The 124,819-nt window shown below is 36.9% G+C and overlaps 2 protein-coding genes and 2 non-coding genes across 9 annotated transcripts; 2 read left to right on the forward strand and 2 right to left on the reverse strand.

The window, feature by feature from the left end:
• The first annotated feature begins 39,265 nt into the window (after positions 1-39,265).
• On the forward strand, positions 39,266-39,360 carry Trnay-gua. Its single transcript has 2 exons — positions 39,266-39,302; positions 39,325-39,360. It is a non-coding gene; the product is annotated as a tRNA-Tyr (tRNA).
• Positions 39,361-57,014: 17,654 nt separating this feature from the next.
• Trnay-gua lies at positions 57,015-57,105 on the reverse strand. Its single transcript is given in 2 exon segments — positions 57,015-57,050; positions 57,069-57,105. It is a non-coding gene; the product is annotated as a tRNA-Tyr (tRNA).
• A 3,712-nt stretch (positions 57,106-60,817) lies between these two features.
• On the forward strand, positions 60,818-121,395 carry LOC123311994 (T-box transcription factor TBX20-like). 6 transcript variants are annotated; one of them, XM_044896156.1, is made up of 6 exons: positions 60,818-61,271; positions 72,709-73,021; positions 101,653-101,929; positions 101,988-102,149; positions 120,081-120,157; positions 120,198-121,395. In XM_044896156.1, the coding sequence occupies exons 1-6, from the start codon at positions 61,142-61,144 to the stop codon at positions 120,670-120,672; spliced, it is 1,434 nt and encodes a 477-aa protein (XP_044752091.1). In that variant the 5' UTR covers positions 60,818-61,141; the 3' UTR covers positions 120,673-121,395. The 6 variants fall into 6 exon arrangements, with proteins under 6 accessions (XP_044752091.1, XP_044752093.1, XP_044752095.1 ...); XM_044896158.1 differs by having other exon boundaries at positions 120,201-121,395; XM_044896160.1 differs by having other exon boundaries at positions 120,213-121,395.
• LOC123311993 (probable aconitate hydratase, mitochondrial) lies at positions 102,574-104,972 on the reverse strand. Its single transcript, XM_044896155.1, has one exon. It carries the CDS (start codon positions 104,930-104,932, stop codon positions 102,629-102,631), a length of 2,304 nt encoding a protein of 767 aa, XP_044752090.1. The 5' UTR covers positions 104,933-104,972; the 3' UTR covers positions 102,574-102,628.
• Positions 121,396-124,819: the final 3,424 nt, after the last annotated feature.

The following is a 124,819-nucleotide window of genomic DNA, read 5'->3' on the forward strand; positions in this document are numbered from 1 at the left end:
CCTCTTAATTGGATACATTTATTACAGCGAACCTACAACGTCTCTAGACCTTTCAAAAAAATGTTTCTTCTTGCTCTGCAAACCAGACCTCCACAGCTTTTATTACCTGCTCGTTGGAAGAAAATTTACGACCTCTTAAACTTTTTTTCGGTTGAGGAAAGAGATGATAGTCGGATGGAGCCAAATCTGGTGAATAAAGGAGGTGTTATAGTAATTCAAACCCTAAATCACGAAATGTTTGCATGGCAACATGAGATTTGTGTGCAGGGGCGTTGTCCTGCAAAAACAAAACACCATTGGATAGCTTTTCACGTCTTTTCTCTTTAATTTTTTCCCGCAGAGTGGCCAGTAATGTCGAATAGTAATCTCCGGTTGCGGTTAGTGTTCTACCCTTATCCAAAAAATCAATCATGATTACTCCATGGCAATCCCAAAAAACTGAAGCAAGAACGTTTCCACCAGATTTTTGACACGAAACTTCTTAGGTTTTGGAGAACTAGAGTGCCGCCATTCCATCGATTGTTGCTTTGTTTCTGGATCGTAGAAATTTAAGTCTCATCCTTAGCATCAATTCGGTTTAAGAAGTTTACATCGTTTTCAAATCAAGTAGGTACTGATCGAACGCGATGCTTCTACCCTTGCACGCTTTTGGTCAACATCCAAACATTTGGGGATCCATGTCCAAATTAACGTGAACTATATGATGAACGCGTTCTCATGAAATATTCAGTGCTAGATATCCGATTAGCCCAAATCGAAGGTCTGATAAAATCATCTCATGAACTTCATCGATATTTTCGGGGACTGACACAATCATTCTTCAATGGAAAATTTACCCTTTTGAAGCTTGCAGTCCAATTTTTCACGGTCGCATACGAAGGGCATTGATCACCAAGGGTATTAAGCATATCTTCGTAAATCTGCTTACCTCTTAACCCTTTTAAGAACAGGTACTTGATGATGGCTCGATACTCCAATTTTTCGATTTTCACAATTTCGTTGGACATCTTCTTTCATTTGATGTATTGCGTAATTCTGGTTTGGATTTTTGACCTGAAACTTCACACTGACACTTCTAATGAGTTATTGTTCGTTGCTATGGTAACGTAATATTTTTTTATGCATGGAACTGGTCTAGGCTAACTAAATATCAATACATCCTCGTAGCCTACTCAAATTATAACATTGCCAGTTATTTTCGCTTCGTTTAGATTAAAAGTTTGAAGATGTCAACGTAGAAAATAAGAAATTAATAAAATATTGTGATAATATGAAAGCCTAAGAAGAAAGAAAGGGGATTGTCAATCAGTCAGAGAGTCATTCATATATTTTTTCAAAGGTCCTTTTGGTACATTGCGTGTATCACCATCCTCCATGACATTTTCATTGAAAGTTAAAGCAGAACATATTTACGTATAGTAATGTACTGTATTTTTATTTTTACTTGAAATAAAAGCTGGACCTCGGTTCCACGAGTTCCAATTCCAAACGTCAACAAACGACATATCCACGTATGACCACACAAAATCATTACGTTTATTGAAGAATCTACTTCAGTACCCCACATCGTCGTTGTCATAATAGCCGGCAATATAGGCCCTCGTAAGGCATCCAATCTGAGACCAAAATCACGATATTATTCAAATTAGGATGAGATATAAGGAACCATAATCACAGACGAAGGCACTTCAGTCTACGATTCGTGAATGGTAAGCGGTCAGAAATGGGGATTCATAAAGCTCTTAAATGCGATCAGATAACATCTAGATCCCTGGGGCGGTCACAATGACCATTTTCTATACAGGAATTGTTATAACTCTCTTCTGGCAATCGCTTGCGAGACATCTAGAAAGATGTTAGGGCTAAGTGGAGGGGCCATTCACGAAATTGAATAAGAATGGGAAATGGAATGCCATCCAGGATCGATATAGCCGATGTAAGCAATTTGTCGATAAATTTTTCGAAGCAAGGATGATTTGAGTCCTGAAAAATGATGATTTCGTTCATTTCAATCATTTCTCATTTCCTAACCTGCTATTGAATGGCTTCACTATATAGCAGCTAATACTGAAGAAACACCTCATTTCATTGAAAAATTACAATCAGCTGAAAGAGAAGAATTTAGAAGAATTTTAGAAATTAGAGGAGACTATTAGTGTTCCATTAATTATGGTTTGATATAAACTGAGCAGCAAATAAAGTGGAATAGCTAAAGATTTACTGGCAATAATCTTGACATTATACTTGGCTTATAAATGCTGTATTTTACCACGAGATGTAGAGCAATATACTCCTGGCACATTGTATTTTTTCATTCTATTTTTTATGCAGGATGTGCCAAAAAATTACGTTTTTTGCAGAAGAAGAGCTTGGAAAAAATACCCTCGTGTCAGATAGACCCCCCAAAAGTTATATAAATAACTTTTTGTTCAACACCATTTTCCCTCCAAGTTTGAAATTAGGTAAAAAAAATTGTTTTTATGCAATATATCGACTTTGGAAAAATTCAGAAGAATGAAATTTGGCAGATAACTGATGAAAGTTTATGATTGTTTTTGTTACCCTAAAATGTAATCACAAGGGGCTGAAAAAACAACCCCTATAATATTCTGCAACAGAACTTTTTAATGCACCTATATTTTCCTATTCAAAAAATTGATTTGAAAAGACAGACTCAATCTGCAACTTTTTAAGGCCTTGACTTGTTATGTTATCATGAAGTTGTTAGCTTGATCACAAAAAAAATAAAATACTGCTCAAACACTTTTCCCATAAATTCACAGAAAGGTTATCACTTATTGAATAGAATCAAGTAAGCTGCTGTCAAATGAAGTCATATGACAAATATGTTTTATTGTCCTGATTTTCTTCAAATTTCCAAAGTGGATATATTGAATAAAAACAATTTTTTTTATTCAATTTTGAAGGCTGCAGGGAGGGGAGGGTGGTCTTGGAGGGAAAAGGGTGTTGAACAAAAAGTTACATGAAAGACCCCTTAAGTTTTGCTGAAGAATCACCCTTTGAAATCTTCCTCATCAATTCAGAAACACCCAGATTCATTTTCTTCTCGGAAAAGAGTGCGCCACTTCAGACACAATAACCCATCCAATCCACCTCATCTTTCGACCACCCCTCACAGAAACCCCACTAATCAATCTCGAGATTTCAATTATTCCAAAAGGACCACCAGCCTCCCTTCAGCTGGATCTCGCATCACCTAGAGCGGTCATCGAATAATTGAGTTGTTTAATAATGTATCTATCAGGAGTGATTGTGTTAAACACAAAGGCGATATAATAAATTATCGAGGGCGCACCGATCTAGCTACTCCTCCGAGACGGTCCAGGACGGCCAGTCCAACCGGAGGCAGCTGATGCCGATGAGTCAGGCAGATAACCGCTAGACAAAGCCCCAAATGGCCAGTGGTCAGCTTGAAAGACGTCCCGCGGTTTCCGTAATCGATCTTGTTGCGACTTTCGCATCTGGTATGCCTGACCGGCCCCGAAGCTCCGCCCGTGGACAGGGGCGGCTCGTAGGGGGATATTTTTTCACAGAAAGGGTTGAATGCGTATTAGTGTTCATTATGATCAAGAATAGATAATGATAACAGTATAAATATGAACAACTCCTCCAGAGCTGAGGGAATTGGCAATTACGGCGACGTAGCCGAGGCCAGCAAAGAGGTGAGTACTTACTTCCATATAGGTTTGTGAGGTCGACTAAAATATGTGATATGTATATCGACAAAAAAACTCTCGTCTGCTTGCAAGACGATTACAATGGACGGTTTTCGTCCTTGGTACATTAATAACTATAATCGTTAGAAATACCACAGCTTATTGACCGGATTTCATGACGATTTGAAATGCCCAGAGGATATGGCGAGAATTGTAAAAAAAAAATTCTGAAAACTAGAGGAAATCAAGATTATTACTGAAACATACGAAAGCGCTGAAGTGCCTGCCACACACAAAAAAAATTCCAAATGTACAATTCCGACTTGTAAGTCGAAATTCTGAGATACATTTCAGAATTCTGACTTCGGTTGCATCATAGCTGAGCTGTCCCAAAGCTTCGTGCTTAGTGCTTATGAAAGCACTTGGAGTAATAATAATAATAATAATAAATTTATTTGATCCATTAAGACACTAGATACACAGTGTATAGGACATGTCAGGCTAAAAACTTAAGAAACTAAGGAGTCGTACAAATATTCATCTACAGAGTAAAAACCTTTTTTTACAAGAAGGTTCTTAATTACATTCTTGAACAGTTTAGAATTTAACTTTTTCACAGAGGCTGGTAGATGATTGTACAATTTCATGCTTGTATATGAAGGACTGCATTCAAATCTGTGTGTTCTATGCTTCGGAAATGAAAACGTCTTAGAGTTCCTCGTCTCATACTTATGATGATCTGACAATTTTAACCATTTATTTTCATTTTCTTTAGCATAGAGCAAACATTTAAAAATATATATACAGGGCAACGTCAAAATTTTGTTCTCAACAAAAACTGGCCTACAAGAGTTCAGTGGATGGAGGTGGAATATGGAACGAATAATACGCTTTTGTGCTATGAACACTCTGGAAATATCAGAGCAACTTCCCCATAGCAAGATGTTATAAGATAAGTGGCTATATACAAGGCTATAATATACATTCAAAAGACAGTCCAAAGGCAAAACATTTTTGATTCTGTTGATCGCAAAGAAAGAGCTGTTCAGTTTCTTACATAGTACGTCGATGTGGGCCGTCCACCTCAAATTTTTATCTACATAGAGACCAAGAAACTTAGTTGTCTCAGATGTCAATATTGAGTTATCCCCGCAATTTATTCTAAAGGTTGTTAATTCATTATTCTTCAAACAAAAGTTAATGCATACCGTTTTTTCTACATTAACCATTAGGCGGTTTGAGCGACACCAGTTCACAAATTCACGAACAACACGTTCACATAGTCTCAGAAGTTCTTCGAAACTGTTGGCAGAAAGAACCACGGAAGTATCATCGGCAAATATAGTTAGCAATAAGCAGGCTAAGTACTCGGGCAAGTCATTTATAAAAAGCAAAAACAGAAGTGGTCCCAGCACAGAACCCTGCGGGACTCCAAGGCTAATGTGACGGGGTCCAGAAAAATTTTCGCCTATTTTTACCGCCATAGTCCTCCCATCGAGAAAACTGCGCAACCAATCCAGAAATACACCCCTGAAACCCAAATTGTAGCACTTTTCAAGAATGAATTCGAAAGAGAGTGAATCGAAAGCCGAAGAAAGGTCAAAAAATAGACCTGCCACAAATAAGCTCTTGTCTAAGCATTCATATACTGATTCGAAAAAATTGACTGCTGCAGACTGTGTCGAATGACCACTTCTGAATCCGTGCTGTGCAGAATCTATAAGATTGAATTTATTGAGATAACACATCATTCTGTTCAATACAATTTTCTCGAATACCTTGGAAAATACGCTGAGTATTGATATCGGGCGGTAATTCATTATTTCCTCTGGATCGCCTCTTTTGAATGGGGATGACTATGGATTTTTTAAGGATTTCTGGAAACTTAGCCGATGTTATAGAAATATTGATAAGATGCGCTAAATGCTCACTTATTACCTGATTCATTGCCTTCAGTATTTTTGTGGATACAGAATCGACACCAACGCTTTTTTTATTTTTTAGGGATCTGATGGTTTCCTCAACTTCTGCTTTTATTACAGGATAGAAAAAGAAATTTTTATCAACCATTGCTGCTAAAGTACAGGATTGTGATAGATTAGCGCCATAACAAGATCTCAATTTAGAATTTGTGATAGAGGAAAAGTGTTCCGCAAAGATTTCAGTCAGCTGATTTGGTTCATCGCACATAACACCACTAAAGTCAATACATATGTCGTTTTGGCTATTTGTCCTACCAGTCAAGCCATTTACAATGTTCCACACTGTTTTATTTCTATTTTCGGAGCGATCGATTATCGAACTATAAAACTTCAACTTAGAGGCCTTTATCAATTGCCTATGCTGATGTTTGGCAACTTTATAGTTTTGAAAAGTGACTGGTGTACCTAGATTCTTATGAAGCCAATGGAGATTAGACAGTATTTGGGAGTATTTTTGTACTCCCGAGAATTATGCTGCCAGGAACTTTTCAAAACCTTTCTCAGTGCTTAGTGATTCGAGCACTTTATCGAAATGTCATTCGACCAATTCTATCCCCACTACTTACTGTCTTGCATCTCCGAATTCTGACTTATATCTCAGAATTCCGACTTGTAACGCAGAATTCTGACATAGCAAGTCGGAAGTTTGAATTATTTTTTTTTGTGTGGTCCTTCAGCGCTTTCGTAGAATGGACACTGTGCCCAGAAAATTGCAAAATTGCAGTTGAATACCTGGTGAAGTTCAGATGCTATGAGAAAAAAAACAAATATAGGGTTTTGAATTAAATCTTAGATGTCATCCCCCTGGAATCAAAAATCGATGTGTCCGAGCTTTCAAATACAGGGTGTCTGTAACTAAATGCGAAGGACTTCACGAAATACTTCCTCGATGAAAATTAGCAGGAGTAGTTCAAAGAATTGTTTTCGAAATCGACCTCCCTTTACAAGTCGTTGACTTTTAAAGGAATCATGTTCTTAAATCCTGCGCTTTTATTTACAGACACCATGCATAACTCAGTTATGCTGGCATACAGAGCTTATTTTTCGCCCACTCTGTATATTTCATAGTGAAATTCTGGATCTTCATCTTGGGTAACGAAAAGGGCTGTAATTTTGGGAGAAACTGGTTCTATGAACATGGTATTTTTGAGGGGTTATCGGATTTTCTAAAATTCCATTCAAACACAGTACGTTGGTGTTTTTGTACGTGTTGCTTATTTTCTGTGGTTGGAGATTTTGAGCGTCTACGCCTCTGGCCAATCTGCGCATCCCTGTCACTAACTGATAAGTACCAAGACAAGAGTGGTTGTTTAAACCCCGAACCGGTATACCAACATTTCGTGTGCCCTGTTAAGGGGCATTATGTAATACATCTCCTTTCATGGACAATAATCTTGGGGTGACATACCGGTAAGCTATTTGTGACGAAAACAAAACGCCCCTTACCAGTTTCGCCACCCACAGAGTTGATACTTCATGTGTCGGACTGGTAATCGTGGAGAATAATAGGCGATTGTGTTGGCTATCTTGGAGCATCTGTGGTCTGCTCTATCACATGGTGGCGGTTCATAAAATACCTAAGTTCTTGACAGCAGGAGTGATGTGTTGGATGGATGAGATTCAGTCCGAGTGGAGCTAGGGATGGTTACGGTACATTGATATTTCAGAAACATCTTTTTTTTATTTGTAAAATATCCAATCATTGATGCAACGATGTTTTCCACGTTGATGTTTCAAGGTTCAGCCAGAGATTTCTGGAACAACACTACTTTTCTTGATTTCCTTTCCGCTCCTATAAATGATCCATTTAAATTTATTATAGCAGTCGGTTGACCATGAAATAATTTTCTCAAGTTTTTGTAACTAGAACGGAGTAAGGTTGGCACTCATGAAATGTCGTTAATGTCATAACGCTGTTGCCACAACTATCAATTTTTATTACGAAAATGCCGAAAGTGATAGAAAAAGAGAGAAGACAGGGATTCAGGAAGTGCTATTTATAAGATGAACAGCCACAAAGACGCGCCAGTAGTCCTGTTAATTGTTTATTCATGTGAAATTTTTGTTCAAAGGTGAAATTCATCTTGACTTGAAACTTCCTTCAATTCCTTTTACTTATATTGATGCAAGATGATTTTTGTTGAAGAATTTAACATTCTTGTAATTATCTGTTAATTCCTTCGGGAGATACCCATTCCCAACCACTGCATCATATGCATTTCATCTTCGGGTTAATATTTTTTAAATCTACAACTCATGTAACGTATTCAAACTTTAGCCAAAGAAGTTAACGAACATAAACTCTCCTCAAGCTAGTGCATATTATAATATTATACTGATCTCTTGTATTTTCCATGCAAATAACTGGATTTGGTATGCCTTCAATCAGTTTGTGTAAACTTCAATTATGTCCGTCACATATTTTCCGACATTGTGATAAATAAAATACGTAATAACAGATACTTTTACGTAGAACGGGCAACATAGCGTTGATTTAAAACCCAAAAATGTTTTGAGAAGTGTCAGAAGCCCACATTTTCGTACTATACAAAGTGAAATGTGTCAAATTTCTATGGCCAACCGACTGCTAAAATAAAAGTGAATGGAGTATATGTTACTTAAATTGTATTTTATTTTATAACAGAAAAATAATATCCATGGTTAACAAAATCGCTGTTTTCTCTGCAATGATTTTATTGATCGAAGTTTTTTCATCGATCTTTGGATAGTACATCGATATTTCAATTCATGATGTTGGCATCCTTAATTGAAGCGTTTCTTGAGTGTAAATTTGAAGATCAAAAAACCTGATCCAATCAAAAATTAACTTGTCGTAATAAGGTATGAATCTAAAGCCAACAAATTTTAACAATTAAATAAGTACTTCAAAATAGTATGATATAAATGATCGTAAAACAATTTAAATTTTATGAACCTAATAAACTGAACATTTTTCTTAGTTTTCAAGATCACACTTCAATGAAATATCTGTCTTTTTTGCATGCCGTAAGTTCTTACCTCAACTTATTCTCGGCATGTTATAATATTATTGTCGGGAAAACCCAACTGCTACTGAAGAAGTAGTGAGAACAATTACCATGTGACGTGCCACCACATATCATTACCCATTATATGGATGCATGCGAGAACCTTTTGTTCCAATATTAATTACACTAATATTGTACGATCATCCTTGGTCTTTAACTCCTCTATCTGATAATATTTTATTCATATGAATTAAAACACACATCTGCACGGAATCTGAATTCCGAAAATTATATGCATAATCTCTCATTTTCAATGTTAATTACACGATTTTATTATTTAGCTTAAAATATCGAACTCTAATTAGCTATTGACTCAATAATTTGTCTTCAATTAAGACTGCCGTTCGACTTGACGAATTTAATAACAATGTTTATGTTATATTAAGGCAGTCGTCTTTTATTACTACCCGTACTTTTGAATTAAGAAGTAGCTTCTGTATGTACTTCTATAATCTGCATGCATTAACGTTCATCTTGGCTTTTTATGGCGATTCCTGAATACGTTCGATAATATGCGTACAGAATTATTTATAACGACGGTGTTGGCAAATGCTTCATACCAGTTTTGCGTGAAAAATGATTTTATATTGATGGAGAACTACGTTGATGGAGAACTACGTTGATGGAGCAATAAAGGAAGTCTACTCGTCGGGGCACATTTCTGCCGAGAAAAAAACCTAATTTCTCATTTATATTCGCTATGTTTTGTACAGGGTCGGCAAATTAGAGCGCACGAATTTCCTTAAATCGATCCCGCAGAATATTGATTTATTGTAGTAATAATGCATTATTAATATGTAGTAAAACGCGTGTGATTTGGATGCCTTGATTTTCCTCGGAAAAGTATTCATGAAATATCGAATGGTTGTGAACTTTCAGTCTCTAATTTCCAGATCCTGAGTTGATAGAGGCTGAGGGTGAGGGTTTTGTGCCCCGCGAATCAAATCCCAATAAACATACGTTAAAATGTGGTAGGGAACGATCAATAGAGATGACTTGGTGAATTTCGTAACGTGTTTTTCGAAAACTTATTTCAATATCTCAATCCTCGCTACAACAAACTCAAACATTTCAATGTTTCTTCTGACCATAAATCGCAAGTGATTAATGAATTTTTGATAGACAATCAGTGAATAATGGTTCATTAATCACAAGCACATAGATAATAATCTTTTTATACATGGATGGTATTGATCTTTTAACCTTTTGCCTCTAAAGCCCTCAGAAAAATGGACTAAAGTACGTGGAAATAATAGATTATTTCTTGGCAATAAAGTAACACATTGAATTTTCTCATCGTCGTACAGTTGCCATTTTCAGACAGTTAAAAAAATCTGCTATCTATTTACACAGACTGAAATATTATACCTACTCGTGAAACAAATATGAGCTTACATATGATGGTAGGGATGTTGATCTATCAAAATTCCCGAATAATAACCCGAAATACATAAAATAAATGGAAAAAAGCTATCTGCAGATTGCCAGGAAGACTAATTCGTCCCCAAAAAATATGACGCCATAAAAATGGGCATCCACGTCGCAACAGATAAAAGGAAGAAGAGTAAACAATTTTATCACCATTTATATTGGCGCGAAGGAACCTGGAACAGGCAATAATTTACAATTCAAAAAGTCGTCCGCCAGGACGCTGGCGTCGTTTGTCACCGCGCCGGCAAAATCGACGTCCAGGGCAGGGTTGCCGAACGAGATTGGTCTCTGGAAATTTTTTGAATTATGCATTGTAGACCGTTATATTTTGTTAAAAATAACTAAGTGAATATACTACTTTATATTTTTTCATTAATATCCCAACAAAACGTGAGGATTATAGACAAAAGATATTGTAGCCCTTACTTGTTTTTATTCAACTTTTTGTTTGACAAAAATTGATAAACAAACACCTCTTTTATTTGAGAAGCGGCTTGATCAAAGAGATTCGTTTCCGATACCTTCACTTGCTTTGATCCGGCTTTTAATATGAACATGAAATAAAAACGTATACTAACTAAAAATAATGAAGTGTTAACGCTTTAAGGCAATTAATACGATAATAAGAACTAAATTCGGATGCATACTATCCGTAGATATGTATATCAACAAGTATTACCATCTGAATTGAACTAGCCAGTTTGCCATCGTCAGGACAACTAAATGGAGAATTCCACCGAAGAAGAGCACATGCTGACCATAGTTTAGTCTCATTTGAGTCATTTGACCTCGTCAGAGCAACACAACTCCTTCTCCGATGGAAAAACGTTTGGAATTGATGAACTCTTATTGAATACTGGCAGACGCTTCTGAGTACTATCGAGTAGTACTCGAGCGCCACCCTGTATGGGACGAGATCTTATTCAATACCTTCCAGATCGAAACCCAGACGAACACAATGGAATATGTCCCATATTTCCTCTAATTCTATCTCAGTACGCTGGTCTGCCTAATGCAGACAACATGCGTGTAAGAATTGAGAAGGTGGGAACACGTTCAGTTCACGGCAGAATTGATGCCAGCGGTAAAATAATGAAGTGATAACGCCTTAAGGCAAAGAATACAATAATAAGAATTAAATTCAGATGCATACCACCCTCCGATATGAATATCAACAATTGTTACGATCTGAATTGAACTAGCCAATTTGCCATCGTCAGGACAACTAAATGAAGAACGATCCACCGAAGGAGAGCAGATGCTGACCATGGTTTCGCCCTCATTTGACCTCGTCACAGCACCACAGCTCTTTCTCCAATGGAAAAACGTTTGGAATTGATGAACTCTTATTGAATACTGGCAGACGCTTCTGAGTACTATCGAGTAGTACTCGAGCGCCACCCTGTATGGGACGAGATCTTATTCAATACCTTCCAGATCGGAACCCAGACGAACACAATGGAATATGTCCCATATTTCCTCTAATTCTATCTCAGTACGCTGGTCTGGCTAATGCAGACAACATGCGTGTAAGAATTGAGAAGGTGAGAACACGTTCAGTTCACGGCAGAATTGATGCCAGCGGTAAAATAATGAAGTGATAACGCTTTAAGGCAATGAATGTGCAATAATAGGAATTGAATTCATTTGGCTTCAGCTTAAGGGTGACAATCGAAAGTAAGTAAAGTGAAGTAAAGTGATTCGAAATAAAGAGATTTCTTGTTGTAGTTATTTGACCTATCAAGAGAGGAATAGTTGACTAATGTAGTAAAAAGTAGCAGGGGGAGAGAGCCTTATTTCTAGGACTTTGTGAGGTACAAATGAATTCATATTGCCCAAGGGCACCAAATATGTTAAAACCGCCTGTTGTGCCACATAAATAGAAGATAATTATTTGGCTCGTATCCAGGTTTTTCAGCGGGAAAAACTGGCAACCCCGGTCAAACGTCGCCCCGCAGACTCGAATCATTATTTTACACCTCGGCAGAGTGTTCGCATAAATATGAGTAGTATAACCTGGCGCTTTATGGTCTCCATAAAACTCTACTTTGTGTTGAATAATCTTCAAATTGGACCGGGGCTCGTTTCCGGGTGAATTATGCCGTAGAAGGGCGCCCGGAAGGGAGAGAGGGGGAGGCGATGAGGTCGGGATCACATTAGCGAGACGTTGGAGCGCTGATGCCGGAATTTGAGAGGCGGCGAATGTGCGAATGTGGTGTTGGCTGGAGAAGGAGATTTCGAAGGGGAGCTGAGCCTTGGAAGACTGTAAGAATTTTCATAGGAAAGGGAATCTCGTTTCTTCATGTAAACCTGCAGCCCAAAATGCGATTTTTGAACCTAAAATTTAGGGACGTAGGTCCACTTTTGTCCTGTTTTATTTTCACTTGTCCAGGCACCGGTTGAGAGATATGGAAAAGAAGTTTTTTCTGTGAATTTTCCAAGCTACACAATCAAATTACGAAACCGTTATTTGAATGGTACAGGGAGAGTCCGGGAGACTTGCTCAGGTAGGAGACTTGAACCACCTCAAATATTTCAATTCAAATTTCGCGCTACCGGTATCGTGAATAGCTTGAGACATACTTGTGACAAGGCAAAACTAGGGGCGGCTCCATTTTGGCCGCCATAAGAACAGTTTGGGAGTGAGAGGATTGAACGTGATTTTGTTGTTAGGAAGTGAGAAATTGAATAATTTTTATTTCTTACACTGTCTGAAAAGTTTGATAGGTGTGTGGTGTTATTTAGTTTTATTGCTTTCATTGATTAATATTGTTTTACAAACGATGAGCCTTTTTAATAATAGCTGTAAAAGTTTCCAATAAACCAACAGGGATAACAAAACAAAAACAAAAAACATACTTCTTTCAAAGTTATACTCTTTGGCGATCGATTTCGGTTGTCAAACCATCATCAGGCCAGCTGAAAAGTATATATGTGTTTCCCATAGACCTATAAAACACATGGACGTGCCCTTTCAGTGAGTTTCGATAGCCACGAGTGCGACCAACATGAGATGGAGCTAGTATGGGCAAGATGGTATTAATTTCCGAGCTATATTTGTATATTGGCGCCCGTTAGAGATAAAAACAAGTACCTATAATCGAATATAAAAAATTGAACGAATATTAGTATCATTTAGATTGCGTTTAATGATCCAATTAGAACTAAAGAGCACAATTTTTGCTTTCGGCAACTATTCCTTGGAAAATACAACAGATAAGTTCATGAAAAGTTTGTAAATAAATTGATTTGAATAAAAACAATCGAGCACATTTTTAGCCAACACAATATTCTGATTTCTTGTTCAATATCTGAAAAAAATATTTCATTGATCAATATTGATCAAAAGGTTGAAAAATAGACATTACAATCAGCATACTAATTTTCTCTTCTAATCTCAAGTGCTTCTTGAGTATTATTTTAGCTAGATGAGAAAAGAATTGACATACATTTATTGATTTGAAATGAATAATTCAACTATGATATAATAAATCGATCAATACATTCGAAGTTACTATACCTGTGAAATTTCACTTTATCTGTCTTTTCAACTCATTTTGTACTATTAATTGCACTCTACGAGGACACCATTATTACTTTCATAATAGAAAAAGGATACGACATTCAAAGTTGATCTAAAATTGATGAGAAAATTCTGAAAATTTCGATAAATACAAAGTTCAAACGAATGTTTTGCCCATACTAGCTCTATCTTATTTCGGCCGCACCCCCTCTCTCTCTACGCCGTGTCCATGTGTTTAATATGTCTATGGTGTTTCCTCAAAATTTCATCACATAAATTCATGTAGGCATTGTAGTAAGAATGTGCAATCATTCAATGAGGTAGTCTCTTTCATAAAAATCATTAGATTCTTGATAATAAACAATGTGGAATAATGTTGTTGTTGAATTTCTTCTGGTCGGTATGTGGTGAAATCAATTATTCGATACGTAATTTAAATGAAAGTGTAAGTTAATTTAAGTTGTCATCTGTCACGTTTCTAATGTTAGGGGGTATGTTAGGGAAATTAATCATCTTTATTAGGCTGCCCTCTCTAAGGTTGAAATCTGATAGTTCGTTTAATAAATGTCGATTATCTCTGTTCTTTAAAATCTCCAATTGTTCTAGCATTGTTAGTTCATAAAAATTATAACCTTTATGTAATATTTTCAAGTTATCAAAACCACAAAAATTTCGAATAAACATCTGTTGAATAGACTAAAAGGGAATGCAGGAGACTTGACCCATGCTATGGTCGGGAGACATAATCAGTATTGGTCCAAGTTCCCGCACTGAGTTTAAATAATGGATTCAAAAGAAAAACTGAATAATAGAAATGAATATAAAAAAATATACAAAGGTTCAAAAAATGTAAAACATCTCGGAAATAAGTGAGAGTGACTCTGAAATATGTAGGTATTGCCTACGTTGTTACATCTGATGATGAAAACCTCGACAGAGACAATCGTAGGTCATTGAAAATTGTTCTCTTACAATGTTTTTCCCGATGAACAAACTTATGGTCAAGTCTCTCCCGCCCCCTGTTCAACTCTCCCATGTGTAAGGGAGACATGAGCCAATTTTCGGTTCCTAAAAAAAGATTTGCTATACTCAAAATGTTCATCGCACCATCACTCTACTATTATTTATCGTTACTTATGTGGGCACGATATCTTCACGCAAAAAAATGAGTTGCTACCATTTACAGATACAACTTGTGGTTCAGAGTGAAAATGCGTTCAACTCTCTCGGGCTCCCCATATATTACTCATTCTCATTGCTATATCCCGTTGCCGGGAATGAATCTACAAAAAGACGAAAAAACGGAAAAAAAAAGAAAAAGGAAAAAAAAAAGAAAAAAGGAAAAAAAAGGGGGTGCGAACTTATAATTTTTCAGGGCTAATTGCGACTGTGTGCTCTCCTGTGACTCCGTGACCTACATATCCTACCAGACTCCGGGCATGGATAGTCACCAACCAGATCTGGCCGCCGCTGTATCCTTCTCAAGTCTCCATTATAACTGTGTACCAAAGACCTCCACTGTGACCTGTCTAACGCTAGTTGTTCCCAGTTATGATTGGCATTAACTGATTTTAGGGATTGATGTAGTGTATCCTTAAACCGCTTTTACTGGCCCCCTGGTTTCCGGCCTCCCTCAATGAATTCGCCATATAGAGCTATTTTGGGGAGTCTTGTGTCTTGCATCCTCAGAATGTGGCCGCTCCATCTGAGTCGGGCCCTCGTTACTTGAGTCTCAACTGTTGTACAACTCGCGCGCTGCAAGACTTCTGCATTCGAAACTTTGTGGAACCATCTGATGTGCATTATCTGTCTTAGATGACGTTGTTGCGTATGTTCAAGTTGTTTAATATGTCGCCTGTAGGGCGTCCAGATTTCGCTTCCGTAAAGAAGCGTTGGGAGGACCACTACTTTGTAAACAGCTGTCTTGGTCTTCAGATTGAGTTCGTGATTTTGAAACACTCTATCCTTTAGCTTCCATATATATCGTTTGTCCAAAGCAAGTCCACTTTTGTCCACTCAGTTATTTCATTTCTCCATTTGCGGATGGCATAGATTCTTTAAATCCACTTTTCTGAAATCCTATGTTATAGAACCAAAGCTGATATGGGAGTGCCGAAGAAACCTCAATAAAATAGGCAAGAGTAACAAGGTCTCTTAAGTCTGGGTTCCAGGTCACTCTGGAATCAAAGGAAACGAGAAAGCCATCACACTCAAGAAAGGAAGTACAAACGCCACTTACTGACCCAGAGCCTTTCTGTGGTATAATGTAGTGAAATGCACCTATGGAAAAGAGTTTCTGGAGAAGGAAGAAATCAGGAGGAGTCTTCCAAAACATTCCTCCAGAATTTCAAACCTGCAAGATCCTAGAAGTATTTGGATCTGAGTAAGAATATGTTACGCCTCCTAACTGACTTCCTCATAGGACATTATCGCCTTAGAAAGCATACGATGAGAATGGGCTTATCAGAAACTGACAAGTGTTGATTCTGTGAGGAAACTCTTGTTTACCTAGTTACCTGCTATTGAGAGCCTGCGCAAGGAATGTCTTGGACGAGAATTATAGGAGGAATGAGGACTACTTGAAGCCCTCTCAGATACTGGAGTTCATTGGAACCCATTTCGTAACTTCTGACTTTATGACAGAGGATCATATTTCATTCAAGACATTGCATCTCATTGGTGTGACTGCAGTCACACACACACACACACACACACACATGTCAATTCTTCGGTCTTTTGGGGGAACATATTGCAAATATTTCGAAGTTTACCGTAAATTAGCTGGGATATCTGTTCAAAGTTAGGAAATATTTATCGGCAGATAAGATACGCCCGTATCTTCAAAATTTCTTAAGGAAAGCATCAATTCAAATTTGGAAAGAAGATCAAAACTTGAAACTTCAATATGTTAACTCTTCTTGGTGTGGAAAATCTCAGCTTTTCTTCAATTTCCTCTTGAATACCTGATTCTTTTCCAACTAACCTTTGATTACCCTGGGATTCGATTATTGAATACAGAGTGATTTACATCATGTTGTCAACACTGTTCGTTCTAGAAAGGTCATCTTTTTGTCTATGAGCTCTTCCTTCACCGCCCAATTGGATCCCTTCTGAATAAAAAAATTTTCCCTCCTGCAAAACACCATTGTCATCATTTTCCGAACGCTCGTAAATATGCTTCCTGAGGTCCTTCCCTTCGTGATCCGCAGAAACTTTCGCAGGACTGGTGCTCTGAGCCATAATAAATGGGCACCAAGTTTGTTATTTAGCATTGCCGACTAGATAAGAACCGCCACAAAGTTGGGATAAGAGGGGAAAAATCACGAGGAAGCCTCGACGTTGGAAAGATCTCCAGGCTTAAGGATGACAAACGGTCCGAAATATTTCTCCAGTCCGCAATCTGGGGAAAAAGGAGCAAATCTGGAAGCTGAGTTGTGAATTTGTTCGTTCCTGAAGTCTGGAGAGCTAAGTTGAAATATATTTGTGTTTAATCTGTTTTATAGTTCCACGAAGTGAGACTAGGAAAGGAAGATATATGTAAGCATATTCGGGAATGAAAAAATGTCGATACTATTTCTCAATGTTCTTCTGAATATTTTTCTCTAAGGGTAATTTAGTTATTGGAAGAATCCTTGAATCCTTGTCTCTTCAGGAATTCAAAGAAAGAGTCTCAGGCAATGTTACTTCTGTTGTTTTCATCTTTTTTTTTTTGGTGTAGCAGGGGGGAAATCTGCAAGTCAGACGAACCACCCTCTCCTGAGGGGGAACAAGTGTGGGGTTTCTCACTCTCCTGAACTCGAGACCCACTAAAAACCCTCAACTGCTTGAATTTTGGTTCCAGGCATTTGCCTATAAACCGTTCATCTCTTAGTCGGTTTTCTTCTCGCACACTATCGTGCTGGGATTTATGTGTTTATCCTCTATTGGATTAACACTTTATTGAATTTTTCAATAAGTTTCTGTTGTTATTTTAATCTCTTCGTAAATTCGCATTCTCCTTTTGTCTTCCTCTGGGTCGTAGTCCACTAGTCTCCTGAGTCCTTGATTCGGATGGTTTTTCGATGTTTCGAATAATTTCTCTTCTTTTCTGTTCATGAATTCCGTTATGGTTTCCCCTTTTAGGTCCCTATAAATCTGTCTATTCCTGACAAACCAAGGTGCCTCTATTGCACATCGAAGCAGCTTGTTTTCAGTGGCCTGAATTCTTTTGATATGTCTCTTTGCCGCGAAACCCCAGGCAACAGATCCATAAGTCCGTTGAGGCCTAGCAACGGCTTTGATTATCTTCAATTTTGTCTCGTTAGACATGTGGTTTATTCTTCCTATCAGAGAGTCTATTCATCGCTGCTTTCGTTTTGTCGCTTGCTTGTTTGATATGACTTTTCCAAGTGAGTCCTTTGTCAAGCGTCATTCCTAAATATTTGGCTTCATTTTTCCAGTCGATTTCTTCGCCGTCATCTTCCAGTTTCGTTGTGGGTCGCAGTCTTCTCTTCTGTAGTAATATAGCTTGGCTCTTTTGTCCATTGAGCTTGATTTTGCACTTTATGCACCAGTCATTTGTTTCGTCGATCGTTTCTTGTAGAACTCGTTCTATTACTTCTGGGTTGCGGTGTCGAGTTGCTATGCCTGTGTCGTCAGCATTTAACGTTAGCATGGTTCTTGGATTTTTCGGAATATCGTGGATGTATATGTTGTACAGAAGTGGCCCAAGTACTGATCCTTGGGGGACTCCAGCCTCTATATCTCTTGTTGAGGAGCATTCTCCTCCCACTTTCACGTAAAATCTTCTATTTTTGAGATAATTCCTGATCAACTTGCATATTTTGATCGAATATCCAGCACATCTCATCTGTTTCATCTATGTATTTGATTTTTCGACATAATATGTAGGTACGTATACCTACTGTATTAGCAAGGCAACATATATGTTCTTGTAGTTATAGGGATTTGCACGTCAAATATTATCTTGAAAATCTTGACATTAGATACCTTGATCCTTTAAGTTTGTTGTATCTTGATCTACCAAGGGGTGCAGTAAGGTGTTTCTCCATTTACGACCTGTAATATATTAACATAAAGGTCGGGTGACCTGTATAGTATAATACACAGATTTCAAAAATCCCAAATTAGACACTTCACCTCTAGAGTTGTTTGCACCTACGTTCAGGGTGACAATTTCAAAACTTGCCAGGCCAAATATGTCGTTTTCAGAGAAAATGCCAAAAGAGGTCAATTTTTAAAGGGAGGAGGACATATTTTGAGCAAAATTGTAAGCCGAAATCCCCTCAACCCTAGGTGTAGGGGCTATCACCCCTAAATTCTTAATAGGGAATAGAGGGTGAGATTTACCCCAATTGAGATCACTTGTCCCTCTACATGAATACTATGGTTTGCAAATTTTTATTGATTCCTTGAAGTAGTTACAGGAGGTGACAATTTGAAAACTTGCCAGGCCAATTATATCTTGACAAGAATGTTTTCAAAGAAAAAGCCGGAACAGGTCAATTTTTAAAGGCAGGGGGACATATTTTGAGCAAAATTGTAAGCCGAAATCTCCTCAAACCTAGGTGTAGGGGCTATCACCCCTAAACTCTTTATAGAGAATAGAGGGTGAGCTAAACCTCAATTAGAAGACAATATGTCCCTCTACATAATACTATTGTCTTCCAATTGAGGTATAGCTCCCCCTCTATTTCCTATTAAGAATTTAGGGGTGATAACCCCTTAACCTAAGATTGGGGAGATTTTTGCTTACAATTCTGCTAGAAACATGTCCCCCTCCGAAAAAAAAATTGACCTCTCTGAAAAAATCCTTATCGAGACATAATTGGCCTGGCAAGTTTTCAAATTGTCAGCCCCCGTAACTACTTCAAGGACTCAATAAAAATTTGCAAACCATAGTATTCATGTAGAGGGTCAAGTGATTTTTCAATTGAGGTATAGCTCACCCCCTATTCCCTATTGAGAATTCAGGGGTGATAGCTCCCACACATAGGGTTGAGGAGATTTCGGCTCACAATTCTGCTTAAAATATGTCCCCCTACGAATAGAAATTGACCTGTTCTGGCGTTTTCTCTGAAATCATCGTTGTGATATAATTGGACTGGCAAGTTTTCAAATTGTCACGCGGTATATTGGGAACAATGTTATACAATTACCTAAATATGAATATTTTGAAAGGGTTCCTGAATCCTACCTCCGAAAAGCTTCCTCCTATGTTTGGTAGATGTTCGTATATTCTTGTATCTTGAAGTCTAAAGTCCTGAGTTGATTAGCAAAAGTAAAGAGTAAAGTGAAGTTCGGTAGACGTCATGCAAGAATAACATAATTATCAGCTTGAGATAAGTTCAATAATTCCTATTTATTGTCCTCTTTCGATCAAATACTACAATGAGGAAATATTTTATGATACTTATCGAAAACTTCGCTTGAAAAACACTAAATTTCCTACTAAAACGCGTAATGCCATCATAATTTAAACAGGGGAATTAGTTGCAAGAAAACTACAAAAAGAATCCCATCTTTCCCGCTCATGGAGCGACAACCCCAACCCATTAAAAAACATTATCCTGCACCCTCTCGAGAAAGAAATAAACCAATCTCAGACTACATAATCCACAGAAAAGCCAATTGCGCCGGCACCCCAGCGAATAGTCTTCAAGTCGGGTGGGAAACACGAAGGCAGCACCCCTTAGGAGACATTCGCAAAGTATTTTAATAAGGGATTTTTTGTCACGCGCTTAGGGCCCGTAAAAAAGGAGATTACCATCGCGAGCAAGACACCTGTGACCGGAGTCACCTTAGAATTTACTTAAATTGTTGGGGGCGATATTCATTCCCCAAGGAATGACATCTTATTACAGGGACAAATCCACGATAATATAAGAATAATGTAGATTCACTTATTTACTTCGGTTGGGAAATATGGATGGGGATTTTCTCATTGGAATTGAATGGTTAGAGGTCTTTTATCGTTTATTCGTGCCTAAAAGCATCCTATATTTGTACCGGAAGAATCCCGAAAAGGACAGTAATGTTCCATTGAGATTTTCTATACAGGGTGATTCCGAAGGAGACCGTCAGATTTTAGGAGAAGTTTACACTAGTAGAGACAGTTGAGAAACAATGTTTGTCTTATGGCTTGGGGCCTCAATTTGAAATTCAAATGTAGATTGTAGCGACATGGTGATGACAGTTCGAACTAAAAAGTTAATGCAGCTATTGTCACCATTGAAGGGGATTCTGAGATTTTCGTCAAATAACACCTTTTTTGTCAGTTTATAGTTGTTTTTTATCAACTTTGAAGATTGGTTCATTGGTTGTCAAAACTGGATTCAAGTGTGATAATTATTATCAATTTTAGGTCAATAAATGTCATGAAATATTGGCATTATGGAAAAAATTCCGACTATGTTCTGAATCAGCCGATAAAAGAGAGCAATATTTTTTGAATTCGAGTTTTTTGGCTCTTTTCACGATCATTTTAGGAGAAAATTGATTATATCAGGGGTTCTCAACCTTTTCTTGGCCAGGGATCTTTTTTTCATTATTCTTGTTAGCAGGGACCACCTTAATAAACCCGTTCTGTCTTGACGATTCTTTAATTGATTCCATCTTTTTGGAAATTTTTCGATAGTCACCTTTCGAGTGGATTATCTCTTAATAGCAATAACCGTAGATGGAAATGTGATACATACTCTGAAAGAGCAACTCTTCCAGTAATAAATCTGAAAATTTTATGGAGCTTGCTGCAGCTGTTTGAGCTTGACGATTATTTAATTGATACCATCTTTTTGGAAATTTTTCGATAGTCACCTTTCGAGTGGATTATCTCTCAATAACAATAACCGTAGATGGAATTGTGATACAAATTCTGAAAGAGCATCTCTTCTAGCAATAAATGATCACAATTGATGTTTGCAAATAAAAGCTCGAAGGTTATATTCAAAAATGAATATATTTGGGAGGTTCTCAAATTTTTCAGCAAGTTTGTATTGACTGTACTACTGATTCTATTCACTTACAGTTTGATCTCAGAGTAGTGGTTAAATCTTCAATAAAAAACTCGTCCAAGTTGAAATGGAAATAAGAATTTATTTTCTATATAAATTTTGTGTGAATGTTATCGAAATTCATATGTACCTATACTTCATTCAAATTTATTTTAGCAGTCGGTTGGCCATGAAATAATTTTCTCAAGTTTTTGTAACTAGAACGAAGTTAGGTTGGCACTCATGAAATGTCGTTAATGTCATAACGCCGTTGCCACAACTAATATCAATTTTTATTACTAAAATGCCGAAAGTGATTGAAAAAAAGAGACAGGGTTTCAGGAAGTGCTATTTAGAATTCAGGTCCGCTCATTCAAATAGTTATACCTTGATATTCTAAAATCCACAATACGTCAGACGGTAGCGAACATATTCAATGTAAGAGAATTTATATAATGTTTCATCTGAATCTAAACGACTTATATCTCAGCTGGATATTTCCACAATCAGAAAGATTGTGAATGAAGAGGATGACAAAGAAAGTTTACTAAAGGATTTTCGATAAATGTCATCGGAGAATAAATTCCCTAAAATGGATTTTTCTATTTTTCATTTGACTTGTCCTATACAATGTAAATGTCTTAAGGTACTAATAAATACCTTATTATTATTATTACATCAATGTATTAAGATGAATAGCCACAAATACGCGCAAGTTGCCCTGTTACTTGTTTATTCATGTGAAATTTTTGTTCAAAGGTGAAGTTGCATCTTAACTTGAAATTTCCTTCAACTCCTTTTACTTATATTGATGCAAGATGATTTTTGTTGAAGAATTTAACATTCTTGTAATTATCTGTTAATTCCTTCGGGAGATACTCATTCCCAACCACTGCATCATATGCATTTCATCTTCGGGTTAATATTTTGGAAATCTGCAAATGATGTAAGCCAAAGAAGTTAACGAACATTAACTCTCTTCAAGCTAGTGCATATTATGATATTATACTGATCTCTTGTATTTTCCATGCAAATAACTGGATTTGGTATGCCTTCAATCAGTTTGTATAAACTTCAATTATGTTCGTCACATATTTTCCGAAGAGATTCGACATTGTGTTAAAATACGTAATAACAGAAACTTTTACGTAGAACGGAGCGTTGATTTAAAACCAAAAAATGTTTTGACAAGCTTCATAACCCCACATTTTCGTACTATACAGAGTGAAATGTGTCAAATTTCCATGGCCAACCGACTGCTAAAATAAAAGTGAATGAAGTATACCTATATCAACTAAGTAGGTGGAAAAAGTTCTCTCTGGGGGAAACAGATTTGTTTTTTGTGTAAATCCTTTAATTTTGAGGTTAGATTTATATCCAGGTTAGTTAATTCACCTTCTATTCTTCGTAACTGATTTGAAATGTACAAAAACTTCACCATTCTTCTTCTGAAATCTAAAATCTGACGATCTCTGGAATCACCTTGTATTTAAACTGATTTTTAATTCAAATTTTTGAACAAAGCGATCGCCAATTCAGGTACTCGGCACTCGGTACTCCACTTCCCCGAAGCTCTTGCTTCCAAGAGAACATAATGAACATAATTTCTTAATATTTCCTAAGATTTTCTAGACTTTGACTTAATGTGTATCCCACAGTCCATGGCTTCAAATCGATATCTTATATCAGCGACGATATAGTCTGTAGACTCTATAGTATTGTAAAAGGCGACCGCAAACAACGAAACGTATGTCGTTACCGATTACACGGCACGCTATTCAATTACAAGAACGATTGCAAAATGGCGTCGCGAACCCGATGAAATTCGAGATAAACATATAAACAATTCGAATATGTACACACAATAATGCAAGGACCGTCATTTAGATACGCCGCGTCATTATCTCGGAAGCGGCCCGGACAAAATGGCGTCATTAATTTCGCTAGAATTGCACGCCATAATTACCTTTCCCGCATTACAAAGTTCATAATGAGCTTCGAAATAATTTGAGGACAGCGGTTGGACGGCATAATTGATTCACTGGCTGCCATGCAAATTCGATGTGTGAAATATGGCTAGAGAATATCCATCAGCTATTCGATGCCTATAGAAAGTTCGTTGGTCGGTGTGATTATAATCAGGGAAGAGAGGAAAAAATCAGAATTTCCATTCTGTTCGCAGTTTTTTTGGAGCTTTTGAAAAGCTCCATAGAAAAAATCAGAGGTATTTATATCTGGTGATCTCGCAGGCCGGTTGAAATCACTATTACAGGTATTGAAAGTCTTCCACGATTCGTAAAGAAATTCCTGCAATATGTCTTGTGGCGCCATCGTTCTATCCTTATCTCCCAAAAGAGGAAGAACAAAAGTTTGCAGCAAATTTACATAGGTATCTTTCAGAAGTTAAGTTAACATTGCTCCATTTACTTAGAAAAAATATGGACTAGCTAGCCTTCCATTTTGACGACGTCGACAATGTTCAACCAGTAAAAAATATATTCAAGGTCTCCTTATTTTCAACGATTATCAGATCAAATGAAAAAGTATACAATCTATTTTGAATCTTTAATACAAGCAGAGTTATCAGTTATGTGCACATAAAGCTGACCCATTTCTCAATCTTATTTCTAGCCTAAATCTGCAATTCTTCAAGCTCATATCTCATCATATCTCTCAAAATATTCATCTAACAATCGTGCATTTTTCATCGGGTATGTACAAATGACGAAGTTAATACTCACCCTCATTTGTTCATTTGTACTTCAATTCATTTCTTGCATGGTGAAATATGAAAGAGTTCTAACTCCAGTAATGGACAGATATGGCTGAAGAAGAAGGAGAAACTGATTATCATGGGTTATAACCTAACCTATTGCTCCTTATATGAATAGCGAGGGAACCATTTGGCATAAGCAATCACCCCCATTCATTAACTGAAACAGTGCATTGCACAATGGATTTCAAACGAAGTTGAAAAACGGTCTTTCTTGAAAAGCTAGAAATGATGAATCAAAATCGATAAAAATGGGATTGATTAGCTTGGGAAGTCTCAAATTGATTATATTCGAGGTGAATAAAAACATATACAGTGTGAGATTTCGACTGGTACACATATTTTAACAGTAGATTTTTGAGGTCGAAAGAAATACTTTGTTTTACACCATTATTTCCGATTCGGCCCTGATAAAAAGATATAGCCCTTTTAAATTTCCATAATGAGCTATGCCACCCCTAGAGAAACAAAATTCCCTTCAGAATAACAAGCTAAATCTATGACACTACACAACTCTGGAACTTTTAAACATAGTTGCACTCACCCAAATTAACCAATTTTCCGAATATCACAGATATTTTTTATTTTTGAACATCAAATTACTCGAAAACGGTGTTTTATACGAAAAAATATGAAGTATCTATACTTCTATTTTACAAAACGTTCAAATATTCATTAGATAGCGTCCCACTTACTTTCAAGAGTTGGGTTCTTTGAATTTTTGGTATTTTTATGGTACGTAATGGTCATAATGAGAATACTGGAAGACGTGGGTGATATCTTGTGCTCAAAAAGGATAATAAATGAAAAACTATATTCCGAAATTCATTTCATTCGATAAAACCGTTTGTGAGAACTAAAAATAACATTTTTTTTATGGTTTTTCAACATCCTGTATCTTTCAAACAGTGCACATTCGGAAAAAATGGTATCGGAAAAAAGTGTTTCTTTTGACCTCAAGAATATACTGTTAAAAGACTCGTCCAGTATAAGCTTCTCCATCGACAAGGCAACATCACGTTTTTTAACAGTTCATTATTGATCAAGATATACGAAAACGAAGGAAGTTTGGAATCAATTTTTAACCGACGTGATTCGAGCATAGATAAAGCCCCATTTCCTCATGAGTGATTGCAAGGGAAGAAGAGAATTCCAATCAGATTTCGCTGAAATTAGATTGAGGATTCTTTTACCACCCCCGGCGTATTTAATGTAGCTAACTCCGAGGGCACGTTTTCGGGAAATGTGTGGATGTGACCAGTAAAAATGTTATTTTCTCTACCTAATTGGAAGATTAGCCATGTACGGAAGTCACTTCTGGGAACCGTAGATACCACCCTAACAAAATAAGCTCAATAATCCTTTTAAGACTTGACGTTCTTATACATAGGTAATTGGAAATGTTGCAGAAATCGTTAGATTGGAATGTATGGAGGCAGAAAGACGGAGAGAATATCTGGTGAAGTAGCTGTGGTTGATTAGTTGGGAGATTGCTCGTACACCCAATACACCCAAGACGAAGATCCTTACATGATCATGCAGAAAGCGGTACTGATGGGACCTTCTCGGTTCTCAAGTATGAGGACTCCGGTAGAGTTGTATCTGTAAATGGTAGCAACTCATTTTTTTGCGTGAAGATACCATGCCCAAATAGGTAACGATAGATAATAGTAGAGTGATGGTGAGATGAACATTTTCAGTACAGCAATTCTTTTTTTAGGAACCGAAAATTGGCTCATGTCTCCCTAACCCATGGGAGAGTTGAATAGGGGGTGAGAGAGACTTAACCATAAATTTGTTTATCAGGAAAAACATTGAAAGAAAACAATTTTCAATGACCAACGATTGTCTATGTCAAGATTTTCATCATCAGATGTATCAGCGTATGAAATACATATTTTCTATTTCAGAGTCTCTCTCTTTTATTTCCGAGATGTTTTTTATTTTTTTGAACCTTTGTATATTTTTTATATTTATTTCCATTATTCAATTTTCCTTTGTTGAAAGCAAACTATTATCGTAGCTCAGTGCGGAAAACTTGGACCGCTGATTATGTCTCCCGACCATAGCATGGGTCAAGTCTCCCGCACTCCCTTTTAGCGTACTCAACAGATGTTTTCTTGAAACTATTACAACTATTATTAAAAAGGCTCACCGTTTGTGAAACGATATCAATCAAGAAAAGCAATAAATCTAAATAACACCACGCACCTATCAAACTTTTCCGACTGTAAAAAAAAAATTATTCAATTTCTTACTTTCTACCACAAAATCACATATTTTTCATTTGACTTGTCCTATACATTGTAAGTGTCTTAAGGTACCAATAAATACCTAATTATTATTATTATATCAATATATTAAGATGAACGGCCACAAATACGCGCCAGTTGTCACGCTAATTGTATATTCATGTGAAATTTTTGTTCAAAGATGAAGTTCATCTTGACTTGAAACTTCCTTTAATTCCTTTTACTTATATTGATGCAAGATGATTTCTGTTGAATAATTTAACATTCTTGTACCTAATTATCTGTTAATTCCTTCGGGAGATACCCATTCCCAACCACTGCATCATATGCATTTCACCTTCGGGTTCATATTTTTGAAATCTACAACTGATGTAACGTATTCAAACTTTAGCCAAAGAAGATAACGAACATTAACTCTCCTCAAGCTAGTGCATATTATGATATTATACTGATCTCTTGTATTTTCCATGCAAATAACTGGATTTGGTATGTCTTCAATGAGTTTGTATAAGTTTCAATTATGTTCGTCACATATTTTCCGAAGAGATTCGACATTGCGATAAAAATACGTAATAACAGAAACTTTTGAGAGGCATGGGCAACATAGTGTTGATTTAGAACCCAAAAATGTTTTGACAAGCGTCATAACCCCACATTTTCGTAGTATACAGAGTGAAATGTGGCAAATTTCCATGGCCAACCGACTGCTAAAATAGTAGTAGTAGTAACAGTCATTTATTGCAAATATTAGCATATAAGCATATAAGCAATTGGCCATCGACCTGAGGTCCTTCAGCCTATAAATTTACACTTTAATATATAAAAATTTTACAATTATATATTAACATAAAACATTACTTAATTTGTTTATTAGAGTCTCTGTTGGGTGTTTTCTAGTTGAAATGTTTGCATCTTTATGATATTGGGGGATCACTTCTTCTAACTCTAACAATCTAGAATAAAATTTTTTATTTAGCCTATTGATCCTCTCCTTGATTGGCTCAATTCCTGTTGCTGAGAAAAGCAGGTGGTTTGGGGGATTATGCAGAACACTGTTAGGGTGCCTCATTCTAGTGATGGTCCTCAGTGCTGTCGTTTCTGCCACCTCCAGATTTTTAATTGCTGGGGCTTTGCAATTGGCAAACAGTGGATGGGCGTATTCCAGTAAGGGTCGACATATAGTTTTATATATTTTTGTGGCACTCTTTATGTTGATACCCTGTTTCTTATAGGTTAGCTTTGCAAAATATTTCGCTCTAGATATGGTCTTTTTTTTAATTAATTTTGTGTGTCTGTTGAAATTGTACCTGTTATCGATTTGGACTCCCAAGTATTTTATTGATGGGGATGGTGTTACAGTCGTACCATTAATGATTATATGTGGGGATCCTTGAGAAATTATGTGATCGAAGATTATAAGTTGTGATTTGGCTGGGTTAGGTGTTAGTCTCCATTTGAAGAACCATTTGATAATGTCATTTACCAGAAGCTGTAGTGCTTGCATGCAAGTCTCTAGAGATTTTTCGTGAACAATCAACGTTGTGTCGTCCGCAAATTGTAATATGTATGTTTTCTTTGTGGTCTTAGGGTAGATGTCATAACCATAGAATTTGTATAGTGTTGTGGAAAGTGGAGATCCTTGTGGTGTTCCTTGCTCTGGAGAGAAAGATGTTGAAAATGAGTTGTTCATTTTTACCGTCAGCTTTCTGTTTTCCAGAAACTGTTTTATTAAGATAGCAGGGCATTTTATCTTGTTCAGTTTGAAAAGTAGTCCCTTGTGCCACATGCTGTCGAATGCTTTTTGTATGTCCAAACACAATGCTGAAGTTTTCAGTTTGCTGAGAGTAGCATTTTGCACATTTGAAACCAATATTGTTAGTGGGTGGTTTGTTGAATTCCTTTCCTTGAAGCCAAATTGGTAATTGGGAATGTACTTGTTTAAATGTTTTTCCAGTATGGATTTAATTATTTTCTCATAAAGCTTTCCCAGCACGGGCAACAAAGTTATTGGCCTATAATTGGTAACCTTGCTCGAGTCTGAACTCGTTTTGTGTATATTAATTATATGACCTTTTTTCCATATTTCTGGGAATATAGAGTTATTCAGACAGTATTCATAAATACTCATTAGATGTTTGTGTATTTTTTCGTTTAGTGCTTTCACTATGGTCCATGGTATGTTGTCTGGCCCAGGTGCACTATTTTTTGTTTTCTGCTAAAATAAAAGTGAATGGAGTATACATTTGGAGTATAGAAAATCGTGGAAGAGAGAATGCCCCATTTTTTTAAGAGAAGCTCTGCTAATATAGCCACGTTATCCGGCAGAACTCATTTAATGCTCCAATCTCACACCAAATTAAAACAGGAGTCGAACCGCATCTACACGTTCCAAATTCAAAACAGCCCCGAAACCGGTTGAAATTTTTTAATTATTTCCTCAGCCCAACTCCAAGTGCCCGGGATATTTATGGAGTTGACCTGGGGTCGCAGTGCCCTTTAACAATCTATTAAGAGAATTTATGAGCCAACGAATATTCTGGTAGCGCGGAATGGTAGTCGGGTTCTGGTTTTTAGCCGTTTTATGGGGGTAATTACACGGCAGCAGACATCTGTTAAAAGGGTGTTGTTCTGTCGTTATCTGTAGCGCCGCTATCTTCAAGAGCGTGTCTATCGACGTATGCGGCGGTTCTTGTGAAAGGAGGCCTGCAAGACTGAGGTTGGGGACAAATAGGCCGATCGAGAGATAATCTGGCGGCGAAACACCTAGACGTTTGCTCAGACAGGCCTTCTTGACGATACTTTTATGGCGTGTTTGGTTTTACCCTAATGGACACGTGGTGGGAAAATCCGTGTTGTTTCTTTAATTTTTGATCCGAAATCCATAAAACCTGATACACTATATTGAAAATATGAAGTTTTCGTGAGCTCCATATGCTTTAAGTTTTGACCACTTATCATGGACGTGATAATACATAAATTGATTACAATGAACAGGGGTTACAAATTGAACAAGAAACCAATCACCATGATATGTTAAGAGAATTATGTAGTGTTCTTAGCAGAAACAGAAGACAATTCACAAAGACAAATACAAATACATCAGCATGAGCATAAACATGAAGTATCCATCAAGAGAATAAAATGTATGATATTATCGAAAGATCTAGTACGGTGTAAACTGGTAAATGAACAATCGCAGGAATAGCACTTAGAGACAGGGTAAGAAACAATGAGATAAGAGCAACATTCAGGGTGGAGGGTATAAGCTAAGGAGCTAAAAAATTACCTAAGTTTCACTAAGTATAACTTTGCATTTCTTTGGTAATGCTGGATTTTCTCCCTGAGATGTGTTGTGTTGTCCTTTGTCTGTATGCCACTGACGCAAGGTATTTTCTTTGAATATCTTCTTGTTGTACAGTGTTTGAATGCAGGTAAGCCAAAAATTTTCGAATTTGGAAATAGTAGAGGATCTCTCAAATCTCAAAGTTCTCTCAAAGTTCTTTTCTTAATGTTCCTGCTATAAGTTCAACACTTCTTCGCCGATGTTGGATTTTTCACAATTAGGGCGCAGGGTAACTTTTCTTCAAGTTCTTCTTGTGTAGGGAGTAAACATAGAGAAGCGAAAAATTTCAGATTTTTGGCTAAAAATTCAGAAATATTGAGATGCCTCATCAAGTTTTTCTTTACGATCATTATCTAGAGATATTTTTTCACATTACTTTGCTATAGAAATACCGCTATATGTTAGGAAATTTTGTTTTTCTTATTAAATTTGGGGTAATTTTCATATAACACTGACAGATACCGTCAGATATTTGAAATAATCACCTAAATTGACGTCCATAAGGAGATATATAATTAGAAAAAATAAATTTAATTTTAAGTGAAATCTCTCTATGGTTTCTATCAGAGCTAAAGCTATAAAAGTAACATGGAGTGCGGATTTTGTTTTTGTGGGCGATGGTGGAAAGCGTGATCGAGCATTTATAATACGTAATTAGTACAGTCCTATAACCGTAGTGAATTTCTTCCTAGATCCCCTAACATTAACCCCTTTTGGAAGAAGTTAGAGTTTTTCTCAAGGAACGTCAACCAGAAACTTTCTGGTTAAAAATTGCAAATGTTGAGGAAATGCAATTTTTACTCAACTCCAAATTGAACGCCTCTGAATAAAACTCAACTAAACTGTAGAAAATTTCAAATGAAGTAAGGTTTTTTTTTCCATGTGACTTAGGTACCACATATGCTTTTGATCATTTTCATTCCAGAGTAGGTATTCCTTGATGCATGTTGTTATTGTTTTTCGACAGAAGACCCGCATTCTTTGTGAATTCTCAGTCAAAAAACGTAAATTTTCCGGTTCTCTATATTCACACTCTGTACAATATGAAGAACAAGAGAAAAAAAAGCTTGTGCCAGTTGTTTGAAGACTAAGGATGCTGACTTCATACTACTAGCCATAAATCCATCGTCGGCGAAGAAATGTCCAACTTATAGGCAGAATTGAAAAAAGAGCGATTTCATAAAATGGACATATTTCCATAGCCAGGCATGGTATGCCAAAAGTGCCAAAGATATCCCGAAGAGTTAAACTGACAATCCATTCAGCATGAAAAACTCTGTTAGCCAAAATCTGGAAATTTTGGGTGTCTCACAATCGCACTATGTATAGGGTGGGCAAAATTTGGTGATATCTGAACTACAACTTTTTCAACCCAACAAGATAGAAGAAAATGCATTGCACATACGGGTCGTCTTTTTTCGAGAAACTAATAATGCCATCAACTGCATTCCTCTATCTTCTTTTGTTTTTGAGTTATAGGTCAAAATTGAGATTTCAACTGGTCATTATTTCCGTTTCTGTTTGTGCTAGGATGTTGAAATGAAAACATTATACAGACACTTTTTTGATAGCAGTCCAGTGGCCTACTATGATTTTTCCCAACAGGCAAATTTGGTGAGCTATAACATTTTAAACTGCTGTTTTAATAAGAAAAAACACAAATTTATGTTAAAGCTCAGCAAATAAACCTGTAAAAAAAAAATCATAGTACGCCACTAAATTGCTATCAAAAAAGTCTCTGTATAATAATCTTTTCAACATCCTAGCACAAACAGAAATGGAGATAATGACCAAAGTTGAAATCGCCCAAATTTGAATTTTGGCCTATAACTCAAAAACAAAAGAAGATAGAGGAATGCAGTGGTAGCATTATTAGTTCTTCGAAAAAAGACGATATGAAAGGCACATTCATTATCCTCTATCTCGTTGGGCTAAAAAGTTGTAGTTCAGGTATCACCAATTTTGTCTACCCTTATACAGCAAGAAGAGATTGAAAATACTCTGTGTCAATGCCATACATGAGAAGGATTATGATCTGCATCTTGGGGTGATAATACAACATTTCCAAAGTAATGTAAGTAATGTAAAGCAAATACCTAGTGAAACTACTTAGATCGTTGAAGAAGGAAAATAGGGGGATATTGGCAGTTACCAGAATATCTAACATCCACAATGAGGGAAAACCAACAAACGGACGCTCTTTGGGAAGACCACCTAAAAGATGGAGAGAAAGCTGGAGTTCTATCTCTCAGGAACAGGAACAGAAAAAGGTAGGAGTGCGTTCACAATAGACAGACCTTGACAGCGAGTTTCAGAAAACTTTGATTGCTCGACAGTCACTCGATTTGCAAAACGAAATCACTGAAACCCTTTAATTTCTGAATATATTGAGGAAGTAGCAAATGAGAATCATCGAATGGACGTATATAGATCATAATTTGATGCGGGAATGATATTCTGAATGCTCATAACTGAATTATCGATTGAAAACAAATTGACGTTTATCCGGCAATCAAGCGTTGATTCACCGATCAAGCTTTGTGAAACCGGGGGTGAGTCTACTATAAGAAGAAGAATATTAGTTCGTTTCATAATTGATATAAACCAAACACATTTCGAGGATTGTGCACGACCTACAGCGAATCCTTGATCCTGACAAGTGTAGCCCACAAACCCTCCCCCCAACCCATTATTTCACAATCGGGATCTCGTCTAGCGTGACGGAAAGACAGATAGACCACAACAATAAAACCCGGACCCCGTGCTCGATTCGCGATAAGCCCCCCGCCTGGAACACCTTTCGTCCGTTCCGGACAGCGTCAGAAAAAGATACGCAAGCCCAATCGCCTTCCATTAAACCTGATTGGCGTGGCCGGCAAAAAAGTAAAGGGCCCCGATAATTTTTATTTCTCACGAGTTATGATGGCCGTGATTGATCGGGGTATTTTGCATGAAAACATTAGCCAGCAACGGGATTTAAAGGGGAAACAATATTTTTTAATGACATATAGAAGTCGCGTTTAGGTAGTCCGCGGCGCGGCTGGAAAAACAAGTCGAATTAATCATTTTAATAGGGCCGTGCAGCGAGGGGCCGAGCCGTTTCGGATTGATAGTCGCAATTATGATTGTGTGTCGTTAACTGGGCTTGATGTCCGCCCGTCATAACGCCGACGTTTGTTCGTTGTCGCAGAGGCGGGTCCTGAAAAAAAAACCCTAGAAATCTGTCGAACATTTGACTCATAAAACATCTCTTGAACTCGTGTTCAAAGATTCACCTCAGAAAATCAATAAAATATCTAAGAACCTACAAAACTGTTGTGAAGTTTGAGTTGATCATTATACCTTGAGTAAGAAACCAGATTGCTTTGGTAGCACCAGTTTTTGGAGTTATGGCTCCAGACTGCCTGATGCTGAGGAGTTACAACAAATATTATGTGATATTTGAGAGAACAATCCATTCTGTGAAAAAAAAAAGGGAAATTTTAACAAGAACATCAGTCGTTGTGTATACGATATACGAGGATATATTGAAAAATTCTTAGCCTACTATAGAACCAAACAAAATTTCAATGTCAAAATATTTTATTACGCAACATATTCTCCTCTTAATTGGATACATTTATTACAGTGAACCTGCAACGTCTCTAGACCTTTCAAAAGAAATGTTTCTTCTTGCTCTGCAAACCATACCTCCACAGCTTTTATTACTTCCTCGTTGGAAGAAAATTCACGACCTTTTAAACTTTTTTTCAGTTCAGGAAAGAGATGAATGGAGCCAAATCTGGTGAATAAGGGGGGTGTTCTAGTAATTCAAACCCTAAATCACGAATTTTTTGCATGGCAAAATGAGATTTGTGTGCAGGGGCGTTGTCCTGCAAAAACAAAACACCTTTGGATAGCTTTCCGCTTCTTTTCTCCTCAATTTTTTCCCGTAGAGGATCTAAAATCAATCATGATTACTCCATGGTAAACAAGCAAGATTTTTTCCAGCAGATTTTTGGACACGAAACTTCTTAGGTCTTGGAAAACCGAAGTGTCACCGATATCGATTGTTGCTTTGTTTCTGTATCGTAGAAATGTACCCAAGTCTCATCTTTAGTAACAATTCGGTTTAAGTTTAAGAAGTGTACATCGTTTTCGAATCGAGCACAGATCGAAACCGATGCTTCTAGCTTCTACTCTTGCAAGCTTTTGGTCAATATTCAAACATTTGGGGATCCATTTTGCAGCAATTTTTCTCGTGTCAAATTGACTATATGATGATCGCGTTCGTATGAAATATTCAGTGCTTCAGATTTGTATCTGTTTTAGCTTTTAGCCCAATTCGACGGTCTGATAAAATCATGTCATGAATTGCATCGATATTTTCAGGGACTGAAACAGAAACTGGCCGATCGGTCATCATCTTAAATAGAAAATTCACCTCTTCTGAAGCTTGCAGTCCAATTTTTCACGGTCGCATACGAAGGACATTAATCACCAAGGGTATATTAAGCATATCTTCGTAAATCTGCTCACCTCTTAACCCTTTTAAATACAGGTACTTGATGATGGCTCGATAGTACAATTTTTCGACATCTTCTTTCTTTTAATTTATTGCGTAACTCTGGTTTACTTTTTTGTCCTCAACTCCACATTGACACTTCTGATGAGTAATTGTTCGTTGCTATGGTAACGCAATATTTCTTCTTATGCATGAAACTGGTCTAGGCTAACTAGATATCAATACATCATCGTATATGTGAAGTAGGTTTATCAAGGCTGAATATAGTAATGTGCAATTGTAGCATCGCCAAGGAGTTATAGGTTGACCCTAAATTGTTTTTAAACCATTTGCAAAAAGCTGGATTCAAAAACATTATGAAGCTACCTTCAAAATGGCACTAAATTATAGAACGAAACGGTACATATTTTCATATTATACCTAAATCGAACAATCCAAAACCTGTCAAATGAAATCTTGAAATTCAAATAAAACCTAAAACGAACAGACAAAATTCAGGAGAGGATCAAGAATTCAAATCTATGACGTAATGAATTGTAATAAAAATGTGATATTGCTTTCGGTTTTGGCTGGTGTAGCTTCGAGTCATTGTAGAATGACTACAGAAAGTGGAGATGACCTCACTCAACTCCGGGATACTGCAACCAAAGTTTTTGAGCTAATTGAAAGTTGAAATCTACTTCATTCTTATAGAGCTTGAAGGGCGCAAAATAAATCTTACTCCATAGACGATTCTCAACAAATTTCTGTTCATACTCATTCGGCAAATCAATTGAACCCAGAAAAAAGAAGCTCTCTAGATCTACCACATGTTTGAAGTCTTCATATATTTTTCTCTAACAGATGTTCCTAGCATTAAGGATATCACTGACTGGCACACACATGACACCTCCTATTATTGAATCAATGAAAAAATGGACCAAAATGAAATGGCTCATATTAAAGTGCCATTTGTCATCAAGTCTGCAAATTTCATTCAATCCAAAAAAATTGTCAGCATATTATTTTGTTGCAGTTGTGTTGTAGGACTTGGTTATTGAGTCATTAGAACGAAGAGTCCTGCAATAAATGCAGGTGTTTCAATGGGAAAACTATTCCAATATCAGTGATGAATCGAAGATTCAAAGTGTATTGAAAACTTTCTATTTGACACCAATATTTGCCGACTAATTTTTTCAGAGGGACAGAGACAAACAAATGAAACTTTGTAGAGGTGTTTTTCAATTAGAGATGCACCTAAAACTCAATTCCTCAAAGCTACAGAGGGGTGAAATCAGCAATCCTTTTTTATTTTCCACCACTTTTCATTCAGGTTCATAAAAAAATATGTCTCTAAATGCCGATTTTTTTCTGGAAACTTTATTGCCCTTTAATCGTGTCCGTAAAAGAATAAATTAGATCCTCTAGTCTATTTTGAAACATTACATCGGCATATTCCTCATTTTAAAAATTTTTGCCATAATTTGAGCACAAATCAAGTACTCACAACGAAGAGAATCTTTAATTTTATGCTGGTAGTCAAACTGCCATTCGAAATTAGAAAAAGTTCATCCTAAGCTACGAGAGAAGATCATGGCTGCTTTTGGTTGGTTGTTAAAAAACAGAGCAAAGGACATATTTCATTTTTCCGAAAAAACTACGATTTTACGATAAAAACTCAGAAAACAATAAAGATTTCAATGGAAATTGTCTTCTCAATGCATAATTTTTAATGATGATATTCCCAGCCTGTTGAAAGTTATGGTGGAAAATCATAAGGAGTTGTCGATTTCAACCCTCTCTAGCTATGAGGGATGAGTGAAAAAATGAGTTTCAGGTGCATCTTTTTTCGAAAATTACTATGTAAAATTTCATTTGTTCATCTTGGTCCTACTTTGAACAAATTCATAATCAAGGCTTCATTCATCTTTGAAGCAAAGTAACTCTTCCACGAAGCGTTTCCAGACCTACCACCATGAGAACTTTTCGTCTTATTTTGCCATTTTCCAAATTTATTCACATTAATCCTGTAGGGGAGACTGGGGAGGGTTGATACGTTTTTTGGAATTTTTATTCTGGAAACTGAATTATATGAAGAAGCAGGACTTTTCTTATATTATATAATTCTTCAATTAATCGTTCAACAAAATAAATATAGAAGTCGCAAAACATAAACATCTTATCCTGTACAGAACGTTGAACACAAAAACATGCAAACTGTCTCAAGCCTCCCCACATATGGGAGGATTGATACGATGTACTTGGAGAGTAATCGAGAGGATTATTCAGCTCAGTAGATAGGTCAGCAATGATACTGGCTTGCTTTGGTCCCATAGGTGTAGAAAAATCAGGAAATTGTCAGTTAGTCACTTCCACACAAGAAAAGTCGGCCTCGTTAAATACATGAGGATTGTACGGTTTTTAAAAATCCCTTTGATATGTTGGATGGTGAAGACGCCTTCATATAGGCCTATCCAACTAGCTACGGAATATTTTTTGAAGATGATACATGTATCAGGCCTCCCCACGACAAATGTCTCAAACCTCCCTGAAAGCAATTTTTAAAGTGATTTATGTTTTCATCTTATACTCATATATTTTGAAAAGCGAATAAAACTGTAAATTGAGTAGTTTTATGCATATTTCCCAGTGAAATGTTTGTTTATGCCGAAGAATTAATGCATGATCATAAAACCCTTAGGTAACTTGAGTAAAAACTTACAATTTCTCACCTCGAAACACTCTTCGTTGAATATTTCACAAACAAACTACTGTTAGTCTTACAGATTAACGTCACGCAATGCCCTCTGCCAAAGAATAGTGATCACTAGTATAATACTTTTGAAAACGGCTACAGATCGCGGATATAAGCCTGTATCAAGCCTCCCCATGTATCAATGCTCCCTAGTCTCCCCTATATATGAACAAGGACCATCAAGTGTTGCTCGAGTTCATTACCGAAAGAAATACCTAATTTGTTCATTAATTCCTAGTCTAATCATTTTCGAGATATTAATTTTTATAACCAATATATTACATAATTTAATTCGACTTTTTACGACCGACCATTAACGTTTCCATCATTTTCCGCCGAAAACTCGGAAGAATTATGAAAATGAAGCCATTAAAATTGAAGCCGGTCTGTTTCATCCACTAATTTAACGACGTTAACATCTGTCCGGACACTGTTTGAACGACAGCGACTTCGTCGGGCCAGTGAGGGATCCTCATCTGAAGTGGATTAAAAAATTATCAGAATTACGGATAATTATGAGGTTGTTAAATGGAGCCACCTAATTGCGGGTTACGTGATTTATAAGTCGGTATTAATTGAAATAATTCAGTTTTGGGGGCAATTTGTACACCGTTCTTTCGGGTTTTCACTTAGGAGAATTTGGATGCTAATGTTGCCTAATTTTCGGGTCTTTCCTACTATCTATCAATCTACTAGGCGATTAGCCTAGAAAAGTTGCTCGGACCTACCGCGAGCAGTCCGTAATATCGATAACAAATTTTAATTAGCACCGAAACTGTGAAAACGCAAGCTGTAATTTGAATATTTTCTCGAATATGCCTACATCACGGGTGGGCTGATATGTCCTGTGGACTATAGACACCATAGAATAAAGAATTTATATTTTTGTGAATAAACAGGACCAAACTACATAAGTCCTACACTAGAATTAGTCGCAATACTTCCTCATTCCAAAAATGTACCTAGGCTCACCTATACTCTGAATTATTTAGTATATAAACAAGGTTGCACAAGAAAATCTAGATAGTGGTGGAGCCCTTCCTTTGAAATGAATGAAAGGCAGCCCCTGTTAGTCACAAGTCATTATTTTGAGGCTCATTCCGAATAAAAGTATGTAAGATATTATTGCCTTGTTATTATCACTGTGATTACTAGGAACTATAGTACCGGGTCATCATTAATAGTTGTAATATCGTATAGTTTGCATACATTTTGAAATTCCATGAAATTTTGCTCATAACCTAGAATGAAGAGTAGCACAGAATAATTCGAAGCCAAATGCGATCTTAAAATCATTTTTAAAATTCCTAAATATCAAATGATGCTGAGTAGATCCATTTTCAGACCAAGTTATAAGTACTTATTCCCCAACTCATAATGAAACTTCTTAACCTTAATGTTCTATAAAATAGCTAGCCTCAAGCTTTCAAAATCAACAACAACCTAAGCAAGTCTATACCAGAGAGGTCTATACGACTATCATGCATGATTGTGCCGATGCAAACGTCCAAAACTCTCATGCCAGCTTGAATCCAATTAGGAAAACCATCAATAAGTGGTTTGGTGTCATGACAATTTATTTTTTCACTCTTTCCCAAAATGATTCCTGCATCTTACCCAAGTAGCATATACTTGAAGCTCCTTGAGATATAAGTAGGTACTTGCGACTTTTTCCACTCAAGGTTTGTGGCAGAAATGTTTAATGATTGAATAATCCCAATTCAATTATTTTCTCTATGAAAGAAACTTGATAAATTGAGAGATTTCCAATAACCAATACCTATACCGCATTATACTGTCAAGTAGGTATATCTTCATAAGCTATGGGCATGCTTGCATCTGGTAGTAACTGCTAGTCATTAGACTTACTCACAACCAGAATCGATAAAGAAACGCTGTGGTAGACGGTATATCCCAAAACACTGATCTTGCCAAGTCGAATCTTCATAATTCTACAATAACCTACTTTACACACTTCTTAATCTAGAATTCACTTTCATGTTTTCAGCCTTCGATAGCTCAGTTGGTAGAGCGGTGGACTGTAGGGGAAAGTGATTGTACATAGGTATCCATAGGTCGCTGGTTCAAATCCGGCTCGAAGGAAAGTTTTTGTACCGTGAACAACCCTTAATATGGGTTCCGTACCTAGAGTGGATTCCATGTTTCGGTAGTAGATGAAAAATTGTGGTGAGCAACAATTTTTTAATATTTCAACTAACTGAAGATGGCATATTGATGAGTTACTTTGAATATTCTCCGAACTCCATGTGAGTGGAACACACTCTTTGATGGGGTAGGAATTTTTGGTTTTGCAGCTTGCAGCATGTTGTATTGGGTAACAGAAAATGTTCTTGTCCATCACGCTGCTAAAATAAGAAATGTCAGAAGATTTTCTGATCTTACTGTTTCCCACAATTGAACTCTATTCACCGATAAAAATTTCCTGAATATATTTTAACAAGAAATTTGAATTTTTCTCCATTTTGACGAAACCCTTTTCATGAAGGCCAAAAAATAGTTTAAGAAATGTAAAACTTAATAAAACGAAAGAAACAACAAGTTTTGAAATAAAAGAAAAATAATTCAAACAGATTCTGAAATATAAGAAAAAAGTTTATCCTCAGTTTTTTGAAGAATTGCATTATTTTTCCAAATTTAAAATTGTAATTTTTATTTTCACTGTTGGCGTTGGTACAGAGTTCTTTCAGAAAGAATTTGGACGAATTGGCCTAAGGCCAATGCTTTCCTCAAATTCGAATTATTTTCGTAATACTCACATAATTCACAGTGAAAATGGTGGGAGATTTTATCCTGCGATAAATCCTTTTTGAGATAAAAATTAAAAGCAATTTCATCTAAGAGAGCTACGAATTTCTATGATTACTTCCACAACCGTCTAGATAAACATTAAGGCAACTCAGTCGCCACCATATTTGATGATTACTTATTTAATTATTTCATTTATAGAAACATTGAAGTTTACTGCTGATTTTACAATTTTTTCTTTATTTGAACACCCCGTATCTCAGAAACAATGCGTCAAAGACCCATAGTCCATAAAATCTTTGTACCATGAAATCATTTGAGTAACTAGATCCCGAATTTACAGAACCTTATTCTGAAACACCATGTTTAATATTATCAACATCAACCACCTCTGGTGGATGAAATTGTGAGAATCTAGAAGAGAATACTTCATCATCATCGTTTCCGAATTCATTAATTCTCGTATACGCTCATAACATTCCACACAATCAGCACATTTATAATCGAGCCCATCAAAACACCGCGATATATCATCCATTCTCCGAAACCCATAAATATACCTCAAAGGGTTGGGCCCATCGAGTTGAAAGGTCTGAAGGAGGTTGGCAACCGAATACATCCATTAATCTGAAAGTATTCACCTCTTGAGACGCAGAGCTCCCTACCTGACTGTCTGCATCACTTGCAACACTCAAATTGACAAATTGCCTGATTATACTTTCTAATCAGTGCCAGACTTGCCTCTGCATCCCCTAATCTACCCTTACAAGGCTAAATATAAACATACATCTCGGAGCGAGCCACTAAATCTTGTCGCTGCCCGCTTATCTCAAGAACATACGCAATTAAGAAGGTAGAGGCTTTTTATCTAGCTCCTTGAATGGCTCCCAAGCGGAAAGCAACAAAGTATTTTATACATTTCTCCTCTGTCATATTACGAACACTATTGCCCTTGATGCTATACTCGAGAAACATATGCCGGAACACTAACTTTTACGACTTTATGTCTTCTTATGGGAATGTTCTCATTTTAATATGGTGCATATTAAAATTTTGTGATAAATATGTCCTTTCGACTGCCTCTGGAAGTAGGCATTAACGGTGATAAGTTGAAAGAATAGTATAACTATCAGAAATAGGAGCTATTCAATCTAGTAAATCTTTGTTAAAGGAGTTCCAAAACTTATTATTAAATACATTGATGGGGTAGGTATATATCTTTACATATTATATTATGACTTTTTCATTTCAGTGCCCCTTTGTGAAAAACATTTTTCGATCTGTCTGTTGCAAAAACAAATAAAATTGAGGGTTTGTCAACACAGGAAGTAGGAACAGGCTACATTCATACAAATTGCAGAAGAAAAATTTTCACATTAACTTAAATTTGAAATTATTCTGACCACTATACTCCATTCACTTTTATTTTAGCAGTCGGTTGGCCACGGAAATTTGACACTCTGTATAGTACGAAAATGTGGGGTTATGAAGCTTGTCATATCATTTTTGAGTTTTAAATCAACGCTATGTTGCCCGTTCTACGTAAAAGTTTCTGTTATTACGTATTTTATCACAATGTCGAATCTCTTCGGAAAATATGTGACGAACATAATTGAAGTTCATACAAACTGATTGAAGGCATACCAAATACAGTTATTTGCATGGAAAATACAAGAGATCAGTATAATATCATAATATGCACTAGCTTGAGGAGAGTTAATGTTCGTTATCTTCTTTGGCTAAAGTTGAATACGTTACATCAGTTGTAGATTTCAAAAATATTAACCCGAAGATGAAATGCATTATGCTGCAGTGGTTTGGAATGGGTATATCTCCCGAAGGAATTAACAGATGATTACAAGAATGTTAAATTCTTCAACAAAAATCATCTTGCATCAATATAAGTAAAAGGAATTAAAGGAAGTTTCAATCAAGATGAACTTCACCTTTGAACAAAAATTTCACATGAATAAACAATTAGCAGGACAACTGGCGCGTATTTGTGGCTGTTCATCTTAATGCATTGATATAATAATAATGATTAGGTATTTATTGGTACCTTAAGACATTTACAATGTATAGGACAAGTCAAATGAAAAATAGAAAAATCAATTATCGGGAACTTATTCTACGATGACATTCATCGAAAATCCTGTAGTAAACATTGTTTCGCATTAATTCACTCAAACATAAAATTCTCAAATGCCACCACTTTTTTGGGTCTCCCAATAAAAGGAAATTCTTTTTCATCCTCTTCATTCAGAATCTTTCTGATTGTGGAAATATTCAGCTGAAATATAAGTCGTTTAGATTCAGATGAAACATTATATAAATTCTCTATTCTCTTACATTGAATATGTTCGCTACCGTCTAACGTATTGTGGATTTTAGAATATCAGGGTATAACTATTTAAATGAGCGGACCTGAATTCTAAATAGCACTTTCTGAAACCCTATCTCTTTTTTCAATCACTTTCGGCATTTTCGTAATAAAAATTGATATAAGTTGTGGCAACGGCGTTATGACATTAACGACATTTCATGAGTGCCAATCTAACTCCGTTCTAGTTACAAAAATTCGAAAAAATTATTTCAATGCCAACCGACTGCTAAAATAAATGTGAATGCAGTATAATCACTAAGGCCCGGTTGTTCAATTCGTGATTAAATTTAATCCTGAATTAATTTTGACATTTCCGTTCAAATCTGTCACGTTAATCCAGGATCAACTTAAATCTCGGCTTAAACCTGAATTGAACAACCGAGCCTCAGACACATAATAAATAATCAACTGATTAAAAAAATGCTAAAGTTTGACAAAGATCGTGTTGTTTTTCAGTTCATTTGTCAACTATCAATCGCCAGCAAGTGTCAATCACTTGTCTGTGGAGGATAGACTACCCAAATAACACTTAATACAAGCGAAATTTGAATTTCTTCTAGGTTTTTTGATTCTCTAAGTTTCCAGGGCAACTTTGCCGAATTTTCCTTCCGCTAAAACCTTCTACAAAGTATGAGGAAGGATCCAAAGAAAAAATGAACAAAATCGATTCAGTCGTTTTTACGACAAGCCATGACACCTAAAAACAGGGCTTCATTTTTATTTATGGAGAAAAAGATATATGGATGTTTCTGAACCTCCTCTCACAATTCATCCTGGATAACAAATAGTACTTAATTCTTCAAATTTTACTGTTCAGCGTCGTATGAATTGAAAAAAAAACAGGAAAGGTAAACGTTTTCTATCGTTTAGGCTATTAAACGGTCCCACCTCTTACATAAAACATCCATCGACTGTTGACTGCCATTTCAACTAGATGAACTCGTCCATACTTCCAACGATCGTTGTTTTATAGAATACGTTGTACTAGTAATAGCAGGAATAAATAACAGGCAACCAGCATTAAAAATAGCTGTAATCACGCCTCCAAGTACTTACATGGTGCGTGGCTTAGTTCACAGGGTTCTCGCGTAGATTTTCACGCTGCCTTATATGGAAACAAATATGGCGCATGAGGACCTCACACCGTCGTGAAATCGGTTTTATAAACCGACAAGAACAAGTCATTCAGGCCATATATTATTCGATCTCGTTCTGTGACAAAATGGAACTTCTGAGCTTAACTTTTTCACAGAGGAGAAATGAAAGTTTTTGAATTAACTTCTGAAAAATTCCACAATTCTCAAAAGCGTTAAAAATGGTATGATTCAAACCTACAGAAATGTTTGAGGAAAATGTTTCACATTCTCTCCCTGGATTTGCCTTGAAGGATAAAAGAGATATAAGTATAAAAATAAACAATAATTATGAAAATATACACTTAACGACAATAATTGAGCTTCAATTACCCTAATTCATTCCAGGCTAATATGAATGTTTATTTTGATCAAATACTAGCCAAACAATCTTCTTGGCATGACTGATGCACTGATATTGCCTCAATTTCTGCAATTATTGTCAATTCAAATCGCTTATGCATGCAAACGGGAAAGAAAAAAGTTTACCAACAAATATCTCATCGTTCTTTATACCACAATCTGCAGCCTTCCACAATGAATCGATTTCAGATTGGATGAGCTTAATGAAGTGAAAAAAAAGTATGAAAAAAACAACTTAAAATAGCCCAGGTTCTCCTAAAAGAACACATGTGCAAGGCATGCTCCAGATAAATTAAAAAAACACGAATAAAGAGAAATTTATATTTGATCATTATCAATTGTTGACCAGTGTTGACTTGTGTAGGTACCTACTTTATCTTCACTATATAGAAAAAGGAAATTGGGATTTTGGTGTTCACATATTTTTTTTGCACTTTGTTGATACTTATCAGAAAATTCATTGTTACCCTTCTGTGAAGCTATTCATCATCATAATATTAAGTGAAAAATGAAGAGACTGCTCGTGTTGAATCTAAATTGAAACTGAAAACTAAGAACTTTCATTGGAAGTATTGAGAAAAAAGCCACAATCTGCCTCAATTGTTACTTGTATTTTCCACTCTTAATCACCAATTTTGTTCTTCTCGAGGAGATCGAAGAAGTCTTCATTAACAATTTGTTCGAACGTTACCAGTTGAGGCGTGTCGAGTGCCAGCAGCATCGGTCAAAGTTCGTATATTCATTTCTACAATTCCTCACGTAGGATTGCTGCGCTTGCAATTCAAATATCGATGACTCGTTGGAAACCATTGTAATTCGGTGATCTGTAATTCAAATGGCCAATTTGGATGTTGGAAACTTTCCTCGGGTGATTTCTCATCTGAGAATCACAATGCTTTATTAATTCTGGGTAGATCGGAACAATCTGGAAACTTCCACGTTATTCGACATTTGTCATTGTGTACATTTCGTCTGATTTCCATAATTGATTTTGTGAGATTGTGGGCGTGTTTTTGTGGCATTATTCATTTGAATATCCGATATTTCCTCAGAAGTCACCAAGAGGTCTTGGATTCTCATAATTTTTTTTTTAATATTTTAATCTGTTTGGCAGTTAGTAGCACTCAGCTTTTTTTATACGAGGATGTATTGATTCTAGTTAGCCTAGACAAGTTCCATGGATGAAAAAAATATTGCGTTATCATAACAACGAACAGTAACTCATTAGAAGTGTCAGTGTGAAGTTGGAGGTCAAAAAAGTAAACCAGAGTAAAGCAATAAATTAAAAGAAAGAAGATATTCACCGAAATTGTATAAATCGAAAAATTGGAGTATCGAGCCATCATCAAGTACCTGTATTTAAAAGGGTTAAGAGGTGAGCAGATTTACGAAGATATGCTTAATACCTTTGGTGATCAATGTCCTTCGTATGCAACTGTTAAAAATTGGACTGCAAGCTTCAAAAGAGGTACATTTTCCATTGAAGATGATGACCGATCGGGAAGGCCAGTTTCTGTGTCAGTCCCCGAAAATATCTCTGCAGTTCATGACATGATTTCATCAGACCGTCGAATTGGGCTAAAACGAATATGTGAAGCACTGAATATTTCATACGAATGCGTTCATCATATAGTTCACGTCAATTTGGACATGAGAAAAATTGCTGCAATAGGGATCCCCAAATGTTTGAATGTTGACCAAAAGCGTGCAAGGGTAGAAGCATCGCGTTCGATCTGTGCTCGATTTGAAAACGATGTAGACTTTTTTAACCGAATTGTTACTATGGATAAGACTTGGGTACATTTCTACGATCCAGAACAAAGCAACAATCGATGGAATGACGACACTCTGGTTCTCCAAGACCTAAGAAGTTTCGTGTCCAAAAATCTGCTGGATTGCCATGGAGTAATCATGATTGATTTTTTGGATAAGGGTAGAACAATAACCGGAGATTACTATTCGACATTTCTGACCACTCTACGGAAAAAAATTAAAGAGAAAAGACGCGGAAAGCTATCCAAAGGTGTTTTGTTTTTGCAGGACGACGCCCTTGCACACAAATCTCATGTTGCCATGCAAAAAATTCGTGATTTAGGGTTTAAATTACTAGAACCCCCACCTTATTCACCAGATTTGGCTCCATCCGACTATTATGTCTTTCCTCCCACTGAAAAAAAGTTTAAAAGGTCGTAAATTTTCTTTCAACGAAGTGGTAATAGAATATTTTGACATTGAAATTTTGTTTGGTTCTATAGTAGGCTAAGAATTTTTCAATATATCCTCGTATGAGGTAAGAGCACCCAGAAACACTTGATTTTTTGAATTTTCTGAAATTCTTTAGGGTTTTCACTCTCAGTTTCTGAAACAAAATAAATTAAAAAATTGAAATAATTGATTTGCTCCTGCTTAAATTCTTGCACTTATTTGTCAGGAGCAAATTAGATTCTTGCCTGACAATGAACGAAAAATGGAACTTCAAAATGATAATTTCGTAACGTTTCGGACTCTATATCAGACTCCTTCATCAGACGAATTCTTGAAAAATCTTCTGAATTGTAGTTTCTCGATCGACATTAAATGTCAGGCAACAATTTTTTTTATCTGATTTGCTCGTGACTCGTGACAAATTAGTGTAAAAATTAACGCAGGAGCAAATCAATTATTTAAATTTTTTAATCGATTTTGTTTCAGAGACTGGGAGTGAACCCTAAAGAGTCTTAGGAGATGGAGGATTCCTCCCATATATTGAATTTAAATCGATAACTTTATTTTGTGATTCTTAAATTAAGTGAAGGAATGATAATTTTGAGTCTGAATAAGGTTAAATAATTCTGTTCTTATAAATTAACTAGGATAATAACTATTTCGACACTGAGAAAAAATATTGCCAGATTGCCAGATCGACGATTTGACAGTCACTTGATTTCCAAAACGAAATTACTGAAACATTTTCATTTCTGAAGAATTCTGAAGTAGCAATCGAGAATCATTGATTGGTCATATATAGATTAAGATTTGGATCGAGAATGATATTCTGAAAGCTTACGACTGTATCAATTGATAACAAATTGACATTTATCCATCAATCAATCGTTGATTCTTCGATCAAGATTTATGAAACCGGGGGTGAGGCCCAGGGAAAAAAAATTTCATCACTGACAAAAAAACAAATAATGGCCCAGAGAAAAATATTTTACCCCAGAGGAACAATGATTTTTCGGACCAAGAAAAAAGATTTTTCGTTTGAGAAAAAATAGTCTTGCGTAGACCTGAACAAAAAATTACTTTTACCTACTAATTTCAGAACGAAAAATCGACTATTTTTTAAGGCAAGTACTTTTCGTCCGCAGACACTTTTCGTCCGCAAACACTTTTCGTCCGGCCGTTCGTCACTAAGCAATATTAGATCTCAGGGCTATTGAAACAATTTTGTGAATACAGAATTCGATAAATACATAAGTGCCTGTTGAAATACCTGTCATTTGCAGGATGTTTTTTAGTAAATAACTATTTTGTCTCAAAAAAAAATTCTGCTACTTTTTTAAGAACCTATCTACTGTTACGTTAAAACGATAGATGAAATGAAGTAACAAAATGAAAAATTTTATTGATTTTTTATATATTTTTATATATTCTAGATCCTAGGACAAACACCGGCATAAATATACCCCTAAAGCATCGTAACCACGTCGCAGATCGGCACTATCTCCACCTTCCCCCCTCAAAAAAAGAAAAAACCCGGACAACGTCCATCTCTGCGGCAGATAGCGGAGTCCCAACAAAACGAAAGGAGACGAGCGGCGGCAAACAGATAAATCCCTCAAAGTCGAACCGTTTTGGCGGAGGTGAGGATGAAAAAAAAAAGAACAACAACGTATAGGGGTCGAAGTCAAACGGACATTGATTGCGCACGACGAGGCCAATAAGTCTTCGGCCGGCGGCGTGATTTGTCCGCTAATCGCAATGGTCCGGGGACGCATAACGGAGCCATCCGGGAAGTCCTGGACGTCCCGGGGGACCACGGGATTCTATAAGTGGCGGGGGATTTCCCTTATCTAGCGTGTCGTTCCGGAGTTTTATGCGAGGTGTGGTTTTCTTTACTAATTGGCGATTAGATTGGGTGGCGTTTGTTTATTGAACACTGAAAATCAGACTGAGACGATGATATTATCGCTTATATTTTATACCATAACGATAAATATTATCGCTATATGAGCGAATAATTGAGGGTAAGTTTCGAACCAAATATAGGCAGAAGTAACTCTCAAAATCAGAATTTATGAGATGGGATATGTGTGATGCCCGTTTGCATCCGCGAAGTCTTGCAGCGCGCGAGTTGTATACATTGAACATGAACTCTAAAAAAACTGGAACGGCATCTCGATGCAGGCAAACTGAGGGAGACTGAAAGGGAAGATATAGAGCAATCTATTTCTCTCTGCGCTCTGTCAATTGGTTTATAACGATGTAAACAAAAACAACCAGGGGCGTTCAAATGAGACGACTGCTACGTCCGACGTCTGATGCCATTATTCGATTGGTTGCCGAACCATTAGAAAGAGATGGGTTGGTTTACATCTTCCGTCTCAATTGGACACACTTTTCGTCGTATTCCGGTACCTAAGAGGCCCTTCCAGTTTTTTTAGAGTTCAATGGTTGTATAACAATTGGGACTCAAGTAACGAGGGCCCGACGCAGATGGAGCGGCCACACTCCCCAAAATAGCTCTGTACGGCGAATTCACAGAGCGAGCTCGGAAACCAGGAGGCCAGTATAAGTTGGTTTAAGGATATACTGCATCAATCTCTAAAATCAGTTAATGCCAACCATAACTGAGAACAACTAGCGTTAGACAAATCACAGTGGAGGTCTCTGGTCTATAGCTAAATTATAATGAAGACTCGAGAAGAATACAGCGCCGGCCAGATCTTGTTAGTGACTATCCATGCCCGGAGTGTGGAAGGATCTGTAGGTCGCGGTTTGGTCTCTTCAGCCACAGGAGGGCATACAGTCACAAGTAGCCCTAAGAAATTATAAGTCTGATCGCACCGATAGTCCGGTTTTTTTAGTAATTTTGTAGATTTATTCTCGGTAACGAGATCCAACAATGACTCGATTGTTGTGTTAACCATAGGGCCCCAAAATATCTCCCCCAGATGGTTGCAGAGAAGGTGTCTTTGTGGTTTCTTTAGAATTATTAGATTTGGGGGGGCGTAAACTCAGAATTGCAATAATGAATTCGCGCTAAGATATGTGTTACCCTATTTCATTCAGTGTTCTCCATTGGGCCCCCAGCATGTGGCCCCCAAAAACAACTTCTGTGCGACCACCTAGAGCCGAAAATTTTGGGATGAGTTGAGGAAAGAGATGATAGTCGGATGGAGCCAAATCTGGTCGATAAACGGAGTGTTCTAGTAATTCAAACCCTAAATCACGAATTTTTTTCATGGCAACATGAGATTTGTGTGCAGGGACGTTGTCCTGCAAAAACAAAACACTTTTGCATAGCTTTCCGCGTTTTTTCTCTTTGATTTTTTCCCGTAGAGTGGTCAGTGATGTCGAATAGTAATCTCCGGTTATTGTTCTACCCTTATCTAAAAAATCAATCATGATTACTTCCTGGCAATCCCAAAAACCTGAAGCAAGAACTTTTCCAGCAGATTTTTGGACACGATACTTCTTAGGTCTTGGAGAACCAGAATGTCACCATTCCATCGATTGTTGCTTTTTTCTGGATCGTAGAAATGTACCCTAGTCTCATCCATAGTAACAATTCGGTTTAAGGAGTCTACATCGTTTTCAAATCGAGCACAGATCGAAAGTGATGCTACCCTTGCACGCTTATGGTCAACATTCAAACATTTTGGGATCCATTTTGTAGCAATTTTTCTCATGTCCAAATTGACGTGAACTATATGATGAACGCGTTCGTATGAAATATTCAGTGCTTCAGATATCCGTGTTAGCCCAATTCGACGGTCTGATAAAATCATGTCATGAACTGCATCGATATTTTCGGGGACTAACACAGAAACTGGCCTTCCCGATCGGTCATCATCTTCAATGAAAAATTTAGCTCTTTTGAAACTTGCAGTCCAATTTTTCACGGTCGCATACGAAGGACATTGATCACCAAGGGTATTAAGCATATCTTTGTAAATCTGCTCACCTCTTAACCCTTTTAAATATAGGTACTTGATGATAGCTCGATACTCCAATTTTTCGATTTTCACAATTTCGGTGGACATCTTCTTTCTTTTAATTTATTGCGTAACTCTGGTTTATTTTTTTGACCTCAAACTTCACACTGACACTTTTAATGAGTTCGTTGTAATGGTAACGCAATATTTTTCATGCATGGAACTGGTCTAGGCTAACTGGCTATCAATACATCCTCGTATTTTTTTGTATTGCGCTGTTTTCGAGTAATTTAATGTTCAAAAATAAAAAATATCTGTGATATTCGAAAAATTGGGTACTTTGGCTGAATGCAACTCTTTTTGAGAGATCCACAGATGTGTAGTGTCATAGATTCAGCTTGTAATTCTGAAGGAAATTTTGTTTCTCTAGGGGTGGCATAGCTCATTTTGAAAACTTAAAATGGCTATAACTTTTTATCAGTGCCGAATTGGAAAAAATGGTACAGGAAAGAAGTGTTTATTTTGACCTCAAGAATATACTGTTGAAATATTTGTACGAATCCAAGTATATTTATAAAATAAAATCGTTTTCAATGTAGATAAGACACGTGAAAAACTCTTGTTCCAGACAGAATTAAATTCGAATGCAATATGCTGACCATAAATACTCTTAAAACTTTATTTCTTCATCTTGAACGTTAATGAAGTCGAAAACATAGAACGAAGTTACATTGTGTCAAACGTTGAGAAGAAATATTGAGCCAAAACACCCTGAACATCAACAACGATCCACCCTGTCGAAATCCCCACACGGACACCGGATCTCCCCCAGAAGCCGTTACAAGAAACTCGAGGACCCACTTCAGAGAGGCGTTCACCAACGTGCTAATGAGGGTGTCGCATTGACCTCATCCGTCACCTCACGACAGGACAAGGTGGGCCACCCACGCGGCACTAAACGCGTTAGCGAGGTCGCCTTCTGGCTTCGCAGCATCCCCTATAAATTCGCCGGTAACAAACACCCCGTCCTCCTGGTCGCCAGCTAAGCGGATTGTAATCTTCTTCGGGGATATATTTCACTACGGGACCGCGCGCTTTATCTGTATCAAAGTGCTACACCCTTGTGCGCGACTTGTGACACAGAAATATGGCCTTCGTTTTATATTTTCGATCTGTCGAGTTCTGTGGTCCGTTGAAGGGGGTGAGGGATGGGGGGGCTGTGTCGCTTTGGGGAGTAATTGGGGAATTAGGTTCGAGGACCGGGGTTTCGAAGAATTGGCGGTTATGATGAAGGGTTGGATCAGGTCGTTATGGATAGATTAAACTGGGAGAATTCAAAAATTCAGCCATATAATCCCAGGGAAAAGTGATAATTGGTCACTGTACTCGATCATTCGATGCATAATGCTTACTTCAAGAAAAAATATCTATAGAGAGGGTCGGAATAGCGGCACTATTTGTGGGCAGAACCGAATTATACAGAGTGAATCTTTGACTCGTACAAATATTTCGACAGTAGATTCTTGATGTGAAAAGAAACACTATTTTCCTCTGCCATTTTTTCCGAATCGGCTCGGATTAAAAGATACAGGCTGGTTCAAAAACCATAAGAAAATGTTATTTTTAGTTTTATCTCACAAACGGTTTTATCGAATGAAATGAATTTTGGAATATAGTTTTTCATTTATTTGATGAATCTTTTTCGAATACAAGATATCACTCACGTCTTCCAGTTATCTCATTATAACCATTACGTACCATAAAAGTATGAAAAATTCAAAGAACTCAACACTTGAAACTAAGTTGGATGCTATATACGAGGATGTATTGATATCTAGTTAGCCAGGATCAGTCGCATGCATAAAAAACACATTAGAAGTGTCAGTGTTAAGTTTGAGGTCAAAAAAAGTAAACCAGAGCTACGCAATAAATCAAAATAAAGAAGATGTCCACCGAAATTGTGAAAATCGAAAAATTGGAGTATCGAGCCATCATAAAGTACCTGTATTTAAAAGGGTTGAAAGGTAAGCAGATTTACGAAAGTAACTTATTACCCTTGGTAATCAATGTCCTTCGTATGCGAACGTGAAAAATTGGACAGCCTTCAAAAGAGGAAAATTTTCCATTGAAGATGATGACCGATCGGGAAGGCCAATTTCTGTGTCAGTCCCCGAAAATATCTATGCAGTCCATGACATGATTTTATCAGACCGTCGAATTGGTCTAAAACGGATATCTGAAGCACTGAATATTTCATACGAACGCGTTCATCATATAATTGGACATGAGAAAAATTGCAAAATGGATCCTCAAATGTTTGAATGTTGACCAAAAGCGTAGGGTAGAAGCATCGCGTTCGATCTGTGCTCGATTTGAAAACGATGTAGACTTCTTAAGCCTAATTGTTACTATGGATGAGACTTGGGTACATTTCTAGGATCCAGAAACAAAGCAACAATCGATGGAATGGCGACACTCTGGTTCTCTGAGACCTAAGAAGTTTCGTGTCTAAATATCTGCTGGAAAAGTTCTTGCTTCAGTTTTTTGAGATTGCTATGGAATAATCATGATTCATTTTTTGGATAAGGGTAGAACAATAACCGGAGATTACTATTTGACATTTCTGATCACTCTACGGGAAAAAATTAAGGAGAAAAGACGCGAAAAGCTATCCAAAGGTGTTTTGTTTTTGCAGGACAAACCCCCGGCACACAAATCTCATGTTACCATGAAAAAAAAATCGTGATTTAGGATTTGAATTACTAGAACATCCCCCTTATTCACCAGATTTGGCTCCATCCGACTATCATCTCTTTTCTCAACTGAAAAAAATTTTAAAAGGTCGTAAATTTTCTTGCAACGAGGAGGGTATAAAAGCTGTGGAGGTCTGGTTTGCAGAGCAAGAAGAAATTTTTTTTTTGAAAGGTCTAGAGACGTTGCAGGTTGCCGTAATAAATGTATCCAATTAAGAGGAGAATATGTTATAAAATATTGACATTGAAATTTTGTTTGGTTCTGTAGTAGGCTAAGAATTTTTCAATATATACTTGTAATGAATGCTTGAACTTTTGTAAAATAAAAGTATTCCTCATATTTTCTAGTATAATGCTCCGTTTTAGAGTAATTTGATGTTCAAAAATTAAGAAGTATCTGTGAAATTTGAAAAATGAGGTACTTTGGCTGAATGCAACTCTCTTCAAAAGCTCCAAAGACGTCAAGTGTCACAAATTTAGCTATGTAGTTATTCTGAAGGTAATTCTGCCTCGTTTTCAATGGCCCACACTGTATAATCGTTAAGTTCATGTAAATGAAAAAGATTAAGATAATATGGAAAATATGCAACTTCGAGAAACATCAACATCCACCACTTTTATCACCAGTTTATTTATTGGATCCCATTTCGACTACGATAGTACACAATCTGATATCATAATCTTGCTACTTCGCCATACAAACTATGTCACATGACTCAAAAAATGTATTGGAGGTAAACGATGATATAAAATCATCCAGTAATATTTGGAAAGCTCAATTCGTATTCTGGTGCGAATGGCAAATGAAAAACGGTCCAACTGGTCAGCAAGACAGCCGAATTCTGAGAGATATTTATGCTGACAGACCCACATCGACATAAAAATTAACAATTAATAAATCCGCCCGAAGAGTCCGGCGTTAATAAAAGTGCAGAAGCCGGTGGCATTTCCAAACACAACCGGATTATCATATTTCCAACATAAAAACGCCCACCTCGGAAATCCAACACTGACAAATTAAAAGATTTATATATTGTTTTTTTCGTCTCTTCATTTTTTATTACAGGATGTATAAATATCCACCGTGTATAGGTGCGCGAACGTGTTTCGTCTCCTGGATCTGGGACTGGTTTTTTTTTCTCTCGATATGGGGAGTTTTCTCTGCTGCTGGTCCATCCATTGGGTTCTTTTATTATGGTAATGTCTGCAAGCGTGTGGTGGGAGTCTGTTTGAGGTGTGTACGTCTAGGGTTTCAGCTACTGATTTCAATTCAGGAAAAATTCGGCTCGTTTTACCCATAATTAATGTTCCGGATCAGTTTAATTATTACACCATTATACAGCAGAAGAATACAGCCAGCCAACCTTATGCTGAATTGAATGAAGTTGAAAATGTCTAAAACACGCTGAATACTAGAAATATAAATCTAGAAAGATCTAGATATTCCCAATCGAAAATATCCTTAAAATCGAGTTTTATCCGCTCTTAATACTTGCCCCAAAAATTTTTGATGCCCTGACAATTCTGCACACATCACGAAAATTTGAATTTAGTGAATAAGCTTTAAATCATCTTTCACAGGCTAGAAATCGGTAATAGCTATTCCCTTTCGACCACTTTCGAAGCATCATAGTGGCTCACCGAAAGGTTTAACCAGGATTGTTCGTTCAAATTTTGTTTTCTTGATCCGTGTTTCAATCATCGGAAAATTTTATTTCAATGCATCTGTGTAAAATCGCATTTTCGGGTTTATACTTGGTGCATGAAACCCTGCAATAAACTCTATATAATTATCTCCTTAACATCTATCATCTGTTTCATTCATTTCGTTGATTCTGTCGGTTTAAATTCAAGGTGAATTGATTATTATCGTCGTTTGTACGTGATGCATTCTGAATTTTGTTTCATCTGTTGATTCAAATTTCAATTTATTCTCATCAATAATGGCTTCCTCCGAGCAACTCTTGAAGGAGGCATTGTGAAGGTTTTTCGACATAACTAACTTCTTTTGACGATCAAGTGAAAAAGCTCTGATGAAGAATTTCACATCGCCAATATTTCAATTACTCAAGGTCGATTACTTTAGGCCTTAGACTCAATATTGACAAAACCAAAATCCTGGTGAGTCCACCAGAAAGCCTTCAAACAGATATCAGCCTGGAGGATGAAACTCTAGAATAGGTCGAGCAGTTCAAATACTTAGGAAGCTTCATAAATAGTAGGGCTAACCTGGACACGGAAATACACAACCGTATCAATTCGGCATCACGGACATTCTGGAAACAAAAGGACAGAGTGTTTCAAAATCACGATCTCAATCTGACCAAGACAGCAGTGGTCCTCTCAACGCTTCTTTACAGATGCGAAAGCTGGACAAATTAAACAGCTTGAACAAACGCAACAACGTCATCTAAGACAAATAATGCACATCAGATGGTTCCACAAAGTTTCAAATGCAGAAGTCTTGCAGCGCGCGAGTTGTATAACAATTGAGACTCAAGTAACGAGGGCCCGACTCAGATGGAACGGCTACATTCTGAGGATGCAAGACACAAGACTCCCCAAAATAGCTCTGTACGGCGAATTCACAGAGGGAGCTCGAAAACCAGGATGCCAGTATAAACGGTTTAAGGATATACTGCGGCAATCCCTAAAATCAGTTAATGCCAATCATAACTGGGACCTCTAGCGTTGTGTGTGACAGATCACAGTTGAGGTCTTTGGTCCACAGTTATAATGGAGACTCGAGAAGAATACAGCGGCGGCCAGATCTGGTTGGTCACTATCCATGCCCGGAGTGTGGAAGGATCTGCAGGTCACGGTTGGGTCTCTTCAGTCACAGGAGGGCACACAGTCGCAAGTAGCCCAAAGAAATTATAAGTTTGATCGCACCGATAGTTTTGTTTTTGTGTCGTTTTGTATATATATATTTTTTGGTTATATTAATGTTTACTTGATATTGTTTTCCCCGAAGGGGAGATGTTCCGTTATTATCTATTGTATATATGTGCCCATGTTTCAACAAAATTATCATTAAGAACCTCATCATTAGTTTCATTAATTATGAATAATACTGATGAATTTTCATTCCCAAAAGATCGAGTGAAATATGGCGGATATTTTGTGCCCTCGCACGAAACGCCCGTAGTAGTGAAATTTAAATTGAATACGCCCACCCGGAGACCTTGAAGAATATAAATTTAATTGGAACGTGGGCAATTTGTGAAAAACTTTTTATTGTTTCAATAATAATCTTGTGATGTATTGTTCTGAAATTCAATGGCTGAAGCCCAGAGTTACGGGCACTCATTTTTTTAATGTCGGTGGCGGAAAAATGGAACCCGACACCTATGAACTGGGTCTAGAGCAGAACTCACCGTTCATATCTTGCTGTACAATAAGTTGGATGATTTTAAACTGCTTTAGAAATTTGTCATCGAGGCATATTTGAGAAAATGTCTATAGGTAAAGATAAAATAGGTAATTGAATTGATTTGGCCGATACTTGTTGAAAATCCATAATTAAACAAAAACACTGAATTCTATGAAAATATGGGTGGTGAGACCAGTGAGATGGAGCAGATCTACAGTAGAGATCGCCATGTGACAAGTGGGTGTAATTTGTTATAAATTCATAAAACATCATCACAGGTGATATAAAATGGGCATAGTGCCAAGTTTTTGCCAATTAGCCAATTTTACCTAACTAAAAACGTTGAAACGAGTCCTGGACTCGATTTTCATGAAAAGTCTATTAATGGAAACAGTTTCACGATATTTTCATTCGTCTTGAAGATATTCCCAGTGAAAAGGTGCCTTTAGAAAGTTCTAATCGTTTTTAGAAATTTTCGAAAATAGAGAAGTTATGGCACATTTTCGAAATCGACAAAATATCAAACTTTGGTTATATCTTCAAGACAAAAGAAGATATTGTGAAACGGTTTCCACTAATAGACTTTTCACGAAAATAGAGCCCAGAAGTCCTTCCAACGTTTTCACCTATCTAGTCTGGAAGTACCATCAGAAACATCCACAATCCAGCAACTTGGGAAACCCTTCATAGTTAAGCCATTATGGGAACATATTGTATTTTAAGAGTTCCGTTGCAAAACAACGACAAACAAACTCTTATCTAGTGTAAAAGAAAAACCAAATACATCTGTATATTTTCACAAAAAATAATAGAAGCAATTCCATACGTACACTCTTGTAAAAAGTTTCCTTCGAGCCGGATTTGAACCAGCGACCTATGGATGTCTAACCTTACTTTCCTCTACAGTCCACCGCTCTACCAACTGAGCTATCGAAGGTTGTTGTGACTATGCAATTTTTTAGGACATACAGATTCAATGAACCACCGTAATAATATCAACACATCTACAAACCAATAATTTCATGTAGATAGCAGAAAAAGACAGACATCCATCCGGAAAAGTTGCTTCGTTTCACATTTGGGAGAATTTACCTATATGTCCCATAGGGAATAAGTTGTATAGGATACAGTACAGTAGTCTAGTCTAGTCTAGTAGGCAAAGTCTAGTCTAGTCCAGTCGGCATAGTCTAGTCTAGTCCAGTATAGTCTAGTCGAGTTCAGTATTGCTCATAATTGAGTGGACTTTAGTCTAGTCCAATATAGTCGAGTCGAATATAGTCAATATGAGTATGGTATTGTAGTGTGAGTCGAGACTGAGGTGAAGTCTAGTATGACTTATTCGATTCGAGTCTGACCGGTTCAAGGTTCAAGCATAGTCTATAATAGAGGGGTACTCGAGTAGACTGCAATAGATGAGTCTACTTGCGACCTATATCGCACATATCAAATTTCACTCAAGTCACTGTCGATTGAGTTTTGAGGAACGGTTCAAGTGTAAGCTCAGCTTTAGACGTGGCCACGTTTCATTCGTTTTCGAAACGTAGGAGGTTTATTGCGCGCGATCGAATGAATTAGAGATTAGAAAAAGTTATATTTACAAGTGTTCGCTGTTCTGATTCGCCACTGTAAAAAGACTAATTGTTTATTGTTCGTATTCCACAAAGCGTTTTATTATGACTAAAAGGTACTTTTATGAAAATCGAACAATTTTATGATGGCGCGTAAACGCGTCCGAAACGTCGTTGTTTCCATTATTATTATTGGACCGATAATAATTTTACAACGGTTTAATCAGCAGACTGCGAAATTAGATATTTTTATTGTTGGCTATACGCCGGGTTGGTTTACGAACTTTTCGCTTTGTTGTATCGGGATTTTACGATGATTTTCGTGCATGTTGGTATTGAATTCTCAACTTCGGCAATACAGGGTGCGCAAATATAGAGATTTGGGTAAAGCAATCTCAGTCGATTTGGTTCTTCAACGCAATGCTTTGAATTTTTAAACTGGCAATAAGCGCTTTTAATCTAAGTAGATATGTAGAGTCAATTTACAAAAGTCTGCCAAATAAGGCATTCCTACCATAATTTTTTCAACATACAAATACAGGCTTGCCGCAATCTGCAACAGCATCTTCTGTTGTCTTACTTCTAATCTTATAAAACCATCATTGCCAACATATGTGATGTCTTATAAATTAATTTGTTACTATAGTGGAACAAATTCCTATAGATGTGTTATAATGGAAATATAAATAGTGGATCTTTTTTCGAAAAAATAAAATAAAGATTTGAATAAGAAAGTTTATATGTGACTAAAACTACAAAGTATGCATACTTACCTATTTACTAGGGGCAAATATTGTAACTTACCTATGTAAAACAAGCAACCAAATTTGTACTCTAAATTAAAAATAGGGTGGCATGAAAGTATGAAGCTACATATTTATTTACCTGTTTAATATATTAGGCCCAGTGCCTATAGTCAATTCAAGAATTATATTGACACCCCACTAGACCTTGAAAGTCAGCAGCTTAATACCTGGTCGCCAAAGATAATGTTTGTAGTTCCAATCGAATCATAGACCTAAAATATATCTAAATATATAACCTAGGAAAGTACAAATACTTTTTCTACTTCATTTCAAAAAATGAAGAAATACCCAGATTCGCAGATAATGAGTCAACAATAAAAATTAAAATGATTATTTTCTCAGTTTGTTCAATTGAACCAAGAATATATAAAAAACAGTGAAATATTCAAAATATCAGTGCATGCATAGACTTATATACCTTTGTTATTAGTCTAATAATTGGTTCGTGGAGTTTAAATTCCGCAACTCAAAATTTCCCTGTATGGCAGGACAGTTGATGAATGGATAAATTGTCTTTAAGTAAGTGTGAGTTTCTGAGGTAATTCTCAATGTTTTGCCAACTGTCAATGAGATAACTGTTAGACTTCTGGAGATAAATCCATCCAGTATCAGTATCAGCACAGTTGATGAATGGATAAACTGTTTTTCTGAGGTAACTTTCAATGTGTTGTCAACTGTCAATGAGATAACTGTTAGACTTCTGGAGATTAATCCATCCGGTATCAGTATCAGAACAGTTGATGAATGGATAAAATGTCCTTAAGTAATTGTGAATTTCTGCGAGGTAACTTTCAGTGTGTTGCCAACTGTCAATGAGATAACTGTTAGACTCCTGGAGATTAATCCATCCGTTATCAGTATCAGGACAGTTGAAGAATGGATAAACTGTCTTCAAGTAAGTGTGAGTTTCTGAGGTAACTTTCAATGTGTTGCCATCAACTGTCAATGAAATAACTGTTAGACTTCTGGAGATTAATCCATCCAGTCTCAGTATCAGGACAGTTGATGAATGGATAAACTGTCTTTAAGTAAGTGTGAGTTTCTTAGGTAACTTTCAATGTGTTGCCAACTGTCAATGAGATAACTGTTAGACTTCTGGAGATTCATCCATCCAGTATCAGTATCAGGACAGTTGATGAATGGATAAACTGTCTTTAAGTAATTGTGAGTTTCTGAGGTAACTTTCAATGTGTTGCCAACTGTCGATGAGATAACTGTTAGACTTCTAGAGATTAATCCATCCAGTATCATTCCACTAATCGCTTCAAAAACCACAAACACTGGTATGGTATCTACTGAAGTGAGGTTGAATGCCTGTAAACAAGAAATAGTATGGAATAGTCAACGGGTTAACTTAATACAAGGTTATTGTTTTTTTTTTCGTGCGGGCCTCAGCAACATATGTATAATATTTTAGTTTTTATAACTGGTAAGCCTATAGTTCTAATTTTCTGGTAGATTCACTGATTCGGTTGTCGACAGGGTCGGGCCTACGGCCCTCGCGATTCTCCCATCCACAGATCTCGGGCCTTCGGCCCTCACGGTTCTTCCTACGACATATATTCGGGTTTCGGGTCAATGTATCAGAATTTTTGAATTCAAAACACCCGATATCAAAAACAATATTATTCATTGTCTCCGATCGACGTGAAACATCCCCATCTGTCATCGGTTCTATGAACTGACGTTCCCCCCCACACAACTCTATGATCGGACCAAAAAAAAAAAAGTAATTGCCCCTTTCAGATCTCACCGGGTTTCAAACAAATTTCCGCAATCATCAGGATCCCAGATCTCGCTCATATTCATATACCCAATCTATGACAGAATGCTGTCATACGAAATGAACACCAGTGATTAATGATTTTCCTTGACGTCTCTATGAGGAGTCACGGAAAATAATCTACCACCAAGCTCCGATCAACAACTTCTCAACCCTCAATTGCCTACATGACGTAAGCCCCCAATACATACTCTCCCCATCTTCTTTCGCAGGTACGAAGTCAGAAGGCATAAGGCGAAAAAGCCGATGCCCGCGTAGGCGGCGCTCTTTGAAGCCCCACCCCAAGGCGTACCCCTCCATCTCCCCACTCTCATCAAACCATAATGAACGAAATGGCACGAGAAATAATCGTAGAAGGCTTCTCGATACCGCCCAGGTGCACGAGGAACGAGGGGAACGTCAGGGGGAAAAACAAAAGCCAGCATGTTGTCATCGCGGGCGACAGAGGGGAGAATCGCCGAAAAAATGGCACATTCCTTTGATAACGTCAGAACGTCTCGACGGACTGGTCAGTTTGGTTCAGTACGGCGTATAAAGTAGCCCACTTGAGATCGTACACAGATTAAAATTGAAAGGAACGCCTCTCACGTCGTTATGACCAATCTCTATGGTCTTGACGGGCAAAGAGCGAGCTCGTATGGTCGGTGAATTAAAATTCCACGCGTCAAAACAAAGTGGAGTGCCACCGCGCGTTGAGGCCTAGGCTTAGGGCTCGGATTAGACGATCTGGTCGCCGATACTGGTAGCGCGGTTTGTGGTGGTTGTGCGTTTTTGGTGCGAAGGGGTGAGAGTCATGGTGTTGTCATCGGATAGGTGATGGAGGACAATTGCACGATGAGGCCATGCGCCACGGACTTTAGCATTGCCGCGATTATGTCCAGGCATGGACGAGGCGCCAGGACTAGGTGCAGAGAGCGCGATCCGGCGGACAATATCGGCCCGCTGGGTAAGCACACTCAAAATTTGCAATTTCTATGATCGCCGACTCAACTGAAGAACGGGGAAAATCGCAAAAAAGAATGAAAATAAAACAAATAAAAGTTCTAAAAGTTCATGAATATCGAAACAAAGTTCTGAACCAACAAAATTGTGATTTTAATAGGTTCTAAATCAGGAAATTTATCTTTTGTTCGAACCATAGATAATGTCGTCATAATTCTCCTTTTCTTCCTATAATTGCGAAAAGTAAAATTTCTGAATAAATATTATCTTCATGAATTCAGGTATTATACAACAAATAATAGCACTTTGTTGCTATATCTATGCCCGAAAATGATCACATATTTCACTTTGGAATTTCCTCGATTTCAGCAGATTTGATTAGAATGAAAACCATTATTTTTGAAGAATTTATAATTTATGTCAATAAATGGCAAAAGAAGTATCGAATATAAAATATCTCGATTCTGGAGCATTCCTCCAATAATTTTGAAAATATCAATTGACTCAAGTCAATCCTAGAGATTCCTATATTTTTTTTCGACTTTTGTTTGTACAAAGACAGCTACTTATGTTATGGAATCAACCCATTACATTTTTTCAGAAAAACTGAAAATGTTATATTTTCTTCTATAATCCCTTTATCTTTCCGAAAATATCGAAAATAATGTTTATAATAAATAAGCATTACTTCTCGGAATAAACTAACAATGTTTTGTTTGTAAAATTTAAAATTGAACATTTCCATCTATCTGAAAAAGAAACGCATGTACCTGAATATAAATATGAAAAAATCGAAATTGGAAATATATTTTTCGAAAAATGAAGCTGGATTATTTTCGAATAATTGAGAGAAAATATTGAAATCTTCTAGTAGGTACTACAAATCATGTAATTCAGTCTGAATTAGATCAATCAATATTGTTCTGTCAAAAAAATTTGAAAGGAAATTATTTGGAAAAAATATGAAGATTTTGATGACCTATGCTAAGATATTTTTTTCTATAGAAGATGCCTCAATAGATAGGAATAAACCACCTAAATACAAATTCCATACAAGAAATAAAATTGCGAAAAAATTATTTAAATGATTACCAGACTATGAGCATAGATAGAAAATTTTGCTGCTTAAGTAAGCAGCAAAATTTTTTGTTAAAGTTAACAGTGTTTTTCAACTCTTAATTCGTCTGAATAATAGCATTTTTATATATTTCGACCAAAAATGAATCACAACACTTAAAAACAAAAAACATTCGTGTGAAAAATATAAAACGGCAACTAAATTGTAAGATTTTCATTAGGATGTGTTACTTAAACAGTACACCTGTTTCGCTTTCATAATAACATCTTCAGGTAGATGGAAGTAGACTTTCGCGTAGTGGTTATAGCTTCACCTAGTTGGAATTAGAAATCAGAGGTGATTCATATATCAACTCCTGTATCTATGTAATGAATATTCTCAGCTTCACATTATTTGAACTTCTGTAAGCTTTTTTGTAATTTATTCAATTAAAAATTTTCTTTCAAATTACAATTTTTGATGAATTTTTCAAATTGATTTATTGATGATAACGAAGATTGTTTTCAATTTAAAGGTGATAATTTTTCTGTCAAGCTTCTTACACTATCTTGTTCCAAGCATGTATATACATAGGTTGCTTATGAATTCATAATATACCCTGAGATGATATGAAACTATGAAGAAACTAATTTTTTCAACCTCTCTCGGGTTTTTCCTCCAAACACTGAAACACATATAAATAATAACGGAAAAAGTAAATAGTAAAGTTCATCAATTAATATGATTGGCTATACGAAACAAATGGATCAATAAATCACAACATTTATTATTGTTATACCCACTTTTTTCACAATAAATCCAAAAATATCGTTTCAATTTATATGAATTCTAATCAAGCAGGTGTACCTATGAGGTTCAGAATTCGTAATCAGTTAAAAAATAATTAACTAAGGAAACCAATTACTCTAATTTCTGCTATAACTGATATTTCACAAAGTGGAGTTTTTTAAGTCTAAATACGCATTCGAGTATGTAGATAATTGTCAATTTCAAAAAGGGAACAAAGTATTCACACATTTTTCTGCTATTTTGTAATTTCTTATCTTCAAAAGTGAAAGTAGGGAACATGAAAGTAAAAATAGCACGAGGTTTAGCTGCTTTTGGATACTAGTAGCTTTGAGAGTTCACAATTTCAACACAAACACAAGAGTCTTGTTATCATGAATAAAACACATATTATATGCAATAAATTTCTAAAAAAAATTTGAATTCCTATGATTTTGAAGCTTCTCTTAGTTCTATTGAATATGACCTTAAATTTGATTATTAAAGTGGCCGTTAAATTTTTTTATTGCTTCAGTGGTGTACTATTTCGAAATTTTTGTAGAAGAACAACTCGAATATCAGTCACTTTCACGTACAAAATGGTAGGACTCGATCCAGCATAACTCATCAGGAAATTCACCTCGTTCTATTCCTGCTCTCCATTCAATCATCTTTGCCGCGAATAAACTCATCGACAATAATTAAGATCGAGACCCCGATACAATGGCGCTGTTTCGAAAAGAGAACGTTCTAATCGGGTACTGGTTTATAATAAATCATCGCGATATGAAATGTTTTAGCTTTGCATCATTACAAAATCGTAAAACATCATAACGGCCGCGATCTGATCATAACTCAACTTATTAATAATTCCTTCGGACGTTTTTCCTTGTTATATGTTTAGAGTGAGGCCAGGCTAATTGTTTATGTGTGGGATTCCTCGATTATGGAAGTCGAAGGCTTCTGCGGCCACATTGTTTTGATACAACAAAGAGTTCTCGCCGACACACGATGATCGACAAGAATTTCAATTTTGAACACCCCTCGTAATCCAAGTCTTTTCTATATGTACATGGTTGACGAGAAACTCTCGTTAGATATAAGGAGAAAATAATATTCAAATTTACTACATAGGGGTATGTATTTAAGTTTTGAATTTACGTGGCCAAAAAGGACGAAAATCCATTGAAAACTGAAAGAAATTGCCTGAATTTCACTAGAATGAGATTTTCAATCACTACACTACCTATACCTTAATTTATCTTCACCCACCTGAAGATGCTCTTTCAAGCGAAACAGGTGTGAGTTACATAATTCATCCTAGTGAAAATCAGTAGGAATTTAAAACAAATTTAAAATTATTAAATTAAAAGTTTTGGGCTAAATATCGGAAATACATAGTTATTCCCTAATTATTTTCATCCAACTTGTTCAAATCGAGGTTCGAATTGGGATAATAAATTCATTTTCTCCTTTTTTCATAAAAATGACAATAATAAATAATACCTACTTCATCAAAAAAAGTTCACCTTCATTAAGTGTGACATAATAAAATAACGAAGAAACAGAGAAAAATAAAGTAAATTTTCACATCACTGGGACATAAACCTTCAAAAGATGGAAAAAAGTGAAAGCTCCTTAGAACAAAATAATAAATCCGACAACAGTATGAAATTAATACTTCCATACACCATTCATTATATGAAATTGCTGGCAAATTGTCATTGTATGCAAATTGTTATTTTGAATATGTCTATATGATAAATCTATCACATTTGATGCAACAATTTCAAATTATAATATATATTTCTGTAAATCAATTTATTATATGTTTTATCTAAAAATTCATCATGCGCATTCGCCATTTTGCACCCACATATAAATGAATTAATCTCTTCGTATCACATGAGGTATATTAAAATATCGACTAATTTTTTAGTTTTTTATTAGAAGAACATAATAGGGTCGGGATCTTAGTTGGTTCAGTCAATTTTGTAGCATCAATTTGCTACACAGTAGGTATCAAACTGAGTTCTACAAAATGGATCAATTCTGCTATACATTATCAAATTTAAATAATTATTTTTATCAGAATTCATTTTTTTTCATCCTAATGGACTGAACCGTAATTCCTTAACATTTTATTTATATACAGAAAACATTAATATCCTTAAATTCTATTGAAGCAATATAATGATCTGAGGAAAATTATGAATCACAAAATGGTAGACAAACTTATGACATTTACCATAACTGAAAATCAGTTTAGTCGTGCGTGTATCACGAAAATATCCTAGAAGAAGTGGAAATGAAAGTGCCTCCTATATTTCATCAATTATCTGCTCCCCAATTTGTACATAAATCAGCTACCTATACAGGGTGTATTTGAACTTACACTATTTTATGGAATGCCTCATTTCGATTCCAACTGACACAAGTTTAAAAAATAGAATAATACTTTAAAATCTCACCAAGAAAATTCATCTAAATTATTCACGAATTTTTTCACAAGGGGCATCACAATCTTCTTGTTCGAACATTCCAACCATCTTCGTAAAAATGGGATGAAATGCATCAATTTGCTACACAGTAGGTATCAAACTATAAAGTTCTACAAAATGGATCAATTCTGCTATAGATACATTATCAAATTTAAATAATTATTTTCATCAGAATTCATTTTTTTTCAACCTAATGAACTGAACCGTAATGCCTTAACATTTTATTTATATACAGAAAACATTAATATCCTTAAATTCTATTGAAGCAATATAATGATCTGAGGAAAATTATGAATCACAAAATGGTAGACAAACTTATGACATTTACCATAACTGAAAATCAGTTTAGTCGTTCGTGTATCACGAAAATATCCTAGAAGAAGTGGAAATGGAAGTGCTTCCTATATTTCATCAATTATCTGCTCCCCAATTTGTACATAAATCAGCTACCTATACAGGGTGTATTTGAACTTACACTATTTTATGGAATGCCTCATTTCGATTCCAACTGACACAAGTTTAAAAAATAGAATAATACTTTGAAATCTCACCAATAAAATTCATCTAAATTATTCACGAATTTTTTCACAAGGGGCATCACAATCTTCTTGTTCGAACATTCCAACAATCATCGTAAACATGGGATGAAATGGGGAAACATCATAGCACCTTTTCAACATAAGTAACATAAGCACTTTCAAGAAACTGCCTCGATTTTCTACATTTTTTTTTCACCCTAAATTGTACGATACAACAATAAAGATTCTCTCAAAAGTGACCTGATGCATCTAATCCGATTAACTTGGTACTGAACCATCCATTGTCCAGCCATATGTTTATGTTTTGTTTCGTTTTTGCGATGCCAGAGTCACCTTCCACAGTCCCGTACTTGGAATTCAATAAAATTTTGTCGAACTTCTAGGGGTTGTATCTAGGCCATCTGGGATATTTTATATAGTCAATTTTTATCCAATATATGATAATGAAATATTCATTCTATGATAATGAAAGCAGTAGTAAGAGAAAAGCTGATGGATTTGACGATCTGGCGATGGTGCTTTATAAATGAATCTTTTGACTTGATCATGCGATTGTTAAAATGAATGGATTATAATGAGGTTGCAAATTCTTCTTTTTCATGCCTCTCTAATCAAATGATCCGTACCGCTTCCACTTCATCGAGGTTTTTCTGAAAATTCCATCATACATCGAATATTTCCCGATGACTGACGTACCAACAGGGAAAATCAATAAAAAACAAATAAATAAGGAATAACGCATTGCGAGGTGTGACATCGCCATTAAAACCATTCCAATCCGACCGGAATCAATCGTGAAAAAACCCGGTAAAATCGATGAAAGAACCAGATAGCCGACTAACGCACACGACTACAATAATTATAGCGGCAATCGATGGAAAAAAAATCGACGCTGACGCGTCTCTGGCGTAACGGCGCGCGTATAGAGGGCCTCGTTGACACCCAGAAGTGACATCGCCGCGCGCTAATGTAAAAATTGCATGTTTTCACATGACAAATGGTGTCCGGAATAATAAAATTCGATTACAATTTACAGTTCCATTAAATAGAGTATATTGTTAAAAGTATATTTGTTTCCTATTGATATCAATAACGTTTGTGAGTCAGCGCGGACAATGGGGACGCTTAAATGTGGATTCATTAGAAGAAAAAGCGACGGAAATTGTAGGTTGTCCGTGAGTTTAACGCGTCGGATTTCCATTACGGGTTTGTTTGTAACGATTGTTTGCTGCGGGACTTTAGACGCCCGACTGATGAGGCCAGCCAAACTTACATATGAACTCTATTTTGCAGAAATACTTTTTCATTGGAAAAAATAGGAAAAGAATTGGGGTCATTCAAAAGCTTCTGAGCTCTTGATCAAATTCATAGGCACATTGGCCACCCATCCAGTGATGAGAGAAAATTATTTTCCTAATATTTCGAAAAATACAGATCTTATCGTGTTGGAGACTAACACTTGCTTCTTGAATTATGTTTTGAATGTACTCAAAAAGCGAAGAATTTGAGGCCAAAATTCATAAAGCTAAAAGTCATTTTCTCGCTCTTGTTTACTTAACATCATGTATATACAGGACGGGCAAAATTGGTGATACTCGAACTACAACTTTTTCACCCAACGAGATAGAGAATAATATAATAAAACCAGGCGTAGAGACAAATTATTCTGTGATTCGGCCTACTTAATACTCAATCATTTGAAATTCACATACAAACCATATTTTTCATGATATCTGAACGAATCTGAGGGCGATGTATGATGTATGATATATTTCTGAAACGGAAAAAAATTGCGATTCTTTCTAGGTCATTTTAAATTACACAACTCTATGTTATAGCTCAGCAAATATACCTGTTGAAAAAATCATAGTACGCCACTGGATTGCTATCAAAAAGGTGTCTGTATAATGTTTTCATTTCAACATACGAGCACAAACAGGAACGGAGATAATGACCAAAGTTGAAATCGCCCAAATTTCAATTTTGACCTATAACTCGAAAACAAAAGAAGACAGAGGAATGCAGTTGATGGCATTATTAGTTTCTCGAAAAAAGACAGCATGAATGCAGTTGATGGCATTATTAGTTTCTCGAAAAAAGACAGCATGAATGACACATTCATTTTCATCTATCTCGTGGGGTAAAAAAGTTGTAGTTCAGGAACCCCCAATTTTGCCCAGCCTGTACATATGGCATGTAATCATGGAAAACTGTATCTTGACAGAACTTTTGAGAATAAATCTCTTTCTCTATTTGTCCCTCTTCTTTCTCTACAGTTCTTCTTTTTCGCCCATCATCAATTTTCTTCCTTGTTTCTTCCAATTTTCAATTTCTCCACTTGTATCTAAATTTTCCGCCTATTTTTACAGTTCCTTTTTTTATCCATATTCCCCAGTCCTAGTGATTTTTCTCTTTCGAAATCTGCAATCATTTTTTCAATACAACCTCGATATAGTTGATTGACAGGAAAAAGGTCAGGTTTATAGAACAAAAAATATAAACACAATAAGAAGTATCTTCCATCAACGTTTTGGCCATTTTCTTGCTTTTAAACTGGATATTTAACAACTTAATCAAAGCTGTGATCTTATCATCATTTGAAATTCTTGTTTTTATTTATTATAGTTAAAAATTAAATTCACACAGTTCAGTAATGTCCCCCTTTTTCTTTTGTTGTATACGCTATATTTTAAAATGTATCTCTCATTGTAGAGCCCTGAGGATGATTTTAGAATAAAATCGAAACTGGTCGGCATTATTTTAAGGAGTGGTTTTTGGTCTATAAACCTGACCTTTTTCCTTTCAATGAATTGAAGAATCTAATAATATAGGTCTCAAATCTACACTTTCGTCACTTTCAATACTACTTTTTTTCAAAAATATGAAAATTGAAGTCAATGCCAGTACGCACGCCACTGTAGTAGGGTAAAGACGAGGTATTCAACTTGAATTAATCACCTCAATAAGATATCTATTTTCACCAACTATTGTTCAAATATCTCAAACCGTTTATAAAATATCGAGGAATTCGTTATTTATTTGGAATACATTCAACGCCCTGTACTTATACTTGTTTCTTATATTGGAAACGTAGCATATTTCACTTGGTGAAACTATAATGACTCCACAAATCTTAGGATGTTCCTAATAAAACTGAAAAAGAGTAGCTATATGATAAGAATTTGAATCCCTCTTCCAAGTAGAAAAATCAAGTTGTCCATTGTGTGATTCTCAATCTGTCCATCAGTTCTCGAATCTGAAATAAAGGGAGAGGGTTACATGAATATAATTGTGGGTTTTGCCAACACTGGCCGGATAATTTACTATCATAACATTACCATCATTCCCTTATCAGTCTTCCTATCTGATAGCAAACAATATGTTCGCAAATGTCGTTGCTCGAACATTAGTTCGGTTGGTTTCCTCCAACCATTCAATTTTTACACTGGCTACTCGGACACGATATTATCTTTGTTCCTTATTCCGTTTAGAGTTAATTGTGGCACTGTTACGATTTCGTTTTAAGCTCGAAAATTACCTACTAGATTTTTCGTTTATTTTCCGATTGAATGAGAAATTGTTGAATTCATGAAGTACACAATGAAAAAATACCATAATTATTGTTTTTGATCATCTCTGCTAGCTCAAATACAGTATTTCCATGCATTCAGGGAATGGAAAAATGAAATTAATGGAAAATCTAAGATTCACTATTTATATTTGTGAAACTTCTTGTTCCTAAGTTCGATAGTTATCTATTTTCTAGGGAAAACTTTCAGGAATGTTCAACCTCGGAAAAAACTCAATAACCTATGATTCCATTCGAATAAAAAAGACGAAACACTGTATACCTAATAAAGTCGAGATTGTCGAGAAAATTGATAGCCAACAGTTCTTTGACGAGGTGTATATTATATTCTATACACCTGCTAGATTTTGATATATAGTATAGAAAGCTATACTGTAGAAATATTACAGTAAGTAGAGGTACCTATTATCCTTATTTAATTCAAATTCATATTCTTGACCGGAATTTTGGTAGAGCCTATACTATGCATAAAAAAATCTTAACATCTGTTAAAAGAAAGGGGTGGTACATATGTAGGTCCTTGGAATACTCGATACATTATTTCCAGATAATGATTTGTAATTTTTCTTCTGCCTTCAACATTTCTGCTCTGCGTTTCAACCCCTAAGGAAGGTTTCCTTTCCTCTTTTCTTTCTGAAAGGGTCTCTTTGTAGTCTGTCTCTCAGCACGGAGCGCAAAGTCCCTAGAGATTTCCAAAAGTTTTTTCTCATTTATCATTCATATAGTGTAAATCTAAGGTTAAAGGAGAGAAACCTCAAAATTTTGGAAAGCCGGCAGAGATTTCTGAAAGATTTCTCACCCTTGTGTGTAAACCCACTCGTATAACCCAGTTATTTCTTTCAGGATCGAAATCCATGATTTGAATCGCTGGTAGGCTAATACATCCAGAATGACCGAAAAGTCCTCTTGATAAAACAAGCTGTTGTGTATACGAAATCATTTTCTTGAAACTAAAGCAATCAAAACTTGATATTTTTCCTAGATTTAGCCCCCCCTGTAAAAGATCCCGAACACTGTCTTCGACTAGTAGTTATGCATCAGTGGCTAAGGAGAATGAAAAACTGGAAATTAAGCCCCTTCAAAGGCGGAATGTTTCTTGACTAATCATGAACCACAAAAAAAACGTTTTTTGTAGGTATCAAAGTATCGAAACAAAATCGTCAATTGAATGTTTTTTTCTGTTACCATTGTTTTCTGCGAAAGTCGGTAAGAAAGTAACATCAAATCGTGACTGTATAAAAAAGTTTCACTAGCCACACGTGCACAGCTACCGAGAGAACAATCCTACCAAGACCCAAATACCAAAATCGTACAACCAAAAAACCCCCATCCAAGTCGATCTCGTATCAGATCACATTGTATCGTTTTAACCATTCAAATCCGGCATTTTTATTATGATGAATCTACGCCAACCGTCACGATCCATCATCCGGATTTGAAACATCGGCCCAATCTATCTTCTGTATTTAACTCCCCGCGATCAATTGACTCTATCAATTGATCGCCCGTGAATCTGTACGCTTAAGTAGCCGAGGCTGATGAGGCATGTTGAGATGTCAATCAAACTGTTAGGAAACCGAAGGTGATGGTCGCCAACGAGGTTGGGAGATCGTTGTTCGCTGGTTCTATTGTTGGGTAACTTTCGTGGTTGATCCGCAGATAAGTGATGCTTAGAAATCTCTCGGGCTTTGGTTGGAGGAGTGATGGGTGTAATCAGGCGATCAACGTTGGTCCTTATGACGAAACGGAAGTTGCAAGCGTTTCAGCGTCTTGTTTGAACTACCGATGAATCCTAGTAGAGCTTCTTCCAAAATTCGCAATCCCTTCTGGAATACACTACGAAATTTACTTTCAATGCACATGGACATACTTTAAAAATCTGTGATGCTTCTGTTGTTTGATTGCGAAGCGTTTATTACCCCCTTCAGTCCCCGTCTATTGACCTTATCATCTTCTCTTCTTCTTTTTCACGTCAAGAATCAGAACACGCAACCGCTGCTGTATGAAATGTGTGAAATTTCTATGAATGAATCGTTCTCGCTTCCCTCTGTTTTGATTAATTGCCTACGATTAAAAAAACCTAAAGAGTTCTCATTCAGCCGGTGTTAGAGTTTTATGAATTCGAACTGTGAAACAGAAAGTGCATCTGATAATGACTTAACGATTTAATATTTCATAGTTGTGCACGCACACATTTCCGTCCCTTGGACAGGATGTTTTTTTACCATTTGAAAGCGTTGTTCCGACAATAATGGAAAAGAGAAGGCTTTATATACGGGCATATTTTTATTTTCATCGAGGATATTTTCTTTTAGTTCACTATTGAATTGTATGTGTACCTACATATGCAGTTGAAGTTGGGGAATAAACAAAATTAGAACACCCAGACAAATTTTTAACAAATTGTTGATATACACGTTTCTCAGGTGAAATAAGTAAATTTACTCTGATAACACTCAGTTTATTAGTACAAGGTGTTCATTAAAGATGCGTCCAAAATGCAGAAAGTAATCTCTTGTCCTAAAACATGTCATCTACTTACTCTGTCAGGCCGTTTTTCTTGGAAGCAGTTGGGTCAGGAGCATAAGATCAGCCCTTTTTTGAAAAAAACTCCAAAATTTCAGAAAATAAGGTTTTCAGGTGCAAATTTGCATCATGCAAATGCAAGGGTGATAACCCCTGAAGACACCACTGAACCAAACAGTTGTTTTACATTTAAATTAATGAGAATTTCTTTGTCCTTTCAATTTTATCTACGAAAACTTGAGAATAGTTCCTCTTTTCGATACCCATTTATCTCAGAAGCTTTTTTGCCGCATCTTTAGTGAATATCTTGTCTATTCTAGGTACCAGAAGAAATAATCGTGTTCCATTTTTTATATTGTCGATATCAACAACGTGCAACTCAGAACGATTCATTATTTGGATTGTAAAAAACGAAGAACTAATGGAATTTTGTCTTCTTCCAGAAAAATTCGTTGAAAGCTCTGCCACCTCCGTATCGTCAACTCCCGAACCCGTGGGTCTAGATTGCACCGTGGTTAGCCCTGCGGACACAGGCAGTGGTCGAGATTCCCCAGTTGATGTGTCCTCCACCTCTGAAAACGGGGTGAGCAGCCCTCAACTCAGCGAATCGAGGTCCTCCAGCACTAAAAACCCCCAGCTTCAGGAAATCTGCACCAGCGAAGAGCTGACGAACGTTACCTGTCACCTAGAGACCAAAGACTTGTGGGACAAGTTCAACGAGCTGGGCACGGAGATGATAATCACCAAGACTGGGAGGTGAGTACGCAAAAGAGAGTTTTCTAGGTTTTCTCATCCGATATAACGTGTACTACGAAAAAAAACTAGTTTGAGGTAATTGGTCTAGCTGGATCTCAATTGAGATATGGGTTTATCGAATCGATAATTATCAAATTATAATTTGAATTTTATTGCACGAGTTTGATTCAACATTATACAATCGTAAGAAAAATGAGGACTTTTATTATCCACTCATTCATCAACGATGCAAAAGGCAAGAATAACAAGAGGTTTTAAGACCGGGTTCCTGGTCATTCAGGAATCGAAGAAAAAGAGAAGGCACCTTGCCTTTTATTGGACTGGAATTCTGCTATGATACAAGAAAATGCATCTAAAAACCTAAGCCCAACGACAGAGATCTAGGTATTGAGATACATTAAGGCAGGGACCCAGAGGGATCAGATAAGGATCAAGACCGTTAGAGAAGACAGCCAGATACAAGACGTGGTGAGATTTGGCAGTGTGAAGAGAGGATGTAGATAATGTAGAAAGGATGTTCGAGAAGAGATTAGCAAAATGGGCTCAAGATCAAAGAACCAACTCAAAAAAAGTCCTGGCACACCAGACCACCGAAGAGATTGTTGATCACCTGCTCCACAACTAGGCTGAACCTCTAGAGAACACTCTGGGGAACCTTCCAAGGTTGGATAATGATCCAACCTTGGAGGTTGGAGGTCTCTGAAATGTCAGAGAGATCTAGTGATCTGTCTGATCTTAGTGAAAATAAGCCAAAGCTTCATAGAGGCTTCGTTACAGGACACCTGTGAAGTTTCCTGATGATAATAGGTCTCATAGGAATTGACGAGTGCAGATTATGTTGGAGGGAGGAAAAATCCGGATTATTGGTAGTTATAAGAAGGGTTACAGTACACTGCTACCTCAAGGTCTATTGTGTCCCCATCAGAGCTGTTCACTACACCATTTACAGCTCGCCCTTCATGACTCTAATGAAATCCAGTATCTAAGATGGCTTTAAAGAGGCTAAGTCTACTCATCCATTGTTGTCCGAAGCATTCTTTGCGTTTGATTGCAATGGTGAGACAAAGCAACCAGGTCAGCAGGAGTTTTCTTCTCTTCCCACAGAATTAACACTCTTCTTGTGGCAACAGTCTCTTGTAAGCATGCATCCCTGGAAGATTCTGCTAGAGAATTTTTCTTTAGCTCCAACAACTGTTTCTTATTGGTGCCTTTTCCTATGATTACTGGGTAACAGACTGCCTCTATATTGTACAAAAAATACTTAGGACCAAAATCCTTGCCGCTCATTCCAGTGGAGTTCAGTAGAGCTCTGGAACTAAAGAGCCAACTGTAAATTGTGTAGCTGTGATAGGAGCTACTCCCAAGACAACCTATTTCTACTTTGCTTCAACGTTATACCATGCGAATCGATCAATAACACGGAGACAATTCGATGAAAAAGACGTCTAGCAAATTGAAACTCATTGAAATGAATTTGTGTGCGGCTGTCATTTCTTGAATTAATACCCGCATCCCATCTGATTAAAAGTCAAATAAACACCTTCCAACCATTAAAATATTATGAACGCCTGCATTCTAATGACACAGAACATAGGAGAATATGATACAGCTAGCTTTTCCACCTTGTGGGTTTGCTGAAATTGGCACGGTCAGAGTTTGTTGTGCTCAACGACAATCGGACAATTTGCATGAGGCAACTACAATAAATTACCCGCACGTCGTCGCCAGAGATACAGGCTATCGGACATCTGCAACGTATTTCCCAGACGTGAAAAAAGTTTGACAGGCCGGTAATTAAAAGCTGAAGGTAAGAGGTGAGTGCGGAGTAATTGCGGAGTTCCTCCCATGCTGAGTGGGTTCTTAAATTCCCATAAATATTTCTGATTATGCAATTAATTCTCCAAGGATATATACGTCAAGTATAGTTTTCGAAAAACTTTTAATGTTACTGGCAAAAGAAGGTGGATCCATATCAAATCATTTGTAAAAATACAAATAACGAATAATGAAGTGATTCTGCATCACAGGTTATTTTTTTAGCAAAAAATAAAGAATTATACATGGTGAGTCTTCGACTCGTACAAATATTTTAACAGTAGATTCTCGTCAAAAGAAACACTTTTTACCTCTACATTTTTTTTTGAATCGGCTCGGTTTAAAAAATACAGGCTATTGAAAAACCATAAAAAATGTTATTTTTAGTTTTTATCGAATGAATTTAATTTCGGAATATAGTTTTTCATTTATTTGATGAATCTTTTTCGAACATAAGATATCACCCACGTCTTCCAGTTTTCTCATTATGACTATTACGTACCATAAAATTACCAAAGATTCAAAGAACCCAAAACTCTTGAAATTAAGTTGGACGCTATCTAATGAATATTTGAACGTTTTGTAAAATAAAAGTTTTCATCAAATTTTTCCTATAATGCACTGTTTTCGAGTAATTGATGTTCAAAAAGAAATATCTGGGGAATTTGAAAAATTGGGTACCTACTTTGGCTGAATACTGTATTGGGTTGAAATACCTGTTTGTATTCTTCTTTTGAATAAATAAATAAATAAATAAATACAACTCTGTTTAAGATATCCACATATATGTAGTGTCACAGACTTAGCTAGTTATTCTGAAGATAATTTTGTTTTTCCAGGGGTGGCACAACTCATTATGAAAACTTAAAATGGCTATATCTTTTTATCAGGGCCGAATCGAAAGAAATGGTACCTATAGAAAAAAATTGTTTTTTTTTACCTCAAGAATCTACTTATAAAATATTTGTACGAGTCAAAGGCTCACTCTGTATAGACTCCGGAACGTTGCATTCATTTATATTATTTCAATATTAGTTTTTTTATGGACAAATTGAACATCACTAGACTACTCAGGGGAGATTTTTTCCCTTTTATCATATTAATATTGAGGGAAGTTGAATATGTTTCTCGACGGAGCTACAACAGCTCTTGGCAGGTACTTCCGGTGTAACCGTGACAAAAGCAGAAAACACATTAGATATCAAGGAATGACCTAAATGTTAGTGGTTTCCATGGAAAAAATGATAAGTAATAGTTTTTTTGCACTAAGGGTTATCTTAATCATCATCATTATCCCAAATTAACACAATATGCTGTTGGTCAAGGTTCCCTAATTCAAAATAACCCGTTGGTGGTGGAAAAAATGACGAGAAGTGGACATACTGTACCAACTACCAAGGATTCAATTTTCATCGATAATTCGATGCAAAGATCCGTTTGGGTAGCAGTTAGTTGGTGAATAGAAAACTTATTTTCAAAAATGGTCAAGAAAAATACCCATGGAATTGTATTTGCTTGTTCTTGACCCTATGGTTTCGAAGCCTCAAAGTGAAATCTGAGATAATAAAAATGAAAGAAGAAAATATGAAAAAAAAAAAAGCAATTTCGTGGATGGAGATCACGTGAACACAATCTGCCAATGGGGCTTACTTGTATGTATGTATAAAATCATCTTTAAACCAGCAGGCTGCTAACAAAATATTTAGTTGGCATGTCATCGATTCTAAGGTCATAGGGAATGCCGAAAGTGACTTAACGAATGAGGCAAGAATAATAAGGTCTGGTTAGGTTGGGTCCCCGGTCACTTTGAAATCAAAGGAAATGAAGAGGTCAATACACTGGCCAGGGAAGGAGCTCAAACACCTTAATATACTTATAGAAAAAGGTAACAGGAGAAGGAGAGACAAGGTAACAGAAGAGAAACACTATCCACGGTTGGATCATTCAAAAAAGTTTCTTCGAAACCATAATAGGTATTGCGAGACCTAAGAAGTATCTGGATCTTACCAAGAATATGCTACACCTTCTCACTGGATTCCTTACAGGGTATGGTCCTTCAGAGGAAGCTTCTAATGAGAATGGGTGTAGTAGAGAGCGACTAGTGCAGATTCTAAGGGGAAGAGGTGGAAACTCTGGAGTACTTGGTCACAGAATGCCTCGCCATTGCTAGACAACGCCAAAAATGGACCAGAACCTTGTAGAAGTTTGCGAGTAATCTCCCAATCCAGATACTGGAGTTCATTAGAACTCTAGAACTGGAGCTGTAGACCAAGTGACGACGAGAACAGCTCTGTTGATTCGGGGCACAATGGACCTTAAGATCGCAGTAAACTGAAACCCCCTGAAATCTACTAGTTGGGAGCCGACGATGCTAAATCAGGATTTACGCGAGCGTCGTGGAGACCTAGTGGATTTTGAAGATTAGATGGTAAAAAGAAAAAAAGGGTTCTATGATGTATTCACTTTGAGCGGTGGGGAAAGCGTCTGCAGGGTCTCAAAGATGTAAAAAAAAAATCGTCAGATGTACATATACTCGAGCGTGTCAGATTAAGATACTGTATATGCTCTACGTGTCTCTGATAATGAATTCATGTTTATCTGACAGTTTGCGCGGTGGGACTGACCGTAAGGAAGAGTTGAAAATGGTAAAAAAAAAATTTCCAGCGTGTCAGATTTTTGGAGGATATGTTAATTGGACCCAAAAGAAGCTACTTTTCAAGGGACTGACAATTTGGACGTGACGCAAGGTCACAGCGGTCCTTTGAAAATGTAAAAAAATATCGTTACTTGTACATTCTCGAGCGTGTCAGATTTTCATACAGATGGTTAATCTGGGTGTTGTAGACGTGTTGACCCATTAATCTAACACTAATCCCGGGAGTGTTCTTTGTTCTTAATCTGACACTTTGAAGATGATAAAAATTCCTTTTTTTCAAATATTTCCCTCCCTGTACCTCTAATCGTTTTTGTATTCATTATGAAAGTTGTAGATAGTAAAATTCTACACAACTCTTGTCTGAAGCAATTTTACATACTTTTAACCGTTCTCGAGTTAGAGGGCGATAAGGGCGAGAAGCTTAGCCACACATGCGAAAGGGCATGGTCAATGTAGAATCCCAGTCTAATCTACATTAATTGTCAAAATGACAAGGTATTTCTATGATGACAATTTCGAAATTAGTCACGAAAATTTTAGTGTTGTCTGTGACTGAAACTTAGAATGTACTATTCTATTCAACGAGTGAATTTTCGCTTCAGCATGTATCTCTAAACACCTCGCATTAATCGCCATATATCTCAAAAACGTCTGAACATAGAAAAAATTGCTTGGGACAAAATTTGTAGAAAATGTTATGCTCTTCAACTTTTATAATGAATGCGAAAAAGATTGGAAGCCCTGGGAAGGAGATAATGCAAAAAAACTGTTTTTTGTGACCTTTATGGCCAATTTTCATTGTTTCGGCTTGCTAAAACTGTGAGATTATATGTTTCCCGTTAAGAGAATATATACTTTTCAACATATTATTAACCACATATATCTTAATCTGACACGCTCGAGTATGTACAATGATCGTTTTTTTTTACTATTCTGACAGGCTGTCCTAGACAATTCCCCCTATATACAGGTCTAATTTTTGGTAGAGGTACTCTACAGGGTCCAAGGTATGTTCCCTTATATTAATCTGACACGCTCGAGTAAATCCCGAATTTCCCTCCTCGGCTCCCCAACTATACCGTTGTCTTCACCACCGCCTTTTTTCGCCAATCGTAATAACTCAATTCAAATCCATCGCGGGCGATAAAATTGCACAAAATCCATCATCGTCGAGCACCGTATTAAGTTGTCCGTCCGTCGGTGGAACAGAAGGCGCTAAGATCATCGATGTTCGCAGGTAGAGAAAGCTGCCTAATCGATTTTAAAAGTGTTCGATGGGCCGATAGCGATTAGATCGCCACCGAAAAACATGCCATTAAACAACGCTAAGCCGAATTTCATCCCTGTAAATACGTAGAGCCGGCGTGTTATTTCGTCCGGCCGAATGTGTAATCAGTAGCGTAACAGGGTGGGGCCGGTCGGAATAATAATTTTCGGACCAACGGGTCGGGATCGGTCACACTTCTTTATTATGGGTTTCGGGTCGAGTTTCTTTTTTTAATTTCGGGACTTTTGTCGCGGCCTTTATTCAAATGAGTCAGGCTGTGGGTATATCGAATTTGTGGATGTTGGGGGGATTCATTGAGGAGGAATTTTATTTTTGGCGAGGGGGGATATTACGAGTCCAATCAGTTAGGTGGTTTAATTTTATGTGAAGTATTCTCCAAAAACATACAAGGTGTTTCCTAGATATGGTGCTTAATTTCAGGAGCGCATTGTGTCACCAAAATAACTTTACCTGTACGTATACAGGATGTTTTCAAATGTGAGGCTTTTTTTTGCCAGAAGGTACAACTCATCAAAATAAGTCGGTTAACCTCAAATTGTCTATACAAAATATCCAAGATGGCTGAGATACAACCCCAAGCATATCGACAAAATTTCATTGAATTTCAAGTACGGGACAAACCATAAACATATGGCTGGACATTGAATAATTCAGTACCAAGTTTATGGGATTAGATGCATCAGGTTACTTTTGAGAGAATCATAATTGTTGTATCGTGCAATTTAGGGTGAAAAAAAATGTAGAAAATCGAGGCAGTTTCTTGAAAGTGCTTATGTTAGTTATGTTGAAAAAGTGCTATGATGTTTCCCCATTTCATCCCATTTTTACGACGATTATTGGAATGTTCGAACAAGAAGATTGTTATGCCCATTGTGAAAAAATTCTTGAATAATTTAGACAAATTTTATTGGTGAGATTTTGAAGTATTATTCTATTTTTTACACTTGTGTCCTAAGTCTCTTCTGTCAGTTGGTATAGAAATGAGCCATTTCATAAAATCGTGTAAGTTACTAAGTAATAATAAGAACAATTCGGCCTTCCTAAGTTTCCATTTTCATTACCACGTAAATATCGAACGAGTCAATATCCTAAACGAAACCACATGGTCGAATCAGGAGATAAGTTTTTTCCCACTGCTTTGCGATAATTCAGCTAACAAACGTACTAGGGTCGTATTAGGATCTATTTCAGTAATAATTTTCAATTTTTTTTCAACTTTGTCATTTTGAAAGTTTTGTAGTATAGATGATTTTTGGTGAAACGCTTCATTTTGACCAGTTCTACCTTGTATATTTAAAATTAGATCTATATTTTAGCGCAGAAGACATCCCTGGAGTTTTGTACCAGGGATATATGCCAGATATACCGTCTAGCACTAACACGTTGTTATCTTTAAACTCCAAAAAAGTCCTTCAAAAAAGCACATACCTGTAACCGTGGTATTTGGCACAACAGCTTATGTTTTATTCGGTTTGGGTGAGAACATGTTCTCATAAGACGATCTATCATGTGTATGCTCTGTATTCTCCTTTGAAACAAATCTCAAGTATTTTAAATAACTATTTGATTACTAGAAACGATTTTTAAGCCAAATTGTCGTACGAATATAAAGTTCTTTGGAAATGTACCACAGAAAGTAGGTGATTCGTCTACACTGATCAAAAATTGTGTATATTCGAGAGAAAACTCACTTTTTGCACTTGAATAAAAGAAATTTTCAATATTGCTGTAGGTTGGTATATACCATACAGAAAGGCGTATGTTTGCGTATAACACATAAAATATGGTCCTCAGATAATTATCGGCTGAGTTTAAAAAAAAATTACAAGAAATTCATTTTTGTAGGTCTATGATATCTTTATCTTTTTGTGGGCTGTTGTAACTTATGTGGTACCTATTGTTTAGTATCAATTGTGGATTAATAATTATCACAGACTCCACCTGTTGTTCATTTCTCTACTACGTTGTCCCTCTAAAGCAGTCTTGCTTACGTACTGTAGAAATTTCAGGCAGGTTACCTTACTTACTTGTCGTCAAAGACAATATGCTGAGGTGTTGTTGAGTTGATCAAAATTTGGGCTAAAATAGATTTGAAGGAATAAATAAATGACCTCATTGAAATTTTATTAGAATAATAAATAATAAAATGGCTTAATTTTCACGCTAGCTATCGCTACTTATTTCTACGATCTATCGAAGAACTGCCTTCAGTCTGAAAGCACCTTTATCTATATATATATACATCCGTCGATTACTCAAGAGCCGCTTAAATTCAATTCCACCACGAATTTTTCCGGACGTCATTCGAAATGATTGGGGCGTTCTGGTCGACACCTTCCCCATATGCTGTGTGGTCCAATTTTTTTTTCACCTCGGAATTTGATGCGCCACTGATCTAATGGCCGTAACACCTGTCTTAGCCGACTGATTGATTACGAAACTGATTGATTAGCTTCGAATTGCCTCTAATTACACATTGGAACCTAATGAAATTATGGACGAGCAAACCCGAGGTCCGAATTAACGGTCGACTTTAGATGTAAATAAAACAATTAATTTGTTGTTTATGCGCCCCGCGCGTGAGCAGGGTAAATATTTAAATTTCGGTTGGTCGGTAGCGTTTTTTTGATTGATCACCGGAGTTGGAATTAATTTTTTCCTTGAATAATATATGACGAAAGGGAGGAACATTAAAGGAATTATTCAACCTTCTATTCAGATTATATTCAACATAAAATTAATGGAAAATAAATAAGGATAAAATAGTGTCAAGACTTCTGACTTCCATTGATTGAATTGGAATTCATCTCGTCGTAGATTAATCCATCCATTTCATTATTATTCGAATTCCAATTGTCACTATAGTACATAAAACTGAAATTATTTTCGATCAACCCCCGTAAGTGATTTCGTTTGGAGGATTTCACAAGACCACACGTCGTTCAACACGACGAATGTAGCAATTTTCAACGACCTCTTAAAACATCAAAGGCATATATATCAGTTTCATATCCAAGAAAACATAACGTTCCAAACGACCGTAGTGCTAGGTCCGGATGAGTTACAAGAATTCTGCCAGCGTGTCATATTCGATATCGCTATTTTGGAAATTTAACGAACTGTAACACCGCCTGGGCATGATGCTCTCGCTAATTGGGTATAAGCTGCTCGACAAAAAAAACGATACTCGTTTGGTAACAAGGCAGGAGTAGCAAAACGAATCTTCAAGTTTCTTCTATGCTTCAGCATATCAATTGATGTTGATTTTAATGGATTATTGTCGTGTCATGCAATCATATTCTTTCTGTACGTACAGATACAGTAATACTAAGAAGTAACATATTCAACTTATATTATATCCTACACTCTTTGAATCCTGGTGGCAGATATTGAAGTCTCCTTTTTGGAGAGACTATACATATTTTTTCTATGAGTTGAATGACCTCACACATTCAAAATTTATCATTTAATGTCACTAAGTTGACTGAGTCCAATTACCTTTATCATCCAATATTCGGTTTATAATGAACAGCGCGATAACAGAAATTTATCAATAATTATGCATATGTGTCCTAGTAACGAATTTTTTATATTTTCTAATAATGACAATATTGTATTGATTTCTAATTCATTGATTTATTGAGTAGTTTTTAATATTTGCTTGATCGAAATTGTCTAGTCTATAAGTGGTCCTATATCAGGGGTGTATGGAAGAAAACTCATCAGAATCCTGCGAATTCCTCTGATGATAGTTCTAATGATAGTCGTTAAAGAAAAAAACTGTTAATTTACCAACCCGGTAGGTGAAGTATGTTTTGCTCGGAAAACCGTGAAGTTTTGCTTTGCCTGAACGGTCTGATGATAACATTTTGCTTTCGAATGAAAGCACATTAACACTTTTTCACACCATCAATGGAGCAAGACGGGTGCTGAGCTAATTCTAGCAATCGTATTTCGCTCTATGCGAAATTTACATGGTTCGGTTATGATTATGCACAGATAAACGGTAGATATTTGAAACGATCGGTTGCGAAGGAGATAAGATGGAAATAATATGTCATTAGAAGAGATTTGTGGACGTAGTTAACTGGTGTATTCGAAAGGAAAGTGAATTTTCATTTGCGTGTACTGAAGTTTTGTATCTATAGTACCTATTGAACAAAAAACATGTGGGTATAAATAATGGTTGATATGTCTAACATTTTTGTGATTCGGATGACATTTTTTTCAACCGATCATTAAAGCAGTGATTTCAAAATTTTTATCCATCAAGAAGTGATTTCCCAGAGAATGGACGGCTTAGGCTTAGGCATTCATAAGCAGAACCAGCGCATTCGCCATATTGCACCCTTGATCTTCATAATATTGGGTTTTTCAAAATATAGGACAGGATGATTTCAGAACAATAACCTATTGGCAGAGGGTAATAGATGACCATATGAGGAGTCAAAAATGGATATTCAAACATCTTTAAGTCTACTAGATCCTGAGATACTGGGTTTCCTTAAGATTCAAACCACCAGATATATAATTTTTAAACTGTTGAATAGATTTTGATGTTATTTTACAATCTTTTTGTCTTCGAGACACTCGAAAGGTGTGAAAAACAGTAAAAAACAGGACTGTTTTGTACGTTCGTGTACGAAAACATCACTCTGTGCCTGAAATTTTTTTTTATTGTCATGTCATATAAAAGGGCACGTTTTTCAAAAACTTAAATTACTCATTAAGTGCAGGACATTGATCTCAAAATACTCGCATAAAAAAGGAAGATTTTGAATTTAGTTTCAATCATTTTATCCTTTTAAACCCGTTTGCACCGACTCATTTAAGACAGGAATGACAGGATTAACGTTAACTCGGTGATTGCTAAGGTAACTGCTATAGAAATCAGAGAAATAATCAAGTATTACGTTAATCTCGCCTTATAAGTCACTGCACAAGGCTGTTAATAAAAAAAGATTGATAAAAACCCCATTAATAACCAATTCCTCCTCATCAACAAAAGGGGTATCTATTTCTCAATTTCTGGCACAAAAAATCCTTAATTATAAATGAAAATTTGAATAATCTATAAAAATAAAAGTTAATCTATGAATATTATATAAACACATCACATGAGCCTTTTTCTACAAAATTGTGAACCTAATCTAATCCTGACACTGTGTAAAGAAATTAAAAAAATTCAACCCCATTAGCCCAGATTTTCTTCTGGGGTGCTTAGTTATTTCAAAGGGTTATGTTAGGTAAGGTTAGGTTAGGTTGAGAGTTTCTAAAAAAATTTTAAAAAATTCAACTCCACTAGCCCAGATTTTCTTCTGGAGTGCTTAGGCATATCAGAGGATTAGGTTAGGTAAGGTTAGGTTAGGTTGAGACTTTCTAGAAGAAATTCGAAAAATTCAACTCCACTAGCCCAGATTTTCTTCTGGAGTGCTTACGGCCGGTTTCATAATCAAACCTTAAGTCGCTTCAATTTTAGAGCTTCCTTTAACCCTACTAACGTCCAGTTTCATAATCAAATTTAAAGTCACTTTAAGCTTAAAGCTTCCTTTACTGTCATTTTTAGTAGGGTTAAAGGAAGCTTTAAAATTGAAGCGACTTTAGGTTTAAGAATGACACTAACGTCCAGTTTCATAACCGAATTCAACGTCACTTTAAGCTTAAAGCTTCCTTTACTGTCATTTTTAGTAGGGTTAAAGGAAGCTTTAAAATTAAAGTGACTTTAGGTTTGATTATGAAACCAGCCGTAAGGGAAGCTTTAAGCTTACGTCCAGTTTCATAATCAAATTTAAAGTCACTTTAAGTTTAAAGCTTCCTTTAATGTCATTTTTAGTAAGGTTAAAGGAAGCTTTAAGCTTAAAGCAACTTTAGGTTTGATTATGAAACTGGACGCTAGTTATTACAAAGGGTTAGATAAATTTTCTACAATCAATCAATGCAAACCCATAAACATATCATTGTGTGCAGATTTTTTGGTAATTTCAAAAGAGTTCCGAACATATTTTAGGTAGATTTTCGACATATTTCAAGAGAATATCTCGCTGGGTTCATCACTGAAATCACGGGTAATGTTTACGAATTCTCGCTGTGCACTGCACGTCTTTAAGTATATTACGACTACGTAAATGGCATGCAACAATTTCTTCAGGTGGGTAGTTATTTCCAATTTGCGAAGGTTAAAAGCACTTCAAGACCAGAATCGCAGCGATATATTCCCTCCATTCCGTTGAATCGTAAAGCTCCAATGAATTCAGTTAGTGGCCGATGCCATCGAAATTTGTCGTCCAGTATGTCTGTCTAGCTTTCGCTCGCCTGTGTGTGGTCTGTCTGCAGCTCGACACTTCGCAGCAGCTCTAACTTCTCCTATTACCACGGTCTCGGGTTGTAAGGGATCCGTTATTATGGTACGCCTCCTCACAAGGCCCCGGGGTCGATCTTCTCTTCATCTCCCTCAACTACCTTTCAGGAAACTCATGCTGGATTATGCATAATCCAACTACTCGTTCTCGGGAATATATTCAAGCTTTATGGACCGTCGTCGACGGGCTGTATAGCGAAAGAGCGTCGAGGAAGGATACGCGATTTCGAGAGATGGGGTTTTTTGACGTTGATTATAGCGTGAGGGCGTTATTGACGGATGGAGGATTTGACGCCTTTCCGACCGGTTTCTGGATGGATCTCCGAGCCTTCCAGGATAATTCTTACGTTACGAGAACTGGGAAATGAGTTGGGATAAGGAAGACAAGGGACGATATTGAGATAATCAACAGCATTTTGGAAAATACTGATTTGAATGAAAGTTAAAAACTATACGGAGACAATTTCATAAGAAACATTTTATAGCTCTACGATAATGAGTCATGGTAAGATCTCTGAGTTACTACAACCAAGACTGAATAACATGTGGTTTCAAAATAGTTGTCTGTAGCATTTTGAGGGTTAATATTTTGTACTTGAACGTAATACTCAGCTTCCACTATTTATAGGATTATCTGGTTATCTTTCAAATTTGACAAAACTGCCAAGTTATGTGAAAAATAGCAATTATGATTCAACTGAAGAAAAAACGTAGTAAAGACATGACAATTGATTCTTTCTGATAAAAAAATTTCTGTAGAAATTCTCTATGATAATGTTAAAGGAAGAAATATTCTCGTTCTGAAATGGTCTATAGTTGAATTTTTTTATTTATTGATTATACAGGGTGTATTTGAAGGTGAGGCTTTTTTTTTCAACAGAAGGTAGAACTGGTCAAAATGAAGCGTTTCACCACAAATCACCTAAACAAAACTTTCAAAATGACAAAGTAGAAAAAAAATTGAAAATGATTACTGAAATAGATCCTAATACGACCCTAGACCGTTTGTTAGCTGAATTATCGCAAAGCAGTGGGAAAAACTCATCTCCTGATTCGACCATGTGGTTTCGTTTAGGATATTGGCTCGTTCGATATTTACGTGGTAATGAAAATGGAAACTTAGGATTGCCGAATTGTTCTCATTATTTCTTAGTAATTTACAAGATTTTATGAAATGGCTCATTTCGATACCAACTGACAGAAGAGACTTTGGACACAAGAGTAAAAAATAGAATAAAACTTCAAAATCTAACCAATTAAATTTGTCTGAATTATTCAAGAATTTATTCACAATGTGCATCACAATCTGCTTGTTCGAAAATTCCAACAATCGTCGTAAAAATGGGATGAAATGGGGAATCATCATAGCACTTTTGCAACATAACTAACATAAGCACTTTCAAGAAACTGCCTCGATTTTCTACATTTTTTTTTCACCCTATATTGAACGATTCAACAATTATGATTCTCTCAAAAGTGACCTGATGCATCTAATCCGATTAACTTGGTACTGAACCATTCACTGTCCAGCCACATGTTTATGTTTTGTTTCGTTTTTGCGATGCCAGAGTCACATTCCATAGTCCCGTACTTGAAATTCAATGAAATTTTATCGAACTTCTCGGGGTTGTATCTCAGCCATCTTGGATATTTTATAGAGAAAATTTTTGATTAAACGATTCATTTCGATGAGTTCTACCTTTTGTCAAAAAAAACCTCACCTTTGAAATCACCCTGTATTATGAAGTGAGTTTGATAGATTTTTTTTTATCGCAGTCTCAAATGAACTCGCAGAAGGTGGCAATTTATTATTTATTTCCCAAACCCTGGGAGATTCGAGAAAAACTCATCTGAAAGCCTGGCAACCTTTTCATCCTACCCACCGAATTTCATCTCCCATCATCTTCCGCCGGCAGTTGACGTTTTTTCCCATTTCCACCGTTTTCATTACACGTAAATTTTACATTTTTCCCGTTGATTCCATCTCTTATCACTCGCTCAAGCTCTCAAGGGTTGGAATTTTTTACCGGCAATTAATTTTATTGAAAGCCTCCGTTCCTCTTCGGGGATTGCTACCGTGGACCCCCTTGGGATTGCCGCATTCATTAGACCTGCCTCGTCCTCGTGTAATTTGGGCAAAATGCGTTTCGTACACGTCAACTTTACGTCGCGAGCAACGGAGGGTCTGTCAACCAAACGTCACATCCGTTTTCTGTGTATGTTTAAGCGTCGAATTTAAATTTTAGCGGTACGTTTGTCGGGGGAGTTGCTGGTTGGTACTCGTGGGGATTTTGATTTTTTGATTGATGTGAGAATGCTGAAAAAACAATGGCATCTCATTGTTGCTGAAATATAGAATTTTTTGCTTCTTTTTCTGGTGTTACGATTCTCACGAAATTTTGAACGAGTTTCTATGGTTTTCAATTGAAAGAAACTTTTGCCAATCTTGTAAATATTCGATAAAATACTGACAATGGAAACGTCAGTATCGTTGTTATCGTCAATTATGGAGTCAAATGAAGTTGAATATATTGGAATTTTTGCACTTATAAGTACATTTTATATAGAAATTTGATTTCTATCGTTACCAATCATTTACAGATACAACTTAAGTGGTTTCAGAGTGAAAAGGGGTTCAACTCTCCCGGACCATATTTTTTCTCTTTGAGATATTTAATTCTAAATAAAAAATCTAAAGTACCATAGTTAATTCTTTGAAAGTTCGTTGCCAGGTGCATGTAGTTTGGTTGAAAAAAAAAACGACTCGTTAGAGTTACGAAAAAACTGTTTACTGATACAATTTTCGATGAATATTAATTAGACAGGAGGTGCTCCGACATCTAGACCACCGAAAAAAATTATGAGGCACGCTGACAGTGAGCAGTAAAAATAAATGTGTGGTCCCAAGATAGGCAAAGCAGATGGTTCTATGCCAATTAGCGAGAGAGATCGATCTCGACCGAATTGGGTCATTTATTACCTTAAGTACGCAATTAAAGGCTGTTTTAACTTTGAATAATTAAGAAATCGCATGTCTGGTAATTCGGAGAACTGGAGGAAGTGTTACATTCAGGAGCTTTACGCTTATGAATAATACGAGAATGGGAATGCTGATAGCGATCGGTGAAAATGAACGCGGATTTGCAATGTAAAGAGTGATCTGGAGATTACGTTCGACTCTTGAATGAATGTTCTTTGCTTCTGGTTCATTATTTTCAACAATTAGCAACTGGCATGAGTAGAAAAAAAATTAATTCTGAAAATATCACCGTATATGATGTTTTGACACCCGTAGATTTCGAGCAATTAATTGGAAAACGCTAACTACTGTACAAGGTGGGCAAAATTCGTTGTCTACTGAGGGAATCTCGAGAACTATAGCAGCTAGAAGAAAACGGATGACACATTCTCGAGCTCTTTTTCCATGACTAATCCAAATCTGAAAACAGAATCGGCCTATCATTTTTAGATTTCGAGTTATAGACAAAAATTGAGATTTTGACGATTCCGAGAAGTTCTAATAACATTTTTGTCTTTGAAGTTAGAGATCTGAAACTTGAACCTTCTTAGGCACTTTCATACGTAGAATCTACTAACAAAAGATTCTCTTCCAATTCAAAAATGAAAATTCAATAAAAGTTCACCTAATGATTCGAAATGAAAAAATATTTTGAGGACATCAGTAGTTTTACGTAAAAAGGTGCATGTGGAAGGTTCAAGTTTCAGATTTGTAACTTCAAAGACAAAAAAGTTATGAGAACTTTACGAAATTGTGGAACTCAAAAACGAAGTATCGTAGGAGGCTGAGGTTTTCACCATTCTTTGTTTCTCCGAAAAAGAGCTCGGAAATGTGTCATCCGTTTTCTTCTAGCTGCTATAGTTCTCGAGATCCTCTCAGTAGACAACTAATTTTGCCCATCCTGTACCTAGCCTTTTGGGATCTTTTTTCCAATTGTCTTCATTTTCAAATATTTAAAATACTGGTAGGATGCCGTATCAGTTCGTATAAAGTAAAAGTAGGATTTCAACCCCTACGAAATCGCTGATAGGTGGCTTTTGGGGCGTTAATGGAATACTGGGGTAGCTGAAAAACGTCGAAATAAATAAAATCGTGACAGCCGTTTCGGAAAATGCCGCCGAAGGTATGATTAAGGGTTTAGTTTGGCGTCTCGGAACCCGCAACCTGTTCAAATATTTCTCACTAATATCGTAGATACCCGCAACCCAGATGGTCTACGTCTTTGGTGAGGGTGTGCTGATGGTGAGAAATTGAGGTTTGGACGTTCATCATGAAATGGGATATTGGGATTTTTTTTTAAAACGTGTAATTTCGTTGATCGACATGTGGGCTGTTCGAATTTTTCGAAGAACTGCAGCCATGAATTTAGTTGTGTGATAACTCATATTATTTTGATTTTTTCCATAAGAATACTAGTGACACGTTATCAACCACTCATATACGATAAGTAGAGGAAGTTAGGTTGAATCATTTTCAGCAAATTAAGTCTCTTGGAATTTCTTACTAAAAGTAACTGTTCTACCTATTGTATTTGAATGGCTAAGTCCCAATATTTTCTGATCCGAGACCCCCATACGCACGCGTTCAAAACTATCAGATTTCGAGCAGTAACTATTACATTATTTCCTTGAGCTACGTGTGAAAATGTTTTACATGAAGCAGACACATTGCACATCATATTAATCACCTGGAACTGTTGATTTATGAACGTAAATGTTAACGTTGCCCCCTTGTAATCATAAACAGGTCTTGGATATGGATTAAGGTAAATATTTTGGTCGTTTATCGTCAAAATTTTCCGAAAAAATCAATACCTGTGGGTTCCGCTGATAGGTATATTACAGGAAGCTATTTTAGCTGTAGGTATGATGCAAATTGTTGACAAAGTGTTTATTCGCACATTTAAAAATATTGTGTGAAATATTTATATTGGAGGTGTGTCTGGCAATTTAATTCTATATAACATTCTTCTGGAACTTTATTGTTGCATGGGAATAATAATATAAGCTAAGAAGTCAGTGGGCGAGTTCTCATATTGTTGCGAAAACTTTTAAGGGTGTTTCCTTGTCAAAAAATAACGTGGTCTTTCACCTTTACCTCTTAATTTTTCATAGCTTGACTCATCTTGAAAATATAAGAATTTCTTGCTAAAAGTAATGGAACTTAGAGTGAGTAGGTAATATAAAATAAGTTGTGGGAGAATGAGCTATGCATCTTCTTGAATACAAGTTAGAAACTCATTTATGAGATCTTATAAGGAATGCCATTCAAGCTTTCTGCCAATTATGGAGTTCAGAAGATTTTTCTCTTCACTAGCTCGTTGTAGGAGACAATGAGTTTTCGGAATTTGAAGAGGTCGATGCCTAATAGCCTGGAGTATTGAGTACTTGAAGCTATTATGTGTGCATATTCATTAACTGTCAACTAAAGCTCTCGAGATGAGAGAGCCCGAAGAAATCAATCCAATAGAGATCTGCAGTCTTGGTTGCAATTTTTGATGGATTTCCAAAAGGGAGTGCTCCTGGCCTTATGAAAATCCCTTCCTTTCTGTATGAGGTAACAGTAATTTATAAATTTCATTAGAAAAACTGAATCATGAACTCTGTCAACGTCATTTATAAAATGAGTCAACGATGTCATTATCACATGCCAGTCAGATAAATAACGTAATTTGACAAAATTCGATCAGATTTAAGCCGAGGTTTCACGCAAGACCTAACAATTCTTTGTCGTCTCTTTTACCCACCGTGAATTATATCTCCTCCCTTCTTCAAGATCGGAGATCAGGTCCGATATCGGAACAAATTAGCCTCGAAATTATAGGCTTTTAGAGGCCGCTATCTTCGCCGGCCTGGGGTCCAATCGATTATAACATCGAGCAATAATAGCGTTTCGGCCAGATGGTCGTTGGGTCTGCCTTCAAGAGTGGCCATAACTCAAAACGTTACACTTACGTTTGCGGTACTATAATTTCAGGGCGGCAAATTAACACTGATCATGTTTCTTTTTTAATCGATTTTCAGATTGCCATTCGGGTGTGGGTTAGGTTCGTGTTGACACTGGCCATAAGTCATTCGGAAATTTCATTCGGCTTCGGTCTGGCTTTATCGGCCGCTTCGTTGTTACATTCGAGTATTTTCGGTTACCTTTTTGGCACTCATAGCATAAGTGAAATGCCCCATAAAAGATCCGTCTCAGATCTAGGAAAATATGGCACTTATCCGCCAAGGTTGCTAAGAAGAAGAGCATTCATAATTGGATGATGGAATGCTCATATGATTTATTCTGGAGTCGACGATCGATATCATACACTTTCATTTTCTGAACCAATCGTATACTGAGTTACATAGAAAACAAAACACCCAGGGTTAAAGAAATTATAATCCATTCACTTTTATTTTGGCAGTCGGTTGGGCATGGAAATTTAACACATTTCACTCTGTATAGTACGAAAATGTGGGGTTATGGCGCTTGTCAAAACATTTTTGGGTTTTAAATCAACGCTATGTTGCCCGTTCTACGTTAAAGTTTGTGTTATTACGTATTTTATTACAATGTCGAATCTCTTCGGAAAATATGTGACGAACATAATTGAAGTTTATACAAACTGATTGAAGGCATACCAAATCCAGTTATTTGCATGGAAAATACAAGAGATCAGTATAATATCATAATATGCACTAGCTTGAGGAGAGTTAATGTTCTTTATCTTCTTTGGCTAAAGTTTGAATACCTTACATCAGTTGTAGATTTCAAAAATATTAACCCGAAGATGAAATGCATATGATGCAGTGGTTGGGAATAGGTATCTCCCGAAGGAATTAACAGATAATCACAAGAATGTTAAATTCTTCAACAAAAATCATCTTGCATCAATAAAAGTAAAAGGAATTAATTGTTTGGTTTCAAGTCAAGATGAACTTCACCTTGAACAAAAATATCACATGAATAAACAATTAACAGGACAACTGGCGCGTATTTGTGATCTTGAGACATTTACAATGTATAGGTCAAATCAAAAAATTGTTGCCTGACATTGTCAGGCAACAATTTTTTCTAGTTAATTTGCTCCTGACAAATTAGTGCAAGAATTTACGCAGGAGCAAATCGTTGATTTCATTTTTAATTAATTTTTTTTCAGAGATTGGGAGTGAAAACCCTAAAAAATTTATGAAGAAATGCAGAATCCTCCCAGAATAAATTTCAATCGATATGTGTTGATCTGTTATGCCGAAAATGAAAATTATAGATGATCATTAGGGAATCTAGTAATTCCGGACCCTTGCATGAGCATGAGGTTCCAAGTTAAGGTTCTATCATTCCATGATCGATCTAGAATGGAATCCGATTCAGTCCAACATCAAAAGGAACAAACAGCCTCTCATCTTTCGGTGCGATACTTCAAGCAGGCGATAAATAATCGAACAGATCTGATATCGAAACATTTTTCTCAATCAGGGCACTTGTTCCACATTGTTGGATGGCATTGATACCGGGCCAAAAGTGGCCATCGCACGTATGGCATTCGAAGAGCCAAAAATAGCTGATTGGCTATAGATCTCTCGACATCGGTTCGGAATAACTAAGCGGAGTAATTGCCCTTTCAATCCCGCTCTACAGGACCTCGCAGAGCCAGAATAAGATCGAAATTTTTATTAATCGTCGATCATCGTTCCACGGCCATAAATTAATACTTTCAACGCTATCAGCCATTACGAAATTGAATTTATTCGGTATCGCCAAGCAGATGCAACGCCACCGAGGGAACTAATGAGATCTAGATTGCTGTTGCCGAGGTTTTTATCTTTTGTGCTGTCGGAACAATTAGAAAGGCGGCGTTATTGAAAAAGATAATTGCGCCGTGGAGATGAGGATTGGCCATTTTGATTTTTCCAGCCAGAGGAAGTAGTGCTTTTGATGCGAATTTAGAGCTGTTATACGACGTTAATATCTCATTCTTTGAAGTTTCATTTCTTTTCATCATGCTGGTTAGGTTTATCGAATTGTATCATCGTTCCATTCATATTTAAATGAAGAGATAGAACGAATTGAAGAATATTTGGCAGTGTATCATCATAACGCTTGTTTCCTTTACCAATTTGGAAAAACTATTATTCCCAGTGCTTGGGCCTTTTCAGTGTAAATGATCATATACTCCATTCACTTTTATTTTAGCACTCGGTTCGAGTGAAACATTTCACTCTGTATGGTACGAAAATGTGGGGTTATGAATCTAGTCAAAACATTTTTGGGTTTTGAATCAACGCTACGTTGCCCGTTCTACGTAAAAAGTTCTGTTATAACGTATTTTATCACAATGTCGAATCTCTTCGGAAAATATGTGACGAACATAATTGAAGTTTATACAAACTGATTGAAGGCATACCAAATCCAGGTATTTGCATGGAAAATACAAGAGATCAGTATAATATCATAATATGAACTGGCTTGAGGAGAGATAATGTTCGTTATCTTCTTTGGATAAAGTTTGAATACGTTACATCAGTTGTTGATTTCAAAAATATTAACACGAAGATGAAATGCATATGATGCAGTGGTTGGAAATAAGTATCTCCCGAAGGAATTAACAAATAATTACAAGAATGTTAAATTCTTCAACAAAAATCATTTTGCATCAATACAGGTAAAAGGAATTAAAGGAAGTTTGAAGTTAAGATGAACTTCACCCTTGAAGGAAAATTTCACATGAATAAACAATAAACAGGACAACTGGCGCGTATTTGTGGCTGTTCATCTTAATACATCGATATAATAATAATAATTAGGTATTTATTGGTACCTCAAGACATTTACAATGTATAGGACAAGTCAAATGAAAAATAGAAAAATCAATTATCGGGAACTTATTCTACGATGACATTCATCGAGAATGCTGTAGTGAACTTTTCGCATGAATTCACTCCAACATAAAATTCTCAAATGCCACCACTTTTTTGGGTCTCCCAATAGAAGGAAATTCTAAATGCTTAATAGCACTTCCTGAAACCCTGTCTCTTTTTTCAATCACTTTCGGCATTTTCGTTATAAAAATTGATATTAGTTGTGCCAACGGCGTTATGACATTAACGACATGAGTGCTAACCTTACTCCGTTCTAGTTACAAAAACTTATTATTATAAATTATTTCATGGCCAACCGACTGCTAAAATAAATGTGAATGGAGTATAGTTGAATCTATCAATGAGAATCACTTTTCAATAGTTCTCTGCAACATTTTACCGAACCATATTCACAGACAGACTGCAGTTTTGAATTCTCGAAATACATTTCACCCCTTGCTGAATTTTCTATTATATTACTGAAAATACGATCCCCAGATTGAAGTCGTTCAAACCTTTATGGCCCAACAGTTTGCTCAATTTCCTAGTAAAATTTTGTCCGTTTTGAATCGTAGGAGAACAGGTATAGGTTATGGACGTTGCAACAGCATGCTTCTCAGATATAATTAAGATATTCAAAAGAATATATAGGTGTACACCTACAGTTCAATGAGAAGTAAGGATGGATCTGGATTCTTCGACATTCTAGAACAGGACAATTTCCTACAACCTCGTCCTTTTTTGTTCCAGATTGATCAACCTCACAAACTTCTCAATCAATCTATTCAACCTCAGAAAACTCCCATCTCGAACAAAACTGCAGGTGACCTCCTGGTTTTCTGTCATAATGAATGGCCTCCATATTCAGACCTTTTTTTAATGCCCAACACCGGATCGCACGTTGTCATTTTTAACGTCAGATAAAGATCGAGTCGTCTTTGAAAGACTGCCCGCTGGGTGTCTTGAATGAATTCCTCGGATCTGATAAGGGATGTTTTACATTAATTTTAACGCCGTGAGCTGGCCAGTGAGGCTATTTTGGTGGATTTATTGATGTTTTTATCTGTACAGGAAAACTGTTGAAAAGGAGGTATTGATGCAGAAAGAATTTAATAATTTGATAATTGTCTGCATGATGTTAAGAATATAAAAAGGCCCAAATTCAGGATGATGAACGACATTTGTCTTTGCCAAATTTCGACAAAGTAAATGCAAAAAAGATGTTTTTGGGTCTCTTGATGAAGGAAGACTAACTGTTGAAGAGTTTATTCAATTCGTACGTAAGTAGAAACGAGGCTTTCTCAAATTTTTGTATGTAGTATCTCGCCCTAAATATATTAACGCGTTAAATACGAACACTCCAAACTACAAATATGTGCAAATTCAGTTCTTCGATTCAATCAAGAATTCTAAGCTGGGGTCACTTTCAACCCGGGCATATGAAAAAGAGAGAAAAATTCAACGGAGCATTTGGCCTCGTAACTAAACGTTAACGAAACGGTGAATAATAAATGGATAGGCAGTGCAACCGTGTGTTCGAGTGACATTTAAAACGGGCGACAGTAGCAGAAGAACGACGTTGACTGAGTTGATTCTATCGATCAACTTGATGCCAGGAATAAATTAGTTGTGAGACTTGAAAAGTACACGAAACGTCCTGTGTGTTGTGGTTTGTATTGGAAACTGATTTGTTGGCTCAAATGTATCCTTTTTAGATTCAACATTCCCTATGATGAATTATTTTCGAATACAGCAATTAGGTCTCATCAAAAAACAAAGAGTGAACAACACTTTCTTTTGAGTATAGTACCACTAAAAGTAGGGGCAGTTCTTTTCACCTAATTGGTCCTCTAGAAGGTTAAAAATATACAGTTTATCATAAAATGAAACAGTGAACCAATACGTGAAAGATGAAGCAGTTTGCCAGATTATTTTATGTTTATTTCGTGAAATTTATTGTGGACAAACAAACCACACATATGCATTTTCGGTCGTTTCTAATATGTTCACTCAAATAATCCCCCGTATATATGGTTGTGTGACTAAACGGTTCCCCCTGTATCAAGAACAGCAGCCGCTTCTCATATTAAACCGCCACTTTTGAAACGCGTATAGTCCAAAACAGAGAAGGCAATAAGTTATAATTAGAAGCCAGGCGGCAAAAAAACAGAAACATAATTTTTCTTCCTTGTAGTTAAAGAATTGCCGAACTGTGAATAATTCCATATCCGGCTTTAAATCTACTTAATAGTTTCCACGTTTCCAACACCAAGCCGCGCCTACGTTTGACGCTTTCTCTTTTGTTTCAATGGATTCATTCCGTTTTCACCATCCAATTATGGAGTTTATCGCTTTTGGATGTAAGGCGTTATCACGAGAGGATGATTTTGTACTTTTTGGTACTCTGAGAGGACCTTGCAAGTCAAATCAACGAAAAGATTGTAGAAAACGGAAATAATGAGTTATAATCTTTTTTCCAACCGTTAGAATCGAGAAAACTAAGAACAATTCACGTTTTTTGACGTATTCAACCTAATATGCAAACTTTTTCATTTCTGAGAAATATTTTTTGTGTTTTTTCTCAGATCATTATAAATTATAAAAAAACCATATCCTTAAATAGATATAGGTAAACTAAATTTAGTCGGCAGCTAGTTTAAAACCTTCGTTCTATTCTTTATGAAATTCAATATACCTACTATACAAGGATGTATTGATATCTAGTTAGCCTAGACCAGTTCCATGCATAAAAAAAATATTGCGTTACCATTGCAACTAGACTTCTTGAACCGAATTGTTACTATGGATGAGACTTGGGTACATTTCTACGATCCAGAAACAAAGAAACAATCGATGGAATGGCGTTACTCTGGTTCTCCAAGACCTAAGAAGTTTCGTGTTCAAAAATCTGCTGGAAAAGTTCTTGGTTCAGTTTTTTGGGATTGCCATGTATTAATAATGATTGATTTTTTGGATAAGGATAAAACAATAACCGGAGATTACTATTCGACATTACTGTCCACTCTACGGGAAAAATTCAAGAGAAAAGACGCAGAAAGCTATCCAAAGGTGTTTTGTTTTTGCAGGACAACGTCCCTGCACACAAGTCTCATGTTGGCATGCAAAAAATTCCTGATTTAGGGTTTGAATTACTAAAACACCCCTCTTATTTACCAGATTTGACTCCATCTTTTCCTCAACTGAAAAAAAGTTTTAAAAGGTCGTAAATTTTCTTCCAACGAGGAGGTAATAAAAGCTGTGGAGGTCTGGTTTGCAGAGCAAGAAGTAGGATTTTTTTTGAGGTCTAGAGACGTTGCAGATTCGCTGTAATAAATGTTTCCAATTAAGAGGAGAATATGTTGAGTAATAAAATATTTCGACATTGAAATTTTGTTTCGTTTTATTGTAGGCTAAGAATTTTTTAATATATCCTCGTATATACTTACCGACGATCGGATAATTCAAAAGCAAACCATATTGGAGTTTTTACATAATAATTCATAATTAAACAAAGTAAGCCTTCGTATTAAGGCGGTCAATAATAGTTGATATTAATTCAGATACATAACATTCATTGATATAAAAATCAACAAATGTTAGGTACGCTCCAACACCACCACTCTGAACATCAACAGAAAGTTGATCGAGTTGTTTAGCTCTGACGAGGTCTTGCTGAATTATTATTGATCTATTTTTCATGATGATATATTTTGAGGTTGAGGGGTTCTTATATCGATAAGGGGGAGCTATAGGTAAATATATCCCTTTTTGCCTTTTTTAATTGACCGATGTGTGCAATATCAGTGTTCTTCGAAACAACCCAGTAAGTCTTGCACAAGTATTGCTTTAAATAACCAACCTTGAGTGAAACATGAGGACATCCTTAAAAACTAACGAATCACGGATTCCTAACACAGAAGAGTGAAAAACATCAAGCAAGAAAAGCAAAACGTATCATTATTAATGTGCCAAACGTCGTCATGACCAATTGATCTCTCTCTTTTGAGGGCACAAAAACAAATCCGTGTATATCAATCAGACGAACTCATAAGTTCTAATTAAACAGTTGGAAACTTTAAAGAGTGTTGAAGTAACGGAGCGAATGACACAGCAAACGGTGCGTGGTGGTCTCACTTCGACCGCTGAGGAAAAGATTAGTCAGGAGATTCAGGAACGTCCTAATTATAAGATATAACGCCTTGGTCCCTTTGAAATACTATACCGTTTATTAATTAGTCATTTCTGGATGTTCCGGTATAAAAATGAGAAATGGACTAGGATAGACGTACACCTGTCGTGCTCTAGCCCATGAGAGAGGAGCCGTGTGTGGATTAGAAGTGGAAATGGATTAAAAAGAAAATTACGACTTCTTTGAAGCAGATGATTGTCCAAAAGTTCGTAATACTCGCAAGCCATCTTGAGAAATTGTCGACCAAAAAAATAATCAACGCTTGAGACATTGATTGTATATATTAGCAATTCTGTCCCATTGCTTTTAAAGCTTCAAGCTTTTTTTTGTTCTACTATGAAGTGACTAAAAGAAGCGTTAACTTATAGATTTTAAAATCTCAAAAGTAGAAAATATGTAGAAACCCATAAGTTGAACATTTTATAACAACTAGCACTGTATCCTCCAGATATTGCCAGAGAGGTAGAAAAAATCAGTATAAAGCTAACGACAACACTCTGAAAGATCTGTTCATGCTTTTCTCCTAAAATAAATGAATTTTTTGTCATAAAAACCGGACGGAACTGATTTCTACTCCCAATACATTTGATAATCCACGTGAATATTCCTTCAGCTTCGATAAGATCATTCGAATTTTATGCACTAATGCTTTAATTGATATATTCTCAATTTCGTAAGCCTTTTATAATATTCATTGTGTCCTTTTTACTTACGTGTTATTGTATTGTAGTTCTCCTGATGAAGAGATAAAAAATGAATAATCTCGAAAGCTCGAGCAAGAAAAAAAAATTCACAATTCAATTGAAGATTGCCACTAATAAAAATCGTTTTTACATTTAGGCAGTGGCGGCTCGTGGTCATGAGAGCTGAGGAGGCTAATAGTTTTCGAGGAGTGTTGGAACAAACTCTTATCAGTCAATAAAGTATACTTCTTCAACATAATGAAAAGTTGTCAGTTCTAAGATTAATTTTGAATGCAAAAGGATGCTATATGCTCCTTTGACTTGTTATGCCTTTCGATAGATCGCGGTAAATTTTTCAAATCTGAAAACCCCGTTTCGAACCATGAAGTATATTCTGTTTGATGAGAAAATAGTAAATATGGCCAGCAAAATAATTTTTCCCGTTGGATCGATCCAGTTAACCAATCACATTTATCGTACCAAACAACATTGAAACTTCTATTCTGACGATTTTCGGTAGACTTTAGTGTAATTAAATTTGGTGGAGGTCTTGTAAAGGTTTTAACAACGTGTACAGTTAATTCTCAATATTCAATTCCATTTTATTTTTTGATCCGTATCAGTACTTACCCCTAACGCCCTAACAAAACAACCTATCTTAACAAGAATATATCACAAATTTCCCGAAGTTCCAGTTCTCCACGAAGTCGTCACATTCAAATTGAAAATTGAAATCATAACAACTACCGCCGGACAACGCCCCTACCGTCGGAGATCAAGCGAATATAGTCGAAGACGGCACGAAAGAATCAATGGAGAACAGAGGAGCTGTGCCTCCTCTGGTACATTTTACGGGCGAATATGGTACAGTAAGTCAGCTGAATTCTTGTTCGGCTAGTATGTGAGTCCAGAGAACGTATGCGTGAGTTACACTATCAACGGAGGCAGCAGGCCCAACAGCCTCCGTCCGAATAGGCAGTACTAGGAAATATTCACATTCGACGCTGCGGACGCGTACGCAGCCGGTGGATTGTACGATTGTTATGCTGGATTTTTATGAGCGGAGGACCGAAAAATGAACTAATTTTTATCTTAATATCTAGTTCAGGTGTTCGGAAAATTTATATAGAAATTACTTTCTGAAAATGAGGACATGCCCGAAGTGAATTTATTTTAGCTCTAAGCTTTATGAGGAGGCTTAGCCTCCCTTGCCTCCTCTGACGAGCCGCCCTTGCATTTAGGTATATGCACTTGTATCTTAATAATATACTCGTTCAAATATTCTAACAGTAGATTCTTGAGCTGTGCATTTCTGGAAAAACAAAATTACCCTCAGAATAACTAGCTAAATCTGTGACACTACACACCTGTGGATCTTTTAAGCAGAGTTGTATTCAATCAAAGTACCCAATTTTTCAAATTTTACAGATACTGTTTAATTTTTGAACATAAAATTACTCGAAAACGGCGCATTATACGAGAAAATATGAAGAATACTTCTATTTTACAAAACGTCAAATATTCATCAGATAGCGTCCAACTTAGTTTCAAGAGTGGGGTTCTTTGAATTTTCGATATTTTTATGGTATGTAATGGTCATAATCAGAAAACTGGAAGACGTGGGTGATATCTTGTGGTCGAAAAAGATTCATCAAATAAATGAAAAACTACATACCGTAATTTATTTCATTCTATAAAACCGTTTGTGAGATAGAACTGAAGGTAATTTTTTTATGGTTTTTCAACAGCCTGTATCTTTTAAACCGAACCGATTCGGAAAAATTGGTAAAGGAAAAAAGTGTTTCTTTTGACCTCAAGAATCTACTGTTGAAATATTTGTACGAATCAAAGGTTCACCCTGTATAATTGCCACATGCAGATTTGAATTTTGGATTCGCATTCTAGGCTCGCTTTGTGTATAAATTGTTGTACACAGGCTGATTCAAAACGAAAGGATAATCCAGCAACTAACGAAACTACTCGTAATAAAACGAGTAAGCAACAAGCAGCGTTTTTTGTGTTCGATTCTGAAAGTATATTGGCTGAATTTTATAATATTATCGGCGGATGGCGATTATGTTTCCGAGAAGATTCTTTCTATTGGTAGTTCTTCTTAAATCATTGAAGTTTCATTCCAGAAATAGATTGCGGTTAATGTTTCAAAATTTGAAGTTTTTGGAATGTTTCGTAAGAGGTGAAATGAATACGGGAATGCGAGGACGCGATGATAGTCAAGTCCAATTAAAATCTTCTGGCTGCTCTGAAAACCTGCCAGTCCTTGGCAATTTAATAGGTAACACCTCTTTCCTTGGGAGCGTCCGACACTGAACGGACAATTACATCCGCAGAACCGTGAAGTCAGTCAGGCTCGACTACGCCACAAGACGTTTCTGCACGGTCCGGATTGATTCATTATTCCGCACCTTGCCAAATTGCCCGTTTTTTCTCGTTTTTCAAGCTACCGAATCATAACTTCAAATTGCCTTATTTCCCATTCTTCCTTTGAAAACGCACCGGGTTATTGTCGTTTTTGTCCGGGTTTACGGTTCGAGCAGATTGAGAATGCTATAAGTAATTAGTATTTTACGAGAAATGTTAATTGTGAGAGCTCCTTCTGGCTTGCTCGCCGGTATTTCCGAAGTGTTACAGAGCAAATTGTTCTCTTTGAAATTTGCCACAGGTATCTGTGGCTTCCTTCTGGTCGTTTTCCGGAACGTGATGAGCTATAAACTTTCGGCTTAATCTCTTTTAATAGTCGACTTTATGTGTCTTTTTTCTTGTTGCAGGAGGATGTTTCCAACAGTTAGGGTTTCTTTCACTGGAATCAGGCCTGACCAAAGGTATGCCGTGATCCTCGACATAGTTCCTGTAGATAATAAAAGGTATCGGTACGCTTATCACAGATCGTCTTGGTTAGTGGCTGGGAAAGCAGACCCTCCAGCACCCTGTAGGAAATATGCACACCCAGACTCGCCTTATACTGGGGAACAACTGAGGAAACAAGTGGTATCTTTCGAGAAGGTCAAATTGACCAACAACGAGATGGACAAACATGGACATGTAAGCCTAGCATGTCGCTAACAATTTATGGAATATAAATCGATCTCTCCTTTTCCAGTTGGTCCTTAACTCCATGCACAAGTACCAACCAAGAGTACATCTAGTGATAAGACCGGATGGTGCCCCTGGTAACGTTGTTGATTTGGAAAATGAAGCTTACAAAACCTTCATATTTCCTGAAACTGTTTTCACTGCAGTCACAGCATATCAAAACCAGCTGGTGAGTTTGACTATGATCCAAATTTTTACCAAGAAACATTTTTGGCATAAGACTTCGTGATGATAACATGAGTTACATGAACAAATCAGACATAACGATAACGTATATAACGTTTTTAGTTCTCTATTGTTGAGTTATCTGAAATATATGTGTTATTTACTGGGTTATTTTAAGTTGTTTTTATGATATTTACTTGCACCGTGAAATTAATTGTAGTAGGCTGCAGAAGGTGGAGAAAAACCATACTGCATTGTTGCTAAACCTGTATTTTCTAGTTTGAACGAATAAGTTCATCTGAATTGACAATTATTGATGAAATAGAAGTAATATCGATGGTTTAAGTTGAGAAGAAGCTTAGCTCCTGTGCAACTTTGCTAAATCATACCATGGATACACACATCCCACCATGAGAAATTCACATTGAGTCAATTTAATATTTATTTCGGCACTTTACATATCTTAAAAGTATTCTGGTCAATCTAGGTACGAGTAGTCTCTTTCATTTTATTGAGAGCACTTCCGGCCTTGAACCAACTGATTTGAACTTTATTCATGCTATGACTTAAACTGATTGTCTCTTCTTTCCCATCCTTATGTTTTATGATGCACTCTACATCCTTACCTGGGCTTAAACCTGCAAGTCCAATCAGACTTATTTTGTCAGAAGGCAGAATAGCATCATAATCCAATGGATTGTTGAACGTCAGGGGAAGTAGTCCTTGCTTTTTCAGGTTGGTTTCGTGAATTCTTGCGAAAGACTTCACTATTATGGCTTTGCCACCTAGGTGTCTCGGTTCTAAGGCCGCGTGTTCTCTGGAACTCCCTTCACCATAATTATCCTCACCAATAACCACCCAACTGATCTTATTCGCTTTGTAATGCCTGGCTACATTCGGAATGGCATCCCATTCATCAGTCAACCTGTTTTTCACCAAATTCATCTGACCATTTTCTTCGTTTATGGCTCCAATGAAAAGGTTGTTGGAGATGTTGTCCAAGTGCCCTCTGTAGTTCAACCAAGGTCCTGCAGGGGAAATATGGTCAGTTGTACACTTTCCCCTGATTTTGATCAGTATCAGCATGTCTAACATATCTTTGCCATCCCACCTTGCGAAAGGTTCCAATAAACACAATCTCTTAGAGGATGGATCGATTTTAACTTGAAGGGATTCAGCGTTATCCGCAGGTTCAACGTATAAATTTGAACTGCCCTTCGCGAAACCCATTGGTGGAAACTCGAATCCACTTGGTGGCGATAAAAGAAATTTTTTGCCGCTCTTATCCGTCAGCATATCTTTCGTAGGGTCGAACTTGAGAGTTCCTTCCATACTCATAGCTGTAACAATTTCTGGGGAAGCTAAGAAGGAATGGGTACCAGGATTTAAATCGTTTCTGCCGCTAAAGTTCCTATTATATGAGCAGATGATCGTATTTTTCTGACCCATCTTAACGTCTTGCCTATCCCATTGGCCTATGCAAGGACCACAGGCGTTCGCTAAAACTGTGCCTCCAAACTCAGTGAATAATTCTATAAGGCCATCTCTTTCCATTGTTAATCTGATTTGTTCCGATCCAGGTGTGACGTAGAAAGGAATTTTTGCTTTGACTCCATGGCTTAGAGCTTCCCTTACCAAACTGGCGCATCGTGTCATATCTTCATAAGAACTGTTGGTACAAGAACCAATCAGAGCGTTCTTGATCTTTATCGGCCACTTACGGTGTTTGGCATTATGTCGCAGTCTACTTATTAGGTTTACTCTATCTGGACTATAAGGACCATTCACGTGTGGTTCAAGCTTATCTAGGTCTATATCTATGACTATATCGTATTTACAATTTTCATCTGGGCTTAATAGTTCTTTTTCGTATTTATCGGCAACTTTAGCTATGTCACCCCTCCCAGTAGCTTTTAGATAATTCCTCATTCTGTCATTGTAAGGAAATACAGAGGTAGTGGCTCCAAGTTCAGCTCCCATATTGCATATCGTGGCCATACCTGTTGCTGAAATTTCTTCGGTGCCTGGACCGAAGTACTCTAATATAGCTCCTGTGCCACCTTTAACGGTCAAAATACCAGCCAAATTGAGAATGATGTCTTTTGGGCAAGTCCAACCTGAAGGTCTGCCTTTGAGCCTTATCCCGAAGTATCTAGGACATCTGACTTCCCAAGGAATATTTGCCATGACATCAACAGCGTCTGCACCACCAACTCCAACGCAAAGTCCAGCTAATCCCCCACCATTCGGAGTGTGAGAATCCGTCCCGACCATCAGTAGACCTGGAAAAGCATAGTTTTCTAAAAATATCTGATGTATGATTCCAGCGCCAGGTTTCCAGAAACCGATTCCGTATTTCTGAGATGCTGAGCCTAAAAAATCAAAGACTTCTTTGCTCAATTCGAGAGATCTCTTCAGATCGCTAGCCGCATTCTTCTGAGCTTGTATGAGATGATCGCAGTGTATGGTTGTGGGAACAGCAACCTTAGGAAGACCACTGGAGATGAACTGTAATACCGCCATTTGAGCTGTGGCATCCTGCATGGCTATTCTGTCTGGCCTGAGTCTCAGATAGCTCTTACCTCTCTCGATTTCTTGGTCTTCTGGCGAGTCCAAGTGGGAATAAAGGATTTTTTCTGCTAAAGTGAGGGGTTGTTTTAGTTTTTCCCGTACGATTTTCAATTTATGAGATAATATTTCGTAAGGCAATGTCTTCTTGTCGAATTTACTGATGGGTGTTGAGATAGAGTAGTTTCTAATCGTTCCTAGTCCTAGTATTTTCAGCATGTTTGGATTATTTCAGCACATGTTTCACGTTTGCGACTGTCAAATTGACATTCATAACAACTATTCTTTGCCTTCGACATAGGTTCTGTGATCTGATATTAGGGATGCCCAGTTTTAATCGATATAAGAAAAGTACTTCATTCTCAACAAAATGATCCTAAATACAAAAAAAATGTGAAGCGAATAGAAGCTGAATTAATAAGAGAAATATTCTTCGTTTTTGCATTGATAAACGACTCCTTCGACCCCCCAAGTCGTCAGATCTCATCGTCTTTCAGCTATTGGTCGGAATCAGCACATCACGAGGCAATTATAATAGATGTACAGCCTAGCAGAATAAAATATATCCGCAGTAACAGTAAAGAGGTTATCAGTTCATAAATTGGCCACATTAGTGACGGGCCACGCTGGCGAACTATAAAGCATGGTGGAAGCGCTATAGTTAGCTCCCGAAGTGACAGAAAACTCATCATATCTTCATCACCTCGCGGCAATTTTCTATTTTAAACCGCGCCATGCACCGTTGTGTTAATGTGTGGTCGGTGACGATGGTTCCTGAAAAAATACTGCGGCTTGGCAGTTTATACAGGGCCTGTTCAGGATGGTAGAGGAAAATTGCAATTCTCCTCGATTTCAGTAACAAAATGAAGACAATAATCGTTATAATGAGATAACACTTCTGGTAATCTGGAAGTTATTTATTTCTTTTTGAGGAATATGAGCCTAGGCTACTTTAATCTATGGGGAAACTCAATTGGGTTTGAGTTAATACCTATATCCAGTAGATTTTGTGTATGGTGCTAGCTCTAATAGTACGAAATATTGGTACAAACTGGAGGAAACGCAAATTTAAGGATATAGTCGAGTTAGACTCTATGTTCTATGACTTCTATCTGTGGAGTCCCTTTCTTTCTTGAGCTGTCTCAGGCTATAGATGTTCATTCTCATCCCACGATTTCATGATGCAAGAGCTACTTGCGATTGCTCCCAAAAGCGAGGCATTCTGGTACTAGATGGTCAGGAGTTTCTTTCCAACCACAAAGAATCTACATTAGTCATTTTCTGCATACATACTATTAATCTCAATAGGTGAACTCTTAGGTGAGAAAGCCTATGTAGCATACATAATAATCTTATTCAGTTTAAGAAAGGATTTTTCTTGCTATTCAGGTACCTAAGGAAACAGAGTGTCCAAAACCTGGGAGTCTTGCCTGGAATGCTTCTCTAACAGACTCTTCTTTTTTCTTGAACCCTCTTTTGTATGAGTGCTCCCCTATTTCGCAAAAGGTTTTTAGTGGGAGGGTATTTGTTTCCTTCCTTTCTCGTTTCGGATGAAGGAAATACTTTCATGACACTAGAAAATTGACACTTGTTGTAATTATTATTATTCCTAGTTATAGTTTCTTATCAGTAGACTCTATAATTGAAATTCTTCAACTCAACCACTCATAATTCAGTTAAATTATCCTGTTCCCCTTTTCAAAATATCCAGTCCTTTCTGCAATTTAATTCTGAATCGAACTTATAAAAAGACCGCTCTCTGCTACATCGCCAGACCACCTCGGACTCCCTTCCACCAATCAGCTAATGAGATCCATGCGCATCCAAGGTGGATCGCAATCTTGGACCATCTCCAAGAGCTGCGGAGGTGAGAGCCTGTTAATTGAGAGATAGCAGCAGTTTGGACAGCGATATTTTGTTGGGGACATGCTTAATCTGATGATGTATAAATATTGTCGCGTCTGCAACGCATGATTGAAGAGACGCGGCATCTGTTCAGGAGATTTACGGACAGGGCATTTCAAGAGACGGTTTCTGGAACTTGAGAAACGTTTTTGTTGTTTGGCGTACATATATTAATTTAGGAGACAGGGGAATGAGGAATGCTTTTCGTAATATATATCCCATTTTCGCCTATGTGAATCCGATGCAGTTGGAAGAAGATGCTTGGTAATTGGATCAGGGACTTCTTCTGACTGAGCTGGCCTCCAATAGGTTTTCATGTAAGGAAATGTAGCCTGGTGTATGCAAAAAGATCTCCCTGAGTGGACCTGGATGAGACACATGAAGATACTATATCAACTACAGTCAAACAGACTCTATGAAAAAATATTCTGTGAACATCTCAAAGTATTGTGGTTTAATCCATGGTTTAGCTCAGTGACTACAGTCAAAATGTTATATGTTGAACAATATTTGATCATTTCACTTCAACTCTCTCCTTTATCCTCCAAGAGTATGCTACATCTACACTCTCCTGCTACGATCCCCATTATCTCTGAACATCCCTTTGCAATTAATTATCTTCCTGACGCTTCCATATCTGGCTTTTCGATCAAGATCCATGACTCTTTCCGTCTTTAATTGTGTCGGCTTGTACACGGTCACGTCTACGGTTCCGTTCGTAATTTACGACGGAAACAATGCACTAAACGCGATGCACGTACCTCGGAAATAAGCTCAAATCAATGGCGGAACCGCAGGCAGGTTGCGGTGTCCACGGTGCCTGAAAAAGGCTCGGATCGTGAGCAGGACCTGCGTCAGCTCCCAGCCCCAGGAGTAGGTTTGGAGTAGGTACACTTCCAGCTCGACGAATATTTCCATGTGAGCATGGCGCCTTGGGGGATTAGGCGATCATGGTTGATTTTGACGGCAGGTACCGGATGACAGGGTTTTGACAACCATGTTTTGGATTTTCTATGATTGGGGGTGGGTTCGTGATCTTGACGGATTTGGATATGAATCCAATCTTGGAATTTGACCTGACTTTTCTCCTACAACTTCGGAAGGCGTCTTCAGAGGCTCCTTCGTCCAAGAATATATCCCACTGGTCGTTGTTTCGAAGGGATTTAATGTTTCTCTGCAGCAGTTGCTTCTGCCTATGCAGGGTTAGTTTCTTTTTGGATACTATCGTGCTAGACTTTCAGCGTTTGAATTATATTCTTCGAATTGTTTCAATAAGTTTCCTACATATTTCACTCTCTCCTCAATTGATCCTTCTGTAGATTCTCTTTCTTTCTTTGTAGTCCTCCGGTCATAGTACATTAGTCCCCAAACTTCTTGATCCCTTGACTATTCGCTCGAATATAGATTCTCTGATTTCCTCTTCATAAATTCGCATATCAAATCATGATATATGTATATGTCTATTCCAGGCAAACCAAGGTGCAATCCTAACAGCTTGTTTCCTCTGTTGCCTGAATTCATTGGTTATGGCAAATCCCCTCGTTTTCCATAGATCAGGTAACGTCTAGCAACGGCTTTGATTATTGTCAATTTTTCTTTTTCGATTAGTGGTTAGAGTCTGTTCAAAGCTGCCTTGATCTTGTGGATGCCTTGCTTGATATGACCTTCACAAGTCAGTCCTTTACATAGGGTAATACCAATCATAATTTAACTCGATTATCTCTCCATCTACCTCCAGAATGATTGTGGTTCTCAGTTTCTTCTTGTTGAGTAACATCGCTTGGGTCTTTTGTTTGCTGAGATTGATACTCCATTGTGCCCTCCACCAGAGGTGATGCCATCACTAAGTTTAGAGCTGGCCCTCCAATTCTAGAACTCTGACGAACTCCAGTATTTGGGTTGGCTTTAAGGAGGTTACTTCCTCTCTTCTAAAAGTTTCTGATCCAAAGCAATTTTTGTGTTAGCTAGCAATGGCAAGGCATCGTCATCAGGTGCTTTGCAGTTTTCTCTACCTCCCAACAGAATCTGCACTTGTCGTTACATTCTTGAACCATTCTCATTAAGTGCTTCCTGAGTCTGTAAATGGAGTCCAGTGAGTGAGTAGGTGAAGCATATTCTTGCTAAGGTCCTACGAAAGCGCTGAAGTGTCACACAAAAAAGAAATTCCAAATGTACAATTCTGCCTTGCAAGTCGGAATTCTGAGATAGATACATGTCATAATTCTGACTTGCAAGTCGGAATTCTGAGATACAAGTCGAAATTCTGAGATACAAGTCGGAATTCCGACTTGTAAGTCGAAACTTTCAGATGCAAGGCAAGAGGAAGGCTAAAATAGGTCTAATGCTTTTGTTTTTTTGCATTTGATCCGTGAATGTGTTTTTGGCTTTTTGGAGGAATTTTGGATGAATGAAATGATATTCTATTTTTCTCTTCGATTGCACTATAGCTGAGCTGCCCCAAAGCTTCGTGCTCAGTGCTTGTGAAAGCACTTGGAGTATTTTTGTACTTCCGAGAATTATGCTCCTGGGAACTTTTCAAAACCTTTCTCAGTGCTTAGTGATTCGAGCACTTTATCGAAATTCCTAGGTACATCCAGTTTCATAATCAAGTTCAAAGTCACTTTAAGTTTCGTTTAGTGTCAGTTTCGGTAGGGTTAAGGAAAAGCTTTGAAATTGAAGGGGCTTTAAGTTTGATTATGAAACTGGCCGATAGTTCTTAGTAATCCCTATAAAGTGCTCGCGAGAGGCCTTCGGAAATCGTGTCAAAACACGAAGAAGCGGTCGACTTATTGTCACACTACGAGCATATATGGATACTACAGATATATTATATATTATCATATTATCCTGATTCCCCGTAGGTTACGACCAACCCCTCAGAAGCTCTGTGGGCTTGTCAGAATCAATAAAATCCGTTTAAACTTTTGAAAGAAAAAAGATAGGGTAGGCGTAGGTTGAGGGTCCAAATGTGCCTATACATGCCTTAAATGAGACAAATCTGCTCTACGGAGGGCATTTTGCTCACATGAGTCGGCAACAATCGAATGCAACAAAGCATTCGACCAATTCTAGCCCCTCTACTGTCTTGCATCTCAGAATTCTGACTTGTTACTCAGAATTCCGACTTGTAACTCAGAATTCCGACTTGTATCTCAGAATTCCGACTTGCAAGTCGGAATTCCGACTTGTATCTAAGAATTCCGACTTGTAACTCAGAATTCTGACTTAGCAAGTCGGAATTATACATTTGGATTATTTTTTTTGTGTGGCCCGCCAGCGCTTTCGTAGAATTCCGACTTGTATCTCGGAATTCCGACTTGTATCTCAGAATTCCGACTTGCAAGTCAGAATTCTGACATGTATCTCAGAATTCCGACTTGCAAGTCGGAATTGTACATTTGGAAATTTTTTTGGTGTGGCACTTCAGCGCTTTCGTAAGATCCAGACACTTCCTCGCAATCTCGCAATATTGAAGTTTTAGAGAAACTTCTTGGAATTATTGAATTTAAGATTCTGCCTTAGTTTTTTTTTGATACTGATACACTTTTCTGGGAGATAACGCTTATCGGAAGCAAGCTTTCGAAAAATTCTCAAAAAGATGGGTGGGATCAGTTAAAACTTGGTCGCGACCGAACGGTTGAGTTGAGATGAATGAAACTTCGAGATTTATTACTAGAAGAGTTGCTCTTTTAGAGTGTGTATCACATTCAGATCTGCGATGATTTTACTGTGAAATACGCGACTCGAAATCCGACAGTGTCTGCTGTATCGTATCGTAAAAAAGTTTCGGCGTAGAATTGAAAATGAAACTACAAATTACCAATCCTAAACCCGGTATCTCGCAGCCGTGATGCAACACAAGACGAAATACCTTATCGCGCGACAAATTACTCATTTCCCCGTCAAGAAATCCCGTCCAGCAGCCGCAGAAAGCATCCATCCCGCGGGATAACCTCCATATATCACCCCTCGCCGGAACGCCAGGAATCCGCCAAATAGCTCATCCCGGGGGCTCGTTAGTGCCTTCCTAACACATCGATGTTGTGAAATGTGTCATGTAAACTCGCTCCAGCCCCATCCAGGCAATCCGTCACTCGTCGGAGATGGCGCTGCGGCGCGGAGATGCAAAGAGAGGATGATGGCAAGAAACATCGTCTCATATGCCTCGCCACACACGCGCTCCTTGTGAAACGTCCCGTCTCATTTAAAAACTATTATTTATGATTGCCCCAGTCGCGGAATGCGCCTCCGACCTCTTTTTCAAGATGTTGCCGTTGCTACTTATTATGTTACTGCTTCCTCGGGCTGTCTGTCTCCTCGGAAAGGGGACGGTGTAGGGAAAAGGGAAATATTATTATCTTGTCTTGGCTCGAATAAGAAGACGCTGGAAAATTCGCACTTCCTTTTTCCTGGGTATGTACCTGGAAATTTGAACATATTCTTAGCTTTTTCCATGAGAAAAGATCTTAAACTGCTCGTCAACAGTTAGCAATGATTTTTTTGCAATTGAGTGAACTTATAACGCTTCCTGGTTTATCGTTGAGCAATTTTTCATCAAATTCAATAACTTTTTGCTCATGTGGGTGAGAAATGAACATTGTAATGCTGTTCAGTCTGTATTTCTTTTTCAATGAGTCGATTCTGATAGTCGAAGAGTACAAAGAAAGTTCCTCTTCCATCTTTTTCTGAGAACCTCAATTATAGCTTAGGGTGAAGTTTGATCCGATGGCAGAATTGACAAATCAGTATTTCCAAGAACTATAAACTCCCAGACATATACGAAACTGAAAGAAGTTTCAAAGGGACTCACCAGGGCCTGTTCCATAATCAAATTAGTCCTTTCAGGCTTGAAGCTTCTTTTAGTGTCATTTTTAGTAGGTCTAAAGCAGGGGTTCCCAACCTTTTCTTGGCTAGGGACCTCTTTTATATTATTCTTGTTAGCAGGGACCACTTGTAGTAAACCTGTAATGAATCTGAAAATTTTATGGAGCTCGATGCAGCCGTTCGGTCTTGACGATTTTTTAATTGATTCCATCTTTTTGAAAATTTTTCGATAGTCACCTTTCGAGTGGATTATCTCCCAATTACAATAACCGTAGATGGAATTGTGATACAAATTCTGAAACAGCAACTCTTCTAGTAATAAATCTGAACTTTTTATGGAGCTAGATGCAGCCGTTCGGTCTTGACGATTATTTAATTGAGTCCATCTTTTTGGAAATTTTTACGTATAATAACAATTGTTCAAATTTGCAAATAAAAGCTAGAAGGTTATCTTCAAAAATGAATATATTTGCGACGTTCTCAAAGTTTTCAGCATGTTTATTGACTGTACTACTGATTCTATTCACTAACGCCATCTGATAAACAGTTAAGTCTGATAACAGAGGTTAAATCTTAAATAAAAAACTGAAAATCATTCGCGACCTCGAATTAAGTTCCATGTTCTAAGTTCGCGGACCATATTTTGGCTTCTGCGGACCACTGATGGTAGTCTAGTTGGGAACCACTGGTCTAAAGGACTTAAAGTTTGATCATGAAACTGGCTTCTTTCAGTTTCATTTTCAGTAGACTTACGGTAAGTTTCATAATCAAATTTAAATTTCCTTTAATTTTGAAGCTTCCTTCAACCCCACTGAAAATGACACTAAAGAATACTTCAAACTTGAAGAGACTTAAAATTTGATTATCACACTGGATGTTAAGGAAGCTTTAGAATTAAAAGGACTTTAAAATTGATCATGAATCTGGCCGATAGCAGAAAGAAAAGATGCTTTGAATTCATTATGGCACTGGTCGTCTCCTTTTATCAACAACTATAACTAGTTTCATGGTCAATTTTGGAAAATTGATCATGAAACTCCCAATTTTGTATAGAGGACTAGAGTCCTTATAATTTTCTTCTAGGTAGTTTCATTTACAGAATACTAATGAGGGCTTTAAAATTAAAGGGATTTCAAAATTGAGAATGTGGGGACAATAAGCTACCTGACAACAAAGCACCAACATTATCTTGGAAATTTGCTACTTTTTGTACGTTTCTGGGCTACTTATGTGTTTTGTGGTTAGGTGAACTGCTCTTCCTCTCTTAATAAATTAATCTAGCTTTTTTTTCTCATATTATGTGGATATCGGCGTGAAATAGAATATAGGTAGCATACGTGAATAAGTATAAGACCTCATATACTTTCCTGGGGCACTCCAAGCTTCACCATCACACATAATGATGTTTGACAGCAGTCGCAGCATCCCTCGCGTGCCAAGTTTCCATCATTCGATCAGCCCGAAGAAATCGAAGATGCATTTCTGGATTCCGCAGACAAAACTCGAGGCGAATGCGTGCTAGCTGCGGCATTAGCGTGCTACGGCCACCGTTCTTCCAATATATTAACATTGAGATGTTATCTAATTAAATGATTGTGCATTAAGCCGTAGTATAATTCTTGTCGTTGGGGAAATTTATACACGGATTGAGTCAAAGGGATTTAAGGCCGATATAAATTATGTGTTAGTGAGGTTTAATTGCAAGCGCGTTCTGAACCGACTCCACGATACAAAATTATTTATTGCGAAACCGGGTGTTCTGGACGGAAAAGTTATACCTATCGTAAAGTTCATATCTCACTTTTGATGTTATTTTGAGGCCGTGCTCTCGACGCCGCTCCTGCAGCCGTCCCAGGGGCCGGCGTTGCCGAACCGAACAAAGGAAACTTTCCAGCGTCGAAAATAGTCCCTTTGTACCGAGAAAAACGAATTGACAAAATATTCTGAAATGGCTGAAACTGAACATTTATCTCTGGTAACAACGGGAAAGTAGATGCTGTGTAGTTGTAGTTGTAGTAATTAATATATTTTCATCCTGCACCTTTTGTGTGAATTATGGTCGATCAGATACTCTTTAGATATGCAGGGTGTCTTTAACTGATACATATATGTATTTTAACAGAAGATTCCGGAGGTCAAAAGAAACACTTTTTCTCTCTACCATTTTTTTCAAATCGCCTCAGTTAAAAAGATACAGGCTGTTGAAAATGCGAAAAAATATTTTGAGTTTTATTTCACACACTATTTTATCGAATGGAAATATTATCGGAAAATAGTCCTTCAAATGTGATGTATCTTGGAATTTCATGCCTGGAGAGGCATGAAATTCCACTTACATCCTTCTGTTTCTTCGTTACGACCATTACATACCATAAAATACCAGAAATTCAAAGAACCCAACTCTCAAACCTAAGGTGAAGGCTCAAAAAAGCATATTTGACCATTTTGGAATATGAAAGTATTCTTCATATTTCCTCATATAATGAATGACCCGTTTTCTAGTATTTTGATATCCAAGAATAAAACGTATCAGTGAAATTCGAGAAATTGTGTACAGGGTGGGCAAAATTCGTTGTCTAGAAGAAAATGGATGACAGATTCCCGAGCTCTTTTTCGGAGAAACAAAGAACGGTGAAAACTGCAGCCTCCTACGATACTTCGTTTTTGAGTTTGACAATTTCCTAAAGTTCTCAAAACTTTTTGAAATTGAACCTTCAACGGGCACTTTTTTACGTAGAATCCACTGATGAGCTCAAAATAATTTTTCATTTCTAATCATTAGGTGGACTTTCATTCTTTTAAATGCAAATTTTTATTGAATTTGTTATTTTTGAATTGGAAAAAAATCTTTCGTCAGTAGATTCTACGTATGAGAGTGCCTAAGAAGGTTCAAGTTTCAGATCTGTAACTTCAAAGACAAAAAAGTTATGAGAACTTTTCGGAATCGTCAAAATCTTAATTTTTGTTTATAACTCGAATTCTAAAAATGATAGGCCAATTCTGATTTCAGATTTGGATTAGTCATGAAAAAGAACTCGAGAATGTGTCATCCGTTTTCTTCTTGCTGCTATAGTTCTCGAGATCCCCTCACTAGACAACGAATTTTGCCCACCCTGTACTTTAGCTGAATGCAACTCTGTTTAAAAGATCCACTGATGTCTAGTGTCATAGATTTGGCTTATTATTCTGGAGGGAATTTTGTTTTTCTATAGGTGGCATAGCTCATTAGGAAAACTTAATCTAGGCAAAATCGGAAAAAATGCTCAAAGACAAAAGTGTCTCTTTTCATCTCAAGACACTATTGCTAAAATATATGTAGAAGTCAGAAAATAACCCTTTCGGGTAAATTAGCTTTCAAAACTTTCAACTTTATTTCAATACATAAATGGTAAACCGACCTAGTAGGTAGTTCTAATACGTTGTAGTTAAACTTTTTGTAGTCCGAATAACTGATAATTATAGGCGAATATAAGAAGGTTTCCGCCGGATTCGACAACACTGTTTAATGCCGATTTCTGCACGCAGATCGTAAAGCTATAAAAGACTATTTTGGGGACGCCCTCATTAGGCCTCTGTTTGATCTGCAGATTGCACGAAATTCGGGGGTATAAAACGGGCCGATATTTGAATTTATTCAATTATGGAGGTAGGATTGGCGTCATTTCCAGGTTAGGCGGTGGTGACCAGACCTTATCGGCTCTATATGATAATGAAGGTGAAATGACCGAAGCAGTGACTCTAAGGCGACTCGACGTCGACGCCATTAGATTAAAATCTGATAAAAGGCCTTTTGCCAAAAGCCTATTATTATTTGTTATTAATGAATTGTTTACTGGAACAATTAGGGGGAGGAAATTTCGAGAGTAGTACCGTTTTCGCCGAATTCCAGTTTTTTCATTGTTCTGTTCACTTTTGTTACAATCTTACGAGTTTCGAGATGAATCTCTGGTCTGTTATGTGAAAAAATTGGATTGAAGATATGTTTCTGTACTTGTATGGGTAAAAACATAGAACATCCCCCAAATAACTAAATATTTTGGATTTTACAATGCCTTCCACTTTTATCGATTCATGCAGATGAATGTGCCACCTGTTGGTATCCTTCGAACCTCCTGTTATGCCTATGCAAAGTTGCCACAAAAACTCATTTGTACATATGTATTTAAAAAAAACTGTCACCGTCATCAGATTAGTAACCAATCCACCAGCAATCTCCCGCTGTTCGTTCCAATTTAAAGAAACCCACCTCATCGAATTTTCTCCTATTATGTGTTCTACTCGAGTATCTTGAATAATAAAAAAATTATGCTAAGCCGTCCACTATTTCTCCTCAGCTGTGACCAGCCCGGCACTGTGACCAATCCCTTAATTCAATTAATGGCTTTGAATCATTCACCTCTTTGGTAGTTATGACAGGCAAGAATCGGTATGACAAATAGGCGAATCAAGAAGTCGACTAAGTCGATGGCAAAAACGAATGGGGACGTCTATTGCTTGAAGGCTCACGATCAGTCAAGAACGACCGTTCACGAGATAAATATACGGGGGACGCTGAGAAATCTTCGAAGTCTCCCACTGCATCCACATCAGTTCATCTAGTTCTGCATGTTCTCAATATCTCGGAGGTTTCAACTCTCTCAGTCTTGCAATGAAAAAAAGTCGAGTTTTTTCGATCAACTACCAAACACGCAGGAATTTTCGGGCATTTTGGGATCAGCTGACTTTGACAGGACTACTGAATGGCACATTCATGTTGGTTAGGTTAACTTTATTGTGATTTGAAGAGGTTTTAATAGATCCTCATAAATTTTCGGAGAAAATATCTTGAATGTTATTTATCTTTCAGTTGTGATATGAAAGTCCGGTTTGATGGAAAACTGACTATTATTGACAATATTTACTCGTAAAATTTAAAAGTTTTGTAATCAGAATTTCTTTCCCTTACAAGTTTATTGCTGCCGGAACAACTTACCCTTGGAACTTCCAGGCCAGAGCTCTTCCTAATACGGAATAGTAAAAAATTCTGAATTGATTCGCTCCATAACTATCTGAATGCCTAACGCAAATCTATCAATAGGGAATACTCTTTCTGACGAAAATGATGTATTTTTTATGAAATATCTTTGAAACGTCACATTTTAAAATAACAATTTAAACCGTTTCCCAAAAAAAATTATTTTGAGTACTTAAAAATGAAAAATAAAAATGCGTATTTAAAATTCAAAGCGTTTCGTTTCTATTGCACAAGTTGGCAACATCGACTGATATATGATATGATAATGAAGGAGGTGGCTGTCTATGATGTCTGCGACGAATGAGGAAGGTCGTAAAATTTTATGGGATTTCTATGGCCGGTTGCTGTTGAGGCTCGCCAGTGAGTACGCGCCTTATGATGGCGCTATTATTTTATAAACAAGCAATTGTTCTTTATTTTCTAGTAGGCGCTGTTGCCAAATCGTAAACTAGAAACGAAGCGATTTAAATTTTAAAACCTCATATTTGAAGAATGATTTTGAATAGTTTCCGCGCTGCATTTGAAAAATGTATGAATGAAACTCATAATTATTCAGTTTAAACTTGCATATGCTGTGATAACCCAAATTGAGGAAAATTCCCCATTATAAACGTTGAATAATCGAATCAGGATAAAAAATCCACCTGCGCGTATTGTTCTAAGACCGCGAAAATGTCTCAATTTTTCTCCCAAACATCACCAATCAGTCATGCGTCCCCCTGCTGCCCCGGCCCGTGGACCAAGGGGGTCAGGTTAAACAAACAGGACGTCAGTGATCGCAGGAACTCCTGGGGTGGGCCAATTATCTGTTCACGGGGAGCGACAGCACCCGATGGAGAATGACTGGAATACCTTCTCCACGGGAGCCCGTTTCGAGCGATGTGAGCCATGAGACAGCGAGCACCACTCGAAGATGACATCGGATACTTGGCTATCGTAGGAGGGCCATAGATCCCAGAGTTTGCCTCGATGGAGATGAACTCAGACTATTGGTTTTATTTAATGAAAAACAAGGAAAAATGAGAAATGCTTATGGGTCATCTGGTTTCCACTTTTATTCCCTTTATAATTTATTGTATAAACTCACATTGATATTCAGATCATTCGAAGAATGATTCCTGGGATTCATATTTGCATTTTTCAGTAATTTTCTATTTTGTAATGAGGCTTTCATAACGAAATTTTGCCCAAGACTTGCTATGGGTAATTCACAACAAATTACTGATATTAAATTCAATTGATTGGATAGTTTTTCCTATATACGAAGATGTATTGAGATCTAGTCAGCCTAGATCAGTTCCATGCATAAAAAAATATTGCGTTACCATAGCAACGAACAATAACTCATTAGAAGTGTCAGTGCGAAGTTTGAGGTCAAAAAAGTAAACCAATAAATTAAAAGAAAAAAATTGTGAAAATCGAAAAATTGGAGTATCGAGCCATCATCAAGTACCTGTATTTGAAAGGGTTCAGAGGTAAGCAAAATTACGAAGATATGCTTAATACCCTTGGTGATCAATGTCCTTCGTATTCGACAGTGGAAAATAGGATTGCAAGCTTCAAAAGAGGTAAATTTGAAGATGATGACCGATCGGGAAGGCCACTTTCTGTGCCAGTCCCCGAAAATATCTATGCAGTTCATGGCATGATTTTATCAGACCGTCGAATTGGGCTGAAACGGGTATCAGAAGCACTAAATATTTCATGCGAACGCGTTAATCATTCACGTCAATTTGGACATGAGAATTGTTGCTGTAAAATGGATCCCCAAATGTTTGAATGTTGACCAAAAGCGTGCAAGGGTATAAGCATCGCGTTCGATCTATGCTCGATTTGAAAACGATATAGACTTCTTAAACCGAATTGTTCCTATTGATGAGACTTGGGTACATTTCTACGATCCAGAAACAAAGCAACAATCGATGGAATGGCGACACTCTGGTTCTCCAAGACCTAAGAAGTTTCTTGTCCAAAAATCTGCTGGAAAAGTTCTTGCTTCAGTTTTTTGGGATTGCCATGGAGTAATCATGATTGATTTTTTTGGATAAGGGTAGAACAATAACCGGAGATTACTATTCGACATTACTGACCACTCTACGGGTAGAAATTAAAGCGAAAAGAAGCGGAAAGCTATCCAAAGGTGTTTTGTTTTTGCATGGCAACATGAGATTTGTGTGCAGGGGCGTTGTCCTGCAAAAACAAAACACCTTTGGATAGCTTTCCGCTTCTTTTCGCTTTAATTTCTACCCGTAGAGTGGTCAGTAATGTCGAATAGTAATCTCCGGTTATTATTCTACCCTTATCCAAAAAACACAAAAATTTTCTTAGGTCTTGGAGAACCAGAGTGTCGCCATTCCATCGATTGTTGCTTTGTTTCTGGATCGTAGAAATGTACTCAAGTCTCATCCATAATAACAATTCGGTTTAAGAAGTAAACATCGTTTTAAAATCGAGCACAGATCGAACTCGATGCTTCTACCCTTGCAGGCTTTTGGGTGATTTAGGGTTTGAATTACTAAAACACCCCCCTTATTCACCAGATTTGGCTCCATCCGACTATCATCTCTTTCCTCGACTGAAAAAAGTTTAAAAAGTCGTAAATTTTCTTTCAACGAGGAGGTTATAAAAGCTGTGGAAGTCTGGTGTGCAGAGCAAGAAGAAACATTTTTTTTTGAAAGGTCTAGAGGTGTTGCAGTTCGCTGTGATAAATGTATCCAATTAAGACGAGAATATGTTGAATAATAAAATATTTTGACATTGAAATTTGTTTGGTTCTATAGTAGGCTGAGAATTTTTCAATATATCCTCGTATTATAAAATATTAGATTAGATGCCGAGTCATAGGAAATATGAAATTTATTTCACATGTTTGTATCGCACTGTATAATATGTCTCTCATAGAAATCTTTAGGAGAATGAAAACACACGCTTATAAATCGAGGAAGTGATTCTGGGAGTAATAAACCAGTAAAGTAAATTTTGTATACGAGTATGATTTCATACCTCTTTAAAATCCTGTATTCGATACCCTCCTTTACCGGACCAGTCCTCCTTTCTCGTCCGATCCACACATAACTAAATCCTTTCATTTAATTCTTTCATTTGTGTATGTGTTTATTGCCACCATCGCACTGTAACCCGAGAGGATTACCGCAAATCACCAATGAAGCATTCATTCGGATAAGTTAATGGATGATATGTTTTCGTGTAATTCATATTCCAAGGCGCCTGTCTTTATTCAAATGAAGCCTTTTTTCTTTGGCATACCGGAGACGGCCGGATGAGGCGATTAATTGTTTTGTTTTGATGAAATAAACGGGTTTGCAGCATCGTGATGGGAGGGGGAGGACATAGATCATTTTGAGCATCCTGTTCTTGAAGATACTCTCGATTTTCACGACCACTTTTACTCAACCAAAAACGTTGCACGTTTCACACAACAGTTTACGTCATCTTTCAACATCCCCCCTTGAAATCTACAATCTACAATATTCGCTATTCAATTCAAATCCAAATGAGAGAAAGGGATTCATGATTCCACCCAACTCACTACACTCTCTTCTCATCACTGTTTGCAGGTTTTTCGAAATGTGACTTTTCATAATTTCATGTTTCTGGTTTCAGATCACAAAGTTGAAGATAGACAGCAACCCCTTCGCCAAAGGCTTCCGGGACTCCTCAAGACTGACAGAATTCGAGAGGTACTGAAACACTTAAGCTCTGTATTTACCCCATTTTTAGTAGTTTCGTTTCCAGGGAAACCATGGAGTCCATGCTGGCAGAGCAGCACTATCTTCGCTCCCCCCTACGACCCTTCGCCGAGCTGGACACACACAACAACAACCTCTCCTACGAGGAAAAAGCGCTGCTGGCGGCTAGATCTCAACTCTTCCTACGAGCTGCTGCAGCGGCTGCTTCACCTTATGGTTCGCTGATGGGGGGATTGTATGGTGCCACTGGTAGCCAGCCATCTCCTATGCCGCCAGGGGTCTTATGGAACCAATGGGCTTGTTTGGGACCGTCTTTGTTAGCGGCGCAGCATCAGAATCAGCTAAACATTTTAGCTGCTGCAAGTAGCTCGGGCATGGCTTCTCCGATTTCTCCCATAGCCAGACCTCTGGCGCAGCACAGATATTCACCTTACGCACAGCCTTCCAGATCTTCCCCCGATACTAGTTTGAGAGATGATCGGGATTCCCCTAGCAGCCCCTCTTAATAGGGATGCTTCGTGATAATTTTAGGCATTTGAAAATCGTATATTTGGAATACTTGAGTGTACGATATATCTAAGAAGTGCGTGTATAATCTGGAGAATTGAATGAACTGAATTTTTGAAACTTCTTCAGTGAAATTTTGTTTAGCGGCTGAAAATTTCTCTTTCCCGATTCTTTAACCGTCAGAATGGAATGAAATGTATATAAAAGTGCTTTAAATATGTATATAAAAAGGTGTTATTCCTCCCAAGTAATTTCATAACCTTGTAAAGTGAATTTGTATATAGTTCTTATATAATTTATTATAAAAAATATAATAGAACGATCTATTTATATCCTAGAATTCTTTATTTGAAAGAGCACAAGATGAAAGTGATAAGATAAAAATTAATATTAATTTTATCGTATTTCAAACTAATCAATTAATCATTCTAATGTTAAACTGTTCATTGTACTTTTCCAAGAAGTGCTTAAATATGGGATCTTCCGTACTTTCGTGTAAAGTTTGAAATGTATCTTTCAACGATAAAATTAAGCAGCGTCATTAATCCTTGACGATCTCAATGGAAAGATGGAAAAAACCGGGTTGTCGAGTGAAACAACCGGCCTTTTTCTGATGTTATTAATTGTACCGAAGCATCTTCGACTAGTATCGTGCCTAATGACCATGTCGAAGTTTCTTCTTCTACTTATTGTAAATCTTTCAATAAAAGTCTATACTGAAATGCTTGTGTTTCATTCCTCGATCATTAATCATACGGTTGTTGGAGAAATGCATTTATAAATAAATGCAGTGGTGTCAGCAGGCTGGGTCTAGGAGAAAACAGCTACTTGTATTTTCATCATATATACAGGGTGAGTCTTTGACTCGTACAAATATTGTAACAGTAGAATCTTGAGGTCAAAATAGACACTATTTTCTTTTACCATTTATTTTCGAAACGGCTCGGTTTAAAAGATACAGGCTGTTGAAAAACCATAAAAAAAACTCTCAAAATTCAAAGAACCCAACTCTTGAGACTAAGTTGAACGCTTTCTAATGAATATTTGAAGGTTTCTTAAAATAAAAGTATTTTTCATATTTTCTAGTATAATGTGCCGTTGTCGAGTAATTTGATGTTCAAAAATAAAAAATATCTGCGGAATTCCAAAAATTTAGTTCTTTGACCGACTGCAACTCTTAAAGATCCACAGATGTGTAGTGTCACAGATTAAGCTACTTATTATGAAGGGAATTTTGTTTCTCCAGGGGTGGCATAGCTCATTATGAAAACCTTAAAAGGCTATATCTTTTTATCAGGGCCGAATCGGAAAAAATGGTATAGAAAAAAGTATTTTTTTTTTAACTCAAGAATTTACTGTTAAAACTTTCGTACGACTCAAAGACTTGCCCTGAACATTTCTCTTCTGTTTTTTAGTTCGTCGAAGTAAATACTTAGGGTATTCTCTTGGCTACATCTCCAAATGCAAATATCAGGAAAGGGGTGGGACTTTAACTCGACTAGAAGATATTCTGTTTTATGAATCTTTGCATACCCATTATTAAGATGAAATTGAACAGTCACAATAGCTTAAATACTGCGTCGTATTATTCAAGACAACGCTGAAATTACATTTAAGATTTTCAATTTTTGTGTGCTGCTCGTCAATTTTTGCGAAATATACGTGTCGTATACAGGGTGAGTCTTTGACTCGTAAAAATATTTTAACAGTAGATTCTTGAGAATGAGCTGTGCCACCCCTGGAATAACAAAATTACCTTCAGAATAACTAGCTAAATCTATGACACTAGAAATCTGTGGATCTTCTACACAGAGTAGTATTCAGCCAAAATTCCCAATTTTTAAAATTTCACAGATACTTTTTAATTTTTGAACATCAATTCACTCAAAAACGGCACATTATACGAGAAAATATGACGTGGATGATATCTTGCAATCGAAAAAAATTCATGAAATAAATGAAAAATTATATTTCGAAATTCATTTCTTTCGATAAAACCGTTTGTGAGATGGAACTAACAATAACAGTTTTATGTTTGTTCAACAGCCTGTATCTTTACAACCGAGCCGATTCGGAAAAAATGATGAAGAAAAAAAGTGTTTCTTTTGGCCTCAAGAATCTACTGTTAAAGTATGTGTACGAGTCAAAGCTCACAGGGTTAATTCCATGTTGACTTTATACTAAATGCTTAGTTTCTTCGTTACTATATTAAATCTCCCTACGCCTCTTTTTACTACTTTTTAGGACGACGTAATGAGGTATATTATTGTTAGTTTTTCGTATTTTGATGTAGGTATTACCTTCTACATTTGCTTATGTCACGCATTGCTTTGAAATGAAAATATAAATTGATCTATCATAGCTGATATCCACCATCCAATTGCATAAAAAAAAACATCCGCACTCTGTTCTATCAAAGGCTCAACGACACTTCTTCCACATAAATCACTTCAGAACATTCGAGCGAAAAACGAAATGAACCCTCCATGAAATAGTCAGAAAGAAGGCCATATTTCGGATGGTAGACGGTCTATAGGAATTCCATCTGTGTAGTCCGTTAATTCGGGATCAGGGGACCAGTTGCGACCCGTTCCAAGTCATTTAACGTGACAGAACTCGATTTCCAAAGTCGAACTGCTTAATTACCAACAAGCTGGTTACGAATGTCGAAGTGATTATCCTAATAAAGTCTTCGGAATGAACCAACGATAGAGAGTGGGATTGATAAAATATACATTGCCGAATGGATGCTTTGAAGAGAAACCTGGAGAGTATTGAGAGTACAAATTAGTTCTGCCCGTTAAAAAAAATTGCTTTGACTGTTATTAATGTCTATACAGCTGATTTTGGTAGTTTCAGAGAGGAAAAACATCAGTCCATATTACTCAGTTTTTATCGCTTTTTGGATATCATGCATAAAACTTGTTTCTTATTGTGTTGAATAGGTTAGATCATGTGTTTACTATATATGGCATTGGCAGGAGATGGAAGTTCATGGTGACAATGCTCCAGCTTATGAATCATGTGTAGGGAATGCTTTGGACGAATCAAGAATGCTTATTTCAACTGAGCATTAAGTCGTTGAAAATCGCCAAATAGCAAAAATTCATTCCACAACTTCTGTCTTCTACAAGTCCATTCTTATTTACTCGAAAATTCTGTCTGGTATCATTTTTTGGCGGTGTTTTCAGCTCTCAAATGCCTCTTTGCCAAACAGAATCTACGACTCTGGACGATGGAATTTAGCAGGTGCGAGACAACCCAGCCTAATTGAATTAATCTCATTCAACCATTAGACTTGTTTCTGATGGACTTTTGAGATTCTTCGCGGTGTTCATTATGCCCATTTCACAGCAATCAATTCTGAATAATTTCTAGATTTCGCTGGTACTTTTCAGGAGTGCTGTGCTTCTTGTGTATGTAATTATAAAGCGATTATCTGTCTGGCAGAGAAATGGTATTTTGCATGACGTATGTTAGTGCTAACCGTGTCTACAGCTGTCATCTGCGTTATTAAAGTAAATAGTTTCTACGGAGTTTTGAACAGATTGCTGATCTGGGCCCATTGTACCAAACAACTTAGCAACTTTTCACTTCGCAATTGGTCCAATTTTTACTAGCTCAAATTTGATTTTACCCTCTGTAACCATTGCAGATATCTAACCAGAATCTTAAGGAAGTAGTACATTGCAACCCCCTTTAATCTACAACATTTTAAAAGGGGTCGAACTGCATTGTTGTGCCCTCAGAGCTGCTCTCGACACCATGTTGCCTATAGCTCGTGCTCCAGTTCCAGTTCTAATGAACTCCAGTATTTGTGATGTACCTATTTGAGGAGCCTAAGTCCTGGCTCCTACAATTTTCTGGTTCGAAGAATTTTTTGAGGGTACCGACATTGGCGAGGAATTGCTGAACCAAGTAATCTGGCGTTTCCTGACACATAATCTGAACTCATCATTTTCTGCTGGGCTATTCTCAAGTGTTGCCGTAAGAGATGCTGTTAAAGGGCTTATCCTGAGCTCGTATTGGAGAAAGAAACCAAAAGCCCTTTGCAAACACGAGGGTATAAAGGACCAGACCGAATAAATAACAAAACTCCAAATCCTGTGCATCATGCGGTGAACTAAAAGACGTTTTGGTCGCTGT

Source organism: Coccinella septempunctata, chromosome 4, assembly GCF_907165205.1.
Source record: "Coccinella septempunctata chromosome 4, icCocSept1.1, whole genome shotgun sequence".
Lineage (NCBI taxonomy): Eukaryota > Metazoa > Arthropoda > Insecta > Coleoptera > Coccinellidae > Coccinella > Coccinella septempunctata.

What these genes read in the sequence shown, in the direction of transcription:
- LOC123311994 (XM_044896156.1), top strand. Translation starts at nt 61,142, where the DNA reads ATGGAGGACAATTGCACGATGAGGCCATGCGCCACGGACTTTAGCATT. An exon ending in AGATGGACAAACATGGACAT is followed by an intron (nt 101,930 to 101,987) that starts GTAAGCCTAGCA and finishes CTCCTTTTCCAG; the next exon opens with TTGGTCCTTAACTCCATGCA. An exon ending in CAGCATATCAAAACCAGCTG is followed by an intron (nt 102,150 to 120,080) that starts GTGAGTTTGACT and finishes TTCTGGTTTCAG; the next exon opens with ATCACAAAGTTGAAGATAGA.
- LOC123311993 (XM_044896155.1), bottom strand. Translation starts at nt 104,932, where the DNA reads ATGCTGAAAATACTAGGACTAGGAACGATTAGAAACTACTCTATCTCA.